The following is a 144,179-nucleotide window of genomic DNA, read 5'->3' on the forward strand; positions in this document are numbered from 1 at the left end:
ATACAACCCCAATTGCTCAGGCAATAAAACCACAGATTAACCACTGGGACGTCATGAAATTACTTGTAATTTTTTGTCAATTTTGTACTGCAAAGGACACTGTGAATAAAGCAGAGGCAACCTACAGAATGAGAAAAAATCTTTGCCAGCTATATATCTAATAGAGGATTAATATCTAGGATATACAAAGAACTCAAAAATTTGAATAATAAGAAATCAAACAAGCCAATTAAAAAATGGGCTATGGAGCTAAATAGAGTTCTCAAAGGAAGAAATACAGATGGCGTATAAGCATCTAAAAAAATGTTCTACATCCCTAGTCATCAGGGAAATGCAGATTAAAACTACATTGAGATTCCATCTCACTCCTGTCAGATTGGCTACCATCATGAAAACAAGTGAATATAAATGTTGGTGGGGATATGGAAAAAGAGGAACCCTTCTACACTGTTGGTGGGGATGCAATCTGGTCCAGCCATTGTGGAAATCAGTGTGGAGGCCCCTAAAACAGCTAAAGATTGATCTAACATATGACCCAGCTATAGCACTCTTAGGCATATATCCGAAGGAATCATCTCATTTCCTTAGAAGTACGTGCTCAACCATGTTTATTGCTGCTCAATTTATAATAGCTGGGAAATGGAACCAGCCTAGACGTCCCTCAACTGATGAGTGGATAATGAAGATATGGACATATACATATACAATGGAGTTCTATTCAGCGGTAAAGAAAAATGAAGTTATGAAATTTGCAGAAAAATGGATGGATCTGGAAAGGATTATACTAAGTGAGGTAACCCACGCCCAGAAAGACGCATGTTCTCTCTCATATGTAGATCCTAGCTACAGAGGCCAGTAAGCTAAAAAAGAGATAGAAAGGGAAGAGAAAGGAAGGGAGGAGGGTACTTAATAGGTTGGTATTGTAAATATGTAAGTAGAAGAATAGATTAATGGGGGTGAAAAGGTCCAAAGTGAGGTCAGGGGAGGAGATTGAGTACAGGAAAGGTGGATGGAGGGCTAATCAAAATCTAAGAGGATATAAATAAATCAAATGGAATCCTTTGGCTTTGGACAATGGAACACTCAGGAGCTGTAGGTCTTTGCCAGGGATGGGATACCTTCCAGTGAGTTGTTGGCCAAGGAGGTCGCTGATGCCCCCAGTACATTATAGGCCATTGCTGAGGCTCTTGGTTTCCCACCAGGAATAGATGGTAAGACCCTATTGCTGAAGACTGCATATATTTGGGCTGCAAGGCCACTGAGAAATACTGCTGGAATTGAGCTGATAACATCCTCCATGTAGACCAGCTGGCAGAAAGCTGGAAGAAGCCATTCTACATGCAGTTCAATGGGAGAAAGATTCACTAGCAGTGAAGATATTCAACAGTGGACACTGCAAGCCTTATAATTGGCCAGCTAGGCCAAATGAGTCAACGGGTGCAATAGTGGCACATCTGTCATGGTGGAAACCAACTGCCCTCCAATTGGATTGGAGGCCTGCTCCATGGGGAGGGGGAATACATCCCTGATACTGAAAACTTAAAACAAGGGTAGTCATGAGCCCTTGGGGTGTAACATCTGCTGATGTCTGGATAAGTGTATAAACTATGCTTATCAAACTGTCCATTAAACACTTCTCTTAATATTCATACCCTTATATTAATGCTACTCTCACTTTGGGTAGAGAATCTTCTCTTTTCAGATGGCAGTGACCTTGGGACAACTCAGAAGGTATCATGGTGCTGGAAAGAAGTGACTAGAGTACTGAGTAACATCTCGATCACACCTTCCAAGGCTTAGGGTCTAATGCAGAATAGGTGGCAGAAAGAATGTAAGAGCCAAAGGAAGGGTAGGATTCCTTACAATGTGCTCCCTCCAGACAAAAAATGGCCTGGATATCCATGACCTCATAGTGCCTGACACTACCTACAGAAGACCGTCATAAGAGGAGCGAAAGATCATGACATCAAAATAAAAGAGACTTATTGAGATGGGTGGGGATATGATGGAGAATGGAATTTCAAAGGGGAAAATGGGGGAGAGGGAGGGTATTACCATGATGTATTTTTTATAATCATGGAAATGTTTTAAAAATTTAGAAAAGATAAAATATAATTAAATAAAAAAATAAAGACATCCAAAAAAACCAAACCAAAACAAAATAAATTGAGTATGTGATACCACCAGCCTTGTTTTTCTTGCTCAAAATTGTTTTAGATATTGGAGTTTTTTGTGCCATTTTTGTTTTTTGTGTCATTTATATCCAAATGAATTTTAGGATTGTTTTTCATATTTCTGTGAAGAATGCCATTGGAATTTTAATAGGGATTGCATTACATGTGTAGATTGCACCTGGTAAGATTGACATTTTCACAACATTGGTTCTTCCAATCTAAGAACATGGGATGTTGTGTTGGGATGAATAGATGGCCCCCAATATATTCAGTGTTTTATTAGTTTATAGTTTGCATCTGCAGCCACCTGGATGGAGGTAGTATCACTGGGCAGATCTTAAGTTGTGGTGGTGGGTTTAAGGTTTCAATCTAAAGATATGTAAAGTGTACCTAGCTGGAGTTCCTGAAGTGTGCTGTGCTGTGTGGCTTTTGGATTTTAGGCTTTTGCTTCTTTTTCTGTGTTTGGTCCTGTGAAAGGAGGCAGCTTCTTCTGCCATTATGGAACTTTCCATGCATCTGTAAGCTTCAGTAAATCCCTTCCTCCATAATAATGCCTGGTCTGGAGTTTCATCTCAGTGAACCTGAAGCTGTCTGCTACAGAAGTCTTTCCCTTTCCTAATGCCTTCTGCAATATCGCGCATGAGTGTTTTACAGTTTTCACTGTAGAGCTCCTTCACTTCCTTGGTTAGGTTTATTCCAAGTTACTTTATTATTATTTTTGTAGCAACTGTGAATGGGAGAGATTCCCTGATTTCATCCTCCACATGTGTGTTTATTTTGTATCCTGCTACATTGCTAAAAGTGTTTATCAACTCTCCAGTTTTCTGGTAGAGTCTTTAGGGTCCTTTATGTATAGAATCACATCATCTGCAAATAATGATAATTTGATCTCTTCCTTTACAAATTGAATCACTTTTATTAGTGTCTCTTGCCTTATTGCTATAGCTAGAACTTCCAGTACTATATTAAATAAAAGTGGGGACAGTGGACACCCTTGTCTTGTTCCTGAATTTGTGGAAAAGCTTCAAGTGTTCCCCCATTTAGTATTATGTTTGCTCTAGGTTTGTCATAAGTAGCTTTTATCATGTTGAGATATGTTCCTTCTATTCCCAATTTCTGTAGGACTTTTACCATGAAGGGATGTTGGATTTTGTTGAATGCATTTTCTGCTTCTAATGAGATGATCATGTGATTTTTTGTCCTTCAGTCCATTTAGATAATGTATTACATGTATCAATTTGTGTATGTTGGACCATCCCTGCATCTCTGGGATAAAGCCTTCTTGGTTGGGGTGAATAATCTTTCTGATATATTCTTGTATTGTTTGCCCATATTTTGTTGAAAATTTTTGCATCTATGTTCATAAGGGATATTGGTCTGTAATTTTCTTTTATTGTTCTGTATTTGTCTGGTTTTGGTATCAGGATGATGCTGGCTTTGTAGGAGTTTGGTAGAATTCCTTCCTTTTCTACTTTATGGAAATGTTTGAGATGCAATGGTGTTAGCTCTTCCATGAAGGTCTACTAAAATTCACCAGTGAATCCACCTGGGCCTGGACTCTTTTGAGTTGGGAGACTTTTTATAGCTGCTTGGATCTCCATACTAGTAATAGGTCTATTTAAATGATTTATTTCATCTTGATTTAACTTCAGTAGGTCATTTGAATCACAGAAATCACCCATTTCTTTCAGATTTTTAAATTTAGGGTGGTACACATTCTTTTCTTGTTGTTGTTGAGGTCGGGTCTCACTCCTCTAGCCTAGGCTGACCTGGAGTTGACTCTGTATTCTCAGGGTGGCCTTGAACTCACAGAGCTCCTCCTACCTCTGTGCCACCACACTTGGCAAGAGTGGTATACATTCTTAAAGTATGTCTTTATTATTTTCTTAATTTCTTTGGTGTCTGTTGTAATGATGCCTTTTTTTATCTCTAATTTTTAAATTTTTTTGTTTATTTATTTATTTGAGAGTGACAGACAGAGAGAGACAGAGGCAGAGTGGGGGGGGCGGAGAGAGAGAGAGAATGGGAGTGCCAGGGCCTCCAGCCACTGGAAATGAACTCCAGACACATGCGCCCCCTTGTGCATTTGGCTAACGTGGGTCCTGGGGAAATGAGCCTCGAACCGGGGTCCTTAGGCTTCACAGGCAAGCGCTTAACCACTATGCCACCTCTCCAGCCCTCTAATTTTTTTTGTCTGTGTGTGTGTCTCTTCTCTTTCTTCCAGTCAGATTTGCTAAGGGTTTATCAATCTTGTTACCCTCTTAAAGAACCAACTCTTTGTTTCATTAATTCTTTGGATTTATTTATTTATTTTGGTTCTATTTCATTAATTTCTGCTCTAATCTTTATTATTTCTTCCTGTCTACTGATTTTTTGTTTGTCTTGTTCTTTTTCCAGGGCCTTTCCAGGTGAAGCAGTAAATTGTTTACTTAGGATATCTAATTATTCATTTTAAATATATTTTTATTTATTTGACAGAGAAAGAGAGGGAGTGAGAGAATGGGCATACCAAGGCCTCCAGCCACTGCAAACAAACTCCAGGTGCCTGCAGCCTCTGTGCATCTGGCTAATGTGGGTCCTGGGAAATCAAACCTGGGTCCTTTGGCTTTGCAGGCAAATGCCTTAACCACTAAGCAATCTCTCCAGCCCTTTAATTTCTTAATATAGGCACTTAGAGCTATAGATTTCCCTCTCAGGAATGCCTTTATTGTGTCCCAAAGGTTTTTTATTTTATATTCTAATTCACATTTGATTCTCTAAATTTACTGATTTCCTTTTTGATTTCTTCAATGACCCATTCATCATTTAATAGTGTACTGTCTAGTCTCCATGAATTTCTGTGTGTCCGGAAGCTTTTCTTGTTGCTAAGCCTGTTTCTTCATCTGTGTTTGGAATCTTTGGTGGGCCATGGACACCTGTTTCAAAGGAAGACGAGTTATGTGTTCCAGATGAAGTGCTTACCTTCCAGGCTGTGTGTTTTGCAGGTACCATCTTAGGGACTTCTACCCTCTCTACATGCCAGGAGCAAGACTAGCATTCCCACTGACTACATTTCATTTGCCTGGGTTCTGGGTTAGGAACACACTGGCTATGTTGGGTGCCAGAGGCAGCTCAACCTTGATGGGAACCACCTCTCAACCCCATCTAATACATTGCCTCCCTAGAGTTTCCTCCCAGGCCAGCAGACTAAACACCAATGTACTGAAGCTCCTCTTAGATGTAACATTTGTTATTTTATTGGAAAAAGCTGGTATTAACATATTTATAATTTTATTCAACAGTTGAATAATTTATGAGACACCAAAGAAAAGAAGAATGCACCTATGAGTTACAGAACCCATGCGATCAGGCCTGTGTCACCACCTCACATGGACCCAGCGCCCCTGAGGGCTTTGTCCTCAGAGGATAGTGAAATCAGAAGAAAAAAACCCAAATCCCCAACAATGTCACAGGCCTGTCACCACCTCTCCAGGACCCAGCACCCCTGAGGGCTTTGTCCTCAGAAGATAGTGAGATCAGAAGAAAAAACCCAAATCCCCAACAATGTCACAATGACCACGTGGACACTATACATTCAAGAAGACCAGAGAATGGAAGTGGAGTAAGGATGAGAAAAGTTGGAGACTCCAGTTCTGGCCCTTTCACCATTTCTCCCACTGCCCCTCCCCCACCACATCTTTTCTCAACACACATTTTATTATTCAGTCCACTTTGGATGTGGTTACTTTCCAGGGATCCAAAGATACGTTTTTCTTCTGAGAAGATAATTTTCTATCTTTCCTTTCTGCTTTGGTACCCAAAGTTCAAAAGAGAAGTACACAACTAGGCGATGCATGTCAGAGCCCCTTTGAGGACCACGTAAGACCTGAACTTTGCGGATGAAGTGCTGAACCTATGATTTGACAGTAACATTAACCTCCCATGTGAGCTTCCTCTCCTAAAAGCTGAGCCACAAAGGAAGGTGGGTGTGCCAAAGACCCAGGCGAGTGTGTAAGGCCCTTAGACCTGGGTTTGGCTTCAGCATGATTTCTATACAATTAGCCACATTCTGGTACCTCCTTACAAGGGGGAAAAAGTCACCTAACCTTCTGATTGTTAGTTTTAACTAGATATGTACATATAATACTGTCCAGGTCACCTGGATTTTATAGTGATTATAAACAGACATTCTTCATTCATGTTGATTTTTAAAAATTTAATGGACCCATTTCTCTGTAAATATCATATGGCCGGAAGTGAGTATACATGCGGCTTGTGCTTTTACACACACAAGTATACCATAATCCACTGAGAAGAATCTCAGTTGGTTCTGGTTCCTGGGTGATGGTCTGTGTTGTAAAACTTAAATAAATGAAGTTGCCTTCGGCCAGGCCCACCTGCTTTTTGCTTCCCAAGTCAAAATGGCGAGGCCTGGGGTGTGCAATCCCAGGGTCAAGAGTAGCGTGGTGGAGTCTGGCCCTGAGGGAGCAGCAGGATTACTACAGACCACTTCTCTAGTCCTGTAGGCAGGATCTGATGTCTTCAGACAAAAATTCCTAAGATGGTGACCACATGCAATCTCCTCCTCCAGGAAGCATTGAGTGCATCAGAAAGGAGCTGTGGGTGATGATGCAGTGCAGGGTGAAGCAAGGAGTCCAAGGAGGAAAGCTCTGATGTCACTACACAGAATGGAGAGCCACTGTGCGCTTCTCTGTCTTCTCTCTCCTTGTCATCTTGTCACTGGCACACCTGCTCTTTTCTATATCACAAGATACAGAGGCGGTTCCCTTCCACAACCTGTCATTGGAATGTTGCTGTAATGTGAGCCATCAGGTGGTTGTGGGCTGGAAAGAACCCATGGGAAGACATGGGTTGGCCTGACCGGGTACCTGCCTCTGGCAGCCTGCTTCTCCGCTCACAGCCTGGTTACCTCATGCACACAAACGAGGTGACAGCTACCCACCTCTTACCAGGATCCAGCACAGAGCCTGGCACTCAGCAGGAAATTGGGATTCATGGAAATGAGAAGATGCCCACCTCTCTGATGTGAGGATCCCGTAGTCATGAGCAGGACCCTGAGTGGGTTGTGGAAAGATGCCCAGAAAACATGGAAAGATGACAGCAAAGCCACCACAAAGCCGGCTTCAGGGACCCCACTGCTGTCCCGGCGGGCTGAGCACCATGCTCAGTATACAGCAGGTGCTCACTACACATGGCAAGAAAGCGATAGCCATAGCCACTCAACCCTGCCTCTCAGGACCTGCCCTGGACTGGGAGCTGGGATACAGAAAGACCCCCACAAACACCCAAGTGAGAAGTTAGCACTGACCATGTTCAGCACAAACTCACTGTCCAAAACCAAAGGTGAGCAGGCATCTCTGAGCCAGGACAACACGGCTGGCTCCCTTCAAGATGTGCAAACCTTGCTGGTTTGTGTGAACTTCATTCTCTATCCCTGGAGCCCAGTGGGGACTGGCTCAGCCTTCCTTGAAGGGACACACTGCAGTAAAAATCCAACTCAGACACAGAACATCATTCCGATAGGGAATGACCACACTAGAGATAGGGAGGGATGAATGAACCCTGAACTGAGGCTCAGCAAACACACCATTCATTTTATCCTTTGTGGATGTGGATCCTTTCTTTTGTTCCAACAGATAAAACTTGCTTGGCAACCCATGTCCCCACGAACACCACCTCTTGGCTCATCTTTGCCTCCTGGGGTAGGGACAGCCTGCAAGGGGATACTTTGGCCAGCTAGTGCATGTCAGAGTTGACTTTGTCCTGGAAGATGTAGAGGTTGTTGGTGGCCGCGATGGCAATGATGTTCTCCGCAGGGTGCCAGGCTGTGTGCAGAATCTTCTTGGTGAAGTCCAGGCTGTCCACACTGATGTCATCGCGACGCCTTTTGCCACCCACGCATACACGCCGTGGCTTGAGAACGGCCCTTGGCTTGCTGCTTTCCCTCGAGGCCTCCAAAGTCACGTCCCGTTTGGTGTTGCGGTCAAACATGCGGAAGAAGTTGTTGTAAGCCCCTGTCATGATGACGCTGGAAAGAAGCAGAGGGGTTAGTGGGGGAGAACAGAGAGAAAGAAAGGGAACCCCACAGCTGTGGGCGGTTGCCTCCTAGAAAGGGAACTACATCTGACTATAGCACGCTCTGTTGGGATCTCTGTCCCCACTGACATTTCTGCTGCCAGCTCCCCTTCAAGGCCAGGAGCAGAAAGGCTTACAGTCCCAGAGCAGCAACAGGCGAAGTACTGGAAGATAACCATGGCTGAGCCAGTGCTACTGAATGCATTAGACCTGCTTTCCTTCATATCCTGGGGGAGCAATCCAGTGACTGAACACTGCATGCCACAACAACATGTGACAAAGTAAGCAACATCCAACACACAGAGACACCTTGAAACAGACCTTTAAGCTTGTCCCCCACTCCCTTACTACAATCGGAACTTGCCCCTGCCCCTCCCTCACTGGGATCTGAGTTTGCCCCTCCCCCTCCCTCACTGGGATCTGAGCTTTCTCCTCCCCCTCCCTCACTGGTATCTCTGCCTGCCCCTCCCCCCTCACTGGGATCTGAGCTTGCTCCCCCTCGCCCCCCCCCTGCAGGACAGAGACAATAGGAAATCTTGATACATGGAAAGATACAGAAGGAATGCCCAGGAAGCTGTGGGGTGAGGTAGAGAGGACTAGTTTCCTGGAGGAGTGACAGTGTAGTGAGCCAGCTGAGGTGTGCTCTGGAAAGTTCCAAGGAACATAGAGAGCCCAATGTGTTAGTATAAAGAGAGGGTTGGAACCTCAGGGCCAGGGGCTATTAGTTCCTAGGCAGGTAGGATGCAGGATGCTGAACCCCAGCGCTCCTCTGGCTCTATCAGCCAGGAGGGGCTTGGGGCTTCATGTGTTGGGCTCAGGTACTGAATGGCTATTTACGCCTCCTCGTGTCAGTGTGAGGGACTGTAGAGACCCTCATGGAAACCCTAACAGATGGAATGGTTACCTGTCATAGCAGGTCTCACCTGTTTTTCTAAAAGGACCTCAAGACCCACTTCACCTGTTTACTGGGGATCTTCTGGTGTGTTGTAGCTGCCTTTGGGGGGGAGGGAAGGAAGAGTCCTGCCCCCTGGGAATCGTCAGCCTTCCTGCTCAGAGACCTCGTGGGGCAGGGAAACCCTGAGACACCACCAGCAGCTCCAGAGACTTCCCTCCCTCTGACATAGTCGCTGCTGGCAGGGCAGCACTTTCTGTGCTCCTGGGCCAATTCAAGTCCCAGTTCCCCACATGACACAGGACCCATGGGTTCCCACCACAGGAGGCACCAAGAGGCCATCTGTCAGCCTTTGGGCTGGAAACTTGCAGGTTCTGAGGCATGGGAGAGTGGCTTTGGCATCATAGAGTCAGGCCTGTAGGGCCCAGTGGAGCATGTATGGAGAAAGAGGAGGGATTTCCTCTCTCCAGGCAAAAGAGGCCGTGGGATGTGGGGGCACAGTACGCAGAGAATGAGGACCCTCAGGTAAAGTGAGACCATTGCCGGGAGCCTTGCCTGTGCACACCCCCCCCCCCGTGCTAGGCCCCAGGCTGTGGCTCACATCCACTGGTGGGGCTAGAGAGACGCACACATTGATCCTGGCTGGCCCCCAAAGATGCCTGCGCTGTGAGCCAGAGAAGACCTGTGTGGGGACCCACCACCTCAGTGAGGATGAGGGGGGGGGACACCGCAGAGGGAGGGGCTGGCCCGGGCACATGGACATGTGTGGAGTATAATCATGTGCCAAATATTTTCTGCCTCCGACAGACAGAGGCACTGAGCGAAGCCCTCCTCCAGTGGCCTGAGGAGCAGGCACTTTTGCTGACACCGATGGACTGCATTATGTGATTATCCTAGAACAGAGGTTCAACATGGGTGTAAGGATTAGTGACAGGGACTTGAGTCCCAGAGTCCCACCTAGCAGGGGACTGTGACCCCACCTTGATTAGGCAGAACACATTTATCCAGACTGCATCTGTCTGGTTACTCATTGGCTGGTGCCAGCAGAGCAGAGTCCAGGGGTGAAGGGTAAGGCAATGTGCCCTGAGGCTGCTCACCTGTCACTCCCATTCCAGGAACACTCGAACTTGTCAAAGATGCAGTCGCTCTCATACAGGGAGCAGAGCTTACTACGCAGGTAGTCATGGACCTGGTTGGTGAGAAGATGAGGACAGAGGAGCTGAGTGATGGACACTGACACCTTCCAGGCCTTGAGGGATGCCTAGGATTTGCTTTTGCAGACATCTCACCAGGAACTCCAGCCCCAACCACAGGGTATCACCAAGTGTGACATGTGTTCAGGTGGCAGATTTGCAGCCAATCAATGGCTGCCCATGTTTCTGGGAGATAGTTTTCCACCTCCTCTTTCTGTGAACTCAGCTTATGGGAAGCAAGTCCCTGTTCCTCCTGTCCCTGTAAGGCAATCCAGAGTCCTCAGAGCCATCGCAAATGAAGTCTCCTCTGGAAAGCCCTGGACCTTCTTGGCACCAGACCCAACTAAATCCACCCCATGTCTCCTGGTTCACAGTCATTTTAGCAGCACATGAATCTTGATCCACGATGGACCATGGCAGAATGAAAAGAATGTTCCCAGAAGTGCCTCAGGATCCACCCCACATACTGGCTCAGGAAGCTGGGCTGAGGGTCTAGAAGTTTCATTTCATGTCACCACTGCATGAGCAATTTATGGATGCTCCCTGGGAGGGATGCACTTAATCGGCTCAGAGGTAAAACTGGGAGCTCTGGGAGAAGGAGGCCTCACCGCACCCTGAATTCAGGCCCAATTTGAAACTTGCTTCCATTTTTTACTTCCTCCTGGAATCTGAGGTCCTGGGTACTGATGGCAAGCCTGGTGTGGGGGCCTTCACTGTTACCTGGGAGGCTGGATTGAGCCACCTTTCTGTAGCTTCACCCACAACATATGAAAGCCTCCATGGCTGGGTAAGCTCCCTGTGAGGTTCCCAGGGAAGGAGAGTCCTTCGGGGGGAGGGGAGGGGGGAGAGGCATGTTGTGGTGTGATTCAGGTGTCCCCCGTAAACTTAGGTGTTCTGAATGCTAGATTCCCAGATGATGGAGATTTGGGAATTAATACCTCCTGGAGGCAGTGGATTGTTGGGGGCAGGCTTATGGGTACTATAGCCAGTTTCCCCTTGCCAGTATTCAGCACACTCTCTTGCTGATATTTTCTGTCTGATGCTGGCCAGGAGGTGATGACCACCCTCTGCTCATGCCATCGTTTTGATCTGCCATCGTGGAGCTTCCCCTCAAATCTGTAAACCAAAATAAACCTTTTTTCCCACAAGCTGCTCTTGGTCAGGTATTTTCTGGCAGCAATGCAAACCTGACTGCAACAGTAAAGTTGTTACTGAGAGTGGCATCATTGCTGCTAGATACCTGTGTGGCTTTTGGCCTTTTACAACTGCTTTGCAAGAGGAATGTGGAAGGATTTGAAACCTTGGCCTAAGAGATACCTTGCAGAGCTGTAAGTACAGCTTGATGACTATTCTGGTCAGAGTTGAAAGACCTGAATGCAGTAAGAACTAAGGACTGTAAGGTTTGGCTTATGAAGATGAGAAAGAGCTTTGCCTGCACTGGGCTAGCAGCTTGTGTGAGAGGCTTGCTGTTATGCTCATGTCCTAAGAACTTGGGCAGGATTGCTTTGTGTAGAAATGGACTGGTGTGAGCCAAGGGATATGGCACAGAAATGAAATCTTTGGGCTTAAACTGCTGCCTGTTCAGCTGCAATTATATGAGAGATTACAACCTTTGAGATTGGGGAAACATGACACACGTAGACTCTTTTGAAGAGGTCTGAGTGCTCAAGGAGCATCCTGTTCTTCAAAATCTGCTTTGTTCTCCCCTGGATTAACAAATTGACACCCTACCTGGTATGGAGTATAAGAAATGCAGGAAAGAGAGGGTCATAGAGTTTGCAACATGGTTCTTGTGTTTTGGAAATGGCCATGGGCAGTGTGAAGCAGATTTGCTGGATGCCTGCATGGAGAACCAATGGAGCTGTGAGGATGAACCGTGGATTGCAGTGCAGACCCAGTGGAGATGCCAGAACCACGAGATGGCTGCTAAGGAAAGAAGCAAGCCCCAATGAAGTTTTCCAGGACCGTGAGTAGCCTAGCTGGAGGGGCATAATTGGAACTCCAGAGACTTGTTGCCAGTTAGAATTATTGGATTTAGAGCTGGGCGTGGTGGCGCACGCCTTTAATCCCAGCACTCAGGAGGCAGAGGTAGGAGGATTGCCATGAGTTCAAGGCCACCCTGAGATGACGGAATTAATTCCAGGTCAGTCTCGACCAGAGTGAGACCCTACCTCGAAACCCCCCCCCAAAAAAAAAAAAGAATTATTGAACTTGGAGATTTGTCACTGATTAGAGTTGTTGGACTTGGTACTACAGAGTTTGATATTTGTTTGGCCTTAATGTTTTAAATCTTGTATTTATTGAATATTTCTTTGCTATGCCTAGTGCCATTTTTTTAAAGATTTTTATTTATTAGAGAGAGAGAATGGGCATGCCAGGGCCTTCAAACTGCTGCAAACAAACTACAGACACTTGTGCCACCTTTGTGCATCTGGCTTTACATGGGTCCTGGGAAACTGAACCTGGGTCCCTTCTCTCCAGTTCTCCCCCACCCCATACACCAGTGTTATATTTTGCAGTGTGAATGTTTATTCTGTGCCATTACAAGTTTTTTGAGGTTGTCTTGATATTATGGCTCAGTTAAAAGATCTCAAACTATGGGGATGATTGAACATCATTGGGATTGATAACAAATATGGGATCCTTTAAGGTTGAACTTAATGTATTTTATATCATGTATGGTTGTCAGTTTATGGGGGCCAGGGGCAGAATGTGGTTGTTTGATTCAGGTGTCCCCCATAAACTTAGGTGTTCTGAATGCTAGGTTCCCAGCTGATGGAGATTTGAGAATTAATGCCTGCTGGAGGCAGTGTATTGTTGGGGGCGGACTTATGGGTGTTATAGCCAGCGTCCCCTTGCCAGTGTTTAGCACACTCTCCTGTTACTGTTGTCCATCTGATGTTGGCCAGGGGGTGATGTCCACGCTCTGCTCACGCCATCATTTTCCCTGTCATCATGGAGCTTCCCCTTGAGTCTGTACGCCAAAATAAACCCCCTTTTTCCCCCACAAGCTGCTCGTGGTCAGGTGATTTCTACCAGCAATGCAAACCTGACTGCAACAGGTATTATAGCCAGTTCCCCAGTATTTGGCATACTCTTTTGCTGAAATTGTCTGTCTGATCTTGGCTAGGAGGTAATGTCCACCCTCTGCTCATGCCATCATTTTCCCTGCCATCATGGAGCTTCCCCTCAAGTCTGTTACCCAAAATAAACCTTTCTCCCACAAGTTGCTCTTAGTCAGTTCTTGGTTGGGTATTTTTTTTTTTTTGCAGCAATGTGAACCTGGCTGCAACAGGGCATCTCATGCCCCACACAGGGTTCCAGACATTTAGGCCATGGCACCCACCTGGTAAGTCTCTATAGGTCTTGCCTCCATGTTCAGGTCCCACACCTTGACTGTAAGGTAATCACGCGTGAGCATGTAGCGGCCACTGTGGCTGAACTTCACATCAGACACTGAGGAAATAATCTCTGAGAAGAAGGAGCGGTTGCTTGGGTCCTCAGGCTCTTCAAAGACTGCAGAGAGAATCAGAGGCAAACACTGGCTGTCCCTACCCACAGTCAGGACAACACACAATTGCTTCAACCTGGGTTCAGTTGTCGGTACCATTTATTTGATAGAGACATTTATTCATTCATTAAACCTCTCCCCAAACACCTGCCAAGGCCGAACAGACCATCTGAGAAGAAAAGCCAGGTTCTGGAAGGGCTCATTTGTGGGAACAGTAGTTATTTATTGATTGATAAAAAGGTTAGGGTAATACACTATCCCCATTTTACAGCCTGATTATCAAGGCAAACAGCTAAATGAGCATGCGGTCTCAGAGCTGGAAGAAAGCGGTGGGTTTGCATGCACAGAGTGATGTGTTCTGTGTGCCCTCTCCTACCCACTACATAGTGCGGAACACCAGGCTGTGAAGTGTCTCGCCATTCTCAAGTGTGCTGGGAACCATCCTCTCCTGCCTGTGGCTCAGGCACAAACTGGCCTGATGCGTAAGGCCAGGATCTGTCTCTGCTCAGGTGTAGTGGGCAATCTTGGCCAGTCAGTCCTGACAGTAGCTGGTAGCAGAGCAGGCAGTAGCCCCTGGACTTCATGAGAAGGGAGGGTGGGGCTATCAGCCATGCACCAGCTAAACACTTCAGACCTGTGCAGCTGTCCTCAAGGAAACTGGTGAGTGGTGGCCCTGCCCTCTGACCTGCTCAAATCAGAGCTGGCCATAGACCCTCCCCCACCATCCTGCTGAAAGCACAGTGCTGGCCATGGCACCCCCACTGTCTATCCTGCCCAAAGCACAGAGCTGCTAGGGTGCTAGGGATCCAGGAGAGTCCTTCGACCCCAAACCCTAGGTTTGTTTTTAATTTCAATCGAGGAATTGAATACAAAAGACTGAGAGGATCATCATTAAATTTCTGTATTTATTGAGGGAAACACAGAGCTGAGGAAAGGCACCCATGTGGTTAGAGATTCCATGTGGAGTGCCTGAAAAATCATGGAAAGAAAAGAGAGAAAAAGTTTAAGGAGATCCTGCCTTGTGGGGAGCTGAAGGCGATAAAGAACCCACGTGGAGAGAAAGGCCGAGCCCACCCAGGCCCAGCCGAGAGAAAAACTGACCCATACCTAGAAGGTTCCAAATGGCCAGAGAGCCTGCCCTCCCCTTGTAAAGGTATTTATAACATTGCAGTGGTGGGCTGTCTTCCAGCTCAGGTGAACCAGAGGGACAGCTGGTTGGTCAGGGCTAGGGGCTGTCTCAGGAAGAGGTCAGCCCTGACACCAAGTTCCAGGGGCTGAACTTGACCAACCAGTGTCTAAACCCTATGGAAGACCTCCCTCCCAGGAGACCTGGTTGTTTGTGGAACAACAGGTGTAGGGAACTAGGCAAGACATAAGAAGTCAGATCATCTTTGATTTTCAGCAAGTATAAACTTTTTTTGTCTTTTTTACCTTCAGGGTTCCAGTCACCCCCAACTGCACCCCCTGCTCAATCTCCCCCACTCTGTCCTGCTCAAACAGAGCTAAAAACCACAGCCCCCCATCCTCTGTTCTGCTCAAAACAGAGTTGGCCAGAGTGCCCCCCACCTCTGCCCTACTTAAAGCACAGAGCTGGTCACATTCCCCACCCCCACCCTGTCCTCTGTCCTGCTCCAAGCACCGAGCTAGCCACAGTCGCCCCACCCCCAGCTGAGGAGGTGAATCTAAGTCAGGGAGGAAGGCAGGGGAGGAGGCACCTACTCCTCTCCTTCCCATACAGGAATCTTCTGTTACAGCACACATGGCACCCCTATCTCCAGTTCCCCTGGAGAAGGGAGGAAGTTGCTACTTGGATAGCATCCCTGGAAATTACAGCAGGATGGAACAGGTCCCCTTTCAACAGACAGCTTGTAATCTCCGGTCTTCGGGAACTCTCGTCCCCAGCCTCTCCCTGGGCTCAGGAAGCCAGGAGGCTTTGAGCCAGTACCTCTGCCCTTGACTTCCCACATTAGTGCTCAAAGGCAGGTGTCTTCACAACAAGAGGTACGTCTTGAACTGACAGTAGACATGCCTTGTGGGAAGGCAGATCTGCCCTGGCACAAGAATGTCACAAACAGCAGTACACTCTCTTCCTCCCTCCCAGGCCTGGCTCCCCCTCTCTTGTTCCCTGTTCAGCCAAGCAAAGGTGAGATAGAGGCTGGGTGACAGAGACGAGCCATGTCCTTGAGCAGTGGGGATTCAGGTGGCCCAGTGCCATGAGGGGTGTGAGTTCACAGAAACTACCTCAGCCTGACACATGGGGCCTGTGGCTGTCCCTCTCCTGTGGCATAGAGCCTTGATGACAATTGTTTGTCATCTATATATGTATTTGTAAGTCTCTGCATGAGGTCAAGGAAAGACCTAATATCCGTGTTCCCTCTGACATGTTTGAATCCTCCCTTCATGCACTGAGCGTCTGAAGGAGAGCTGTTTGCAGAGTGGGGTTGAGAAGACAGCCCAGCTGTCAGGAAACTGTAACAGGTCCCGGTCTCAGCAGGAAGCTGGGTGTCCCCACGGCCCATACCCCAGCTCCTGCCAGATCCGCAGACCCAGCCAGCTCTTCATCCTTAGGGGCCACAACAGGGAGTTAAGCCATACAAACACAACTCCAGGCCACCTCTAGCCCTGACTTTAGAAGTGGCTTTTATAAGTGGGTACTCACTGACCACCAAGGTTAGCCCAAGTTCCCAGCATTCTGTACAGGGGTGAGTGGGGCCTTGGAGGCAGAGGAATCAAGAGGAGCAGAGGGCCATTGGGGTTTCCGTGGGCTGTTGTTTTTGGCAATGTGTCGCTTCTCTGCTGACATCATATGAGTGCATACATGTGACCAGTGCCAGGCTAGCCCTTCCTTGGCTCCTCAAAGTCCAGGCTAGAGTCTCAGCTCTTCTAACCCAAGGCTAACCCCATCTTGAGCTCCTCTGATGCCAGAACAGCCCTCCCTCACCACCTCTGAGCCCAAGCTGGCCCTCCTCAGGCTCTTTTGAGTCCAGGCTAGTCTAGTCCCTCCTGCAGCAGGAATGGGGTTCTAGGTCTCAGAGTGCACCTGAATACCAGTATCTCATTGGTCCATATAATGCTGCTGTGGAGACAGGGAATCCCTTCAAAGTGGCGGACACAATCATTGTTCACTCATTAAGAACTTGACAGCAGCACACAACTGACCCCCATCAGACAAAGCAAAATCTGCCCCTGCAGTGGCCCCTTGAGACCCGGCATGCTCTTGTTCCCTTGGCTGTACACCACACAGCCCTCACATCCTCTCCATTCACAACGTCCCTCAAAGCACAGCCTGCCAGTGGGTGTTACCCAGAGGCACTCTAGGCCTCATGCCCCAGGCTCTCTCTCTGTCTTCAGAGACTCCTCTTCCCGCCATGATGAAGCCCACTGTGCTGAGGAGCTTCAGATGGGGGATCACTGTGCAGGGCCCATATGGCCTGGTGCTGCCAGGGGAGGCAGGAAGGGTGGGGCAGAGGAAGAGATGAGGACAGCGGCAGTCGGTGGCACATGTGGGAGGTGAGGAAGAGCTGGGATCCGAGGGCGCGGTGGGCCTTGAGGCTGGAAAGGATGAGGAACAGGCTCCCTGGAGTGTTGGGGGGAAGGGGCGAATCCTGCACACATCCTGGCTCCAGGCTCCCAACCTCCACAGCTGTACTCAAACACTCGTGTGCTTTAAGCCACAGAGAAGATCCTGCCCAGACCTTGGGGCACTTTCCACAGTAACAGGCCAACACGATGTCCTCTCCTGCAAGGTGCTCCCACAGCTCCATGCCGGGAGGCTCTGGGGACCACACAGGGTGTGAATAATGAATGGCTCAGCCAGAGTGAGCAGTGGGTATCATCTTGCCCAGTACCTGACTGTGTGCCAGGCCAGGGTTCTGTGAAGCTGCAACCCCATCCCGGCTCTTTCTAAGCCACCCCTGTGCTCCAGACTCAGCTCTTCCTTCCCACATACTGCTGTCAAAAGCAGAAATAACAATTTTTGAGGACTCACGAATGGTTGTTTCCATGGCTACCCTGTCACTATGTCTGACAAAGAATTGGGTTTCTAGTGCTTCTGAGAGGGACAGAGCCATGGACTGGAGAACCGGGTAGCTGGTGTGCGCCACCCCCAACGTGGCCTGCTGTAGACAGGTCCAGGGAGCTGCTATGCTCTGACCGTTGCTTTCTTCATCATTCTGGTGACAGAAACACTCACTAAGATCCAAGGTGCCTGTCACTCAGTGAGCAGAAAATCCCAGTGTCATCCAGTTAGGAGAATGCTGCGGACAGGCCTCAGGGGTGTTGCTAGCAGCTGCTTCCCCAGTGTGAGCAGTAGACAGATAAACCATACAAGTACAAGCAGTGTGGTATGTGGCTGCTTACGACAGCCAGCCCTCCTGCCAGCTGGGGATCGGCTGCTTAATTTCCCACAAGAACTAAGACTAGAGTGTGGATGAAGTACACAGGGACAGAGGTAGCAATGCCAGCCACTCATCCTAAGTGGCTGCTAGGTGGGGTTACAGATGGAACAGTGGCCTTTTGGCAGCATCAGAGAGAAAGTCTGGGGCCTTGGTGACAGAGTACTAGCCTAAAATGCTCCAGGCTTTGGGATCCAGAGAGATTCAATACAGGCTAGTTTGAAATATAGGCTAGAAAACAAGTTAAATACAGAACTAACTCCAATAGAAAACCCGTATAAGTCAAATAAGCAGTTGAGGCTGAAGACACGTCCCGGTGGGTACGGGCCTGCTGCGCAAACATAAGGACCTGTGTCCAACTCCCCAGCGCCCACGTAACAGCTGAGCGGGGCTGTGGATGCTTGTGGTCCCAGCACTAGGGAGGCAGGCAGGGAATCCCCATGGCTCACTGGCTAGCTGGGTCAGCGAGCTCCAGGCTCAGTAAGAGACTGTCTCAAAATAGAGGGTGGAGAGAAACTGAGGAAGACACCTGATGGAAATCCCTGGCCTCCACATGCATGAGCTCATATGTGGGCGTAATTGCACACACATATGCACCCATACACATACATCCACATCACACATCCCCCAAGATAAATACAGGACTGAAAGGATTGCTTAGTGGTTAAGGTGCTTGCCTGTGAAGCCTAAGGGCCCATGTTCAACTTCCCAGATCCCACATAAGCCAGACACACAAGGTGACATATGTGCAAGGCTGGGCATGTGCACAAGGTGGTGCACATGTCTGGAGTTTGGTTGCAGTGGCTGGAGACCCTGGTGTGCCAACTCCCTCTCTCTCTTGCTTGCTCTCTCTCTTATAAAGGCATTTACCACCATGTCCAGCAAATAAATAAACAAATAAATAATAAACTGGTTTAAAAGTTTCCTCAAAAGGGCACCTGGCAGATATACACGTGAGCTTTACCAGGTGTACCATGCTAGTTTTGAGAAAAAGGCTCAGAAAGCCACCCAACTTGAAGGAGGAGAATAGACTGAGCTTAATAGCAGAGCCAAGAGCACAAGAAGAGACAATGACAGATCAATACCACCTGGTCACATATATGTAAAACCCTTTTAAACCCAGAGCTAACCGCTAGTCACCCTGACCCCATCTACACATGGATGGAAGGCATGGGGACAGGTCGCAAAACCTGACGTGGTCATATCTCCCAGGTGAGTCACCGGGCAGCCAGACAACAAGCCCTGGGAATACCTTTGAAGAGACCTGGCCTCCATCACCTGGCCCCATCTGAAGTAGCATCAGAGGCTCCTTGGGAGCCCTAGGGAACGTGGGGGAGGTGGAGTCTGGAAATGTTCCGGGCAGTCTAGTGTGGGAAAGCAAGCCGCTCTCCAGCTCGTGGGCTGACTCCCGTGAGGCTCCTGGTCACCAGGCATGTGACAACCACATGCTGGGTTAATGCAGCCCCCCCCCCACCTTAGATCTTGATGTCACAGGCTGTGCAGTCTCTGCTGCCTTCTCCACTCAAAAATGTCATCTGAGTAGTGCAGGACAGGCTCTGCCCTCCTGCCATCGCCCCTTTGAGGCTCCGACCTGTTCTAAGAATACACAGGCAAATGCAGACTGCCACCAGCCACTGTTCCACAGCCCTCCCCCCGGGGCGCATGGCCTCCTCGCCAGCGCTTTCTCTGCTCCCACTTTAGCAGTAGTCATTGCTGTCTTTCATTCTCCCTCTGAATCTTTGAGCACAGTCATTAAAAACCTCAACCAAGGGCTGGAGAGACGGCTTAGTGGTTAAGCGCTCGCCTGTGAAACCTACGGACCCCAGTTCGAGGCTCGGTTCCCCAGGTCCCACGTTAGCCAGATGCACAAGGGGGTGCATGCGTCTGGGAGTTCGTTTGCAGTGGCTGGAAGCCCTGGAGTGCCCATTCTCTCTCTCTCCCTCTATCTGTCTTTCTCTCTGTGTCTGTCACTCTCAAATAAATAAATAAATAATGAACAAAAAATATTTAAAAAAAAACAAAACACCTCAACCAACATCTGGAGTGGCCGAACAGGATTCCATTACCTGGGCTTCATGGTCTCTGGTTCATCGTCTGCTCTATGGACACACATGCAGGCGTGGCTCAGGCTGTGTCACAAGATGCAGTGTCCTCTCAAGGGTTCAGATGGGACAGGGCCTAGGCTCTCCTCTCTTCCTTATATTTTTGTTCACACTCTGACAAAGAGCTGCATGGGGGTGCAGCTCAGGGGCATCAGTGGCCTAGGCCAGCAGGCTGTGGGCACAGGTGTTTGGGCAATGCCCTAGGAGGGCAGAATGATGACTCTAGCTGTGTCCATGACATAATGCATGGAACCTGTCGATGTCATGTTTCGTCACAAAGGAGATTAAGATCAAAGATGGAATGGAAGCTGCTCATTAGCTGCCCTTGTGATAGGACATCACCCTGGAGTACCATGGTGGGCCCAGTGTGACAGCATGGTTTCTTTTACAAATTATATTCTGCATGTATATCTAAGTTATTGTGCTTGCATATATATATGCATGACATGTTCATTTGTATGTGGGTACAGATGGGGATGCAGGTGCATGGGCATGCATAGGTGCCTGCATGTGGACAGCAGAAGTCGACACTAGCTATTTTCCTCAGCGGCTCTTGATCTCATTTTCTGAGATAGGTTCTCACACTGAACCTAGAACTCACTGGTTCAAGTGGACTAGTGAGCCAGTGGCCTGTAGGACTCCTCCCGTCTCTAGCTGCCCAGCACTGGCATTACAGGAGTATGTTCCTGTTGAGTGGGCTTATGGGTATTGTAGCCAGTTTCCCCATGCCAGTGTTTGGCCCACTCTCCTGTTGTTATTGTCCACCTATTGTTGGCCAGGAGGTGATGTCTACCCTCTGCTCATGTCTTCCTTTTCCTGTGTCGTCATGGAGCTTCCCCTTGAGTCTGTAGCCAAAATAAACCTTTCTTTTCCCACAAGCTGTTCTTGGTCATGTGTTTTCTGTCAGCAAAGTGAACCTGACTCCAATAGTTACCATGCCTGACTTTTATCTGGGTTCTTGGGATTCAAACTCAGGTCTTCATGCTTGTGAGGCAAGCACTTTACCTGCTGAGCCATCTTCCCAGCCCCACAAGGGTCTTTATGAGTGACAGAGGGAGTGAGTGTAGAGAACGGCTGCCATTACTGGCCTTAGGATGGAGGGAGGAGCTGGAAGTCATCTGTGGCTCAAACGACATCTGCCTCCACTTTGACTAAGCCTAGCTGTATGGAAACATGCCACCTGTCCGGCGCCACCCATGAAGCACAGACTGATAAACGATACTCCTCAAAGTAGAAGGGGTGCCACCCTATAAATTTATTGGCATGAAGTGTGACTATAATAGCACATGGGTACATTAAAATCATTTCAGGAAAACAGGCCTGAGAACTTATCAAACACAACAGACTAAAGAAGTAAAACAAACTTACCTGGACCCCATAGGGAACACATCACATCACATCACATCACATCACATCACACACACACACACACACACACACACACACACACACACACTGTGGTGGTGACAAGATGACAGCCCCACCAACTTGTCATCTGGCCACCCAGTGTATGCACTAATAGGACACATACTAAACACATGCATGCATGCTCATACACACACACACACACACACACACATACACACACACAAACACACACACTTACTGTGTGATCTGAGACTTGATATTAGTCAAGATTTGAATTAAGAACCAGTGCTTGCCTCAGCCAGCTATCAAGGGCAATTGAGACTACTGCCAACAAGACAAATGTAACCTGTGTATTTACTTTTATACAATAAATTCTAACATTGTGGAAAGACGTGAACGTCTCTGTTTATGCTTTGGGCCTAATGCTTCCACGACAGAACCACAGACCCTGTGGGAGGTACAGTCCCCACTTCCACTGCATAGCAGCACCTGGATGCCAGGGGAGGAGCTGGACCCCTTCAAATGATCTGGAGTTTAAGCCCAAGTACAAAGCCCCATCCTCCTTGACCTCCTTCCTAGGCCTTGCCTGGTTGTCATCGGAAAGGACAGCTCCTCACTTCAGCCAGCCCTGCCTTCAGTTGCTTGAGGGACGCTGCAGTGGCCTGTGGACATGCCTACAGTTTGGGCCCATCACTGGAGCCTCAGTTTCCTCTTTTGTAGAGTAGGTCACTAGGAGCTCTGTGACAACTACCTGAAACAGGCAGAGAGCAGTGGGGGCTGGGTTCTGCTCGATGTCCAGAAATGAGGGCTGAGGTGGTTGTCACTGTTTTATTTTTGTGTTTTGAAAAGCTGGGTCTCACTCTAGCCCAGGCTGATCTGGAACTCACTCGGTAGCCTGGGCTGGCCTTCAACTCATGGTGATTCTCCTACCTCAGCCTCCAGAGTGCCGTGACTAAAGATGTGTACCACCATGGCCCAGGTATCATTGCTATGTTATCTGTTCCCTTGGGCTCCCGTGCTCGTGGATACCTGCTGGTGGGTGCTACACGCCTTGCCTCCAAGGAGCTTGGGCTGCTGGCTGGGGGCAGCAGCCCTGGACAATAGACATGGTATGGCCATTTCTGTGACCCAACACTGAGGCAAAGAAAGCCTTCCCATGGCACTGAAGTTGGTCATCTTTGCTTCCATGCTTCCTGACCCTGTCCCAGCACTTGAGTCCTGGCTGGGCAGTGATCCCGCCAGAGGTGTGTCCACCAACCAGGCCCCAACATATCCAGCACCTGCCCATCCACCTGTTCTCCACAGGGACCTAGAGGGGACACTTACGCTTGGAGTGCTTGTCACATAGGGCAGCTGCCCGCATGTCACAGAGTCTCAGGGAACCCTTGCTGCTGCTGTAGACAAAGAGGTTGCAATGGTGGGGGTGGAACTCGGATGCTGTGATCACCTCTGTGAGGTCCTCCATGTTGGCTGGCTTGATGTCCACAATGTCTGCAGTGGCAGGGTCAAGGATGGACGGTGAGGATGCTCTCATTCTCCACCTGTCACATGGCCCACACACCTCTCCCAGGGAAACCCAACTGAGTGGCTTCTACGGTCTCAAGACACCCAGGCAAACACCCTGCCCTGAATCTCTCAGGTTGCAGATCCTCTGTGGAGAATCACTGGCTTGCCAGCCGACCTTCCCCATGCCCACAAAGTTGCCAGTTCTCACTGGTGTGCCACTAGCCGCCTAGCCTGGCATCAACCATGGACCTGTAGTCTAGCCCAATCATTAAGCTCGAGGTTCAGCAAGACGAATTGTCTCAGAGAGTAAGGCTCGGAAGGACTGAGGAGGACACCTGACTTTCTTTCACCTTTGGGCTCCCCGTGGCTACCCGCATACCAAACACATGCTATAAAAAGAAAGAGACACAGAAAAGCTCCGATAAATACAAGAATCCTCAACTTTACAGAAGGGAAGTCAACCTTGTCATCAGAGGGCAGATCAGACTCTCCAGGCTCAGCATCACCTGCTTCCCAGATGCTCAGTGTGAACCAAAAACTGAAAAAAAGTCAACAATAAAGAGGGCATGGTGGCACATGCCTTTAATCCCAGCATTTGGGAGGCTGAATTAGAAGGATGCCAGCCTGGGCTACAGTGAGACCTTACCTTATAAAACTAAAACAACAACAAAAAAGAAAAAAAAAAGAGGGAAATTCAAGCCAAGAGTCACACCTAGTTGTTTTTCCAGGATGCTGTGGGTTCTTGGTATGAAAAGATATAGAGACTAACTGATGGATTAATATTAAAGGGTACATAAGGAAATAGCCATGATTCCAGGGATGCTAATAACACCTCTGTCAGCCCATCCCAGGGGCCCCTCTTTCACAGGCAATGCTCTGCTCACTCAAGTGGGTTGAAGTTCCTGCTGAACCTCCTGAAGTGACTCTGGATGAGGGTATGTAGGAATCTCATGCATTAAGCAGTGGCTCTGCTCAGTGCTTGGCATCTAAGGGGACATTTTACTGTCCCTGTGGCTAGTCTTACTGCTCCTCCCACTTCATGGGAATGTCAGAGTTTTGAGAAGCAAAAGGGGCTCAGTTAATTCCCAGGCCTGTGGAAGACACATCAACTGGTAGAGGGTGATGAGTGGGAAAGCAAGAGGGCACACTAGATGACTGAGTCCCCAGGGCCTGTTCCACCCACAGCCCAGCACAGAAGCTCCTACAGCCTATGCACCCCTTGGGAATCCTGTTTTGCCTTATCAAACAAAGAACTCTGGGGACAGCGACTGTTCTGTCAGCCATGTGAAGCACAGGCTTGGCTTCCACATCAAACAAAACACTGTCAAGGGGCTGGAGAGATGGCTTAGCGGTTAAGCACTTGCCTGTGAAGCCAGCCTAAGGACCTCAGTTCAAGGTTTAATTCCCCAGGACCCACGTTAGTCAGATACACAAGGGGGTATATGCGTCTGGATTTTGTTTGCAATGACTGAAGACCCTGGCATGCCCATTCCCTCTCTCTCTCTCTGCCACTTTCCCTGATGTTCTCAAATAAATAAATAACAGCAACAACACCAACACTGTCAAGGCTAGGGGATGGGCCATCTCTAGGTAGGGGATCTACGGCCAGTTGGAAGTCCTGTCCCTGAGCAGCCCAGGGCCCCAAGCCATGCCCAGCACCTTCATGGTAGCAGAGTCCTGTGGTCAGGTATATGGTCACAGGGCTCTTTGTAGATGCCATTAGTATGGAAAAGGATTAACTATTAAGAGAGGTTATCGCCACCAAACTTCACTCCGATGCATTCTGAAATAGGGACCTGGAAGAGAAGCCTGGCAAGGGGGAAGCTGTGGGCTGAGCACACAGCGAGGCAACTTACAACTCAGATCTGTGAACACAGGGACCGTGTGTGGGCTTTGAGATGCCTGCTCTTGTTCACCTACTGGAGGGAGCGCCAGGTCAGAAGTTGGGGGCCCTAGGCTGAAAGTCAGGTCTTACATCACTGGAGGGTGCTATGCAACATGGGAAACTCATGGCTATCCCACCTGCCTCAGATTCCCCACCTGCAAAATGGGGGTCATGACTGGGGCCTTTCCTTTCAATGACCAACCCCCAGGGGCATTTCCCCACTTCCTTACCAGCTACACAGAACCCAGTTGTCATGGCTCACTGGGAATGCATGGCTAACAGCAGTGGAGTCGCTTCCCTGACATAGCTGGACACTTAACTACCACTCTTCCTATTGAATGCTCTTCCAGAGGTCTCCATGGCTTCCTGGCAGAGAAGAATGACTGTCCCTACGAGCAAATTTGGCAGACATGGAGCCATTCCATTCAGAACAAGGAACAGACCCACAGAACCTGAACGTGATCTTATTTGCAGTCTAATTGTGCATTAAGGATCTTGAGGTGAGCACACGCAGGCCTGCCCGGGTGGGCTTTGAGTTCAACACAAGTGATACACACTGGGGAGACACTGACAGTGGGACTTTGACACACCGAGGCACAGATGGAGTAACACAGTGACAAAAGCTGTGATCAGGAGAGATGAGGACGGATGGCCAGGTGCAGCCTTGGTGGGCAGATGGGCGTCACCTTTTGCCCCGCCCCTCACGAGCCCCTTCCTCAGGCTATGTGCAGGTGAGGGTGTCACACCACTGCACAGCCACATTGTGTCTCACCCCCGACTGACCTCTGTGGTCCTGTCTGCCAAGAACACAGGAAATGTGAGCCACTGAGCCTCCAAGGTCATCGGGATATAGGGATTTTTTTATAGATCAGCCTTCACCTTCCATGGCCAAGGGCACTGCTTGAAGCCCTGGGGCTGGTGACTTGGAGGACAGCCTGCTTTTCCTGTGGCTGACTTTCACAGTCTGGGCACACCGAGCTGTCTCTGCTGAGCTCAGCATTCTCGTGCAGGTAGCACGGGACTGCTGGCCACTCTGCCTCTGCAGGGGCATTTCTGCTGAGCGTCTGTCGCCTCCAGCCCGTGAAGCAGAGAAGCGTCATTGGTTAATTCCAGCAGGCGCTCAGGGTGCAGCGGGCATGGAGAGCAAGTGCTAATACCAGCCCGGCACACGGGGTTGTGAGGAGACACCGCGACCAGCTAAGCTGCGCGATGTAGCAAACAACAGTCCGACCCTGCGGAATAGAGCGCCACACCCCGATCCACTGAGAGAGGCCGGGGTGATCAGCGGCACACCAGATCCACATGGCAGAGGGAGCTGGGATCCTGTATTCTGAGCATCAAATCAGTGTTCCTTCCCATGCGCTAGGATAGGCTCAGCTGTGACCTTGGGCTTGGCACCACGGCACTTCCAAGGCTGGGCCTGTGGAACGACTTGTCCCTCAGCAAGGTGGAGATTCAGGGAGAGAGAAGGCTCCTCCTCAGACTACTGCTAGCAAAGGGAGGTTCATCCCAGCCGTGGTCATGGTAACCAAGCAGGGCTGCACTGAGGCAGAGGAGGCCTTGCCAGAGTGGGCATGTGGGTGTGGAGTGGAGATGCTGGGTGTGGAGAGCCCCAAGGTCTCCCTCACACAAAGATGGTCTTTAAAAATTGCTTTTCTCCCCTCAATCTTCTCCCAACATGGCCTGGCTACAAGGGTGAGCTGTGTGCATTCGACCACAGTGTGTCATCCTACAGGGGGTCCCTAGCAGCCACTTATGAGCGACAGACATCTAGTTATCAGGGTGAAGAAGAATCACCAGTCCCGTGTGTTAGCATCTCAAGGCCAAGGTGTGGGCAGGGCAGCAGCCTTCTGAGGTCTGGTCCGAGGACCTGAAGGGGGCTTGCTGCTCTGAGTTCCGCATCCAGCCCCTCTGCTGGCACATCCTTGGTGCCTGTGCCTTCAATGCCTCTTCATAAGGACACCAATCGGATCGGACTAGGCCCACCTCCAAGGCCTGATGTTAACCTACGAGCTCCTTAAACACCCTCTTCCCAGATTGTCTAATCCTGAGGTCTTGGGTTGGGAACAGGGGCATAACCAGTGTTAGCTGCCCTTCCTTCCCCTGTGCAGAACATCTCACTGACGACAATGGCCTATTCTTCTTGGGAAGACACCAGAGTTCTGGGTCACAGGACGAAGGCTGCTCTGTGTGACTGCACATGGCTGCACCAGCCCTGCTCTGGTATATGACCCACTTCTTTTTTATTTGTTTGTCTGGTTTTTTATTTGTTTGTTTGTTTTTGTTTTTCTGAGGTACTGTCTCATTCTAGCCTAGGATGACCTGCAATTCACTATGTAGTCTCAGGCTGACCTTGAACTCATAGCGATCCTCTTCCTCCCAAGTGTTGGGATTAAAGGCCTGACAAGATGATCCCTCTTGTTTTGAGACAGACTCTGTAACTGGCGTGGAGCTCACTGGTTAGGCTTAGCTAGCGGGCAGACAGCTTCCAAGCTCCACCTGTCTCTGCCTCTGCAGTGCTAGAGCTGTTGGCCCAGCTTATCACCCCTGGCATGTTATGTGGATGCTGGGGATCAAGCTCCAGTGTTACTGTAAAAGGCAAGCAGTTTTCCCACGGAGCCAGCTTCCTGGGTCCACGGCTTGGGGTGTTAAGCCCTGGCTGTCTTGCTAGATCTAGCCTGCAAGGGGACATGAGAGGGGCTACAAGCTAGCAGCTGTGATGATGATGATGCCAGGTCTTGGTTGTGCATCAGGCACTAATTCAGAGACCTCACAGGGGCAACACAGCCCCCATGGCAGCCCTGGCCCATAAACAGGGTTCTCCTGCCACAGAGGCACCATGACTTGAAGCCAGGATTGGAACCCACATCCAGGACTCCTTCTTCTAAAGATATGTTTCGGTGAAGTCATGGCCACAGTTATGGTGAGACCCATGCTGTGAGGAGAGACTGCAGGCTCTGGGGGCTCCCAAAGGTGGGGCTCAGGAGCTCATTTGATTCACGACCCTTCTTACTGTTCAACTATGAATCCCAGAAGGGCAGTTTAGGGGGGACCTCCTCATGCTAAAGGAGCCCTTGTGCAACAATGAAAGACTCCTTTTCTATGCAGATTTGAAAATCAACATTCTTCTCTGGTCCTGCACCCTCTTACCACCTATTTTTGTGCAGTAGACAACCTACACTTGAAAGTTCAGGTAGACACCACTCATTTCCCCAGCACCTCATCAAATGCACAGAGCACAGTCCCAGTCAATGCTTTGAACAAATGAAGGATGAATGACTTAAGCAATTAATGCCCAGAGCCTGTGAAGGCAGCAGCAGAAATGGAACCAGGACCCACAAGTGCCAATTTCTGACATCTACTTTGTACTATCAATTCCACGTAAGCCATAGACAGTCTACTGAGCCAGTGTATCTGTTCACTTGTCTGCACAGTGGCACTGTGAGCAGGCTGAAGGGGTCACAGGCTGGGGAGGGGTGTGTCTATGTGATGGCAGGCCCTGTACCTACTGGCCACTCCACCCTCAGTGCCCTCCCACACAGGCACAGCCCACTGAGTGGAGAACAGCCAGCAGGACAGCCAAGGGTGCTTGTTGAGTGAGCAGGAGGCGGGTGCTGGCTGCAGTCCCACACCTCCTGCAGCTCCTGGCAGCACCGGCCGCTGTTCGCCGGAATCAACTGAACTGTGTTTAAAATCCTCCAGGTGCTAAAAATAGAGCCAAGCTCCATCAGCCAAAGCTCCTGTGCAAAGTGTTACTTTACCACGAAGATCCAGCAACCTCTGGGCAAATCACCAGTCCCGTGTGTTAGCATCTCAAAATCCTGCTTTTACAGAACACGAGAGGAGGGCCACCCAGGCCAGCAGCACTGGGAAAGAGTGCTCAGGACAGAGCAGAGGTGGGGACACTGTGCAAGAAGCAGCCTTGGTTGTTCAAGAGGGAAGGTAATACTGCTGGGCTCAGAGTCCCTCCTGGGACCCTTACGGGAATAAGTTCTTTGCCCTTACAAATATCCTTAGAGAACTACTTCTCACTCTGCCTTCCCCAGAAGTCAACAGCCCCGGAAATGGTGGGTGAATGCAGGCCTGTAGGCCGGGACATAGGCTGACCTCTGAATCCCAGCGACCTGATGATGTGGTTCAGAAGGAGCCAAGTCAGCTACAAGGATGCCACCTAGTGGTTCTAGTGTAGCAGCTCAGAGAGGGACTTTTTTTCCTGGGCTTCATCCTGGGAGGACACCTAGAGCTGCTGTCTCTCACGCATCACCACTTGGACACTGGTGGATTAAATGTAAAATGTACCACATAGACTTATGTGTTTGAATGTTTGATCTCCAGCTGGTGACACGGTTTGAAAGGTTTGTGATGCCTTTGGGAGGTGGAGTCTCCACAAAATTGTAAGCCAAAATAAATCATTTTCTTCCTGGCTTCTGGCTGGGTATTTTGTCCCAGCAACAAGAAATTAATTGCTACCAAATCCAAGACTAAAACCAGCAGGGATTGTTCACTGTCACGCTGAGTCCAGCATGCCTGAACCTCTTAGGGAGGACCAAGAAAGCCCACATTCACCATGAGCCAGCATAGTGAGGTGGACCTTTGAAATTGCAAGTGTGCCAACAAGTCAAGACCCGGTGTGAACCCCTTCATGGACACTGGCCTTTGTTGATGATGCCACCAAATGTATGATGGGAGAAGGAAACCTCCTGGGAGCTTTTATGTGACCACAGAGCTTCTAGTGTGGCCAGAGCTGACCTTCACCCTCAGAACTCTCCTTCCTCATGGAGCCTTGTAGACCACTCCAGTGGTTAGGGTTAGGGTTAGCTTCATGATACCAGAGATCATTCATGCTGGGCACACTTGCAGGGCTCCACTGCATGGGGGCAGGGGGCCCTTTATGCACTTGTCCTCTGATGCAGGGACCCCATTCTAGCCGAGCTTCTCATATCTTCTGAAGGACAATTACTGAGGAGGCCAAATCTCAAAGAGCTGAGGGACTCATCCATGCCAAAAGTTCTAGGATGGTTGTTAGTCACTTTTCAACCATGTGTCAAATGCTTGAGCAAATCAATCAACAGAGCATCATTTAAAGTTGACAGCAGTATATGGGAGCCAACATGCAAATACTATGTCATAGCTCACTCTTTTAGAGGTTTTGGTTCATGGTTGCCTGGTTCTTATGGCAAGGAGAAACACCAGGGTGGAAAGGCAGGATAAGGAGAACTGCTCACCGCATGGTAGCCAGGAAAGGGGCAAGGGGCAAGACATCCTTCTAGGGAACACCCTGCCACCTACTTCCTTCAACTGGGCCTCATCTCCATTTTCCAGTGCCTCCTAAAAATGCCATCAACATTAAAAACTCACCAAGAGATGAATCCATCAATGAATACAGATGCAGATAGCATCACTAGACAAAAGCCTCACCACTGAACATTGCATTGGGGGACATTTTATGTGGAAACTCCAACAGTGATAGGCTCGCACAGATTTCCTGACTCCAAAGCCCTGGTGTGTGAGCCACATCCTGTTCTCAGGTTCCACAGCCCCCTCTTGCTCCTGGTGAGGGTCTCCCTGCCCAGTGGCTCATGCCCTCAGAAGCCATTGTAGCCTTCTCTGCTTCCGCTAACTCCAGGTTGCTCCCTTTTAGTCCCCCTCCCTCCCAGCCACTCTTACTGTAGCCTGAGGGGCACGCCCAGGTAGGCATAAGGGTCTTGTCCAGGCTCTGGGTGCCCAGTGATGAGAAGACACTTAGAGACAGTCTGGCCACATGATGCTCCCCAGCTCCCATCATCCACGTGGGCAGCATCTCCCACAAAAGGCAATGTGGGTGGAAGCCAGAACAGGGACTGAATCCCAGTAAATACTTGCTGACTTGACCCTGGACTCCATGACTCAGTTTCCTAATGTGGAAAGAAGCTGGAGACAGTGCCCACCCTCAGTGAGTCAAAATCAGTGCAGCACTACAGAGTGGCGCTCAGAGAGAGCTTCGCTGAGCATGACTGTCACTTTGTGTGTGTGCTTGTATGGTGTTCATGCATATGTGTGTGTGCGTGCTATGTAGGTGTGCATGCACATGTGTCTACATGTGTATGGAGGTCAGAGGTCAATAATGAGCATCTTCTCCAGTCACTCCCCCCCACCTATGTTTTGGCTTTCAGAAAGGGTGTTTTGCTGAACCTGTAGTTTACCAATTCAGTTAGATAGACTAGCCAGTATACCCTAGGGATCTGCCTTCGTCCCCAGCACTGGCATTACAGGCATGCCCCCATAACACCTGTCACTTCAAATGGGCATGGAGATCCCAGCTGGTCATTTTTGCACAGCAAGCACTTGCTCACTGAGCCACCCATCTACCCCATGATTGTCATAATAGTCTTCCAGAATAGTGTCTTTTAGCAGCCTGCCTGCCCTGGCCCTCATCTTTGACCTTCCCCGGGTTAACATCAATAGTCTTTTCTTTACCAGGCTGGGGTGCTCTTGTCATCTGATACAGTGACCTCATTACTGCTGGGCTTCAGATACCCCAGCTGCCACTCTGAGCCCTGAGCATGACCATCGCACAGGGATGCAACCTGCCTGAAAATCTCCAGGCAGACATTCTGGTAGCTCAGCCATAGCTCCCTTCAGGGCATGTGACCTGTAGGCTATCTTACTTCTTCATGTCCCTATGAAACCCCACTCTGGAGAAGGCAAGGGATCAGACTGCCCCCTCAACATCCGTGACCTTAAAGTGTTCATAAAAAGACTGGCGCATGTGATGCCTGGCTGGCCCTTGTTTGCATAATGGACCATGAAGCTCCTCGGGGAAGCTGACAAGGCTGAAGCCTCGAAGCCAGTTTGCTCACAGGTCTTCCTGAGGCCCACCTCCTCCCTCACCCTGAGCCACTGCCCTGGGCCTCGGAGAAGGATACTGAAGCTCCGGTCTGTGATGGCCAGGTGCCAGAGGTTGATGCGCAGGTCATCGGCCGACATGTAGGTCTCACAGTCACTGTTGACGGAGATGGAGTTGATGTGGTAGGTGTGGCCATTGGCAAAGATCCTCCTCGGGCTCACTTCCACCATCAGGTCCATGGGCTTCAGCACAGGCACCTGCAGAGGAGAAGCGGTCAGCCACACAGGCCTGGGGAGGGTGAGGGGTGAGGTGGAGCACAGTCTTAACAGATCTGGTTCTCTTGGCATCCTGGCAGGACTTTATCACAACCTAGTCTGCCCTGAGCTTGCGATCTGCTCTGTCTTCCCCAGGGGCACAGGGGACCATGGATGACATCTCTTGTTTCTCTGTCTCTGTGGCACCCATCCAGGCCCCACACAGAAATGCCCTTAGTGAGTGCATGATGGGCTATCTCTCTGTGCTCTAGGGCTGCCAGCCTCAGTGCCAGTGTGTGCGACAAGTACCATGCTCTACTGGTACAGATGTAGCCCTGTAGCCCATGTTGGGTGTCCTCCTGCATCAGGACAGCAGTACATGTAGAGTGTAAGCATACACGTGTGAGGAAGGTGAACTAGAAGTGCACACCAGTGTAAGCACGCATTTTCACGAGAGTACGTGTGTATGCAGATAGCATGCGTGCCCTCCTAGCTCTGGTGCTCCCTGTTGCTCACTGCCAGCTTGTGCTCCAAGGCTGCATGCATGAGAGTTAAATGCATGAACTTCTCAAGGGCTCTGCACCTGTCAATGTCTGGGTACTGCAATCAGCTACTAGCCTTTCCTTCCCTCAAGGCATGACCACTACCCACCCTGGGGACCTAGCAGTAGGAAAAACAGAAGATTAAGTTACTCTGGAAGAGGGAAGAGCATTCCTGACCACCAAAGTGCTAGCATTTCTCCACCCCCAGTAACAGCATTTCCTCCCAACAGCCTGAGACTGTCATCCTGTGCCCCACTGTTCACGGCCCTCGTCCACACAAACCTCAAAGCCATTAAGTAAGAAAAGGAGGGGAAGAGAAATGTGTCCTGAAGGATTGGGTGTTTCGTGAGAAAGCCTTCTCCCCACACATCCAAAGGCCACCATCTACTTAAGGTGAGGGGCAGGAAGATGGCAAACACGAGGTCACAACTGTGCAGATTCCACAGGGGAATCGGCTCACCTCTGGTCTGTGTAGAACGGGCATGGAGGTGAAAGCGAATGGATTTTAAAGGGTGAACAGAAGTTCACCAAATAGGGAGCAGCTTCTTGGTATGTTGTGCCCTCCTCTTACATGACTAGGGATCAGGTAGTAAACTGCATGTGGCTTGGAGGGTCTTAGTGACATGGGAACAAATGAGGTGAGAGTGAAATAGACAGAGGGGGACATTCATGTGTTTTCTTCTTCAGCCTTGGTTTACAGTGCAGTATCTGGGGACCCCAGTGACATATGCTAGGCAGGAAACCCACATGATTCCCATGAGCCTCAACTCTTCCTCCAATACCAGGTCAGTAAAGACAGCACTGATTGCCTCCCAGAGATGAAACCCTTATCAGCATTCCCACTCCGTTACTCAGCATCACAGCTAATTGGATTTCCTGCTTCCTTAGGATTGATTCTGGTAGCCTGGTACTCATTTATAGGCCAGCCTTTAAACAGTTTTCCTCAGGAACACTGATGACTACATGATATTTATGATGCTCAGTGTGTGTGTCTGCTAAATCTCCCCAGGATAGATCATGAGGCCAGGCAGCATGCGCCATGTGCACCTTTGCAGGAAACCCAGTTATGTCTGTTTTCTGGTGAAGAAACTGAGGCACAGAGCAGGGAGATGTCTGTGGTAATGGACCAGCTGTGGGTGACTGGAGAGGTGCTAACAGCACCCTCGGCCCAGACACTACTTCTCCACGGACTCAGTGTACCCAAGCTGAGAAGGAACACATGGAGACAGGAATTCCTCAGAAAGTAGGAGCCAGACCCCTCCCCACTAGCTTGGCTCACTCTCTAGCTCTTTCAGGTCACTTCCTTGGAGCTGGACTTGATGCAGTTGCTGAGCATACCTGGGCTCTCTGTAGCCTCCCGGTGTCTAGGGAAGGGCAAGGCCATGCTTGGGCCTCCATCACCTGGGCTAGTGAACACATCTGAGTTGGCTATGCTCACAGCAACAGCAGCCAACACCACATAGCACCTACCCTTGATGCCCGGCCTAGTCTTGGAGGCCGGAGATGGACAAGATGCTCCTGACCTGCCACAGAAAGAAGATGCTAATGCTATAAACCACCCCATAACTCTAGTGGAACACAGAGGCCTTATTCTCACCTTGTCTGGGACTCAGATGGGGTGCTGACTTCAAAGGTGGCCTTCTCTGGTTTGGGTTCTAGCTCCCACTTTGCCCTTCTGTGAAATGGGGTCACAGATGGGGCTGACGGGAAGGCTCAGTGGGTAAAGTACTTGCCATGAAAGCATGAGGATCTCCAGCGCCCACATAAAATTCTGGGCATGTGTACAGGGCTGCAATTCTAGCACTGGCGAGACAGAGACAGGGAATCCCTGGGGTTCACTGGCTAGCTAGCATAGCCAAACTCATGAGCTCTAGTTCCAGTGAGAGACTTGTTTAAAATAGGGAAGACACTTCTGGCCCCCACATGCACATTTTCGTGCATGTGCATGCACACCTGCACATACATGTGCAACCACACAATAAACATTCATACACATATGCATGCACACCTGACAAACACACAGAAAGAAATGGGATGACTCAACAGTGGTGCCTCATAGGGTGAGGATTATGTGAGCCATGGTATGAGTATGCCTGGAAGGCGCACATACTACTGGTGTGATCTGGCCAGAGGGTTTTGAGAGCGCTACAGGTCTTGAACATCCCAGATGTCCTCTGTCCCACAACCTAAGGCAGACCTTAGCTGACTCTTTGCTGGCTCTGCTGAACGGATATGGGTGAGGTGTGCCTTGTTCTGGGCCTTAGTCTTCCCTTCGTGTGACAGGCATTCTCTGACTTGCTATCTAAGCCCCAAGTCCTCCAGGTCCTAAAATTCCAGTGGCTCAGGAGACAAAGCATAACTGCCAGAACCTTCTGCTGGGGAGACTCACCTGCAGTGATGTCACTGTGGAGAGGTCTTTGAGTTTCCCCTCCTCATCTTTCAGGTTGTATCCCTCGGGCCTCTTGTCTCGTTCGGTAATCTTCCATAATTTGATCGTTTTATCTTTAAGAAGAAAACAGATAAAAACAAAGCTATTAGGGACAGAACATTCACTGGAGCCAAGGGGACAATGACACACCTTCCCAGGAGTCATCATCCGTCCATCCATTCTCCCACAGGCAGTTTCTCCCTCGTTATATATCACACATGGACAAATGCCTTGAATATCTCTGTGTGAGCAACTTTCTTCACTGTCTTTCCCAATCTCTGACACTAAAGGTGGTGTTACTGGACCAAGTGTCCAATGCTTTCACAGGTCATTATCAAGATCTACTCTGGTTCTGGAGACACCATCACTGTGTGTTCCTACAGTCTGAAGATGTCGGGGGAGGCAGCTACCCACACTTCCTAACTCAGCAGCACTGAGAGCCAAGACGGGGAAAACAGAGCAGAGGGGTGACTATGGGAAGATGAGTGGCTGTGCCAGACCAATGAGGCAGAGGCCTGGAGCTGCTCCCTGAGGGTGGCAGGCATCTGGCGACCTCTTCCTCAGGTCACACAGCCTCTTTTGACATAAGGACCAGAGAGATCAGCCAGCTCCTTCCACCACCAAGGACCGCCATTGTCTGGGTAGTTGAGGCCCTGGCTGTGGGGACAAAGAGTTGTTTGTGTCCAGTGGTGACTGGTTTCTGGTCCTGGCTCTTGCCTTCTGGAACATTTAGTCTCATCTCAACCCTGGACATGTTGGTACCTTGCTATTTACAATGGGGAGAGGATTTCAGGGCACCCAGGGAAAGCAGGGGTGACTCCATGGGTCACATGCCACTCAAACATCACTAGAGCCAGAGAGGAGAAAAACCTCCCAGCATAAGTGAGGTGCCAGAGGGGGCTCATGATGGCTTCTGTTGTAACCCTGCCCACCCAGGCCTCACCGTTGGTGGACAGCAGCGAGTGGGCAGCATTCTGCTGAGGGAGCCATTTGATCTTGTTGATCTTTTCCTCTATCTCCAGGCTCTTCAGGTAGTCAAACTCGGGCTCATGACTCTGGAAGGTGCTGTACACGTCATACTCGCCCTGGATGTGAGGTGCATTCTTACTCTGCAAGAAAGCCCCGGAGACGGCTAAGCAGCAGGAGTGGCTGGGGTGGGAGGAGCAGAGAAAGGAAAGGGTCACACTGTCCCTTGGAGGGCATCCTCAGCCCCAGTGGGTTAATGGAAACTGTATTTAAAATGCTGTGTGAGGGCTGGAGAGATGGCTTAGTGGTTAAGCGCTTGCCTGTGAAGCCTAAGGACCCCGGTTTGAGGCTCGGTTCCCCAGGTCCCACATTAGCCAGATGCACAAGGGGGCGCACGCGTCTGGAGTTCGTTTGCAGAGGCTGGAAGCCCTGGCGCGCCCATTCTCTCTCTCTCCCCCTATCTGTCTTTCTCTCTGTGTCTGTCGCCCTCAAATAAATAAATAAAAATTAAAAAAAAAAAAGATGCAGGCATATGCCTTATCTTTAAAATGCTGTGTGGCCAGTAATCTGCCTCCTCATCATTCACTAAGTGAGAACCAAGTCTAGGGTTGGGAGATGATTCAGTGGTCACAGGCCAGCACCCATGTACAGCAGATGCACAAAGTGATTCAATGCATCTGGAGTTCACTTGCAGTAGCTGGAGGCCCTGATGTGCCCATACTCACTCTCTTGTCAGTCTGTTTTTGTCTCACTCAAATAAATAAAAATATTTTGAAAACAAGAACTAAGTATAAGCTAGCTTGGTTTTACTGAGTACCTACTATGTGTGGGACACTGAGCCAAGGGCTTCCCAAACCTATCCTCTCCTATTCCTTCTCCTCCTGGGGTGGGGCCAGGACTCTCTCCGCATCTCCATGACGTGGCCACCATGCATTCTGCTGAGGTCTGCTTCATGTGTTATGCCCTAACATGTTCCTGAAACCTGCATTTCTGGTTCAGGCTGGCCTTGAGGAGGAAGCACATTCCAAAGGAGGCTTACAACTGGGCACCACAATGTTCTGAAGCATCTAACCTGGGCCTGAGTGGCATTCCCTGGTTCTTGCCCTGGTGTAGGCTGCAGTGTTCTTGACCATAAAGACCATCCTGGTGAAGACCCCTGCCTGGAAAAATATACTGAAAAGCTGGGTCTGGCCCCTGCACCAGGGACCGTGTTTCCTGCAGACAAGTTCCTATGACAACTTGAAATCACAGCAGGAAATACGTGAAGACAGTCAACCATGGAATCTGAGGTCTTTCTGTTCATTTTTAAGAAGTGTCTATTTTGAGGTGCCTGTCTAGGTGTTTGCCTCTGCGTCCCTTCATATTCCATGAGTACTGGATGTATCAAAGGTCAGGTGACCAGAAGGAAGAAAAGCTCCAGAAGAATAACTGCAACAACTCACACCTGCCTGTTTAATTTCTGTGCATTGGGCAAAAGGAATGCTTGCTCTAGTGTCTCCTGGTGGGATGCCCCTGCTCCATCTTGTGATATCTGTGTACATTGTGCATTGGATTTCTGATACTCAGCTGTCCCTCATGTGCCCTTGGTGAGCTATTTTAAGCCCTCCATCTCCTTGGCTTTCAGATGAGAGGTACCAGTGGCTAACCACTTCGTGTTAGGAAGCTGCACGAGCCAACAAGGAGTGGCAGCATGGGACCATTTTCAGGAGGAATGAGAGTGGCATGCAGCTCTTCTACCTTCCTCTCCTGCCCCTTGCCTTCAAGGCTGCTTTTCCTTCTCTAATCCCCAGCACATTTGAGGGAGACAGGCTCTCACTGGGTCAGAATGTAACAGGCCACTCCTAGGGAGCATAGCAGGTTTCTGTGGTGGCTCTGCTTGCTCATTGCTTAGGTGATCTGTCCCTTCCTGTCTATAAATAGGTGGCTATTGTACCCTCTGAGATGAGCAGTGAGGGGCAGGGAAAGCTATGGAATATGGCATACCTAGTGATGTGGCTGCACATAGTGTGTGCTCAATAAGTAGGAACCTTTAATCACGAGGTTCCTTCACAGTTTCAGAAATGACTGTCTGGGTGGGTGGTCCCAGACCACTTCTGTCTTCCTCAGAATTATACTGAAGAACCAAGGGGACATGATGGGGCACAGATACTCAGGGGCCAGGATGGCAAAGGCCTTACCCAAACCACCAAGGCCAGTCTGCCTTTAGGGAGCTGGATGGGGGTGGATGCTTCCCGCCTACCTTTTGGGTATCCCAGCCCCAGGCCACCCTGACAGGGGAAGGCTCCACTGGAGGCTCTTCCTGCTTCCAGGTTGATCAGAGGCTGCAGCAGGACTGCAGGGAGGAGTCAGCAAAGACCTGCTGAGTAATGGAAGGTGGCTTTGCAGGGGCACCTGGGTCACTTTTCCTACAGCCCTGGGGTCCTGTGTGTAGGCAGCATAGGGCAAGGTGGGTCAGAGGCCCTGCTTGGAGTCTAGTCCCCAACCCACCATGCACATACCTCCGGTTCCCTTTGGAAGATGACCACCCGGCCGCCCTTGTCACCAGTGGCCAGCAGCTCCCCAGTGTGGTTGAACTCAACAGTGGAAATGATGTCGGCTGTGGGAAGAGACAGGAGCAAGCCTGTGGTTAGAATGGAGCACCACCAGGCACCAGACAGTCACAGTGGGGCAATGTCATGCTCTGCAGGCCCCACCCCCTGAGGCCCATCGTGCAGGCGGGAAGCCCTGGAATTAGGAGCATGGGGGGTCCTACCCTGCATTAAAGTCTACATCACTCCCCCGACTCCGCCATCAAGCAGTGGCAGCTTGCCTCTTATGCTCAGCAGATGACTCAGGCCAAATGTGACACAACCCCAAGCTTCAGTCTCAGGAGTGGAGTAGGAATAGTGAGGGTCAGGCTCCGGGCCCAAGGTCTGCTAACAGCAGTAGAGGGAGGCGTCATTCTGCAGGGCTAGGCATGGGAGGGGCATTTGGCCATGGGGACAGTGGAGGGCAAAGACTAAGACAAGGAGTCGTGTTCGTGTCACAAATGGCCCTTCAGGAGACGCAGGCCCTTGGGAAGCCACTGTGACAAGAGGAGTAGATGCAAAGCTCAGCAGACTATGGATATAAAATGGAAACAGAAGGTGGCGTCTAAAGACACCTGCAGGTGGCCTCATTCTGCTGTCTTGAACCCTCTCCCAGGCCCCATGCTATAGACAGACAAGACGCTCCTCTGCCAGGCAGTATCTAGTAGCGCAGGCAGGCTCCTCCTTCTCCCTCAGAGCCCTGCCTCCCAGGCTGCACCAGAGGAGACTGACCTTCCTCCTAGGGTCACCCTCAACACATTTTCAGCATCTGGGACAAGGGGAACAGCCTATTTTCTACCCATCTTCTCAGACTCGGAGCAGCACAGGACGACGGGTCAGACCTTCCAGGGATCCGCGCTGGGGCTCGGGGGGCAGGGAGGGCAGGCTCCGGCCTGGCAGAGGGAAAGTCACTCCCAGGAGGAGCTCACCAACTGGAAACCCGGCAATGCTCAAACAGGCCTTTCTAGACCCTCCAAAAGATCTGCTTAAATTTGAGCTCATCCCTAATATTTGAAAAGCGGGTAGAGAAATTATAGAAGAATTTACCCGACCTCTGACCTCCACATGCCCACATACATACATGTACCCACACATGCATCCACACACATATGAATAGACATATACATACATGCAAAACCATACACAAGCAAGAAAAAAAGATGGAAGTGTCCCTGCAAAAATTATTTCCAATATATCTTGAAACATGGAATGTTCTGGAACACCAATACCATCTTCCAAGGTCCACCTTTGTGACTAGGACCATGGTCATTCTTCACCTTTCTGGCCTGGACTCTGTAGATCCCAAAAGTCCTAACCCTGGCTTTAGCAAAAGGGTTTGTTTCAAACCACACAGGTGACAATCACCCTCTCCTACAGGGGGCTCCTGCCTCTACCCTCCAAATCAACCTGGAGTCTCTCCCACTAGTGGGCCTCAACTCTGAATTCTTACTTGTTCCTGGCATTGGCCATGGAGGACACTCCCCTGTCTCTATCCCTCTGCCTTTCTCCATAGCCAGTCTTCAGCTGGGCCTTTAGGAATCCCAAATCCTTCTCAAGGATTCCTGGGCCCCTCCTATTGGTTGCGCCCCCCCCCAACACAGCTGTTTCCACAGATTGCAACCTGGCATCAGGAGCAGCAAGAGTGAGCTGTGGTACACCAATGACTGACATGTCACCCCTGCCCCAAGGCATCTAGCAGCTCTAGTGCCTTCCCCACTCAGTGTGGTTTGAAAACTCTGGTGGGGACACATCAGGAACCCAGGCCTTCCTGTCCTCTGCTCACGCACCCTTCTCTCCGGAACTCTACATGTCCCCACCCTGGGCTGGGTAACCTGTCCCCTGCCCTTAACTCGGATGGACCCCATGATTTCCTTGGTCATGAGGGGCCCTGACAGACGAGTAAGCTACAGGCAGGGACTGGAAGGAGCTGGAGCACTCAGTGCTGCCCTGGCGCCTCTGCCCTGGCTGGCCCTCTGGTTGCTGCAGGAGCAGGTGAAGCAGAGCCACTGGCCAAGCCTTGCCAGAAACAGGTGCTAGAGAGACCAAAGCAGGCCTCTGTAAATGCAAGACAAACCGTGGTGTACCAGTGGTGTGTGCCAGCAATGGGCACCACCTGGCAGCAGCTACTCCGCCCTACCTTCACTGCACACCTGGCCCTGCTGGCTCCTCTGTCCCAGTCTCCTTCAGTCTCCAGCCCAGATCCCAGGCTTGGGTATTTTCCCTTGGCCCCAGCACAATTTGGAACTTTGGAAATTTGGAACTTTCTTCTGCAGCATGCTCAGTGAGCCAGTGTTGAACTTGCTCCCCACTCCGTGGGACCCCAGCCACAGCAGCCTGCTCCCCTTCACCCAGCCTGGTCTGTGACACTGCCCTTGTCTCAGGGCAAGGACTCAGGCTTTGTGACCCACCTCATTTCAATGCCTCAGCTAGGTGCCTGCAACCAGGTAGGCCCACTGTGAGCATCTACTCAGCGAATACCTTTTTCTGTTTTTTGTCTTTTGAGGGAGGGTCTCACTCTAGCTCAGGCTGACATGGAATTCCCTCTGTAGTCTCAGGGTGGCCTTGAACTCTCAGTGATCTTCCTACTTCTGCCTCCCAAGTGCTAGGATTAAAGGCGTGCACCACCATGTCCAGCTTCAGCAAATGCCTTTTTAAAAATATTTTTTTAATTTATTTACTAGAGAGAGAGAGAGAGAATGGGCACACAAGAGAACTCCAGATGCATGTGCCATCATGTGCATCTGGCTTATGTGGGTACAGGGAAATTGAACCTGGGTCCTTAGGTTTCTCAGGCAAGTGTCTTAAACACTAAGCCATATTTCCAGTCCTTAATGCCATTTATTTATTTATTAAAAATTGGTAGTGCTGGACATGGAAGCCAAGGCATTGTAGTCCACCACTGAGCCATCTAAGCCCTAGTACAGGCCCCTCAGAGGCACCCCTAACCTAACCCGTGCAGGCCCTTGGAGCTGGGTAAATAATGGCTTTAGTGGAGACAGAAGAGAGAGAAGGAAGGGTGTGATATGGCCCTCAGGGGAGATGGATGCATCTCCTGTCAACTTTATTAAGACACAATGAGGAAAACCGCTCAAAAAGACTAGGCAAGCCAGGCATGGTGGTGCATGACTTTAATCCCAGCACTCAGGAGGCAGAGGTAGGAGGATTGCCGTGAGTTCGAGGCCACCCCCCTGAGACTCCATAGTGAATTCCAGGTCAACCTGGGCTAGAGTGAGACCCTACCTCAGAAAACCAAAAAAAAAAAAAAACAAAAAAAAACCAAAAAAAAAAAAGTAGGGTGAGGAGTCTTTACTGCTCATGGCCCAGCAACATTCGGACACTCCAGGCTGGCACCAGCCCACAGTGCTGGGGCCCAGGATGGGGCAGTGGTTCTTGCTATTTCACATTAAGATTCCCTAAGGGGAAAGAGAAGGATATAAAATTGGACATAAAATGTCTTCATTATATAGACCAGTGATCACAGTCATGTTAAGTAAGCAAACAGGCTAGGGAGAGTAGAAAGGAATTCTCCAAAATGTCAGCAGAGCTGGCTGCAGGGTAAATGAAACAAAATAATTTTCCTTTCCCTTTTTACTTTTCTGTCTTCTAGATTTTTCTTCCATGAAGGTATATTATTGAAATAATTAAATTAAAATTAAAATATTATTAAAATAATTTTACGGGGTACAATAAATATACAGAAACTACACGTATTTAATATATACAATCTGATGCCCTTGAGCATATGCATGTGTGTTATTTTTATGGTAGGAAAAGAACACTATTAAATTAAAATGCCAACATAACCTTGCTATCCAGAGCAACTGAGTCCCACTTTAGCCGAGTGGTTACCGCAGTAACAGACACTAATGTCTGTGGGCAATTTACAATTTATGTCATTTTCATGTCCACTGTCTCCTTTGTGCCATCGCAGTTCCCAGGAGAGACGCTGGTATCATTTCCAGTTGGAGGTGGGAAGACAGGGCTCCCTCCACAGCCAGACTTGAGGCGGGACCAGTTCCCAGCTAGAGTCTGGCTCTGGCCTTAGGGTGAATGGGCGGAGGCCATTCAAGAAGGGTTGCCAGCCAGCACTTGATAAGAGGGGGGAAAGCCCCACTAGCCCAGGAGCTGCCATGCTGAGGAAGCAGAGGTGGGTTCTACGTCTCTGTGCCCTGAGGTAACTGGTCTCTAACCCAAAGCAATGCCATTTCCCTGAAAAGAAGCTCCAGGCTCTGGCAGCTCCTGCTCCGTCCTCCCAACCCTGCAAACAGTTCTACTTTCTGTCTCCGAGGACGTTGGCTATTATCACTGTACAAAACCACAGCCACACACTGCAAGGTCCTCTATGCCTCTCCAGAGTCTGTCCATGCATGCCGTCGAGGTCCGTAATGGGCTGTGGTGCACAGCAGTGCTTGGTTTCCTTTCATTCTGAGCAACGTCCTGCTATCATCAGGATGGTCTTAAGACAGGTCCTGTGCTCTTTGAGTAGACCCTGGCCCCAGAAAACAACCTGGGGGTGGGGGCCCTGGGCTGGGGCTTAGACAGTGGTCAGGATGAGGGAGAAACGTACTTCAGGCCATTAGACAAGGGAGAGGGAGGGCCAGGACTGTGGCGGCCAGCTCCTCCTGCCCAAGACAACCAGCCTCCCAGAGTGTGTCTGCTGGTCAGCCTGGCACAGTAGCAAAGGGGCCCGAGGAGGGGCTAGGGCAGCTGTGGATTTGCCTGTGGTCAGCACTATTTGGTCATGCTGCTGGGCTTGAGTTCTGGCCAGGGACGGACTATGAGGGGAAGGACTCTGAGGGTACTCCCCTCAGGGCAGCGGGAACCAGCCCAGCTTGAGCACACCCCTTTGGGTGCTGCCCATCAACTGGATTCTTTAGGAAGCTAGACTGCACAGGACAAAGTAAAGGAGATAGAGAGGACGCCACTTGCTCCATGTCTGCCTTTTACAGCCCAAGCTCCAAAGGGCTTCTGCGCCACCCAGGTGCTCTCCTAGAGAAGGCTCTGGGCCTGATTTCTGGGGCCTGAAATCTTCACAACAAGAGTTCTCTTCGGAATGTAAGAGCCAAAGGAAGCGTAGGACTCCTTACAACATGCTCTCTCCAGACATAAAATGGCCTGAATATCCGTGACCTCATAGTGCCTGACACTACCTACACAAGACCATCATAAGAGGAGGAAAAGATCATGACATCAAAATAAAAGAGAGACTGATTGAGATGGGGAGGGGATATGATGGAGAGTGGAGTTTCAAAGGGGAAATCGGGGGGGGGGGTATTACCATGGGATATTTTTTATAATCATGGAAAATGTTAATAAAGATTGAGAAAAAAAAATAGTTGTCTTCTATGTGCCGAGGCTTGAGGGCTCTGGCAAGGTGCAGGAGGGTTGGGGAAGCACACACCTCCAATGGGCCACTTGAGTCTCAGCAGTGACATGGTCTCCGAGCCCCTGCGCCCCATCTGAACTAGGTGAATGACTGTAAGGAGTAAATGAGGCAACAGGGCCTGAGCAGGCGGTTTAATGGGGAAAAGCATTTTCTGTGCAAGCGTGACAGCCTTGGTTCAGCTCCCCAGAACCCATGTAAAGCCAGACATGCTGGCATGAGTGTCTGTGCAGTGATACTACAGAGAAATGAGAGGCAGAGACAGGAGAGCCGCGAATGCTCACAGGCCAGCCAGCCTGGAGTATGCAGCAGTCGACAACAACAGACCCCGTCTCAAACAGGCTGGGCGGTAAGGACTAACACTCAAGGTTGTCCTCTGACTATCACATATGGGCCAGGGCCTGTACATGTCCACACACACGCGCACGCGCGCACATACACACACATCTGTATGCTCACAAAGATATGGTTCCTTGGCCAGAAAAAGATGAAGCTGTAAGTAATAATAATAATACATTATTATCATTTATATTTTATTGTTTGTATAACCTTAATCACAGAGGCTCCTAGATAATGAAAGACAGATGAATAAAGGGCTGGGAGAGAGAGGGTGTGAGATGTGGTGAGTGTCTGGAGATCTGGCTTTGAATTTCACCTGAGCCAAGGGTGTGATTCCACTAAGCCACATCATCCCTCAGAATCTCAGATATTCCATCTGCAAAATGTTGACAATAAGCTGTCCAGGCCTGGGACTCTGCCATGTGCACTGCTGCCCCAGTGCCAAGAGGAGGACACACAGGCCTGAAACTGATTCACACTGACTGCTCAGTCTGCTTGGGCTGGCCGGCTCCAGCTGGCTTCTGGCTTCCCAGCACCTGGGGTCCCATGGGTCTGGCCTCCCCACATCGGCTGCAGCCAGCAGACAGGCAAGTGGCAGCCATGTTGGCCTGGTGACCAGAGTACCTCTCAGGTCTCCTCACATCAGTGTGTCCACTGGACCCTTTCTAGGCCTGTCTGCTTGGCCAGGTTTCAGGCACTAAGCCACTGGAAATGGGGTGCTGAGGTCACAGTTGGCAGAGATGACCAATCTCCTCTACTCGCCCCTCCTACTTTGCTTCTGGTACAGGCCATGGCCAGCCTCATCCTCACCCTCCCTATAGCTTTCTGTGGATTCCCACTGCCCTTGGAATAGAGCCCCCCCAACTTTTATTACCATTCCTAAAAAAGCCTGATCCCTAGAACCCTACATGGCCATCCCATGACTCTTACTAGCAACAAACTGTCCAGTGACCCATTTGGCACCAGGACCAAGGAGCTGAGCTCAAAGGACTGTTGAATCCCCCACTATCCACGTGCCTTCTGCCATGACCATGGTTGAATAGCGAGACTTGGCTGCCTGGTGAAGAAATGCCTGCGCTGCTGTTCCCTACCTTCCAGCCTTGTATGCGGGGTGGGAGGACTGGTTGGCTATGGGGGGGTCCCTTAGTGAACTTTTCCACAGGGGCTCTAGTTTGGGCAGATGAGTGGAATCAGAAGAGAGCACTCTGCATCCCAGGCCTGCCCCTACTGGAGAGACTCAGTGCCTGCAGCCTGTATTATATTGGTCAGACCTTGGACTCTCACCTCCCACTCCTGGAAGCTTAGAAAGTGTGACTGTCTCCACGGGAGTTGTGGGAGAGGCTGCAGGTGAGATGTGGCTCTGCCTCTGGGGATCCCAGGCCTGTCCACCAGCTCCCACCTCGGCCTCCTCAGCATGGAGCTCCCAGCTGTCTCCTGGGCTAATGGGGACTTTGCCCTATATTATCAACGGCTGACTGACAACCCTTCTTGAATAGCCTTCACCCATTCACCCTAAGGTCATCAATGTCCACTATGGGCCATGTCCTGGAGCTAGGCCTCAGCAGTGATGTCCTGCTGAGCGCTGCCTTTGTGGGGCCCACAGCTCAGAAGAAGGTAGATGAAGAAACCCACATATGTATTTCAGTTTCACAGTTCTGAAGGAGAAGTCTAGGCCAGGAATGGGAAGAACCAAAAAAAAAAAAAAAAAAAAGGCAGGACAGGGCTGGAGAGATGGCATTTGGTTAAGGCATTTGCCTATCAAACCAAAGGACCCTGGTTCAATTCCCCAGAACCCATGTAAGCAAGATGCACAAGGTGGGGAATGAGTCTGGAGTTTGTTTACAGTGGCTAAAGGCCATGGTGCTCCCATTCTTCCCCACTCTCTCTCTATCTGACTCTTTCTATCAAATAAATTAAGACAAAATAATAAAATTTTTAAAAATTTAAAAAGGCAGGACAGGCCAGGAGTGGTGGCACACACCTTTAATCCCACGGCAGAGGTAGGAGAACTGCCATGAGTTCAAGGCCACCCTGACACTACACAGTGAATTCCAGGTCAGTCTGGGCTACAGCGAGACCCTGCTCTGAATAACAAAACAACAACAACAACAAGAAGAACAACAAAGGCAGGACAGCGCAGAAGAACCCAGCTCAGACCTCACTTCCTCTTCTTCACACCCAACCTCAGTCTCCCTGCCAGCTGCGCTTGGTGCAGACAGAGACGTGTGACTCAGGCTGACAGGGTAACAAGCGGATTTGTGTGCTTCCTAGAACAGGACTGAACCAAAGCAGATGGAGGATCCATCCAGTCTGATGCAAGACTAATACTGTGACAGGTCTCCATGGGGGACAAAATGAACACAGACCCTGAGCCAGCACCAGATACAGAACTGCACAGACTGGAGGGACTTGGGCTGCTGACTTAACAGCTAGCACAACAAAACATTAGGAGAAAAGCTTTGCAGGTTGATTTCCTGAGCAAGACCCAAAATGCATGTGCAACAAAATAAAATTTAGACTCCATCAAAATGACAAAGGTTTGTTGTTAGAAAGAAACCACTATGGAAACTAAAAGGCAGGCCAGGAAGTAGGAAAAATATTTGTAATACATGCATCTGACAAACCATTTGTATCCAAATTATTTAAGGATATCTCCTGGCTCATTAATAAAAGCATAGACAATCTGATTCAAAATGAACAAAAAACCAGGCATGGTGGTTGGGTGGTTTAATTTAGGTGTTTCCCCCATAAACTTAGGTGTTCTGAATACTAGGTTCCCAAGCTGATGGATATGTGGGAATTAACGTCTCCTGGAGACACTGTATTGTTGGGGGCAGGTTTATTAGTATTATAGCCCGTTTCCCCTTGCCAGTGTTTGGCACACTCTCCTGTTGCTGTTGTCCATCTGATGTTGGTGAAGAGGTGATTTCCACCCTCTGCTCATGCCATCTTTCCCCCTGCCATCATGGAGTTTCCCCTTGAGTCTGTAAGCCAAAATAAACCTTTTTTCCCACAAGCTGCTCTTGGTTGGGTATTTTGTGGTAGCAATGTGAACCTGACTGCAACATTAAAGTTGGTACCAGAAGTGGGGTTACTGCTAGACACCTAACTGTGTGGCTTTGGCCTTTTAGAGCTGATTTTCAAGAGGAATGTGGAAGGATTTGAAACCTTGACCTAAGAGACCATACAGCCTTGTAGTGCTGTAAGTCTAGCATGATGGACTATTCTAGTCAGAGTTGAAAGACTTGAATGCAGTAAGAACTATGGACTATGAGGTTTGGCTTTTGAGGGTGAGAAAGAGCTTTGCCTGGACTGGACTAGAAGCAATTTGTGTGACAGGCTTGCTGTTATGCCCCATGTCCTGAGAATTTGTGCAGGGTTGCATTGCACAGAAATGGACTGGTGTGAGCAAAGGGATATGGTACAGGAAAAAATGAAATCTTTGGCTGGAACATCTGCATGTTCAGTTGCAATTGTATGAGAGATTACAACCTTTGAGATTTGGCCAGCTGAAGCAGTATCCTGTTCTTGAAAGTCTGCTTTATTCCCCGCCCCCCCCCCCCCCAGATTAACAAACTGGCACCCTATCTGGTATTATGGACTATAAGTAATGCAGGAAAGAGAGGATCATTGAGTTTGCTCCACAGTCTTGTGTTTTAGAAATGGCCATGGGCAGTGTGTAGCAGGTTTGCTGGATTACCTGCATGGAGACCCAATGGAGCTGTGAGGATGGACTGTGGTTTGCAGTGGAGACCCAGTGCAGATGCTGGGACCATGAGATGGTTGCTAAGGAGAACTGTTGTTCTCAGATGAAGTTTTACAGGACTGTGAGTAGCCTAACTGGAGGGATAGAATTGGAACTCCAGAGACTTGTTGCTGGTTAGAATTCTCGGTCTTGGAGATTTGTCACTGACTAGAATTGTTGGAATTGGAGCTACAGAATTTGATGTTTGCCCTGTTTTAAATCTTGTGTTAGTTGAATATTTCTTTGCTATTCTCAGTGTCATCTTTTGCAGTGTGTTTATTCTGTGCCATTATGGGTTTGGGGGGCATTTTGGGGGTATTAAGACTCAGTTAAAAGACCTTACATTGAAGATGGCAGCGTAGGTACCACGCCAAAACAGCCTGGGGGGAAAAAAGACCAAAAAAACTCAGCAAAATACACACTTTTACTAAAAAGTGAGGTGTATAGGAAATTGAAGCAGCAGCGGAGAAGTAGGAGAGATCCAGAGCATCCAGAGCCCGCACAGGCCGGCAAAAGCGGCCCCGGCAGCTACGCCAACCGCGGCAGCGGCGGGGCACACCAGAAAGCTGCCGGGCTTGGCTCCAGCTGCAGGAAAAGCCAGGTGCGGGATTTTCCCCTCACACTGCGCTCTCCGCAACTCAGGACACATGAAGGGAGAGCGGCAGCGAGCAGCAGAGGAGCAGACCGCGAGGTAGAAGAACACGTGGAGCAGTGAGAGAACCAGAGCAGTTGCGGCTCCCTCCCCTCCCCCACCGCCTGAGCCCAGCTCCAGCGAACAGAGCAGCGTCCCGGGACCCAGCCACACCAACTTGAGCCGACAGCGGGACCCAAGCAGGAGCAGAGTTCGGCAGCAACATCAGCAGCTCCGGAACCTGTACCAGTGGCCCCAGCAGCGGCAGACCCAGGAGCGGCAGCAGCTTCAGCAATAGCAGTGGCTCCAGAAGTGGCAGCTACACCAGCAGCAGCAGCAGCAGAGGCAGCACCAGCAGTGGGCCCAGCAGCAGCAGCTTCAGCTGCTGACAGAACCAGCAGAGGCAGCTTTCGCAGCAGCAGCTCCAGCAGTGGGAGTGCTGATCTGCAGGGCCACAGTTGCCAGGCTTGGTTTGCCCTGCAGAAAAAGCCAGTGCCCAGCTCCAGAAATCAGAACAGCAGCCTGACGACCCAGGCAGCAACTTGATTGAGACCAAAAGCATCCAAGGTAACTGGGTTTGCACCAGGGAAGGGTCTCACTTGGTCACAAGCTGACTGGGATCCCTCAACAGACCAGAAATCTTAACCTCTGTGTTGATAGAGGATCTGGTTGTTATAATAACTACTCTGGCATACATACTTGGGGCTGTTTTTGACTGAATGGGTACAGTGTTTAGTTAACTTTTAGAATCTACCTATGTTTTATTCCACTCAGCCTACTTGAATACTCCCATAGCAGGGAAACTCAACCCCTAGGAGCACCTTTGTAGATACTCTCAGAGTCTTAAGAGCCACATCTAACACCTTAAGCTCCTACCCTGAAAATATATAACATCCAATCAATTGATACAGCTAAGAATACCCAGATAGCTAGAAAAGACCTTACATTATGGGGATGTTTGAACATCATTAGGATCAAATAAAAACTATGGGTACTTTTAAAGTTGAACTGAATATGTTGCATTTTACACCATGGATGGCTATCAGTTATGGGGGCCAGGAGTGAAATGTGGTGGTTTGATTCAGGTGTCCCCCATAAACTTAAGTGTTCTGAATGCTAGGTTCCCAGCTGATGGATATTTGGGAACTAATGCCTCCTGGAAGCTGTATTCTTGGGGGCGGGCTTATGGGTGTTATAGCCAGTTTCCCCTTGCCAGTGTCTGGCACACTCTCCTGTTGCTGTTGTCAACCTGATGTTGGTGAGGAGGTGATGTCCGCCTGCTGCTCATACCATCGTTTTTCCCTGACATCATGGAGCTTCCCCTCGAGTCTGTAAGCCAAAATAAACCCTTTCCCCCACCCCACAAGCTGCTCTTGGTTGGGTATTTTCTGGCAGCAATGTGAACCTTACTGAAACAGTGGTGCATGCCTGTATTCCTAGCACTCAGCAGACTGAAGTAGGAGGATACTGAGCTTGAGGACAGCCTGGGCTACATAGTGAGACCTTATAACAAAAACAAGATACCACAACTCCAAGCCCATGTGAGAAATTAGTCATGTCCTAAAGAGTCAGATTTTCAAGACCTTCACAAATGTCACTCTTCTTACGCATGTTATTTGTAGTTGGGAAAAGTTATATTTCTTGGAAAAAGCATCAGCATTAAGCATATTTATGATTTCTTTTTGAAAGCCAACTCATATATAAAACTATGAACTTGTCTCCATTTTACCTCAGTATGGCAAATGTCTGTGGATGTAGCCCCCACACACAAAAGCTTTGAGGAACCCGACATCACTTTCAAGAGTGGAAAAGGTCTTATGGTCCAAGCCAAACCCTCATCCAAAAGTCTGCCCTAACTGTATGCTTGGAAATGTCAGCTCATACTAATACATGCGGAGTTCTAAGCATCCTTCCTGAGCTTGACCTCCCTAACCCATTCAGGACTGGTCCATATTCCTGAGCCATGTGCTCAGTCACAAGATGACTGGGACCCAAAGGAGGAGTCAAGGTCAGCAAGGAGCTCCTGAAAAGACCTCTCAACATCATAGCTTGTTTGAGACAAAGCCTCTCATATTTGTCAATAAAGCTCATAAGGCTGGCTTCTGCTCTTGGGCTTTTATGACCAAGGGGTACAAGTGGATAGGACACATCAATCTTTTTTATTTTGTGTGTGTGAAAATGTGTGTATGGGTCCACGTGTGCCACAGTGCACATGTGGAGGTCAGAGCACAGCCTCAGGGTGTTGGCCCTTTCCTTTCATCTTGTTTGAGACAGCATCTCTCTTGTTGTTTGCTACTGGGGAGGCCAAAATACCTGGTCCACAAACTTCATGATTCTCCTGACTCCACCTCCCTCTGCCCAGCTTTACATTGGTGTGCAGACCCAAACATCAGTTGGCAGGCTTATGAAGCATGTGCCTTTAAGCACTGAGCCGTTTTTCTAGCCCCAATCTTTTTTGCTTTCTTGTCTTTTTCTGGTGTGTGTAACATGGGACACATGCCATAGATGTACATGTGGAGGTCAAAGGAAACTTCAGGGTGTTGGACCTCTCCTTTCCTTTATTGTTTCAAGAAGAGTCTCACTATGTAACCCAATGTGACTTCAATTCACAATCCTTCTGCCTGTACTTCCTGAGTGCTACCATTACAGGCCAGTGGAACCACACGTGTGGCTCAATCTCACTAGCAATTCTAGTGCTTACATGACTCTGCTCACTTGTCCCTCTGGGAATCTGGTGATGATGGGCACTCTCTGTCTTCTGGACCATACCAGATGTGAAGGTGGCAGTTTCACCACAGCAGCTGGCCCAGGAGGCTCGGGCCACTGCTCGGTGAGGGTTCCCTAAGGCTCTCTCAGGAGCAGTCTCCCTCACCTGTTTTCGCTGTTAGCATTTTGCACCTGCAAGTCCAGTAAGTTGTCATGAACATTGGCTAGAAAGGTAATATCCAGGAATCTGAGGTTACCCCCCAGTACCATGTAGTTCATGGGTGAAGAAGGTGTGCCTGTTGGGCCTTCTGTAGACCAAGGGCAAGGCCAAAGCCTGGAACAGCAGCTGGGGTTGAATACAACGTTAGGCTTATGACAGCTGTGAGCTGGGCTAGGGGTCCCCACTCCTTGGCTTGATCTTATGGGGCTCACAGCCTCTGTCACCAGGACTTTATCCAAGTGGAGAACATAGATCACCTCACAAGAAAGGCACAAGTGAAGGGTCTTCTTGCTGCTGGAGCAGCAGGATCCATGAGAGGAGTCTCACCAAAGACGCTGAGCTTTGGTGGCAAGGAAGTTGGGATGACAACATGGTTTCCACTCAAGCATCTATTGCATGCTAGGCAGCACCCAGGATGCCCACATGCCTCAGGCTGGGAGAGGAATAGTCCTCATCGCCCACATCACAGCGTGGGCTCAGGCTCGAATCCTGGCACTGTCATGCACTAACTATAAGTTTGGGCCAGTTACTACTGAGCCTCGCTGAGCCACGGTGCTCTCATCTGCTGTGGAATGCTATCGTCTAGGCAAAGCATGGTCATTGCCACCTTAATCATAGCAGTTGTGACCACTCACAAGAGATGCCAACAAGACCCAGCCTATTGACATTCCCTCATAGAAAGAAGGGATGAGGAGGGTCATCAGACCCTTACCCACGATCCCAGCCAGTCCCAGCTGGATGTAATTCTGCCCCAGCTGCATGTGGCCTCAGGAGGTGCTAGTGTGTGCAGAAGGTGAAAGTTTAACTGAAGGAGAGACTCCATCATGCAGCACTCAGGAGGTCATCACTAGGCTGGTGGGGTCTTTCAGATAGGCACTGCAGCTGTCTCGGGTCATCCACACTCCTGTGAAATCAATAAACTCACTGATTCATCAAGCTGGACCTGGGTCATTGCTGTTGGTGTTGGTGCCCTATCTGGGGTAAAAAGAAGACATGTTCATGTCTCCCCAGGAAAGGTAAGCTCACACGTATACATCGGGCTTCTTGATATGGGTCGTGTGCGGCTAAGTGGAACATGTGGGAGGGTTTGTGGCTGGGGCAGTGGGTTTGGTTGTTCTCATCCCTACTGTCAGCCTGCAATGTGTGGGAGAGGTCGTCAGTCCTGGCAAGGTCACAGAGCAGGTTGGCACAGTGTACACCTGCCCACCTCCCAGCCACACTCCTGTAACTCTCCAAACTGCTTGTCCCATGTCAGCAGATGAAACAAGCTCTCGGTCACACTGCAGGAGGAGCATACGATGCCGGAAGCCACTGCGCTCACCACTTCCGGCCAGCATCCTCCGTGTTCTCTCCTGCAGAGCAGACACAGTGAACCTGCTCTGTTTCTCCTTCCCCTTGACCTTCTCTTCCCCTCTCCCTCACCCTCTCCCTCCCTCTTTAGCAAACATGTCTTGTCCTACTGGGCCAGGAGTGAATGACTGCAAATAGCTCTGCCCTGGGGGCATCCAGTTTCACTGGGGAGCCAGTCTTGGCGTGGAGGGAGACATGGGGCATAGGAGTGCCCAGCAAGGGACCTGTTCACTTCCTAGAGGAGGAAGTGTTGCAGCTGAATCCTATCCAGAGGAGCAGCAATGCTGTGGGTAGAAGGCTGTGGAGGCACACGCATGCACGCAGCTGAAGAACCCATCCCACGAAACAGCCTGTTGGCACAAGAACCTGCAGCACCAGTTCCTGCAAGGCCCTGAGCTGTTGCTGGAAGAGCCCCTTCAGCAAGGGAACTCTGGGCTGCTTGGCCTGGCTGGTGGCTTTCCTTTAAGAATCAACTGGCAGATTTAGGAGACAGAAGGGGCCATACAAAGGGGTCTACAAAGACCAGGACAGGCCTCTGGACTAATTAGAAGTGCTCAGCAGTGGGGGCTTCAATTTCACACGCTGCAGGACAGTGCCTTCCACATGGATGACGATTCCACCCACCACGCTGGGGCTCCCTGGGCAATCACACACAGGCTGGACCAGAGAAGTGTTCTGGCTGAGATGGGTGGATTGTTTCAAGAGGTCAGTGAGAAGGAAGCCTGCTCCAGGGATAGTGTAGCTACAAGAATCACAGAAGTCACTCCATGGATCTGCCAGCTTCCTGAGTGTCCAATAATTAAAGAGATTAAATCACCCTGAGTTAGCTCTATGTGGAGGCCATGGGAAACTGAAGGCAGTGAGGCCAGAGTCATGGGCCCAGGATACAGAGACAGGATGTCTAATCGAGGCTGCCTCTGCCTGCCCTCAGGTAGCATACTGGCACTGAGCCAACACCCTTTCCCCTAGCATGAATAGGACATTAGAGAGCAAGGCCTAACACTGTAGGGAGAGCCGAGGCTGCTCTGACCTCACCGACCATGCAGGTATGCTCACGTGCAGTGCTTTCTCCTCCCATTCCAGTCTCACTTTCAGAATGTCAGCTTCAAAGCACACCTGTTATCTGGAAGACATTGGAAGGCCAAGCTGGAGTGGCCTACAGAGAATCCCCAACTCTCCAGGTGCATCAGAGGCACCTGCAGGGCCTGGCAGGAAGTAGTGGACTCTGAGGATCCCAAGTTGGTATCTTAGGGGACGGGAATCTGTAATTAGCTGGTACCAAGAGAGGCTTTAGTGGGGCAGGGTCTGTACAGACACAAAGGGGGGTATGCAAATGCCTGTGGGTTCACAACTCCTGCCTGGACCGGGTGTGGACTGGGTGGTGCTGAAGGAGGGGGAGTTCACATCCATGTCTGATAATAGGAACTACCAGAAAAGACCAGCAGAGCTTCAGCCTTGCTCCCACAGAGCAGCAAAGCCTGCCCGGCTGCAGTCTGTTTCATCTTGGACAGACACTGCCCTGGTTACTGATCCTTGTGGCCAAGACTCATTGTATCAGAATATTTTATGGAACCCTTTGTGCTGAATTGGTAGAAAATAACTGATTGAGGTAAAGCCACCTTTGCTTCAACTTCCTTCCTAGGCTGTTTCCAATGCCACATGTACCTGCATTGCAGTGCTCCACTGTTCTGTGCGTTAGTTCAGCGTCACTGTCGTTGACTGTCAGAGACTGTGGTCTGCTGTGGGCAGCCAGGGTGAGCTGGAAGCAGACAGAGGCAACCTAACCATAACCAGGTCTGCCCCTCTAGTTGTGCCATCTTGAGCAAAACCCTGCCTTCCCCAGCCCCAACTGCCTCCTTAACAAAAGAAGGCCTGCTGGGAGGGCTTAGTGAGGAGACAGATGAAGAGCTCAGAAGAGCCCTGGCTCAGATTGCCCAGAGCTGGGGTTCTATTACAACATCACTGTCCTATGCCGGGCCATGTAAGGGAGATCGCTTCCACCATTACCTTAAATTCTAGCAGTCACCTGTATCACTTAATAGTAGCTCCTTGTATGAGTCAGGGCTCTCTAGAGGAATAGAACTGCTAGAATGAATTATTTTAAAAAGGGGATTTATTGGATTATTTTATGGTAGTCCAGTAGCAGTTGCATGCCCGAGAATCACGGAACCTGGTAGCTGCTCAGTCCATGTGGCCAGATGCCTCAGAAGTCCTGATCAGGCCCTGAAGGCCTGGAGGCTTCCTGAGGAACTGCTGGGTTTCGATCCACGCAGGTCTTCAGTGCACGCTGGTCTTCAATCCACACTGGAAGGCAGCAAGCAGCTCTGGCAGCCAAGTGGAAGGAAGGAAGGGGCTCTTTTCACCCAGATCTTCCTTATATAAAGTCCCCTCTGAGCAGGGCTGCCCACTCTGGGGGAATGGCTCACTCTGGGGGAAGGACTTCCTCCTTTAGTTGATCCTTCCTGTAAGCAACCTCTGAGACCAAGCTGAAAGGGATTTCTGTGGATTACTAATCAGATCAAGTTGACAACACCTTAACTATCACAAGTCCACCCCTTGTCAACTTGGCATCAAATTATTTCTCCTTACATCATACCTAATTTCCAAATGAAATCAGTAACAAGCTCATAATTCCGCCTAACATGGCATAACTATCCCACGTACAACCGGAACCACAAAATCTTCCCCCCAACACAAAGCGTAGTCTCTAATATAATAGATATAATATAAATTCAACAGTTAGCTAGTGATATAATGTTAATATTGGTGCAGATATGTACAAATGCTCTGTATCAAGGTAGGACAGAAACATTGCAATTACAATCCTCGTTTCTGTAACTGGTCCATGAGGATGAACCATGGATTGCAGTGGAGACCCACTGGAGATGTCGGGACCATGAGATGGCAGCTAAGGAGCTGCCAGCCCTGATGAAGTTTTCTAGGATTGTGAGTAGCCTAGCTGGAGGGGTGGAATTGGAATAACAGAGACTTGTTGCTGGTTAGAATTACTGGACTTGGAGATTTGTCACTGACTAAAGTTGTTGGACTTGGAGTTACAGAGTTTGATGTTTGCCGTGGTTGTTTAAAATCTTGCATTGGTAGAATATTTCTTTGCTATGCCCAATGCCATCTTTTGCAGTGTGAATGTTTATTCTGTGCCATTTTGTTTTTTTTTTTTGAGGTTATTTTTTGGTATTATGGCTCAGTTACAAGATCTTGGACTATGGGGATGTATGAACATCACTGGAATTGATAAGAACTATGGGGATTTTTAGATTTTTTTGCACATTGTTATTTATTTATTTGAGAGTGACAGAAAGAGAGAGAAAGAGGGAGAGAAAGAGAGAGAGAGAGAGAGAGAGAGAGAGAGAGATTGGGCACACCAGGGTTTCCAGCCACTACAAATAAACTCCAAAAGTGTGTGCCCCCTTGTGTATCTGGCTAATGTGGGTACTGGGAAATTGAGCCTCAAACCAGGGTCCTTAGGCTTCACAGGCAAGCGCTTAACCGCTAAGCCATCTCTCCAACCCTGGGGACTTTTAAAGTTAGATGAATACATCATGTATGGTTATCAGCCAGGAGCGGAATGTGGAGGTTTGAGTCAGGTGTCCACCATAGACTTAGGTGTTCTGAATGCTAGGTTCTCAGCTGATAGAGATTTGGGGATTAACACCTCCAGGAGGCAGTGTATTGTTGGGGGTGGGCTTATGGGTTTTACAGTCAGTTTTCCCATGCCAGTGTTTGGCACACTCTCCTGTTGCTATTTTTTACCTTATGTTGGCCAAGGGGTGATGTCTCATCATCATTGCTCATGCCATCGTTTTCCCTGCCATCATGGAGCTTCCCCTCGTGCCTGTAAGCCAAAATAAACCTCTTTTTCCCAGAAGCTCCTCTTTGTTGGGTGATTTCTGCCAGCAATGCAAACCTGACTGCAACAGTAAAGAGGTACCAAGGAGTGGGATTGCTGCTAGACACCTGACTATGTGGCTTTGGCCTTTTGGAGCTGATTTTCAAGAGGAATGTGGAAGGATTTGAAACCTTGGCTTAAGAGATGCCTTGCAGTGCTGTAAGTACAGCTTGATGGTCTATTCTGGTCAGAGCTGAAAGACCTGAATGCACTAAGAACTATGGACTGTGAGGTTTGGCTTATGAGGGTGAGAAAGAGCTTTGCCTGGACTGGGCTAGCAGTTTGTGTGAGAAGCTTGCTGTTATGTCTGGGTCCTGAGAAGTTGTGCAGGGCTGCTTTCAATAGAAATGAACTGGTGTGAGCAGAGGGATATGACACACTCTCCTGTTGCTATTGCCCACCTTATGTTGGCCAGGGGGTGATTTTCACCCTCTGCTCATGCCATCATTGTCCCTGTCATCATGGAGCTTCCCCTCGAGCCTGTAAGCCAAAATAAACCTGTTTCCCAGAAGCTGCTCTTATTTGGGTGACTTCTATCAGTAATGTGAACCTGACTGCAACACTACATTAATGCCAGTCTTCCCAGGGGGCTAAGGGGACTCTCTAAGTCCATGGGGTCCCTAAGCACAGGCCTGCGTCAGCCCTTCTCCACCTCTACCTCTACTGGCTTGTCTGCTCTGAGTAGGCTCTCAGTGGGCATCCAACTGTGGGGAGGGGAGACATGAGGAAAACCTGAGCCATCACTGTGACCACAGCCCAAAGGCTGACATGCCAGGTGTTATCCTGGAGACACTAAAGTTGGGAGGCCCAGGACTTAGCCCCTGAATGAAATGGGGTAAAGACCCAGGCATTAGACCTCCGTGAATGCACTGCTCCCCAGACATGCCAGGGCCCTTCCTCCTCCAAGCTCTTGATGTCTCTTGGTCGCTGTTGTCACTTATACATCACATATGTCCCACAATTTCACAGGGTCCTAGATCCACCCCACCAGGTAGGTAGACAAGCAGGCATTCAGTGGCCATACCTGCCTTGAAGCTGACTCTGTTAGGGCCTGTGGAGCCCCCAGGCTGAGCCCTCCCTGTGTATCCAGCTAATGAGGCTGCTGGTGAGCTGTAATTACACTGGCTCACAAGCCGCTTGGGGCCCCAGGCAGGCAGGCATGCTTGTTCACTCAGGACCTAATGAGCCATCCCGTGTTCTACAAAGCTCTCCATGTGATTTAATTAACCCTCTGGTCCCGTGTTGCCTTCCTCACCCACTGTTGGAGCAAACTCCCAAAGGCTGGTGGGGACGGGGATAAGGGGGGATTTTTGGGCCATGCTCTAGAAGGCCCAGGGCTGGAAGGCCACAGACCTTGTGCACCCACAGCTAGTGAGGCTGGTTCTAGTTCTAGTTTAGATTTAGACAGTGAGTGTGGGACTGCAGAGAGGCATGCCTGGTGACAGGGACCTTGTCTGGAGTGTGACGACCAGGCATGTAAAAGCCACTTCGGCTGGTCTGAGGTGTGGAGAAGGAACAGTAGAGCATAAAATACTAAAATGAAACAGCCAGACAGAGTGGGTGAGACCTGGCCTTGCCCAGTCACACCCAAAGGGGTGTGAGCACACCGCCGTTTTGAAATGTTGGGCTACAATGAAGCCCTGCATGTAGTCTGATTGCAGATCCTGCTCACTTACAGGCCTTTGGGTGGGAACAATCATGTCTCCCATTGTAACGATGGGGAGAGGGAGGGTGACATACAGAAGCAGCATGCCTGATGTCACACAACCAGGAAGTGGTGTGGCCAGGTCTCCAGCCAGGCCCTCCTTGTTGCTCACCACTGCTCCATCCTGCACGGGAGAACCGAGAGATCAACCTCACAGCCCTGATGTGGATAGTGGAGTAATACAAGGTCCCTTTCAGCCACCTCCCACAGTCCTCTCTGTTCCTCTGACCAGACGCCTGTATGTATGACTCTCAGTCCTCAGCACGCCTTCTGTCTGCCTGAATTTCTAACAGCCCCTCTCTCAGTGGCTCTCCCTGTGCCTCACTCAGTTAATTTCCACTGGCACCTCAGTTTCTCCATCTGGGGATTATGTGAGGAATGAGCTGACAGTTAATAATTACCTGGAACAACGCTCTGGCACAAGCACTTCAGAAATGCCTGGCACGCAGTCATCATTTATTAGCATTTCCTAGGGGGGCTCTCCCACCTAAGAATGGTGAGGTTGGGGCACTGGTAGAAGTAGGCCATATCCCCAGCCTGGATCAGTAAAGGGGTGTTCCAGACGTGGATCCTGGAGACATGTCGTCATGGCAGTCCTGACCAGTGCAGAGCCCATCTGGGTGCATTGTTCAGCTGCCATACCTCTCCGTCCCTATGGTGACCTTCTGAAGTGTTATGTATCTCCCACAAGCTCCTGTACTGGACACTTCATCCTCAAATCCTGGCCAGTAGTATTAGGAAAGGGCATGTGGGCAGTGTGCTGGTTCATCTTCACTGTCAACCTGACTGGATGTGGAATCACCTAGGAGTCACACCTCTGGTATGTCTGTGAGGGCGTTTATAAAAAGGGTTAACTGAAGAAGGAAGACACACCTTTTTCAGGACTGGCATGTCACTGGGGCTCTGCAGTCAGCTGAGGACATGTCTCTTGTCAATGGCTAAAAGCAGATAGAGATGGTCCAGATCTATACAGCAGCGTGCTAGGTGCCATATGAACCATATGTACATATGTGTGTGCATGCATGTGTCTGTGTGTGTGTTGCATTATTTTCTACTCTCATGGAATGCTCTTGTTCCCAAAATGTGAGCTCACTACCATTTCCACAGCTCACCCAATTTAAGGTAGCTCTAAACATGAGAACACTTCCCCACAGTCTTCCTTCCATTGGATTGGCCCAATTCTGCCAGTTGGGCCTAGACAGGGTATTCGACTCCTCTATACACATAATTGGTGATAGAGGACCCCAACACTGATCGTTCTTTGTCCCAACTTCCTAGCAACTCCTGCTTGTCACACTAAGCCTTCTAATTGGGTTTCTATCAGCATCTTAAACACAGCATGTCCAGAGCCCAGCTGACCACACTGCAAACCCACTCCTCTCCTACCACCTGCACTCAGCCAGTCCGAAGGCTGAGTTTCTTCTTCACTAAGGACGCTGCCACCACCAGGCCACTGTGTGACCTGCCCCGAAGTACATGCACCATATCAACACAACAACTCTATAATGAGCCCTTCCCCTCATTTTACAGATGAGGAAACTGAGGCTTAGAGGGGTCATATAACTTAAGAATGTCACAGTACTATAAATAATAACTCACGTCTAATTCCAAAGTCCCTTCCCATTTCTCCATAAAGCACTTACACCCATCTATCAACACACTGCCCAAGAGTGCCCCCCCTCCGTAGTTGTTCATAGTCCCCAGCCTCTGCCCAACTGACTCTCCAGGGGTCCCAGAACAGCTCCATCTGAAGGCATGTGGAACATGGTATTGCCCCACAGCCTTGAGCTCCTTCTACCCTCTGCTACCTCATGCTAACCAAGAGAGACACCCTCTCCCTCCCTCCCAGGACTGTACTGAAGCTGGGTTCCCAATGCACATCCATCTGCTCAGAAAGCCTTTGGCTTCTACCACGGGCCATATTGTCACAGCCCAGCAGAGACCAGGGCTTCTGTCAGGGTTGATGGAGGGTACATCATCCAGATGCTTCCTATGTTCATGACTGGCCAGGAGGGCACTCTTGGCTCCTCTCTGCTCCCACACTCACCTAAGAGTGAATTGCTTTGATGGGGGCTTTTTGAGGAATGGCTGGTATGGGAATCCCTCTGCTTCATCCCTCAGCTACATGCCCCAGCACAAAACAGGTATACCTGACTAGTTAGGGGAATGGGAGATCAGCCTCTGGAAGCCTATGTAGCCACCAAACCTTGGCTAAGTCCTCCAGGGCAGCAATGTGGTGGCAAGAGTGAGACTATGCTCCTCTGCTCCTACCTCCTCCTAAGTTCACTCTGGGTGAAAAGAGGGAATTTCCTGGGCATCCAGACAAATGCTACAGGGGAGACAAAGAAAGAAGGGAAGGAAGAAGATGAGGCTGAGGGTGGGTGGCCAAGCCTCTTTGGAGCTATGGACCCAAGCTCCTTGTTGGGTCTTAGGAATCTTCCACTGAGAACTGCCTGGCTGATGAACCTGTGGCTCTGCCCTCTGGGCCTCCTGCCAGGACACCCATCTCTTCCTGCCCAGTGCTGGGACCAAGCCTGAGCTCTGAGTCCCCAGGGCAAGATCACTGAGTGTGTTTCCAAGGCCAGCCTGGATCTCCCTCTGGAGGCCACTTGCTCCAACTCTTGGTAAACAGGCTCTTTGCAGAGACTCTCAGGAGCCCCAGAGACCCGTATCATGGCCATACTCTGCAGCATCCTGGCTGAGAGGACAGTCCCTGCTCAGGGTCAAGGGGATCACACCCAGCACAAGAGGGAATGCCTACACACAGTTCACTGCATCCACTCACAGCACTCACCAGGGAGGTGTCTGGCAGCACTCCGGGGATTTCTGTGTTTAGAACCTGACCAAATGCAGTCAAACCACAGCTGGCAGGATGCCTCCAGCAGTTGGTTGCAGGAGACTGAGGAGCCAGCAGGAGGCTGATTGTGCTGGAGTCTCTGTTCTGCCACTGGTGGTGGCTTGAAGCCTTGGAAAGTCACCTACCTACTTGGGCCTGTTATGTCCCGTGTGAAACACTATCAAAGCAACCCAGTCAGGGAAAGAGTGGAACTGCTGTAGGAGGCCAGTTGTATCCACAGAAATGGAGGCTTAGTTCCCCTACATCCTTCTAGTGGTAGGACTGTTATCAAGCGCTTGCACCCTGTAACATGCAGTGGCTGCTATGTACTCTTACACAAGGAGAATCCCAGCAAGGGGAAGACACTGGCCCAGGGGCTTCCAGGGACAAAGCCAGCCTCAAGCCCCACTCCCTCGTTGCTGACTTGTGCTCCTTCAAAGAAGTCTTTCTTAGGACGCAGCACTTCTGCAATAGGGTGGGCTAGGAGTCAAATCACCCCACGGGCCTGAAACCCTGTCACACACCTCCCCATCTCACAGAGCTGATTCCCGTCTGACATCAACCCAGTGCTGGGTTCATACCCAGAGAAGACTCAATGGTGTCTTATACTCTCAAGGGAACAATGACATGTAGAAAGTCAACACTTTAATAGAGGGAGGCCCAGGGAGCCCTAGGAGCTCAAGGGAGTTTGTACCCCAGTCAGGGGGCTACCACAAAGGGTCCTTTGTTTCCCAGCAAGCCTCCTCCAGCTCTGCCCTGGGCTGACCACTTTGCCCAGTAATAGGAAGTGAACTGTAGACAAGTTCTGCAGCCTCAGACAAAGGAAAGGGATATGTGCCCCCTAGTGCTTTCTCCTGGGGTCTCTTCAGGAAATCCATTGTATTGCACCAACACAGACAACCTTCAGGGGCAGAAGCCATCCTGCCTGGCTGATAACAGGTTATGTGGTACTGGTAGGAAGGGGGGCTTTCTAAAGACTAATGCCGGGGTCACAAATGGCAGCCCACAAGCCAGTCCAGCCCAGATCTGAAGAAAGCTTTTGTGTTTGTAAGTGCTTCTGAAACAACATCAAATGAAGGAAAGTGTGAAATAGAGACTTTACAGTCTAAGCCTGCTAGCTTTCTAGGACAATGGCCTGAAGCTGTAAAGTCGGGCTCAGAAGGAGGTCTGCACCTCACATCGCAGTACTGGGCTGCTGTACAGGGGACAGCAAGCCCAGTGGCTCAACACAACAGCAGCTGATTCTCTTACAGTTCTGGAAGTGGAAAGTCAGGGTGGCATGAAGCAGTCTGTTGCAGTCAGGTTTGCATTACTGGCAGAAATTGCTCGACCAAGAGCAGCTTGTGGCAGGAAAGGGGTTATTTCAGCTTACAGACTCGAGGGGAAGCTCCATGATAGCAGGGGGAAATGATGGTATGAGCAGAGGGTGGACATCACCTCCTGGCCAACATCAGATGGACAACAGGAACAGGAAAGTGTGCCAACGGGAATCTGGCTATATACCCATAAGCCTGCCCCCAACAATACACTGCCCCCAAGAGGTATTAATTCTTAAATCTCCATTAGCTGGGAACTTAGCATTCAGAACACCTTAGTTTATGGGGGACACCTAAATCAAACCACCACACACAGTCCCCTTGGACACTCAGTGAGATGACTTCAGGCTTCTCTCCAAAGCACTGGGATAGGGTGGGGCAATCCTGTCGTTGCAGACTTTACAGACACATCACTGACTTCTGCCTCTGTTGTCACATGCCTTCTTGCTCCTGTCTCCCTTGTCTCCCCTTTTTTTATAGGGGTATATTTAGATGTAGGCCCATATAATCCAAGGTGGTCTCATCCTAACTCATCACATAATCAAGAAGCAGTTTCAAGTTCTGGGGGATATGAATTTGGATCTCAATTTTCTGTTTCTTTTGGAGAACTGTATTTTCAAGAGTATGAACACCTACCTTCCTCTCTCTCTCCCTCTCTCTCTCTATCCTCCCTCCCCCCTTGCATGTGCCTACATACACACTCCATGTGGCAGGAAGACTTCCTAAGGACAAGCTGTGGGAAAACATGCAGGTTGGCACACAGCCATGACAGATGACTTGTCTCCTGCCAAATCTAATTGCCATGGCCTCCTTCTACCAAAACACCCCACCAGTGACGAAGGGGAGAATAAGGTCTTTGCTGCACAAGGGCCAGAGGCATCCTTGCCTGCCATCAGGGGCAGGGCCCCAGTTCAACAGCACAGACAGGGCGATTGGCAAGTCGCCAGTTACCGGGAGAGCAGTCATGTTAAAAAGAGAGTTCTGCCCTCCTAGCTCCTCCCTGTGCTGTTTCTGCCGTGTCATGACATGACATAACATGACATAACATGACATGACATGACATGACATGACATGACATGACATGACATAACATGACATAACATGACATACCACATCGCCAGGTGCAGCCCTCGGTACCAGGCCCACCAGTCTCCCAACCTGAGAACTCAGGACCTTTTCTTCATAAGTCCAGTCTGGACAGAAGGCTCAGAGGGTAAAGCACTTGCTGTGTAAGAAAAAGGACCCAACTTTGGATCCCCAGCATATAAAATGCCAGGCGTGGCAGCATCTTTAATCCCAGTTCCAGGGAGGTAGAGGCAGGTGGACCCTTTGGGGTTCTACCTGAATTGGTGAGCTCCAGGTTCAGTGAGCGACCTTGTCTCAACAGAACAAGGAGGAGAGCAACTGAGGATACCGACACCAACCTCTAGCTTCCACCTGCATTTGCACACACATGTACAGTGTGGGGACACACACACACAGACCCTGAAGCATCTGTCACAGCACAGGAAATGGACCAAGACAATATGCAAGAGAGGCTTCATCAAGCCTAAGACTGTAGCCATGAAAGGGACTGTGGTAGTTTGAATAAATGCCCCCCAACAGACTCAGGAGTCTACTAAAGCTTCTTGATTTCCAGCCACCTGGCTGGAGGAGGTGTCACTGGTGGTCCAGGCCTAAGGCATGGTAGTGGGTTTGACATTCCAGTCTAAAGATATGCAAAGTGCCTGAGCGCCTCCTGGAGTTCCTAAAGTGTGCTATATGGTTTTGGTTTTGGCTTTTGGCTTTTTCTCTCTCTGCCTGGTCCTTTTAGAAGGTACCAACTTCTACCATTATGGAACTTCCCCTGGATCTGTATGAAGTATTTATGAGTCACTGACCTTGCTGGAGAATCCTTTGGGACCACAAAACATAAATTTGAAGATGGCCAGATTCTGGGAGTTATCAGGCCACTTAGGAAGCAGCCCTAATCCCCTCTCAGGGGATGATCAGTAAACAAAAGAAAAGGCTCTATCTTCCCATTATTCACTCCCAAGGAAAAGTAAACAGTGGATAGAAGCAACCTAAGGTTTGCTTAACTCTACCCCCACGACCCCCAGCTCAGACTGTCCTGAAGCCTAACTCCTTAAAATCCCCAATGCCCACTGTTGCAGTCAGGATCGCATTGCTGGCAGAAAACACCTGACCAAAAGCAGCTTGGCTAACAGACTCGAGGGGAAGCTTTATGATGATAGGGGAAAACGATGGCATGAGCAGAGGGTGGACATCACCTCCTGGCCAACATAAGGTGGCAACAGGAACAGGAGTATGCCAAACACTGGCAAGGGGACACTGGCTATAACACCCATAAGCCCACCCCCAACAAGACACTGCCACCAGGAAGTGTTAATTCCCAAATCTCCATCAGCTGGGAACTTAGCATTCAACACACCTAAGTTTATGGGGGACACGTGGATCAAAGCACCACACCCACTCAAGGGGGCTGCCGTTCTCATTTCCCGCTGGGGAAGGGTGCACCTCGGTGTACTCCACTAAAGTCTGCCCTTGAGGGTGGCTCTTCTCTCTTATATTCCTTGTCCTGGTCAATCCCGAATCCTAACGTTGTAAGCTTCAATGAATCCCTTCCTCTGTAACTGTGCCTGGTCTGGAAGTTCATCTCAATGACCTGAAGCTGTCTGCTACAGGGATCCAGAACTTACTGATGGTTCTAGGGAGCGTCTGACATGGCATGAGGAAGCAGATGTACCAGGTGCTCAGCACTGTCTTAGCACACAATGGGCGCTCACTAAACCTTGTAGAATGCTATGGAAGCCCGTGTAAGATTGAATGTAAATGAACTGGTTTACCAAGACTTCCCCCAGCTTAGTATGGACCATGGGAGGGAGGCCACTGCTGCTGCCACTAGAACGCGCCCCTGGGTCTCCTGAAGAGATCTTCATGGAAGGTTTCCAGGGCTGGGCCCTAGAAAACATAAAGGTCTGCTGGGCACCAGTGCACGAGACACATTAACATACCACAGAAGCAAAGTAAGGCAGCAAAATGGGCCACCAAAGCCTTGTGACAAAGTCTCTGCTCCTTTCTTCCTCCACCCCAGGCTCACTAGGGCACAAAGCAAGTATGGTACATCTTTGCTCAAGGTATGCTCTGCCCCCCTCAGTTCCTATTTAGGGAGTCTCCTGAGTGTGGTCCACAGATGTGCGATAGCATCTTCTTCCCACACAGCCATATGAACCTATGGAACCCAGGCTCCATCAACCACCTACCACTTCCTGGTTAGCACATGACATATGTGGGCTAATCAAATATTTCCAACTGGCCTCATGAACTTTAAAGGGATGATGATGATCATTCAGTCCTAGCTACTATGGCTGGTCCTGGAGGCCACTGCAGAGCCAGGAAGCAGGACTGTCCTATTGGAAACAGTCCCAGGCTTCCCGCTTTCCAGCTGCCTTTCCAGCACCCACTGGGTGGGCAAGCCCTGTAAGGTATGACTTGAGTCCCAAGATGGAGTCCAGATGAAGAAGAGAACAGCAGCAGCCTGATGGATTCAACTTTATAGATGGCCTTAGTTTTTGATTTTATCTAAGAGACAGCCTGGCTCCTCTCTGGTGACATCTCCTCCTCCTCCCTTTGATCTCTGCCCCCCATCTAGCTTCTCCATTTGGTCCCTGCTGTTCCCAGCAGTTCCCAGTCATTTATCTTCTGTATCCCCCCCCCCCAAAAGAAAAAAAATCTACAAAAACCAAAACTATCCAGAATCACACTGGCTGTTCTCTCTCTCTCTCCTGTGAGACAGCCCAGCAGCTCGGGCCCCAATGAACAGCTTTTTACATCTGGTGCCCTGACTTGGGCAGGAGGCAACCAGGTGCCCTCTAGGGTGGCCAGACCACCAAGCTGTCACTGACCCTCTGACAGCCCTGGACCATATGCCAGGCGCAGGCTCTCCCACCCGCCACAATTCAACTTCAGTCCTCTTCCCTCATCCTCCACCCTCGGTAAGTGTCTTCCACAATCGGCTTGCTCTCAGAAGTACTCCCCCCCTTTCCCTGATCTCTCTCACTCTACACCTTCCCTCACCCTTTCCCCCATTGGGGAATGTCTCTCACACTCAGGTTGGCCTGCTCTCCCTCCCTCACTCTGGTCAAAACCCTACCAGTACTTAAGGCTGCACCCCTCACCTGCTTCTGGGCTCCCCAGGTCTTGAGAAGGATGCCCTCTCAACACCTTGGTACTCTCTGTCAGGCCCACCAAGACCTGGGGGTCGCCTTTCAGCTGGGTTTGTTGGCCAAGGGACAGTCCCCCCCCCCCAAAAAAAAACTCCCTCTGCCTGGAGAGAGGGCAGCTCTTTGCCCCTCCTCCCACTGCCCATGAACTTGATCAGCCATGCATAAAGAGGGACCAACGCGCCCCTCCCTTCTTTCCCTTTTTTGTCCTATGACAACTTCTGCTCCTCCCACTGCCGAATTTGACCACACTCAAAGAGGGACCAACTCTTTTCCTCCCTCCATCCATTGTTCAGTCCTCCTCTGCGCTGGATTTCCTCAGCCACTCTCAGCGCTGAGGCAACCTGCTGCAGCTTCTCTGTCCGCTGCCCCCGTGCCAGGCACACTGCCTCAAGCATAGGGCACTGAGCCGCTGTAGTTTCCATGCTCCCGCCAGGATGAAGCCTAATTTCCCCGGCTGCTCTGGTCTGTGCGGACCACCCCCCATGCCTCCCCGCCCATCTCATTCTTCAAGACTACTAATTACTCCTTCAAGAACACATTTTAACTTTTGTCCTTCTCTCTTCCTTGCAAGAGTCTCTGAGATGGGAAGTGAAACTTCCAAAACTGTCCCTATCACCACCCCCACCCAAGCTTGTTTACTTCAAAACTTAAGACACTAAGGCTCCGAGATGATATCAAACCTCCCCATTTAATCTTTTATTACAACATGGCCTGGCCTCAATATAAATAGGTCTATTTCTTTTTTTGTTTTGTTTTTTGTTTTTTGAGGTAGGGTCTCACTCTAGCCCAAGCTGACCTGGAATTCACTCTGTATTCTCAGGGTGGCCTCGAACTCACAGCGATCCACAGTAGGAACTGTAAGGTTACGGAGTAATCAAGGACCATGGAGATCATTCTAAGGCAAAGAAAGAAGTTTTTATTCAGGGAAAAACACCAGCTGCCAGGACTGACTCCCAAGAGGGGAGGAGTCAGCCTGGACTTTATAGGCTTTTCAGTTGGAGGAAGGTGAGGAAGGGAAGGAATTTCTTTGTTGGGGCAGCTGAGACCAGTAGTGACCCAGTGAGAGATAAGAGGACAGTAAATCTAGACCTGGAGCCTTGGGCAGGGGAGGGATAAGAGCTGGACAACTTCCTGAGGAATGTGGGTGATTCACTTTGCCCTCCTGCTGTATGTAACTCCATTTTGTCTTGCCCTAACTGGAGCCTCTGCCTCCCAAGTGCTGGGATTAAGGTTTGCACCGCCCTGCCTGGTTTAGGTCCGAATCTTTTGATTTCCACATTTTTACTGATTTAAATAAACTCACCACAGCACTGACTATTGGTTCCAGATTGCCCATATTCAAGTATCCTTGGCTCTACAGGCCTGTCCTCTCTGCTCTGCTTGCCCTACTCCCCAGATTCTTCTAGCCAAGGTGAGACTGACCCCATTTAGATAAAACAACAAAAATTAATAAAAATATCCGAAAACCAACTATTTTAAACTCTCAATGATTGTGCATGAATGTGAGATTGAACATTAGCCTAAATTTCAGATACGAATGACTAGTGCTAACGTGTGGAAAAGGCAGATGCCGGCTGTACTGGTTTGTGTCTGCAGTAATGCTGAGACACAGATTCAAACAGGAGCAGTCACACTGACGAGACTCTGCATGTGCCGATATGCGGTGTATGGACGCACAAACACAGCAAGGCTGTAGCCCATGGAGATGACAAACAACAGGATGGTGACAGAAACCCCCATGCCACAGCCACACACACACACACACACACAAAACAAGTTAGATCCTAAAGTCTGTCAGGTAAAGGCTAAAAGCCAGACACCTAGGAACTGGTAAGTTTGCTCAGTATTTAGCGATATTTGTTAATGATTGTTTCTACTTCACTATAATGTAGATTATATTAATTGTGATGCACTACTTAAATTCATGGTAAGCTAGATTCCAAGAAATGGGTTGCCCCCCACCCCCCCGCCAACTAAGACCCAAGCACATTTAAAACCATGTGCCATCTGCACCTTGTCCTTAGACAAATTAGCCTACTGTCTCTGGGCAGGAAAGGGAAAATGACAAGAAGCATATAATTTGATTCTCTCTTGTGTAAGATCACTATGAACAGAAAATCTTAACTTTTATGTCATAAATATAGCTCATATATTTGTCATTTGATTCAGTTTCTCTCTTGTGTAAGTTCACTATAAACAAAATCTTAATTTGTTATAAATAAATGTAGTTCAGATTTGTCATCTGATTCCTCTCAATTTCTCTCTTGTTTAAGATCACTATAAACATATAATCAATCTGTTATATCATAAATGTAGTTAAGATTTGACATTTGTTTCTCTGTCAGTTTCCAAGTGTGTTATATTATCTCCAGAGCAAGTTGTCAAGTCTTACCTATATTTACAAATCCATGTTTTTAGTGTTTCATAGGACAAAAATGTCTCAAATTAAAAGGTTGTAAAGTCTAAAATTTGATTCATGATATTGTTTTGCTCATGGTGACAGTTATAAGAATTTCCTTCAGATGTTTTAATTAAATTAATAATATTTCTATGTTAAAGTTTTAACTACAAAAACCTGAATCTTAACAAGATTAATATTTATTTATTAGTTGCTGATTTTTCTTTTATAAAACTAATTAATTTAGATAGTCATGATGCTTATAACTCATGTTCCATGTAACTTTTTGTTGTTGTTGTTTTGTTTTTTTGAGGTACGGTTTCACTTTAGTCCAGACTGACCTGGAATTCACTATATAGTCTCAGGATGGCTTTGAACTTATTGTGCCAAGACCTCTGACCAGGAGCCAAGAACCGCTGGTCACCCAGGAGTCACCCAGAGAACCGCCACAGAAGCTGAGACACTTGAATGTAAAAGCAGCAGGTTTCTTTGTTGCAAGCCTAGGCCTGGGCTCTGTCCACACAGTCAGGCACAGTGGTAGTGAGGGAGAGAGCCCTGACCCTCAGAGAAAAGGGGTTTATAAAGAAAGCTTACATCATATTGCAACTTCTAAAATGATTGGTTCTAAGATGTGCGTGGGAATTTCAGAGAGGGTGCACGTGGGAACTCCAGCCTACTTATCTTAGGTAGTAACTTGTTTGCAGAACCTATGGCAAGAGCTGTTTGGAGAACTTATGTTTTGCAAGAGGCTGGAGGCTCCATGGCTGGGTATCTCTGGAATGTCCTTGAAGTGGAGGCTTCCCAGGTCGGGGGTGGGGGGGGTGGGGGGGTGAGGGGTGGGGAAGGAGGTGGTGGAAGGGGGCAATAGCTAAGCAAGCACGGATACAGAAACAAAAACAGCACATTAGTCAGCTAGTTCCTCATCTGAGTCAAAATGGCTGTCTGATTTTAAATGGCAGCACCACTGTCCAGCCACTAAGCGAGGTCACAGAAGCCAGATGCAGCATATTACTTCTCCTTGGTCTCTCAAACTCACCGTGATCCTCCTACCTCTGCCTCCCAAGTGCTGGGATTAAAAGCATGCGCCACCGTGCCCAGCTTCATGTAACTTTTTGTTCTTAGGGAGATGAGGAAATCTTCCCATATTCTGATAACTATATAAACTCTGTGTTTTCTCAATTTTTCAGGAGCTCCATTCATAATGCTTGGGCCAAAATGAGTTGAAATGCTAAAACCTGTTATTCACAAACAATATAACTCAAACAAACTAAATATCTGATCAAAATTTCATTTAATAGACATGGTAACTGTTGGGTCAGGACAAAATGGAGTTACAGCAGGGGACCACAGAAGAGTTATCCACATTCTTCAAGAAATTGTCCAGCCATTATCCCTCCCCTGCATAACAAGCCTCCAGGTCTAGATTTACTGCCCCCTTCTCTCTCACTGGGTCACTTCTGGTCTCAGCCTGTGGCTAATGTAGAGAACAGAGATTTACTGCCCCAACCAAGAAATTCCTTCCCTTCCTCACCATCCCCAACTGAAGAGCCTATAAAGCCCCCTATCTGTAACCCCAGACTGACTGCTCCACTCCTGAGAGTCAGTCCTGGCAGCTCCTGTTTTTCCCTGAATAAGAGCTTCCATCTCTGCCTCAGAGTGGTCTCCATGGTCCTTGGTCACTCCTGAACATTACAGTAACAAGAATAATGAGACATAAAATTGGTTTATGTTAATCAAGGTGTGGAGGTTTGAGTCAGGTGCCTACCCCCCATAAACATAAGTGCTCTGGATGCTAGGTTCCCCAGCTAATGGCAATTGGAAATTAACACTTCCTGGAGGTACTATATTGTTGGGGGCGGGCTTATGGGTGTTATAGCCAGTTTCCCCATGCCAGTGTTTGGCACACTCTCCTGTTGTTATTATCCACTTATGTTGGCCAGGGGGTGATGTCCACCCTCTGCTCGTGCCATCATTTTCCCTTGCCATCATGGAGCTTCCCCTCTAGCCCGTTAGGCAAAATAAACCTCTTTTTCCCACAAGCTGCTCTTGGTTGAGTGCTTTCTACCAGCAATGTGGACCTGACTACAACAGTAAAGTGGTACCTAGGAGTGGGATTGCTGCTAGACACCTGACTGTGTGGCTTTGGCCTTTTGGAGCTGATTTTCAAGAGGAATGTGGAAGAATTTGAAACCTTGGCTTAAGAGATGCCTTGAAGTGCTGTAAGTACAGCTTGCTGAACTATTCTGGTCAGAGTTGAAAGACCTGAATGCAGTAAAAATTATGGACTGTGAGGTTTGGCTTATGAGGGTGAGAAAGAGCTTTGCTTGGACTGGGCTAGCAGTTTGTGTGAGAAGCTTGCTGTTATGCCTGAGTCCTGAAAAGTTGTGCAGGGTTGCTTTGCATAGAAATGAACTGGTATGAGCAGAGGGATATGGCACAGAAAGAAAAATCTTTGGGTGAACTGTTGCCCATTCAGCTGCAATTGAGAGATTACAAGTTTTGGGACTGGGCTAGCTGACCTGCACTGGGGCAACAGGAAGAATTTTATTTTATTTTAGAGGGGCCTGAGTGCTCAAGAAGTGTCCTGTTCTTCAAAGTCTGCTTTATTCCCCACTGGATTAACAAATTAACACCCTACCTGGTATTGTGGAGTATAAGAAATGCACGAAAGAGAGTGTCATTGAGTTTGCAACATGGTCTTATGTTTGGAAATGGCCATGGGCAGTTTGTAGCAGGTTTGCTGGTTGCCTGCATGGAGACCCCATGGGGCCATGAGGATGAACCGTGGATTGCAGTAGAGACCCAGTGGAGATGCCAGGACCACAAGATGGCTGCTAAGGAAAGCTGCCGGATGAAGTTTTCCAGGATTTTGAGTAGCCTAGCTAGAGGGGCAGAATTGGAATGCCAGAAACTTATTGCTGGTTAGAATTACTGAACATGGAGATTTGTCACTGGCTAGAATTACTGGACTTGAAGTTACAAAGTTTGATGTTTGCCCTGGTTGTTTTAAATCTTGTATTCGTTGAATATTTCTTTACTATGCTCAGTGCCATCTTTTGCAGTGTGAGTATTTATTTTGTGCCATTATGAGGTTTTGGGGATTTTTTTGGTTATTATAGCTCAGTTGCAAAATCTTAGACTTAGCCAGGCATGATGGCACACGCCTTTAATCCCAGCACCCGGGAGGCAGAGGTAGTAGGATCTCTGTGAGTCCGAGACTACCCTGAGATTACATAGTGAATTCCAGGTCAGCCTGGGCTAGAGTAAGACCCTACCTCAAAAACACAAAAGAAAAAACTTAAGACTATGGGGATGTTTGAACCTCATTGTAGTTGATTAAAAACTATGGGGGCTTTTAAAATTGGATGAATGCATTGCATTTTATATCATGTAATGGTTACCAGTTTATGGGGGCCTGGGGTGGAATGTGGTGGTCTGAGTCAGGTGTCCCCCATAAACTTAGGTGTTCTGAATGCTAGGTTCCCAGATGATGGAGATTTGGGAATTACCACCTCCTAGAGGCAGTGTATCATTGGGGGCCAACTTATGGGTGTTATAGCCAGTTTCCCCATGCCAGTGTTTGGCACACTCTCCTGTTGCTATTGTCCACCTAATGTTGGCCAGGAGGTGATGTCCACCCTCTGCTCATTTTCCCCTGCCATCATGGAGCTTCCCCCTAGAGCCTGTTAGCCAAATAAACATCTTTTTCCCACAAGCTGCTCTTGGTTGGGTGATTTCTACCAGCAATGTGAACCTGACTGCAACACAAGGTTACCCTAAGCAAGGTACATCAGATTGATTGTTACAGACTTCTCTATCTGGATTAAATTGATGTCTAATCCAGTTTAGACAAAAAGATTAAAGTCACTAAAATGAACACAGGTACAGAGATATATTTAAAGGTGATTCTAAGTTACTCAAAAGGTAAGACTTCTAGGTTTCAACTTTAAAACTAGAGTTATTGTTTATATCTGTTATGACAATAACCAGAGATTTTTAGATACAAAAAAAAATCCAGAATTCAACTCTGATTTTAGATTGACAGACTCAATTAAAAGGTCAAAATTTAACTTAACTTCTGAAAGATTGCTTGATTTGAGTTTGTTAACGGATTTGTCTCATATTCAAGTTCATATCCTCCAATGTAAAAACAAAACTGGCTCTCACCAAAAATAAAAGTCAGAGTTAATATTTATATTTTTTTGTTAATAAATATTGTCTCCAGGATTGTTAACATGTTTTGTCTGCACCTATTTGTGTGTTTTTCAGATATGGCTTACCATGTCATCAGACAACACAAGTTAAATGTTACAACAAAATGTTAAGGTTTTTCAATACCGTGTTTTAACTAGACCTGTTTTGTTAACAACAAAAGATACAGACATATTCTGCATTTCCATTTTTTCTCCTGGATGCTTAAATCAGATGTGGTGGCCACAATCAATGAGGACATTGGGGTTAAAAGGGTATCCAATGTTTTGGTCCCAACTCCTCCAGGTCAAAGAACTCAAGAGACAATGAGACACTTTTCTTGCTAGAGGATCCTAAAGCTTGTCATCTATCTTCTTGAACAAAGACACAGAGACCCAAACAATGGGTTCCAATCACCATCTAGTCTGCAGGAGAGTCAGAACAGGGGAAAATCCCTTAATGCTTCCAAGGGAAGGAAAGCCACATGGCCAGCACAATGACACAAATGCTGAGAACCACAGAGCTCCTCCCAGCCGCAACTGACCTTCAAAATTACTGTATGAAATTAAACTTTGGCCACAAACATTCAATAGAAAAATACAGCCAAAAATATGTTCTCACTGTAACAAAAACAGATATAAACCATACCATTTTGTAAATTTCTAGATCTTCATGATCATGCTTGGCATTTCTGGTAATGATTCTGCTAATTTTGGGATTGTGTATTTAACTACAATCTTAGCCTGTAGCCTCTCTCTACAGTTAGCCCACATTCAGATGTTTCTGTGACAATGCAGCTTCATCTGCTTGTGTTGCCTGGGTTCACCTTCAAGGCCTAAAATGCTAATGAAAACCCTGGGTTCAAATGGGGGTTACTAACCCCATCCAAACTTCAAAATTTTCTTTCATGTTACCTTTCTAGACAACCCAAACATTACTTCAGACTCCTGGTCCCCACCTAACCCAGCTACCCTTCCACCTCCACCTAAACAACTTACACACTCCTGTCTAGAGACTTAAAAGAACTTACCAACCACAACCCCAGGATTTCACTGTCTCCCCTCCCTGACCCTAACCACACTTGGCATATAGATGTAAACTCTTCTACCACTCCACAGAGGTCCCTAATAACAAGATATGCTGTTGTTTTAGATGACCAGAAAATAGAGACGGGCCCTTTACCTAAGGGAAGTACTCCCCAAAGGCTGAGCTTGTCACAATGCATTTACCTATGCTAATAAAAATAAGTCTTGTCTCTTCTATAACAGCTACAGGATTGGCTGCAGATGGGCTGGGACACAGACTAATTTCTTATCCACAGTTTCCACAGAACTGACAACAGCCATTAAAGACTGATTCGGCCATTCTCCTGCTACACAACAGCTCACCTCACTAGCATCAGTAGTCCTCCAGGACCATCAAGGCTTCGCCCTCATCACAGCTGGGAAGGGAGGAAACTGTCTCTTCGTAAACAAGAAAAGTTGTTATCATATAAACCAATTGGGTAATGTAAAATTAGAGATAAAAAACTCCAAACTCTGGCAGACAGAATCTATCTGGTACCTCACTGTCCTCAGGACCATGGGGTGTCTTTAGAAGTATTTGTCCTTGACTACCGCCATTACTTAGGCCACTAATGGGGATATTTCTTTTACTCTTGATAGGCCCCTGTCTTTAGAAATACATCCAAAACCAGGTACAAAATCTCACATGTCACTTGGTCAACCAATTTTTTTGTTGTTGTTGCTATTGTTTTTTGAGGTAGGGTCTCACTCTAGTTCAGGCTGACTAGGAGTTTACTATGTAGTCTCAGGGTGGCCTCGAACTCTCAGTGATCCTCCTACCTCTGCCTCCTCAGTGCTGGGATTAAAGGCGTGCGCCACCACGCCTGGCTTCAACCAACTTTTATTAACCTACCTCTCTTCCACTTAATACCAACTTTTAGCCTGCTCAGAGGGGACTTGCCAGCTGCTGACACCAGCATCCCGACACACCTGACCACACCCCCTCACAGCAGGAAGTAGCAATGAGAGAACTGACAACACCCCTTATCCTTAGCAAAAGGCTGGAATGTTCTATAGGGTTAGAGTCCCAAGATGGAGCCCAAATGAAGGAAGAGAACAGCAGCAGCCTCATGGATGTAGCTTTAGATGTTTATATTGCCAGCCCTCCTCCCCTGATTTAGCAATGCCCTGGGCCATAGTTTTTGATCTTATCTCAGTGACAGCCTGGCTTCTCCTCTGGTGACATCTCTTCCTCCTCCCTTTGATCTCTGACACCTCCCCCATCTGGCCTCACCATTTGGTCCCTGCTGTCCCCTGCAGTCCCCAGTCATTTGTCTTCCATATCCCCCTCCCAAAAGACAAGACTCCATAAAAACCCAAACTATCCAGAGTCAAGGTGACTGTTCTCTCTCTCTCCTCCTGTGAGACAGCCCGGCAGCTCAGGCCCCAATAGCTTTTCCCTGCCTCAGAGCACTCCTGTGTGGTCTTTGGTCATTCGCACAAATCTCAAGATGGAGGCAGTTTGTCCCCATCTCTGGCATTTAGGAGCACTCCAATTGGTACCTAGGTGTTACATGACATTTTTAACCCCTCTGGACATAACATGAAGCCATCTTGAGGTAAAGGTAACTATGGAGAAAAATCCAGGGGTACAAAGTGTATAGTAATGGTAATGGAGCTACTGACAACTCCCTAGTGTATGGAGAAAGGGAGGGTCACAAGATCCTCACCTGAAGTTATAGCAAGTGTTCCCGCTTTCCTCCTCAACCCCAGCTGCAAGCAATCTTGGGGGAAAGCTAGATTATATAGGAGACAGAAGGTTAATGAGGAGAGGGACTCTAGGATGCAGGTTCCATGAGATCACAATGGGATGTGGTGATGCAGCTGTCCTTGAGTCACCCACACTCCTGTAAGTAACCCCAATAAACTCATGGGTTGGTGTGATTGTCCTTTGGTCTGTCATCTGTGCCCTATCTGGGGGAGAAAACGTATGTTTGAGTCTCTCCAGGGAGAAAGTCTTCCCCAAGTCATTAGGTGTTTAAGTGAAGGTGGGTGATCTGAAAAACAGTTCTAGACATCTGGCACCAGGCATCCTGCTGGAGGTAGCAGTGAGCACCAAGACTGCAGACCTGGAATGAGGAGCTCTCAGGCAGGTCAGCCCACATGTTACTGACTGATGAAGTGACTTCAGACCTGAAGCAGCAGTGAGAGGGAAGAGGACAGATGTGTAGCCAACGGGTACCAAGGAGGCAGGCTGGCACTAAGGGTAAGAGGATGGATGCTACCTCCTTGACTGGCCCACCCCTGCTAGGACCAGTGCCTGACCTCTATGAACTATCAGATAAAATGGGACCATGAATAAGCCTAGCAACAGGCAAGAGTACTGTCATACTACTTTGGGGGACCAGGATGTGCTGAGGTAAGCTGTGACTTGAATGAAAGGGACAGAATTCCCACAGTGCCCCCAGAGCAGCCTCTGCTATATTGGTCCTGAGCGGAGGTGCCCTGTGGTGCTCTCTCTCTCTCTTTCTCCCTACCTCTTCTTTTCTTTTCTTTAAACTTGAGTAGTTGAGCTATAAAAGACACCCTACTACTCTGAAAAGGCACACATCGAAGAGGTGTTGAATTAAAGTTTCCAAAAAACAGCTCTATCTGCTGCACCTACTTCCACCAAGGCTGAATGGACTGATAAAGCTCCTGTGATCACAGAGAGAAGGAATTTTACAAGTTATAGCCAGATTACCTTGGGCTGCCTTTAGCCCCTTAATAGCCATTTATTGCCCACCTTTGTATCTGAACTAACATCCTGATGACTATCAGTTAATCAAATGTAACCCCTTTTGAAATGCAAGTATAGACCCCAGCTTCCACCAACCCAAGGGCTTACTAAGAATGTCATTAGATAGCATCTGAAGCCTACGGTGGAGATATCCCTGTTTTGCTGTAACCTTTGTTCTGTAGCGATAAAACCTTCATGAAATTGTTAACACATTGGAGCATGAAATTCAGGGTAATCTAAATCTGTGTTCCTGGGCCATGGTTCCCTCATATTTAACTCCAGAATAAACAATCTCTTATCCCCTTTAAAGTGAGAGCTGTGTCTTGCGGGACAGGAGCAACCAAGACCAACCAGGGCTGAAGAGGCCCGATAGGTGGGACCTTCTAACCAGACACAGGCCTGACACTCCAAAGGCCCTTGGGGCTCAGCAGCTGTGTGTGAGACCACAGCAACCATTTGTCCGCCTACACCATTTATGAGGAGTGGCCAGGGACCAAAGCCAGTGGCCACACACCCTTCAGGTGCTGTGACCTCGGGCAAATGACCTTACTTCCCCGGGCCTTGGCACATACTTTAGGGTCTCATGTAACCCAAATTGATCTTAAACTTATAGTGGGGCCAAGGTTGACCTTGAACTCCTGTTCCTCCTTTGTCTACCTTCAGAGTGCTAGGATTATAGGTGTGCACCACTTCACCTGGTGAGAGACAAGATAACCTCCCTTGTTAAAATGGGACACTATTTCCTTGATAGAGGCAAAATGAAATATGCCAGAGCTGTCATAACAAAGTACCACAGAAGTTTGTCTTATGAAGACTTAAGGTCAAGAGGTCAGGAGGTAGGTTTGAGGGCAGGTCTCCTCCTTCCCCATGTCCTCCTATAGCACCCTCTGTGCTCTGTGTCCTGATCTTGTCTAAGAAAAGCAGCCATGTTGGAACAGGGCCCCACCCTGGTGGCCTAGTTTTGTTAAATTATTCTTTTAAAGATTTTGTCTTCAACCATAGTCACATCCGGAGGTCCTCAGGGGCTAGAGAATTACATTATGAGAATTACAGGTGGGGCCCCATCTAGTCTGTAGCAATAACATGCAGGGCCCCAATACATGCCACACTCACACTCAACTGGAGCTTCTCCAATAGTGAGCCTCCACCCAGCACCCCAGGAGTGCCAGCCACATGCCAGTGTTATACACGCATCATTTCTACTTGTTCACCCCAATTCCATCTCTTAACACAATACCCACCAAGCCTGGGTCCTTTCTGCCAGGAAGGTGCCATCCACTGGTTGGAGGGGTCAGAAACACAGCTCAGAATATCACAGCCCACGGGGGAGAGTCTCTGGGAATCAGAGCAGTGCAGGAATCTCAAAAGGGATACGGGGCGCTGGAGAGATGGCTTAGCAGTTAAGCGCTTGCCTGTGAAGCCTAAGGACCCCGGTTCGAGGCTCGGTTCCCCAGGTCCCACGTTAGCCAGATGCACAAGGGGGCGCACGCGTCTGGAGTTCCTTTGCAGAGGCTGGAAGCACTGGCGCGCCCATTCTCTCTCTCCCCCTCTATCTCTTTCTCTCTGTATCTGTCACTCTCAAATTTTAAAAAAAAATGCTTTAAAAAAAAAAAAAGGGACAGGGGCCATGCAGAAGCTGAGGACACCCTTGCGTAGACTGGCCTTCCAGCAGGGATGCCCTCTGGTTGGAACTGAAAGAGTCAAGGGTGATGTGGTCTGGTACTGCTCAAAAGATCAGGGACACAACTTGATGTCAGAAGGGCTGTGGAATGGGTATACAGGCTGATGGCGGAAGTACCTTCTGTGTTTGAAGAAAAATTTGATTCTTTTGAGGGCATTTGATTGGGACGGGTCCCTCTCACACAGGCTCACTGTGCACTTGCTGGCCAACTGCTCCTCCTACCACCACTGGCTATATCCAGGGCAGCTCACCAAGGACAGAACTCAGGCCAGAGGGCTCCTGCCATTGTGCTCTCTCTTCACCTGGGTGAAAGGGGGTGGGAAGGGTGGCCAAGGCCCTAGGGAAGAGGTTGAGGCGGTAGGCACTGGAGGCTGTACCCACACCTGCTCCCATCAGCCCCTCCCACATCTGGGTTGGATGGTACTGAGGGGAGGCTCAGGAGACACTAGCAATGCTTCAAGCACATACACAAACCCTCCACATGCCCTTCCCTCTGCCCATTGGAGAGGAGAGCTGGTGTGCTTCCTGAGGAGTCTTGCGGCCTTTACTTCCTCTAGGATCTGAATGGACCACGAGACACCAGAACATGGCAACATAGATATGCCTGAGTTGTAGCTAAGAAAGAAGCTGAATTTAGGCAAGCCCATCCTGGTCCACCAACCCGTGAGCTTGGGGATAACACAGGGGTCCTGTTGAGTGTGTGGGAGACAGGGAAGATATTAGTGTCACAGAGCTACCTGGAACTCTGCCCTCGGGGCCAGGGTCCTCTGTGTGTTTCAGATTCAGAAGTTTAACACGTCTAAACTCACAAGAGACTGATGCATAGGTCAGACAATTATTTTACAATGATAACACTGATGGTATAACTGAGAAGTTATCAAGTGCTGGGACCCTTGCTAAGATTCAGGTTCAGTGAGAGAGCCCAGCCAAATGGGGAGTACAGGGCTGCAAACAGCACACACGAAAACTGCCTGGGAAGAAAAGGGGAATGGTTGGATTCTCAGCCAGGAGCCTGAGAGCTGTGATCTGACTCACAGACTAGCATCTTGTGCTGCAGAAAATCTACCCCAGAGCTCAGGAAACTCAAATCTCAGTCATGGCTCCCAGGAGCTCCAGTGAGCCAAGTCCAAAATCCTATTCTCACCACCCACAATGAAAGAAGGAACAGTGTGCCAGATGGTAGGCCCAGAACTCCTCCTGTGTCCCCTGAGAGGCTGAGCTCAAAGTCAGTGGAGGAGAATATTCCAGGCAGAATATGGTCTAAGTCCTCCTCCTTGGCTGCTCTGTGCATTGGTGGCTCCCTATAGGACCCCTGAACTTCCAGGATGATGCTGCCCCTCTAGAGCTGCCTCACCAACCCTCACAGGGAGTGGGGATGTGCTGGAGTTTAAACCACTGCACCATGTCCAGCCCAGGCAGTGGCACAGAACAGCAGCCCCAAAGATGGCCTTGGCCTTGGCCTGGGCTAGAACCAGATTCCCCTGCAGCCATATTCCCCCTTATGCTTCCCCTGAGGCACTTCCTTGATCAATCACCACTTCTCTGGTCCTCATCTCAGAGTGTGCTTCTGGAGACCCTAGCAGGGCACCTGTTCCCCAAAATCTCAAGCCTGCCTCAGACACACAGTCCAGATGTGTGACCAGCTGCTGAGGGATGGGCCAGGTGGATCGCCATCACTGAACCTCCAGCTATATACTCCTGATAACACATGCATTTCTCCCAGTGCTGGGGCCTGGGAAGTCCAAAGTCAAGGTGCTGCCAGGTTCAGTGTTTTCTGTGGACTTGTTTCCTGGTTCAAAAATGAGGCCTTCTCAGTGTCCTCCCATATCAGAGAAAAGAAGGAGCTTCGCAGTGTCTATTTTTTAAAGTATTTTGTTTAGTTATCTGAGAGAGAGATAGAGAAGGAGAAAGGCAGGCAGGCAGACAGACAGACAGACAGTTAGATAGAGAATTGGTGTGCCAGAGCCTCTAGCCACTGCGAAAGAACTCCAAATGCATGTTCCATTTGTACATCTGGCTTACGTGGCTCCTGGGGAATTGAACTTGGGTCCTTAGTCTTCATAGGCAGGTGCCTTAGCTGCTAAGCCATCTCTCCAGCCCTGGTGTATATTTTATAGAGGTCCTAGTCCCACTCAAGGGGGCTGTACCCTCCAGTGGCCTTCTAACACCATCAGTCAGTGATTAGGTTTCAGTCATGAATTTGGGGGATGCAACTCTTCAGACTAGGGTAGCCACTTTGAGAAAAACCTCTCCAGCCTGTCTCTACTCTTTCCCTGATGCTACTTTTCATGCCTGCAGCTCCACCATTCCCTACTCCATCACTAAAGAGAGAAGAAAACCCTCAGCTGTGCAAAGAAACATCCTCAACAGTATGCAGAAGCCAAAGCTCCCTGGGCTAAACACTTTCCCTTTCCTTGTTTGGCAGTGAAACCTGATCTGAAATGATGTGAGGCTATTTATGTCTTTTATCCTGGGAGTGTGAATTTTCATGTGCTTTGCTATGAAAAGATAAGTGCTTGAGTGTCTTGCCAGATTCTCCCAGGGCTGACAGATGTAGTATATGGTCACACATTATATTACAGTCCTATGATCCAGAATATTCTCTTGCCTGAAATGCTGTGTTCTGCTCAAGGGCTCTAGTAATCATTGAGGATCTTGTGTGTTCAGGGGATTCCATGATTACATGTCACAGAGGATGCTAGAATGGAGGGGACATTTGGTGAGCTGAGGCTGCCAGACCCATGGACATCCTGCTGAGGACACTAGGTGTGATGTAGGTCATGGTCACTGGGGTATTTTCCAAGTGGCCATCAGCCCATCAGAGCTGTGGAAAGAAAGGTTGTGGCCTTTTCCCATCCACAACTCAGGCAGTCCATCTGGCAGCTGGCAAGGTTTGCTCAGAGAAGACAGGGATGGCAGGGAATAGGGAGGCTAGCTAGGAGCCCAGAGCCACTATTGAAGCAGGGACCTTGGGGTTGACTGGTTCAGCCCACTGGGTGTTCAGAGCTAGCTCATTCAAACTATCTTATTCCTGTTGCTGATGTAGAAGAGGTGAGCCTGTCACCATGCTTTTTCACCCATGATGAAACTCTCCCTTTAAACTGTAAGCCTGAAATAAACCTTTTCCTCCCCTAAGCTGTTTCTGGAGGGCATTCTGTCCCAGCAGCAAGAAGGTAACTGCTACAGTAGGCACAAAAGATGCACGATTGAGGAGTGATAGCGGCTTACACCACTGCTCCAGAGAAGTACTGAGGCCAGGCAGCGTGTGGCAGGGCGAGACTCCTGTAGGGAGGCCCCTGCATGAAGCTGTGAAGGTGAAGCCCTGGGCACTGGAGATGCCAGACCACGGAACATCTACGAAGGAAAGCTACGTGCACGGAGTGAAGCCAGCCGAGAGAGGACACGCGTGCTGTGGGTGGCAGAGCTGGAGTGCTGGCTACCCAAGGCCTTTGAAACCAAGATATTTCCATCATGAGCTCCCAAATACCAGGCATAGAGCTGCAGGATTTGATGACTGACCCGCTGGGGTTCAGTCCTGCTTTGGTTTGATTTTTTTTTTTCTTATAAGCTTCCATTCCTCCCTTTCGGTACTGGAAAGTTTGCTCTGTGCCATTGTGTGGAGGAAATATGTAACTTGCCCATCAGTGGTACAGGGGCTCAGAAGAGACTTCGGAATTTTCAACAGAGATGGGACTGTTTAAGGCTATATGGACTTTTGAAGTTGAACTGAATGTCTTTTGTGATTATGTAATGACCATTGGCCTATAGAAACAAGGGGTGGGAAGGCTGTATCTTAAAAAATGGATATGTTTGGGTGTCAGGTGGGTACACTTATGACAGTTAATATTATTGTCAACTCGACAAGACCTATTTAGAATCATCTAGAATACAAACCTATGGGAATGTCTGGGAAGGACTTTCTTAGATTGGGTTAGCGGAGGTAGAAAGAGTCACACTAGCTGTGGGCAGCATCATCCCATGGGCTGAGGTCCCAAACTACATAAAAAGGTAAAAGTGGGCTACACACTAGTATTAACTGCTCAGTTTCCTCTATTCACCTCCCATTACCGCCAACATGATGGCTGGTATCCCCTGCATCTGTAAACCAAGGAAACCCTTCCTCCCCAAAGTTGCTGACTGTCAGACACTGGTCATAGCGACAAGGAGCTAATACAGGTGGGCTCATCCACATGGTCTTTCTCAAGCCACTCATGTCTTGTTCCGGTCAGTGAAGGCAAATGACACAAAAGATGCACAGGCAAGCACAGTAGGCATCAAGGAACAGGACAGCCAGGTGCGCTGATCTCCTGTCTGCCTTGTTACTTGGCTGGCGTGCCGGTGGTGCTTGTCCCTCAACTGTCAAGCCATGTTCCATCACCCATTCTGTCTCTTCCTCACAATCCTTCCATCCAGGGCTTTCCCTTTCTTTCAAGATAAGACTGTTCAATGTTCTTATGAGGAACGTGGCAGATGTTTTTCAAGTCATGTAAGATGTCTAAAGAACTCCCACATCATGTGCGTATGTGTGTGTGTTTGGTGTGAAACACCTCACAGGTTTACAGTGGTCTGAAGCAATGTCAGCATCTACATCACTAAAGCCTTTCCTTGCAAGCTCCCTCCAGGAGGCCCTCATCTGGTTAGAGCAGAGATATCTGGACTTTTCTGTAGCCACTTCTATTTTTGGCCTGCTAAGCTTGTTTCCTTTTATTGGAGAGGGCCATGTGTTAAGGAAACAGCAAGTGAATAATGTATAAGTGGTATGCAGGTGAGTCCTGCCTGGCTAATGTGTAGGAAAAAGAATCATAATGCTGTGAGCACAGAGTAGAAACCAATAGGCAACCACGTGGGTTAAAGGACCTCAAAATACTCATGAAAGATTCCATATGAACAAAGGACCCTTTCCTCCTGATTCTCCAAACAGCTCTAGGGATGTTCTCAGAAAGAACCCAAGAAGGACCACATGTTGCTATGTCTGCTTCCCTTACTCTCAGGCAGGGAAGGATGTGGTAAATGGGCTGTTTCCCCTTGAGAAGCAGGCAGAGAAGGCACAAATCGATGCTCAGAAGGGACACAAAAGCCGGGCAAAGAGAAATCTGCTTACGCTGACCCTACAAGGCACTGCTGTCTGGTCTGCAGCCCAAAATGCTAAAGAATTCGATGTGTCATAAATGCAGGGCTGTGCATGCCCACAGAAATGACTCTGAAGGTGGTCGTGTGCACTGGTTTGTGGCACATTCGTACAGGGGTACTTTTCAGTTCCTAATGCTTTAAAGGAGGCACAGATTAAAAGAAACTAGAAGCCAACTTTACATTGACTCAGAAGAACTCATTTTCATCCCAGAGAGGTGATGACAGAAGGGCCATTCCTCTCATTTTCCTCTGAATTATGGTGATGTGATCTGGACTGATGGGGACAGTTATGGTCATCTGGTCAGGGAGAAGCCCTGGGACTCACTTTTCTGTGGGACAGTCTATGAGTGCCTCTGACCTCCTACCTCCGGGATCCCTCCACTCGTCCTGCTCCCTATGCCCATGTCTGGAGAGATATTCCTGAACTGAAAATGTGGCTACATCACACTCTGGTGTAAACACCTCTATTAGAAGGCTGTACTCTCAGGGTCAAGTTGAAGAACACTGTGGACACAGCCTGGAGTTCTGACTATCCAAACTTCTGATTCCAGCCTCATCTCAGCTGGCATGCAGAACATACTGTGGTGATTTGAATTATGTGTCCCCCACAAACTCATTTTTTTGGAATACTTGTTGATCATGATTTGGAAAGCAGAGCCTTGCTGGGGGAGGTTGTGGTTGGGGGCAGGTTTAGGGCTATTAAAGCCAGTTCCCCTTTGCTAGAGCTTGGCTCACTCTCCTGCTGCTGTTTTCCATCTGCTGTGGCAAAGGGGTGATATCCAGCCTTTGCTTATGCCATGCTGAGTCCTGCCATCAGGAAGCTTCCCCTCAAGACTGTCAGCCAAAATAGAAAGCTTTCCTTCCATCAGCTGCTTTTGGTCAGGTGCTTTGTTTGAGCAACAAAATAATTGCAACACATGCCTTACCTTTGAGGGCTTCTGCGTGTGCTGCACCATCTCACGGAAATGTCGCCCTTTTGTGTGCTTCCCTTCCCAACTCTTCCCTGTGTGGAACCTCAATCTCTGGAGCCTAGCTCCAGGATAGTCTCTAGCCAGCTTCCCAACATCCCCCTCCTCGTCTCTCCATCACTGCGCCAATGTCTTGTGGTTCCGTCTTTTTTACCATCTTCTTGTCCACCACTATCCTCTCCACAGCTCATTCCCAGGTGGGAGCATATCTTAAGGATGCTATGCTTTCATGTGTATCCAAAGCTCATGCTTGGACGCTTACTCTCCAATAATGGAAGGTGGCTCACCACAAGCCACCAGTCTGCAGGGTGGGGGGCCTTGTCAGAAGCTCATCCATGGAAGGCCAGATCCTCAGCGTCAGACCAGCGTTGGGAACTCTCAGCAGTGAGACAGACTGGGCAGAGCATGCTGGCACTGTAGCCTCATGCAGAGACCCAGAATGAGTATAGATGGATGGCTCTGTCCGTGGTTCTGATTCCCACCCTATGGACTCAGCACTCCCACCCAACACAGGGAAATGTGTTATCACAAAAGCAGGTTTGCTGTGAAAATGAGCTTGGCTCCTCTTGCTCACTCGCATCCTCTTGTGCATCTCCCTTTGGCTGCGAGTGACACATCCTGAGTCTCCTGAGCACTGATCTCAGACTTCCTTGCCTCCAAACTGTGAGAGAATAAATGCTTTCACTACCATTTGCCAGCCTAAGGTATTGCTACAGAAGCCCATAAAAGGATGCCAGGGATTCATGCGGACTCAACAAACAAGGTACAGGATGAGGTGAGCAGATGTCCAAGAAGTCTTATCTGGGAAATCCTCAGAATAAGGTGCAGTACCAAAAAAAAAAAACAAAAAAAATCAACTGTACATACTTCAAACATCCTAAATGGCACTGACTGACTGATTCAAACTTCCATGGTCGTAGTGAAATGGAATGTTATAGGTCTTGAGCCAAATTATCTTGAGTTATCTTTACTTTCCTTAATAGCCATCTTTCACCTACCTCTGTGTCTGACCTGTGACTATCAGATGATCAGGTGGAGCCTTTTTGGAATGTACTTACAGACCACCAGCCCAAAGGCTAAGAATGGCACTTGATAATGTCTGTGCTACAGCAGAGAAGTCCCAATTGGCTATACTCTGCCTATCTGATGTTTCCTCCAATGCATTAAAAAGGGTCTTTATGACTCTCTTTGTTCTGTTACTACAAAGCCTTCATAAAACTGTTACCACATTGGAACATGAAATTTGGGTGACCTAAATTTGTGTTCCTGGGCCATGGTCACTCATACGTGCCTCTAGGATAAATGGCCTCCTGTTCTCTTTGAGGTTTTTCATTGACAGCATCTAACTTTAGGGTTGTGCATCTAATCAGTCAGTTCTGTGTTCAAAAAGCTCAAGTCTTACTCCAGGCCAGAAAAGAAAAAGCAGAAACAAGAAAACCCAAAGTCCCTCCAATCCCGTCCTCAGTGGCCATTAGTTCACAGGGTGAGGAGGGTCATCACCACTCACTCAGGGAGGCCCGCCCTCCAGCGGCATGCCAGCCCGGAGGACTCTCAGCAGTGGGGCACCTGGGCAAAGCAAGCAGATGCTAGACCTCCATGGAGAGACCAAGATGAGAACGCAGGAGAGGCTGCCCTGGGTGCTGTCTATGGTCCTGACTCCCAGCCTGTTCTCACACCTTCCTGCCGCAACCTCCTGATGCCTGCTCTGATGGTTCACTGGCTGCCGCCCTTATCTCTCCTCAACCTCTCAGCTCCTCACTGGCCTCCGATGAGCTGAGCTGCCCTGAAGCATACCCATGCAGAACCCTTTCTCCACCCAGAGGACCCTGTCTTCTGCTCCTTGGCTTAAAGACCTCACACCTGAGCCCCTCCACCACCCTCAAGGCTGCACCATTGCAGCAGACTCCAGCCTGTGCCCACTGCCCGCCTCACTGACCGCGCTCACACACTTGCTGTCTGATGCTCAGGCCGGGACCCTTCTAGGAGAGCCCCCACCGGGTGAACCACTTGACTCATGGCCCAGGTCACCTTCTGCTGTGCACACCCAGGGCCCTCCCTCGTCCGTGCCTAGTCTTCTGCTCCCCTCATTACTGTTTCAGTGGGGAACAAAGGCACTCAAAGGTGATGATGATAAACAAAATGGCAGAGGGGCAGAAAGGGAGAAGCTGGAACAGCCACACCTAAGCAAAGCCCGCTCCACTTCCCGGTGTGTCTGGACAGGTATTAACCCTCCAGTGTTGGCCTTCATCTGTGGCACGCTGGGGGTTCTCTTGGTACTACTGTCAGAATCAAATGCCCAGTGCCCGCAGCCTTCAGAACCTCACTGTCAGCAGTGATAGGGACAGAGATGTGGCTCCATGCCCATCTCAGCCTGTTCTTTCAGCAGCCTGGGAAGCTCCCTTTTCAGACATCTCCACCCAGAGAAAATCTTTAATTTATGGTTTCAATTCAGAAATGAATTAAATAAAGAGCTGGTTGGTTTATGAAGCAAAAGTAGAGCTCATAGTGCTCCAAGAAAGAGAAAAATATAGAAGGACTAACTGATAGGACAGGGGTGGGATTCTCAAGAGTGTGAGTTACTTAGCATTCACCATTTTGAGGGTTGTCCCTGAAGATTGCTAAGAACCCACCCCTCTTCTCTCTAATACTGTGCCAAAAGTGTGATTGGTAATAAGGTTAAAGACAAATAATTTTTAATTTTTTAAAAAGTTTACTTGGCAATGGAGTTCTACTCAGCGGTAAAGAAAAATGAAGTTATGAAATTTGCATAAAAATGATGGATCTGGAAAGGAGTATACTAAGTGAGGTAACCCAGGCCCAGAAAGCCAAGCACCACATGTTCTCCCTCATATGTGGATCCTAGCTACAGATGACTGGGCTTCTACGTGAGAAGGAAAAAACTCAGTAGCAGAGGCCAGTAAGTTAAAAAGGAGATATAAAGGGAAGAAAAAAGGAAAGGAGGAGGGTATTTAATAGGTTGGTATTGTATATATGTAAGTAGAATGATTGAGATGGGGAGGGGATATGATGGAGAATGGAATTTCAAAGGGAAAAGTGGGGGAGGAAGGAGGGTATTACCATGGGATATTTTTATAATCATGGAAAATGTTAATAAAAATTGAGAAAAAAATTTACTTGGTAAGCTGGAAGAATCCATTCTGCATGCACTTCAATGGGAGAAAGAGAAATCACCAGTGAAGATACTCAACAGTGGACACTGCAAGCCTTATATTTGGCCAGCCAGGCCAAATGAGCCAATGAGTGCAATAGTGGCATGTCTGTCATGGTGGAAACCAGCTGCCCTCTAATTGGACTGGAGGCCAGCTTCATGGGAGAGAATACATCCCTGGTACTAAAAACCTAAAACAGGAGTAGTCATGAGCCCTAGGGGTGTAACATCTGCTGTTGTTGGGCTAAATGTATATACTATGCTCTCCAAACTGCCCAGTAAGCACTTCTCTTAATGTTCATACCCATATATTAATGCTACTCTCACTTTTAGTAGGGAATCTTCTCTTTTCAGATGGCAGTGACCTTGGGATGACTCATAAGGCATCATGGTGCTGGAAAGAAGTGACAGGAGTGCTCAGTACTGCAATATCTCTATCACACCTTCCAAGGCTCAGGGTCTATTGTGGAAGAGGTGGTGGAAAGAATGTAAGAGCCACAGGAAGGGTAGGACTCCTTAAAACAGGCTCCCCCAAGACACAAAATGGCCTGTATATCCATGACCTCACAGTGCCTGACACTATCTACACAAGACCATCATAATAGGAGGAAAACATAATGACATCAAAATAAAAGAAAGACTGATTGAGACGGGGAGGGGATATGATGGAAAGTGGAGTTTCAAAGGGGAAAATGGGGGGAGGGAGGGTATTACCATGGGATATTTTTTATAATCATGGAAGTTGTTAATAAAATTTTGAAAAGAAAAAAATTACTTGGTATGTGTGTGTTCCTGTGCATCAATGTGTTCATGTGTGTGTGCATACCACGGTATGAGTGGAGGACAGAAGATAACTTTTGGGTCAGCCTTACTTCTACCTCATTTAAGGCTGAGTATCCTTGTTCACTGGTCCACTGGAAGTGAACTTCCAGAAAATGCTCTTGTCTCCAACTCCCTTCTCACCATAGGCACACTGAAATTACAGAAGCCTGCCACGGCTTCGGGCTTTTATGTGGGGTTGGGGATCTGAACTCATGTACTCAGGGTTCTATGGCAAGTGCTTTATCCACTGAGCCACTTCCCAAGCTCAAAGAGGTTTCTTAATAAACAGTTTATGAGAGATACTGACCTAGTCCCAGGAATGAACAGAGTGCTAAAAATTTGAGGTAATTAAGATGCAGTGGGCCACTTGTCCCTTCCTCAGTGGCATTTGAAGTCGGAAGTCTCATTTTTCTCATCAGTAAGAGCAGAGCAGACCTCAAAACAGAGCCCTTCTCCCTTTCTTCCATGTCACACCATTCCCCTATCCTTCTATCCTGCCTCACTGACCACTGGGTCAGAGCAGGACAGCCCAGGCTGAGCCAGACTCTGGCTGATATGGGAGGAGCCCATGGTCCAAAGCGGCCATCACGCTCTCTTCCCAGTTCTTTAAGCTGCTCCACTCTGAAGTGATTGCGATGGGGACACGAGGCAGTAATGCTCCCTGCACTCCAAGGAAGCCGCTGTACTGTGTTTAAGCCCTCACTGGTTTCTAGCACCTGGCCTGAGCTCCAGCCATAGGCCTCCAGCCGAAGGCCTCTTGGACGCCTGCCTCCCACGCCAGGCTGCCATGATCCTCCTGCCCAGGGCTGGGGTAACATCAGCCCTTCTTTGTCTCACCAGGGTGGCGAATGGCTCCAGACCAACCTACTCATCAACATTGGAATCCACATGGAAAGGGAACTGCCCTTAGCTCCCTGCTTCAGTCCAGGGACCACCAATACGTACCCACGGAGGGATACTAGCCAGTGTCAGGCCGGAGTAGACAGGGAGGATACAAGCCCCAGTGTGCACCACAAAGCATGGCTCAGTGGGCGGGGCCAAGGGGACATGAGGACCCTGATGATGAAGCTGGTGACTATCACAGGCACCAAGAGGAAAAACTGGGTACTTCCAAGTGTTTCATTGAACCAACTCAGTTAAACCCCCATCAAGCCTACTGTCCTCAACAGAGAAAGCAGGTGAGTACGAAGAGGTAACACTGCAGGCCACACACCTGGGAAGGGGAGCTGCGAGGCTTTGAATGCGGGCATCCTGACCCCAAAGCCTTTGCACACAGTACCACCTAGCACGGAGCAGCTGGGAGACCCACGGTGTGGGGGAGTTTGGGACCCCAGGAACCACCAAAGAGGTGCCTGTGGTCTCCCATCCCAGTCGAGGACACCCAGGCTCCGGGTTCATGACTTGCACCACCCCCGGCTCCCACCTCCGCATTCTGGGAAACAGCCAGCCCCATGGCTGCCCAGCTGTTCTGTTTCGCTTGTGTGTGTAGGAGTGGTGCACATATGTGTGGGCATGCAGGTGTGTGCCCGTATGTGGAAGCCAGATGATAATCTCCAGTGTCATTCCTCTCAGGCATTTCTTTTGTTATTTTTTTTTTTCTTGTAAGACAGAGTCTTATGGGCCTGGAGCTCACCAATTAGGCTGGACTAACTGATCAGTGATCCCAGGGATTATCCTATTGCCTCCCACCCAGCTCTGGGATTCCAAGGGCATACCGCCATGCTGGGGTGGAACTCAAGTGCCCAGGCTTGCAAGGCAAACACTTTACCCACTACCTCCCCCAGGCCCAGGCCCAGCTTCTTAATTCCAGAAGAAACGTGACCCTTCTCCACTCCTTTCTAAATTCTCTTTCCTTTCTCTCTTGAGACACACTCTCCCGAGGACGGCCTTGACTTCCCAGTGGTCTACCTGCAGTACCTGGCAGCGGGCAGCAGTGCCCACAGCCCTAACAGGCACCCCATTGTCTCTGACACTGAATGGCTTCTCCCTTCCAAGGATTTTATCAGGAAAAGGTTTTATAGGCAAAGGGTACTTCAGGATACACATAAGGCTATCCAGACTTAGCCTATCGACCTGGCCATCCACAATACTGAAGGATATAGTCTAGACTTCCAGGCAAAGCTCAAGGACACACCAGGTCTGAGGTCACAGCTTTGAGATAGAAAGCCAGTAGCCTAGGGTGGAAACCGTGTGCACAGGAGTGAGGAGGCCCTGGGTTTCAACCCCACCTCTGCTACTGCCTGGTTGTTTGACCTTCACCAATGACAGAACCACTCTGGGCCTCCTGTCCCCAGTCTGTGAGTAGGGAGGGCAAGGCCCACCTTGCAGAGCCGTGAGGAGACACTGGAAGAGGGCGGGTGCTGGGTAATGTCTTCCCTCCCCACCCCACCCCACCCCCAGGAGTTCTAGCAGACCATCTGGTCCAAGGACTGCAAACAGATGGCTCCCTGTGCATCTTATCCGCTGCCTCCCTTGGCTCTCGCTGCGTGAGGCAAGGGCCGGCTCTGTCCAACACAGCAGTCCACAACGACCTCACTCTGGTCATCATGCATCTGCCGACTTGCAACCCTCTGCTGACAGTGGTGTCTGAGACCACAGACTGGTCCGAAGACCTGATTAATAAGATGAGCAGGTTAGGATTGGCATGAGTCGAGCCCAGGCCAAGAGCAAGCTCCTCAGGAGTGGAAGTGGGATGCTGGCAGAGCAACCTGGTCTGAGACCTGTGTCAGGAGTGTGGGGTGTGTGGGAAGAGAGACCTCTGTGCCACTGTGTTATCCCAACAACACCACAGCTTCCTTGTGACTTCTCCAGCTACGCAGGCCGCAAGACTGAAGAAGCTGAAGAGTTGACTCATGAGGCAAAAAGACACAGCACCTCCGTACTCCTGGTGCCTCGCCAGCAGGGGCTTGCCTTCAGCAAGGCCACTATGAGCTACCGTGATGGCCCTGGTACATGAGAACCAACCATGCCTTAACAAAGAAGCAGGTGGCACCCCCCCCCCCCAGAGTCAGTGAGACCTAGTAGCCTACAAAACACTTGCCAGTTACTGGAATCACACATGGAAAATTTCTCATCTTGATACCCAAATGTTACAATCTAATCCAGCCCATCTAGTTCATCAGTGTCTGAGGAAAATAGGCCACTGAACTCCTGCAGCATCTTCAAACTCCTCATACCACCTAAAAGGCCAGGGTTCCCTCACTGCCCTCAAAACCAAGCATCACTGGCCTTGTAATGTCACTGAGCCTTCCTCCACTGCTCACACCCTAGCCCCAAGGTGGCTAAGGGCACTGGACATGGAAAATGTCTGTCTTGAAGCCAGCCTGGTTAGGCCTATTTCCAGGCATGAGCAAAGATCACAGAGCTTCCTTGAACCTCAGTTTCCTTAACTGTAAAAGGAAATGTACTGTTATTTGTCTCTCAGGCCCAGTAGAGGGAATAAAGAAAACCAAAGCCAGGAAAGCCCTGCTCTGTCAGTTCCGAGAGCACTTCTGCATACCTCCCACCCTTCCTGGGTGGTCTCCCTGTCCCCTAGATCTTGTCCACTGGCCATTGCTCGGGGCTGGGGAAACACCAATGACAGCTGTATGACCACATTTCCATGCCTAGGTGATCCTCATCAGACAGTTTGGGGAGGGGACTCTGCTCCCATCTGTCAGATAGGGAAAGTGAGGCTCAGTCCCACCAGTACCTGCATACAGTAAAGGGTTCTGTTTGTTAGAAATGACATTCTGGTGCATAAAGAAGGAATGACACCAAAGGTGGCATTCAGTCTACCCTGGAAGAGGCTCTGGGAGAAGGACAAGATGCTGGAAACTGCTGCTAACAGCATCCCAAACTTAGTGAAGAATAAGGAGATATGTAGGTGAAGCCAGCCTCGGGGGCTCAGGGGAGCCTTGGGGACCTGGGCAGAGCAATGCAATAGCGGAAGGAGCAGACTCTCTGGGCCTCTGAAGACCCCATGGTGCACAGGCCCTCTGCACCCTCCAGCTGGACACACTGCCTCCGCAGCCAACTCTATACATGGTGGAGAGGAGCCACCCACTCTCCGTTTCCATGGGAACCCCCCTTGAAATAACCCGCAGCGCAGCACAGGCTGCTATTCTTCCCTGCGGAGGAAGAGCTGGGAGAAAAGTGATGGAGGGTGGTGGAGCACTTGCCAGCACACAGGATGCTGTAGAAACCGAAGACGCAGAAGGGCATCTCACGTGCCCCAGCCCCACCACCACCCGCTCACACACATCAGAGGAGGAGTGAGCCTTGGGGTGACCTAGTCTTTATCCTCCCTATTTGATGGGATACAAGGAGACTTGGCAACTTAATATGGAGAAGAGGAAATAGGTGATCATAGCACAGATCGCCCATCTGTCTCTGTGTGAGTGGGCTCCATGCTCCATGCTGGCCCAGCAGAGCCCCAGTTTGCAGAGGTATGGTCTAGAGTTAAATCCAGTGCCTCCCTCCTAGGCGCACATGACCTTGATGCACCTCTAAACTTCACTCAGGGATGAGACAAATATCGCAGCCCTGCAGCTCTGCATCAGGCTCTGCTCTGGCAGGAAGGACACATGTGCAGTTCCCTGAAACCCCCACAGTGTTTGGAAAGCTCCAAGCTCACTCAGCCATCCCTCCTCAGAAGGGACAAGAGGAGGTGAGCTGGGGACCCTGTACACTTGAAGTGCTTTCCAAGGACCACTAGACTAGTGAGGAGAACCATGGTCATTTTGGAGAATATTTATCAAGACTTTTGTGGCAGATGCATGTAAAACTCATCCATCCACTTCCCGTGCAGGCAGCCCTGCCTCCCCCCGCCCCCAGCTTAGGGTTTAATCGCCACTACTATTCTTACTTTACTGAGGAGAAAACAGAGCATCAAGAGGTCACAGGGAGAAGGCGGGCTGGACCAGGCCCCAGTACCAGGTGTCCTGACACTTGTCCAAGGCTCACAGACCAGGTCTACTTGGGTACTCCTTGCCTTCCCATGGGCCAGGCACCCCCACTGAGCTCCAGCTATGGCTCCTGGAGTGTTCCGTTGGGCTTCCAGACAGACCCTGGTGAGGAACCATTTAGACTGGTCTCAGTCTTCACCTCCAGGCCCGGTGCCCAGATACACAGGCCTGACTCCAACCCCACCCCACCATGAGGAGACACATGACCCTCCAAAGTACCCAGCGTAGAACTCCTGAGCCAAGGACAGAACTTCCACCTTTCAAGACCCTTGTCTGTGGCTGGCTGTCCCCTCCCCTAAACTCACAAAGGGATTGCAGCCAATAGCCATTGCCCCAAGGGACCTGCTGCAGAGCGGGGAAGGTTGGTCAATAGGCCCTGGTTAACCCTGTGAGTTCATGGTGACTCCAGCAAGTGGAAGGAGTGCTATGCCTAGGGCATCCCCAGCCCAGAGCTCCTGATTGAGCTTTAGTGACTGACTATCCAGTCAACATCTATGCCCTGGAGCTACATTGATGAGGTCTAGTGAAAAGTCTAGAGAAGACAGGGGCTGGGTCATGGTCAGCCCCATGACTTCATACCCAATGGGGACCGAGGGGCCACAAGGATGCTTCAGCAGGAAAGGCTCCATGAAGAGGGAGTGTACCAGCAGACAGCCTCACAGATCCAACTACCCTCTGGCCCACCAAGGCCCACTGGAATCATGAAGAAAACTGAAAATACACACACACACCATGCAACCCATCAGTAGGTGAAACCAGTGCTGTTCAGAGGCTGGGGCCCTCACATCCTCAAGCTGGACACACATCCTCCAGTACCTATATGAAAGTTCTGCTCCTCTGTCCTACCTGAGCCTGCTCCCAGGATCCAGTCCCACCTAGTCACAGGACTCCACCCACTAGCCTGAAGAGGGACATTCTTCCCCACATAGCAAGTATGTGGCATGAAGCAGGAGACACAGCCACACTTTCACCAGGTTTCTAGGTCCCATGCACAGGTCCCTGGACAGCATGTGGGTTGCTGTCCAACCCTCCGTCTTGAGAATTCTAGAAAGTGGGCACCACTCACAATGAAGGCCCAAATCTTCTCCTTTCTCTGGAAGGCACACTGGTGGAATAAGGTTTCCCGAACCCAGGGCCACAGATTTCCAGGGGAGGCTGTGATCCACCTGGACTAGAGAGGACAAAAGGAGCTTGTCCCACTGTATCCCACACCCTCAGGTCTTGCACACCTCCAGGAGGCTTCCCAGCAAGGCTTCCCTGGGAGCTAGCCCTATGTTTCCAGGACTCTTTCATCAGGATACTGTCCTAGATAGCTTTAGGAACTGAAGCTTCCCGTAGTGGCAAAATTAACTCTGGGAGCTCCAGGTGTATCCACACCCACAGCAAAGTCAGACAGCACCGGAGTGGTGCCAAGCCCACCATCCCATGGGCTGTGTGGCCCTGGGAAGGCCTGATCACCTTCAGGGACATCACTTCCCTTTGGATGGGGGTAGCAACATTAACGGCGGATGACTGTGAGGTCAGGACCTGGATACATCTGGGCAGGATCCAAAACCTATTCCATATGGACAACTACAAACACATTGGCTGCCTCTTCACAGTCCTTAACACCCCCATTTTTTGACCTACACATGGGAGTCACGCTTTACTGGGTGAATAGGTACCCCCTTTTCATCTGGGCCAGAGCTGCAGCTCAAAGCTGTCCAAATGCTGAAAGGAAAATGCCAGATGATCCACTCAGCAGGTCAGCTCAGGGGATTCTAGTCCTTAGGGCTGGTACTACTACAAGAACTGCCAAGTCAACAATGAAGGCAGGTGGTGGGGGGGTGTCCAACAAAGCCTTGGGGTGACCAGCCCCAGCCCCATCCATGGAAGCCATCTATAACACCAGTGAGCTGTCTTCAAATTCAGATCCTTCCATTTTGGAGCCAAACAACCATTCTTTCCATCCTTCTGTCAATGGGAGATTATAGTTGTGTAACTGTTGGCAGGCAGGGTCAGCAGGCCAGCCCATTAGCCTCCTGTGTCCCACACACTGTGGGGCACTGTTAGCAAGCTGGGCCCTGCCATCCTCCCTCCGTCCACTTCCCTCCACACTGCGGAGCTCTTCGCTCTCCAGACACTCTGTCCTCTGCTTGCTTGGAAGGCTCTGAACAAGGACTGGGACCCTTCCAGAGCCTATCTCTCCAACTCTCTTCACCTTTCTCCCCTGTGCCAACCCCAAGACCTGCCTTATCACAGATGAGAGAGTTTGCTCTTCAGGGAAGCCCTCTGCCCAGGGTAACAAAGATGCTTTCTCTAGGCAGCTCAGCCCGTGGGCTCCTCCTACCACCATCTGAGTACCGATCAGCTCGTCTGCTCTGGGGACTCCTTGGGACACAGACCTTGCTAATCATATCTGTGACCACAGTCCCCTCCCTCCCCCAACGTTTCTGACATGCTAAACACACTGCAGACCATCTGGAGAAACCAACAGGCCAAATGTCTGCCAGTGCATGCCAATGCCAATCTCAGACACCACAGACTATCCCTCCCTGATGGCCCATTTCTCAGCTGCCCAGTTTGCTCCTAAACAGCCATGATTCTAGCTGATGGCATCTTCTTATGGGGACAAACTCCAAGGGTCACCTTTGTGTGTGTACTCGCATTCTCTTTTGGGCTTGTGCTCTCTGTGTGGTTCCCTTTGTCAGTGTGGGGCAGATGACAGGCAGGGTACCTCAGCTGCTCTGAGAAGTACTTCTGCAAGCATAGGTGAGGGATGGAGAGTTGGCTCAGCACTTAAAGGCACTGGCTTGCAAAGCCTGCTTGCCTGGGTTTGATTCCCCAGTACCACTTAGTGTCAGATGTACAGAGTGGCGCATGTGTCTGAAGTATGTTTGCAGTGGCAGGAGGCCCTGGCACACCCATACTCATTCTCCCTGCCTGCTCCTTTCTCTCTGTCCGTCTGTCTCAGAACACCACGGGCACCGCAGAAGACCACTGTTATGCTGGCCACACTGGCAGCACTCCGTATCTCCTTCAGGAGAATTCCAAGGTCCTGGGCTGAGCTTCGGGTTGTCTCTAGATGCTTGCAGAGTGAGGCAGCGATGGAATGGCTCAGAGCCTTTTCATCTTTGCCCTGCATGATGCACAGTATGAGAAGTATGTGGGATTCCTCCATGTGGTCCCAGTCACTGTAACCATGAGCAAAGACTGAGAGCTTTCTGAGCATCAGAGAACGTGATTCATTATTTCTGTCATTCAAGGCACCCAGAAAAGATTATCTTTATTTTTGACTTAGAGCCACCAAAGATGTGATGTGGAATTCCTGGGAGGGGAAGCAACAGGTCACATCTGCACTAAGTGCAAGCACTGAGGATGGTGACCTGAGTCTCTCTTGGTGTCTTCACCCCTGCACAAGTGGCAAGGACAAGCATGAGTGGAACCATCCAAATAGAGGAAGGCCTGGTGTTACCGACCCTAGAAGATACCCACAGTATTGCAGCAGCATCAAGAGTCAGCCCCTGACCCCACCCATCGCAGCTTCTGCTAGTTCTGGGAGACCAGGGCAGGCCCAGGGAGAGCAGAGAACATCTCTGGGTACTGGGTCTGTGCCCAGACCACCTTGGCTAGGGCAATTTCCAATAAAACTGCTTCTTCCAGGCTGAGCAAAAGCCCTGATGGTAAAGTTGGCTCATCCTTCCTGGCATGGAGTACACCAAATTAACAGAGCATAAAGACCTGTCCAGGTCACCTGCTCCCACTCTAGGTTCTCTAAAGGTGGTGACTGGGCAGGAGGCCACCAAGTCCATCTAGGCCACGGTTCCGTGAGAACCACCACAACTGTGGGGGTGGAGGGTAAGGACAGGCACACCCTGAATTTGGTAATGTCTATGGGGCACCAGGCTGCCTCAAGTCTATGTGCCCTCTAAAGAAAGCCTTGGCTCACCTGCCTATTTTATTTTATTTTTTTAAATATTTTTTATTTATTTATTTGAGAGTGACAGACACAGAGAGAAAGACAGATAGAGGGAGAGAGAGAATGGGCGCGCCAGGGCTTCCAGCCTCTGCAAACGAACTCCAGACGCGTGCGCCCCCTTGTGCATCTGGCTAACATGGGACCTGGGGAACCGAGCCTCGAACCAGGGTCCTTAGGCTTCACAGGCAAGCACTTAACCGCTAAGCCATCTCTCCAGCCCCCTATTTTATTTTAATGAGCAGAAATAAGGAGTGCTTTTGTGTTCTTGAACCAGGTCTGTGGAAGGAGCAAGACAAATGTGTGTAGCTCAGGTCAGAGCCCAGCATGGATTGTGGCTCTGCCCAAGCCATCTGGAGCAGGCTACATAACCAGAGAGGCCCTGGAACCTTCACCAACCCTACCTGCCCACAGCTTGAGCTTCAGTCTCCTTCAACAAAGGCCAGTCTGCAACTTATGCCAGCAAAATGATGGGGACAATGCTGCTGCTATGAGACTTCTGAGATCATCATGGAAGGATGTGTGGTCTCCACCTGAATGTCCTGGGATAGTTATCCTGATGAAGCCAACCACCATGCAGGGAGTTCAAATGCCCTGAGGCCACCATGCTGGAGACAAGAGCCTGGCCTTCCAGCTACCACCACCACATGAAAGATGTCCCATGGAGGGACCACCCATAGGTACTTTTCAAAGAGGACTTGGCCCAACTACACCCTGTCCTAACCCTAAGCCCTTAGGACCAGGAGGTGGAAGGAAATGGGTGCTGCCTTCCTCGCTAAGAGTGACAGTCCTCAGAATCCCAACAGCCGCAGCTCTCAGAGTGATAGGTATGTGACTCAACTTTCTGGAGGCCCTGGGTCTGTCCTTGGGGGAGCTACAAGTTCATTAGCTCCCAGAAACAAGGAGCTACTGAGATCACAAACATGGCCTTACCAGCAGTGGCCAAGAATGCTTTCATTCTACAGCCACAGTCTGATTCCCCATGCCACAATAGCAAATCCCCATCGAGAGCAAGAGACAACCAACCGTAGCTGTTGCCCACTTGGTACAGCTACAGTTTTTTTTTTTTTTTTGGGGGGGGGGAAGGGGGTTCGAGGTAGGGTCTCACTCTGGTCCAGGCTGACCTGGAATTAACTCTGTCATCTGAGGGTGGCCTTGAACTCATGGCAATCCTCCTACCTCTGCCTCCCGAGTGCTGGGATTAAAAGCGTGTGCCACCACGCCTGGCGCAGCTACAGTTTTTTAAAGCAGGAGAGGCAGAGATGAATAGACACTTGGCTCTGGATACAATATTGCCTCTTTGTGTATGTGTGTGTGGGGTGAGCCTGGGTGTTTATGTGTGGGTTCACATGCACATATGTGCATATGCATGTGTAGACCAGAGATCAATGTCAGGTGTCTTCCTCAATTGTTCTCTACCTTATTCTTTCTTTTATTTTTTTGGTTTTTTGAGGTAGGGTCTCACTCCCATCCAGGCTGACCTGGAATTAACTATGTAGTCTCAGGGTGGCCTCGAACTCACCACAATCCTCTTACCTCTGCCTCCCTAGTGCTGGGATTAAAGGTGCGCATCACCACACCCAGCTTCTACCTTATTCTTTAAGACAAGGCCTCTCACTGATTGCAGAGCTCATCATTAGGCCAGACTAACTAACCAGAAGTCTCTTGAGACCTTCCAGTTTCCACCTCCTCAGTGTTAGGATTATAGGTGCCCTGCACCACACCTGGCTTTTATAAGGGATCTGAGGATTTGAACTCAGGATATCATGCCCATGCAGCAAGCACTTTGTTCACTATCTCCCCAGCACAGAACTGCCTCTGCTAAAACCATTTAAGGTTTTTGGAGAATGTGTAAGATATTCAAACCCTTGTCTGAACCCTTAAAAACATTCCAACAATATCACTGAGACATAGCGTTCTTAAGATAGGAAGACATGAGAATAATTTGAGCTGCTGGCAAATGGCCCTCCACATAGATATATGCTCCTCACACCTTAACCTAAAGCAGCAAAAGCCAGGGATGTGGCGTCCACCACTGCGCCCCCAGCCTATGACCTTCTGTTTTCCAACGACCATGCCAGGCAGTGCATACTTCCCTTTTCCTGCATGTATGGGGCTCCAACTGACCAGGACCCTCTCTATCCCAGCACCTTCATCCACTCCTCTTTTCTTCACATTACTGAGCACCTCACTGGGTCTTTCTGGCCTCTGCAGGAAGTGCCCATCCCACCCCTCCTGTCCTCTCTCAGAAACTTTTAAGCTTTTGGTCACCCTCAGCTCCTTCTTTCTCTATGAAAGATCCACCATGTCTGCTCAAGACCGCCTAGGCATGCAAGTGACAGCTCTGGTCATGCCAAGCAAGCACACAAGCTCATGTTCACCAGTATCTCTCCTGTGGGAAGGCCCCTCCACCTGCTCCCCATCAGCAGTACCACACAACGGCTCCTAGGCTACCTCACAGCCTAGGCATCTCCAAACACCTGGTTCCACGTTGCAGCAGGGTCCCCCTTACACTGTCTCTGTCTCCCTGGTCTCAAAGGTTTGAGGGAGGAGAACTGTATCCTTCCTCTCCCCTCCCGTGTCCCCCACCCACATACCTGCTACAGACAACACTAACTTAATGGATGATTCCATGTGTACTCACCGAATGAGTAATTACCTCTCCATGATGGAGTATTACATAACCAATAAAAATCACTTACTTGCAGCACATGATAATGGGAGGAATGTTTTATTGTGTTTAAAAGATTCAAAGCTATATTTATGTTACAATGTGCAGGGGGCAGTTAGAAGGAACCATATAAAATGCACATGATGACAATAAAACCAAGGATGTCATTTTCCTCTACTTTAGTCAACTTTCTGCATTGTCAAGCATTTCTGAAGTAAAAATACACACAGGAAGACAATTAACATATTAACATCTTCCCACAGAGCACCCTGGCAGACACCAGCTCTTTCCTCACATCAGACAGTCAGGGACACATGATGATGGACTGTGTTTTTATAGCTTCAATAAACAGCCTTGTCTTTCCTTGGGCTATAAAATATTCACAGTGTTTTTGTTGTCTTTCTAATGGGGAGCTGGTGTAGGAACCACAACCACTCAGCTACGTCCTCTACCAGGTGCTCCATGACAGAGGCATCCAATGTCCACAGGCTGTCCTGAAGTGTGGCCATGGAACACAGCAGAGGGACAGTGGAGTCCTTGCTAGTGCTGAGTTGTAAGCCACATCTACGGCAAGGAAGTTTGGTTACTTGACCTTGAGCTTCTGCCTTTGGTAAGGAGACATTAACTGCCAACCCTGCCTTGACCCAGTGACATTCTATACTACCACAACATCACCACCACCCTTGGGGACTGAGGGCAAGCACTCTTCCTTTGGGGGGAGTGTGGGGAAGCAACTGGAGACTCAAGGTGCCAGCGCTCAAAGTCACATAGCACTTGAGGAAATTCACCTTCATCCTGTGACCTGTATACATTCTTGTCAAGACATGGCAAACTCTCTTACTATCAAAAATGCATAAGGAAAGAAGAAATTAAGTTTATTTAGGACGTTGTAACTGACAGAGGGGATGTAGCAGTTGCCTTCTCATTGCTGGATGAAACACCCAACCACAAACAGCTTATGGAAGGAAAGGGTTTGCTTCAGCTGACAGTTTCTAGGGGAAGTTTCATCATGGCAGGAAAGGTGTGGCACAGACAGATGGGCAGCACATCTTCACATCACAGGGAGGAAGTAGAGAGAGTGAGCTATGAACACCCAGTAGAGCTGGACTAACAAACCCCAAGGTCCACTGACACACTTCCTCCAGTATGGCTCCACTTTCCTAAAAGTCCATCAGCTAGGGATTAAGTATGAGGCTTAATCACAAACACGGAAGGCCAAAGGGCCATTTTACATTCAAGTTACCACAGAGGGGGGCGCATGGTAGTTGAGACAGGTCTTGTTATATGGCCCTTCTCTATTAGAGTGCTAGGATGACAGATGTGAGGACCGTGCCTGGCTTAAGACCAAATAATTTAAAACGCTAGGAATACGAGAAATAGAGTATTTCATTCTTTTGTTTTGAGAGTGGTCCAAGCAGCCCTGGTTTCTGCTTGCTGTGTTCCGTAAAACCAAAGCTGAGGGCATGCCTTCCCTGTGGCTGGGAGCGTGGCCGTCTTGGGATTAGAGCAGCATCCACAGCCTCATATTTGACAACATCATGTGGTCTCTGCAAGAGTGGCTTTCAGGCTGGGGTGTGGCTCTGTGGTGAAGCCCTCACCTAGCATGTGTACCGTGCTAAGGAGAGCTGGAGAGACAGCTCTGTCTGCAGAGTACTTGTCTCGCAAGCATGGGGACCTGAGTTCAATCACCAGAGCACAGGTTTAAAAAAGCTTGGCATGGTACCCATTCAGTCAACTGATGAGAGGGTAATGAAGATGTGGCACATTTATACAATGGAGTTCTACTCAGCGGTAAAGAAAAATGAAGTTATGAAATTTGCAGAAAAATGGATGGACCTGGAAAGGATTATACTAAGTGAGATAACCCAGGCCCAGAAAGCCAAACGACACATGTTCTCTCTTATATGTGGATGACTGGGCTTCTGCGTGAGAAGGAAAATACTTAGTAGCAGAGGCCAGTAAGTTAAAAAGGAGACATAAAAGGAAGAGAAAGGAAGGGAGGAGGGTACTTAATAGGTTGGTATTGTATATATGTAAGTACAATGATTGTGATGGGGAGGTAATATGATGGAGAATGGAATTTCAAAGGGGAAAGTGTGGGGTGGGGAGGGAGGGAATTACCATGGGATTTTTTTTTATAATCATGGAAAATGCTAATAAAAATTTAAAAAATTAAAAAAAAATGCTTGGCATGGTGGTACACATCTTTAATCCCAGCACTCAGGAAGCTGAAGTATGAGGATTTCTGTGAGTCTAAGGCCAGCCTGAGACTAATGAGTGAGTTCTAAGTCAGCCTGGGATAGAGTGATACCCTACCTCAAAACAAAAAACAAAAAAACAAAACAAAACAAAAAAAACCTAGCACCAAACAGGAGGAGACAGGAAGATAGTGGAGCTCAGTGACCAGCCAGTCTAGCATAATTGGCAAGCTCCAGGCCATGAGACACTGTCTCAAAAAGGTGGCCAGTATTCCTAAGGAACAACACCAAAATTGCCCTCTGGCCTCCATACTGACGCACACACACATGCATACACACCTGTATGTGTACACACACATACACACACACACTAAAAAAGAATTCCTTTAAATTGTTCCAATGTCACTTCCTTGGGGACACCTCCATCTTTGGGGCCAGCTGTTTTCCCTGTTTAGAGCACAAAGTTCTCTTCTCAGAGTTCTTCTGGCTGCAAATGAGACTCTGAAGAGCTTCGTTTCATTGTTCCGAGCATCTTCCATCTCTTCTAAAGTTCCATTTACATAGTCCATGCAGACCGTACTTTTGCTATTGTCACTCCAGGGCCTCATGGGTGCCAGGCAGGTGCAGTAGAGCCCCATTTCCACCCCAGCATTATCACTACAAGTCTCTGCTGAAAGCTGGCTTCATTAGCCAATTTCTGCTTTTGATGGCCCATGTTTGTAAAGTGTCTTGTAGGGCTATCATGCAGTGTCTTAAGTCTATTCAGGTTGCTATGACAAATTCCGCAGCCAGGGTGGCATCTGTTCCTCACAGATTCATACTCTGGAAGAGCAAGGTCAAGGCCCCATTAGATGTGGCAGCTGCTGAGGGCCGCTCTGTGCTTCACAGACAACATCTTTTCATGACGAAGGAGCTCTCTAGGGCATTCACTGGGGACCCCAATGGTGGTTTGATTCAGGTTTCCCCATAAACTTGAATGCTAGGTTCCCAGCTGATGGAGATTTGGGAATTAACGCCTCCGGGAGGCAGTGTATTGTTGGGGGCGAGCTTATGTGTGTTATAGCCTGTTTCCCCATGCCAATGTTTGGCACACTCTCCTGTTGCTATTGTCCACCTGATGCTGGCCAGGAGATGATGTCCACACTCTGATCATGCCATCATTTTCCCTACCATCATGGAACTTCCCCTCGAGTCTGTAAGCCAAAATAACTCCCTTTTTCCCCAAAAGCTGTTCTTGGTCAGGTGATTTCTGCCAGCAATGTGGACCTGACTACAATACCCCCTCTTGATTTAAGCACTTCCCAAAGGTCCAGCCTTGAAATACTTGCACAGAGGTTAGGCAGGGAGCACAACCATTCCAATAGTACCAGAGAGACAAGGAAGCAATACAACTAAGTGAACATTTTGGTATCTGTGTACAACCTGACAGACCTGAGTGGCCCATCCATGCAGACTACAGGAAGCAACTGATCATGAATTGCAGCATCCAACTGGTGCCTCCAGAGCCAAACCTAAGTTGGTGCTCTATGCAATCACTCAGTTACCCCTGTGCTGAGTGAGGTCTGAACTACACTGTCAGGGGCTGTGCTACTTAATCTGTGGTAATAGAAGTCTGTAGTTGTCAGAACTTTGGTGTATGAACTGCCTGACCTCTGTGGTAAGGGTGACACATGGTGAGAAATCTCTGTGCACTGCAGAGGCTGGATGTGAAGAAGGACCACCTACTCATTCACTTGGTCTCTCAAACACACTCCGGTGATACACTCCTGCATTAGGGCCTAAGCTGGCTCAGTTCTACCTAGGGGAGCCTGGCATTTGTGTCCAGTCTCTGAGATCATCAGCAACAGAAACTGAGCCAGGCTAACACAAGGACAAACATCAGAAAAACAAACAAAGAGGGCGGACAGAGCCTCATAGTAGAATCAAACACCTCAGCCAAGAAACAAGAGCAGGGAAGCTCAGCCTCATCACAAGTCACTTCAAAAGAACACAGCACTTTCAGTATTTGTTGGCAAATAAGACAGAGTGAATGTAGGCTCTCGGGAAAGGAGCCTCAGAGTTTGATCCTGAGGAAAAGCTGGTGTTGCAGAAGATGCTCTAGAGCAGCTACGCCCCTTCCCGGAGAAACAGCACAGATGCAGACAGAGGCGTGCACGCGGGTTCGCCCCTCACAGCTCCGCACTGGCCCTGAGCAGACGGGGTTTCTGTGACGCTCACTAGCATGCGGCTGAATAAAATTCCCAAGACAGCCCTTGATGGACACTATCGGCAATAATGGTGACCCCAAACTTCATTTGCTAAAGCATTACCTATCCCCAAGAAAGCGCCTGCTTTTGGAGGGTGACTAAGGTAAAAATGTGCCCTTGTGAGTGTGTCCTAATCCAACATGCTTGGTGTCCTTACAAGGACATGACATTCACAAAGGACAGCCATATGAGGACATGGGAGAAGATGCTGCCTGCAAGCCAAGTAAGGAGGCCCCTGGAGGAGCCAACCCTGAAGACACTTTGACCTTGGATTTGTCATGTCCAGAACTGTGAGACACCTGCTTTATGGACTTTGATACAGCAGCCCACTGAAGGCTAATTCAGAGCACTGTGCCCCTCTAATCTGGGAGCGCTCCACGTACACTACTAAGGGAAATCCTAGAGAGTAAAAATAGGGAGAACATGTGAAAAATGCTCCAACAAAGGTCTGTTTGGGGCTGGGGAGACAGCTCAGTGGTTAAAGACACTTGCTTTCAAAGCCTGACACCCTGGGTTCAATTTCCCAGTATCTATGTGGAGCCAGTTGCACAAAGTGGCACATTCATCTGGAGTTCATTTGAAGTGGCAAGAGGCCCTGGTGTACTCATCCCCCCTCCTTACAAATAAACAATTAAAATATTTTTAAAAGAAAAAACTGCTAGCCGGGCATGGTGGCGCACGCCTTTAATCCCAGCACTTGGGAGGCAGAGGTAGGAGGATTGCCGTGAGTTCGAGGCCACTCTGAGACTCCATAGTGAATTCCAGCTCAGCCTGGGTTAGAGTGAGACCCTACCTCGAAAAACCAAAAAAGAAAATACAACTGCTTCAGTGAGGGAGTGAATGTGGGAATAAATGGACAGAGAGATGATAGAAAGAAGATAGAAGTAGATGGTAGACTGATAACAATGTATATTCACAAACAAAGAAAAATAGGCCAGACTATGTTCAGTGATGGGAATTTTTCTTCTGTATTTACTAACATTTTACACATGTCAGAGGCTGAGTGAGGGGTTCTCTGGTGTAGAATCTTTTTTTTTATTTCGAGGTAGGGTGTCACTCTAGTCCAGGTAGACCTGGAATTCACTAAGTAGTCTCAGGGTGGCCTCCAACTCACAGAGATCCTCCTACCTCTGCTTCCTGAGTGCTGGGATTAAAGGTGTGTGCTACGGCTTGGTGTGGGATCTTTTAGACTTAAAGTGTGGTAGTTTGGCTGTTCCCAAGCCACAGACTACATTTCCCATCTCCCCTTGCAGTTAGGCAGAGTCATGTGACTCTTTCCAGCCAATGGCATGTAAGAGAAGTAAAATGTGTCACTTGTGAGCCAAAGTGTTTAAGAGGCCAGTGTGCTATCACCAGATGCCCTCCCAGAGAATGCGGATACAGGGGAGGGAGCTGACCGATGGGAGGGCCTGGAGATGCTTTCAGTGGTTGGGAGACACTCCCCATAAGCAGACCATCCACAACCAATGTCTATAGTATTCAGCCCCTGAATTTGGGAGTTTCTGTGTAACAGGGGTTAGTTATGGCATTACCATTCAATAGACAAACTGTCCTCGGTAACCAGACCTTCCACCCACTTCTGCTCTCAGAAAGTGCTACCCTTCCACACAATGACTAACTCCTCTGATGGGGAGCCTCATCAGCACAAGGTGAAGATGCAGGCCCTGGTCCCACTGCTACCTCTCCGTCCTGCACAGCTGGCTTCCCTTTACTTTAGAGGTGAAGGTAGCTGCCCAAGGCACACACTGACCAGAGCCTTGGTTCCAGTCCCTAGCAGCAGGGCCTTGGGCTCAGACAGGCACATATGGGGATCAAGAGGCTGAACAGACTAGCCCAGAGCAGTCTCAAGCCTGCAGTTAGAGACCCATCTCTATGAGAAGCAGCCCACATTGCCTGGTCTCGGACTATGGGCAGCCTTTGTTCTGCCTCCGTGGGTCATTCAGTCCCTGTCCTGGAAAACAATGGCCCTGCTGTACAGTGGTCCTGGGCTACCATAGGGCACCCCTTGTGTGTCCTGCTCCCTGGGCATAAGTAACTGTCTCCTGGACACAGGAAAGGAGCCCAGACAGTGCTATGCTCAGAGATGTGACTGCACAAAGCTGTTTCTGTCTGGAAGTTCCTGAAGCCCTGTGTCCCACTCTGCTGCCACCCCACACCTGGGAAATGTCTCTCACCCTGCAGAGCCTGAACCACTGTCCTCTGCAGACTTCTGACCCCCCACCCACCTGTGTTCACACTAGAGTGGCTCTAGCAGTCACTTTCTTGTTGCCAGGGCAAAGCACTTGACCCAAAACAGTCATGAAAGGAGAGCGTTTGCTGCCGGCTCCATTTCAAGGGGAAGCTTCACCACGCTGGGGAAAGCATGGCAGAAGCAGAGAGCTGGGTGCCACACCTCCAAGGCAGCAAGGTGCAAGCAGAGAGTGAGCTCAGGGCGGCAGGCAGGCCTGGGCCACAGCCCCAAGGCCTCCCCGGAGCAATACGCCTCCTCCAACAAAGCGCCACTTCCCAAAGGCCCCAGCAGCTAGGGATTGAGCACAAGGTTTAATCACAAACACATGAGGCTGTGGGGAACAATTTTACATTCCAAATAACCACAGGGGCCTTTTCTCCAAGGAGCCCAGTCATGCCAAGCCAGCCAGGCCGACAGGAGAGAACCCCAAACCTCCTAAGCAAGGCACAGTTCAGAAGTGAGCAGTGTGGTGGTCACGATGACAGGTTCCGCAGGCAGACGGCTGCTTGTGTTCAGACTCCTCCTCTGCCCCTCACAAAAACAAGATGCAAAGTCCCCGTGCCTCAGTTTCCTGCTCTGCACAACAGGGGGTGGTATGCACAGCCCTCGGTGTTGGGAGCACCTACACATAGTGCCCTGTCTCCTCAGCGCATGGTCGTTAGAGCACAGGCTCTACCAGCAAGGCCAATGCAGGTGCTACTGGCTGAGCGCCTCCTCCATGCCGACCTTGGCTGAGCGCCTCTCTCTGGAAAGGGAAGAGGGCATGCAAGGAGTCCAACAGAGACAGAGACTACCAAGCAGGATCCAAAAGAATGAGATGTGAGTGACTGTCACACCAGAAAGGCCTCAGGGAGAGCCTGGGGGTGCTTTTTCAGGTCCACCCTACCACTGTCCTTCTGGGATTATCCTGGGTTTGAGACTCTACAGGGCTTCTTTGTTCCCTCTGCCCCTCTGACCACCAAATCCCAGATATCTATGATTTGTTTGGCCTTTGCAAATATTGTGATGGAAAGGATTTGTGTTAATCCACATCAGAATATCTCCTCTATGCCAACTATCTCCTCCGTTCCCTGGCTGCTGGTGACCCTTCCCTCAGCACATCCTCCCACTCCGGCTCCACCAATATAACGAGGGCCTTACATATTACAGGCTTTCTAGAAATAGTTGAATGAGTAATGCAATCTTGTTCTTTTCTTAAACATATGCATGCATGTGTGTGTTCATGTGTGGGGGATGCACATGCCTGTAGAGGCCAGAGGACAGCCTTTGGTGTTCTTCCTCTGGAGTGCCAGCCACCTTTTTGAGATAGGTGTTTCACTGGACTGGGCCCAGGGATCCTTGTGTCTCTGCTTCCCCAACCCTGGGATTAGAAGTGAACATAATGCCTGCGTCTTAAGTCCTCATGCCTGCAAGACAAGCAGTTTCCCTGTGATCTACCTTAGCTCCCTGCCCCACGACTTTGCCCTTCTAGGTTGGGAAGTCAGCCTGTGGTCTGAGATACAAGGGGAAGGGCAGTAAATGTGTATTGGAAGAAAGGAGAAAAATGCTCAAAACTCATTGATATGCAGATGCAATTAACGTAAATACTTTCCACCCACGATATTTTCAAAGGTCAAACAAATCAGAGTTCCTAATGCTAGCAGCATGTGGCAAGTTGGAGGAACAGTCTACAAGTAATTTGGTGGAGTGTACTGAGAACATTAAAAATACTTAGGATGTGCATGTGTGCATACATGACATGAAAGTAAAAGGGGAGCAGAGGGCGCTAACAGGAGAGGGAGAAAGGGAGGGTATGGAAATCGGGGAGAAATATGCACAATGCGTTTGCATGAAGCCATCCTTGGGCAACACAGTACCATGCACAATGAGCACACACGAGGAAAAGTTTTACATTTTTTAAGCTTAGAATTTTTAATCATCTTATTCCCCGAAGAACACTGTTCCAGTGTAAGGGAGGGAAGGAGTAGCTCTTCACAGCAGATGCTGTTTGTTACAAAAGAGGAAAAACAAGGAAACATCGAGCAATAAGGGGGAACTGAAGGCACCACCCAAGTATATCACCGCAATAGTCAGCCGCCAATGAAACAGCTGTAATGCTACGGAACTGGGTGAGGCCGAGACCACAGGAGATGCCACACCATGCGCCTGGAAGGAAGCAAACCCAGGACCACTCTTCCCCTGGAAGCAACAGGTACAAAGTCAAAGAGGCCCAGCTCCTCCACAGAGGGAGGCAGGAAGATCACAAAGCCTGCCTAGCAACACAAATTGTAAGTCTCAAAATCAAAGGCCAGCGGGGGCAGGGGAGTGTGGGTAGCAGCAGAGTGCTTCCCTGGCACGTGGGAGATCCTAGTCAGCTCCTGGTGTGACTCATGGCCCCTCTGTGAAAGAACAGGGGCAAGCCTCATCAAAGGTCTAAGACTAGAGCTTTTTCCCTTCATCCAAAGCAGTCGTGGTGTTACACATTTGCTATGTAATTCAATAAAAATCAGGAAAGAGGGCTGGAGAGATGGCTTAGCGGTTAAGCGCTTGCCTGTGAAGCCTAAGGACCCCGGTTCGAGGCTCGGTTCCCCAGGTCCCACGTTAGCCAGATGCACAAGGGGGCGCACGTGTCTGGAATTCGTTTGCAGAGGCTGGAAGCCCTGGCGCGCCCATTCTCTCTCTCTCTCCCTCTATCTGTCTTTCTCTCTGTGTCTGTCACTCTCAAATAAATAAGTAAAATTAAAAAAAAAAAATCAGGAAAGAGTGAAAGCTGATAGCTTTGGCATGATTTGAATCATTTGTTCTGTTGTACAAGGTCAAGTTGAATCCCACACACAGGAGATTTTCTCTGAATACATTCACAGAATGGAATGTGTGTCTTCTCACAAGAGCCCAGGAGAGGCTATAGGACAGGGTCTCACTGTCCTGTTCCCATCTGGATAACTGGATGTGCATACAGTCAGCCCACATCCTGTCCTCAGTGAGCAGTGAGTGGGGCAGAAGGGAAGGAGGAAGAGCAGTGTTGCCTGCACCTTCCTCATCCTGTCCTGTGCACTCATGTTCAGCCCAAACAACTGACTAACATGAGCACATCAATCTATGATTTTTTCAGCACCATTGCCTTGAAGCATCAGTTTCAGGAAAGAGCAGCAAGCAGCTCCTTCAGCTAAAGCTAGGTGGGCACCGAGGTCATGTGGGGACCAGACACTGGATAAGATGGGGAATGTGTTACACGCCACGCTCCACTGGTGGTCCACATCGCCTCAATTCAGGACTCTGCTTCCATCAGGCTTCCCTGGAAGAACTTGGGCTGTAGGATGAAATGCTTGAAAAGGTCAGGGGATCCTGAGCACACGGTCCTGGAATCCCCATGGGCAGTGCACTTCAAGGCCAACTCTGCAGCAGAGCCATAAAAATCCTTAAGACCTCATGCTAAATTAGAAAAGTGGCTTCAAAACTGTCTCTGTAAAGAGATGGCCGCTTTTATTCAAAGCAGACCTTAGCATTAAAGTGGAGGGAAGATCACAAACACTTGCAGGCTCAGTCTCTGTGGCCAGACAAGCTCTGGCTCCTTTCGCCTTCTCTGGCCACCCTCCCCATCAGGCCCCAACACTTCACTCAGCAATGCTGTTACTTCCCAAGGCCTGAAACACCTTCCACCTAAATGGTCCTTAGTTTTAATTCTTAAGGATAAATTCCAAAAGCTGTAGATGTAACCACACCCAGGAGACATGTTTTATTAGAACTTGCTTTCAAGCCCCAGAAGGAAAACAAGAAAAGCTACACTGCTCAGGTTCCAGTTTGGGGGGATGAAAAATAAGCTGGGGAGATAAGCAGTGCATATCTGAAATCCCAGCATGCCACAGGTGGAGATAGGAGAATCAGGAGTTCAAGACCAGCATGGGCCACGTAAGACCCTACCACAACAAACAAACAAAGGGAGGCAAGTGGTGAGTCAGGGTGGGCTTAGGCAAGGGTTTAGGGAAATTGGGAGGGACAGTAATCCCTCCCCATGTTCAAAGAGGAGCCCGCAGCCTCTGCTCATCAGCCTGGTGACTGCCTAGGACACCAGGCAGCAGAGGGAAACTAAGGCCCAGAGAGGGGGAGAGACCTGAGGAAGGACAGCCACTGGACCCTGCCCCTGCCTTGCTCCCCTCCTCCTCTCCCGTGACATGTGGGGAATCTCCCCCATATGCACTGAACCATCAAACGGTGTTTCTCCTGAGCTGTAGGTCAGCGTTCCACTAACTTCCACTAGCCTCAGTTTTCCTGAAGTGGGGGTGGACCTGGACTGGCCAGTCTGATGAGTGGTCTAGTCTGGTTCTAGTCTGGAAAATGGACATCCTCATTTAGGGATGATGTTAGGAAAGGTACTGTGCTTCCAGGCCCTGGGTGAGACTGTCCAGCACTTGGAGTCATATGAGGCCAGGAAATGGCTGACAGCACTTTTCCCAGAAGCAAGTGAGAACAAAGAGAGAGAGAGAGAGAGAGAGAGAGAGAGAGAGAGAGAGAGAGAGAGACCGAGAGCAGCACATCCCTGTTTACCTCTGACCTAAGCAACAGCCAGGGCCCCAGGAGCCAGTCTTGGGATCTTGTCTCAGGATACCCCCAACAGGACCAAGAAGGAGAGGCAGGGCTCAGCAGCCCTGACTTGAGTAAAGTAAGAGACACACAAGGGTTCCCCAAACAGAAAGCTAATGCAACCCTCCCAGCTTCCAGTGCCTTCAGGTCCTCACAGCGCTCAAGGCTGAGTGAGTGCTGATGGCTGTGGCAACAAATTCCGCTCAGTGTGCACCAAGGAGTCCAGAGGTGAGGAAGACAGCATGGTCCTCTGCTCCCCTCTGTCTCTACCCTGCCATCAACAAGCCAGCTTACTGCCACCTTTCATGGTGCCAAGACAGCTGCAAGCAACCATAGGGCTTCCGTGTTCTTATCAGAAGACAGAGATCTGCTACACATGACTGTCTCTACTTTCCAGTCCTCTAGAACTGACTCCCCCTGTCCATTCTTTTAAAAAAAATTTTTTTGTTTACTTATTTATTTCAGAGAGACAGACAGAGAGGGAAAGAGGCAGAGAGAGAGAGAGAGAGAGAGAGAGAGAGAGAGAATGGGTGTGCCAGGGCTTCCAGCCACTGCAAACTAACTTCAGATGCATGCACCCCTCGTTCATCTGGCTAACGTAGGTCCTGGGGAACCGAGCCTTGAACCGGGGTCCTTCGGCTTCACAGGCAAGCGTTTAACCACTAAGCTATCTCTTCAGCCCCTGTCCATTCTTTTAAAAAATGTTTTTAATTTTTATTTATTTGAGAGAGAAAGAGGCAGAGACAGAAAGAGAGAACAAACTCTAGACACAGACATCTGTGTGCACCTTGTGCATCTGGCTCACGTAGGTCCGGGTAATCATACCTGAATCCTTTGCTTTTGCAGGCAAGTGCCTTACGGCTAAGCCATCTCTCCAGCCCTCTCCCCTCGTCCATTCTGAAAGCTGCTAGGAAAGTGAGATTATCCTTGAACCAACCAGAGCAGCCATTGCACAAGATGTCTTTCCAGGAAACACAGGTGTACTGGGGAGAGACTGAAACACGAATTTTGGGTTCCTTGTCAATACACCAATAAGCCAACACACCAATAAATTTAGGGTACCCCAGATTCTTATGGATTTAAATAATTAAAATTCATAGATCAGAGGGTAAGATTTCAAGAAACTTTACTAGATTAAAAGAAGAGGAAAAAGCTGGGCATGATTGTGCACACCTTTACTCCCAGCACTTGGGAGGCAGAGGAGGAGGATCACCGTGAGTTCAAGGCCACCCTGAGACTACATAGTGAATTCCAGGTCAGCTTGAACTAGAGTGAGACCCTACCTCAAAAATCCAAAAGAAGAAGAGGAGGAGGAGGAGGAGAAAGTACAGAGAGCTCTTGCCATGTGGAGGGCAGGAGGGGGGCAGAGAGCCCATGGGTGAGTAGGGGAAGCCAGATCCTGGAAGTTCAGGAGAGAGAAACAGCCAGCCAAGAGTGAGCCTGCCCTCGTGGTAAGGATCTATCTATCACCTGATTGTGGTGGACTTTACCTTAAGGGAGCCAGAGTGAAGGCTGGTTAGTCTGGGCTAAGGGCTGGCTCAAGAAGAGGCCAGCCTTGATGCCAAGTTCTGGGGCTGAGCTTAACCACAATGTCAGGGTCAGGTTTGAATTCTAAGATAGCCCCCCGCCCCCAGGAGCTCAAGTTATTTATGGAAAGTCAGGTCTAGATATCTTTGGTCAAGAGATAAGGAGAGGGCTAGAGAGATGGCTTAGCGGTTAAGCGCTTGCCTGTGAAGCCTAAGGACTCCGGTTCAAGGCTCGGTTCCCCAGGACCCACGTTAGCCAGATGCACAAGGGGGCACACACGGCTGGAGTTCGTTTGCAGTGGCTGGAAGCCCTGGCGCGCCCATTCTCAATCTCTCTCTCTGTGTGTCTCTTTCTCTCTCTCTATCACTCTCAAATAAATTAATAAAAAATGAACAAAAAAATTTTTTTAATTTAAAAAATAAATTAAAAAAATAAAAATAAAAAAAAGAGATAAGGAGAGGAGAGATCCTTCTCTGATCTCTAGTAAAGTGGAGATTGCAAGGGCAAACTTAAGGACATTTCAGCCTTTTACTTTTGGGGCCCAGTCACCCTAAACTATCTAACACAGCAACCTGACCCCCCTCTCAAGATCAGCTGAAACATCTGGCACTCAGCAGGCATTGCTGATGTGCTAGACTCAGACAGGCCAGACCCTGGCTCACTTGTGCCCTGCATTTATTTCCTCAACTCTCAAACCAGGATGACTCTGACATCACACAAAACATTCAGGGACAGGGTGAAGAAAGCAGGAGTCTTCTTCCATGAGCACAGGAAACAAGTGTCCAGAAGCCAGTGGCTGGGGGGCTCCGGCAAGCAGACACTGTGAGAGGCGGGGTGGGTGAGTAACTGCAGGGAACCCTGCTAGCAGCCGCCTAAAGCATCAGCTGTATTCCCAGAGACCCTGTTACAGTCAGGGACCCCGGGCAGCTTGCACATCTCCCGCAGGCTGAACTCTGCCCCAAGGCCATCACTGCCTGCATGGCCAGCCCAGAGGCTGAGAGAAGGATGGATAACAGGATGGATGCAGTCCAGTCAAGCCCAGACCTGCCTACCTCACTCACTCTAAGCCAAGTCTTGGGCCTACAGCAAGGCAGAACAGAGAGCGCCACGCAGTGTCCTCTGGGGAGAGTACCAGCTCCTAAGGACTGTCTAACAGCCTTCCAGCCCCCTCCCTGCCTGGGCCCTCCACTGTCCTAACAGCTTCTCCACTAATGGTCTCCTTATTACTTACTTTACTTGTTGCTGTGGCCAGATGTCTGACTTAAAGGGGCTGGGGAGACGGTTCAGGGCTAAGTCTCCCACACCTGAGTATACTCAGTACCTGAGTTCAGATCCTCAGGCCCTGTGGAAAAGCCAGAAAATGCGGAGGGCTTCTGTAATCCCAGTGGTTGGTTATTGTGAGAAGAGCAGTGGAAACAGGAGCATATTCTAGAATCTTGGGAACAGAGCAGAGACCCTGTCTCAAATGAAGCGGAGGGTGAGGGCTGACCTGAAGGCTGTCCTCTGACCTCCACACACACACTGCAGCCCGTGTGCGCCTGCAGTCACACATACAAACACGCATGCATGCACACATACCAAATGAGAACTTTTTAAAGCCACATAACAGAAGGGTTTACTTCGGCTTACAGTTCAAGGGTGCAGTCCGTCATGGCAGAGAAGGCACGATGCCATGCACAATGAGGAAGAAGAGCACCAGAGACTGGCGCTCGGCTGCACTTCTCCAGTTCAGGACCTCAGCTCGGGGGACAGTGTCACCATGTTTTGGGTGGGTCTTTCCACTCGATTATCCTGATCTAGGAAACCCTCAGACTCCTCAGAGCTTTGTTTCCTAAATGATTCTAGATGAAATCAAGTTGACAACTGAGATTAATTATCACTTCCCCAGCCCCATGTTCTTGGTGCTTGGTACAACTAATTTTCACAACAACCCTCAGTACAGTGGAGTTCAGCTCTAAAGTCACACCAAGACTGACAAAACCCAAACTCTTCTCAAGATCTTTACGTTTCTCCAAGAGCTTCAGGAATGCAGACAGGATTCTGGCTGGCAAAGATGAAGACCTGGGAACAATGGGAATCAGTCAGGAGAAAGGAAGGAAGGAGGTGAGGAAATAGCCAGTGCCAATGGCCTGAGGCCAGGAAGAAAATGGCTTACTTAAGGAACAGTTAGACAGCTGGAGTGAGCTTGGGCTGACCTAACCACCAAGTAGAACGGGAAGTTGTACACTTGCAAACTGTCAGCATCCACTACTCATTTAAGAAGCTCTCATGGCTTCACGACAGATCGTGCTGTGCTGTGTAATAAATGACTGCAATAAGCTAAATATTAAGCCTGTAATTCTGTGCCCGCGAGATTACAGCCCATCTCAACAATACTATAACAGGGTTCATTCTTTTTTTTTTTTTAAATTTTTATTAACAGCGTTCTTTCTTATTTCTCCCTTTACACAGGAAGAAACCTAAACTCAGAAAAGTTTAGAAACTCATCAAGGAAGCACAGCACGTGAGGAGTAAGAAGCAGAATTCTAACTCAAGTCTGACAGCAGACCAATCTATCCCTGCCCCCATGGCAGCTGTGTAAGGCCTTACTCGTGGCCCCAACACATAGTGGGTGTTCAAGACACTTTAGCTGCCAATCACAATTCACAGATGTGATGGCCTTTCTCCAGCCATCTCACCTGCCCCTAGGACCTTTGCAGGTAGCAGTCTTGTTTCACCCATTTTACAGATGGGAAAACTGAGGCATGTGAGAGCGAAGAGACCCCCCCCCCACACACACACGGGATACAGGGCTCTCTGCTAGAGCAAAGGATGGGAAGAACAGGAACATGCGTCCAGTGGCGGCTGGGGCAGTGCTGCAGGCCCAGGGGCTTGGCATGTGAGGACCATGAAGGTTAAGCAGCCCTTCTCCCCCCCACCCACGTACTGTCCTGCCCATGTGGATTTATTAAGGAAGACAGGACAGAGGATTCGGACGGCAGGAATGCGCAGAACTGTGGGGGAGGCAGGATATGTTTTGCTTTTGTTACACAACAGCCCCACTGAGACACCCCCAGTGTAGACACAAGGAAACCAAGGCTGCGTCCACGACTCCAGACCTCGATGGCCCCGCACGGCAAACCAGATCACCTGGGCACCGGGCCGGCCAGCCTTCAACACTCTGCCCTGGGCAAAGACCACTCGGGGCACGCGGATCCTCCTCCACCTCACCAAGACGGACGACAAAGGTTCTCCCAAAGCCGGGTGGGGCAGTGCCAGCAGCCCTGCCCCCTCTCCCGCACGGCCCGCGAGGACGCGTGACTCAGCGCTTCTCGCCGCGCAGCTGAGCGGGAGCGCCGCCCTGGCCTCCGCACACCCAGGTTGCACTCCCAGCCGCGGCCTCCCTGGAGCCGCTCCTGCCAGCGCTGCGCGGCCTCCGCTCGGCCTCGTTTCCACCCGAGACGGGTACCAAGGCGCCCGACACCCCACGCTGGTTCCCTGGCTCCGGCACCCACGCGCGCCAGCGGTGCCAGATCCCCTCCCATCTCAGCGCCCACCTGCTCCAACGCACGACCCTCTGCGCCAGGCCTGCAGTCCCCGGAGGAGGCGCCCACCTAAGGCCTGGAAGGTGCCGGGCACCAGTGACCCCGAGGCCAGCCTTGGCCAGATCTCCTGATCCCCCAGCCGAGGTTCGCGGCACGAGCTGTCCCTTGGCTACCTGGGCCAGGCAGGGCCAAGGACCCCGGAAGTTACTGTCACATAAGAAGGGGTGCCCACCCTCTGGATTCCACCAGCCCAGGCTGGATGCCTAGCGTGCAGGGCCAACTTAGAGGAATTTTAAACCCAGGGCTTATTTGGGTGGCATGTCCCACTTTTTCGGGAAGCCCCGAAGGGCTACCCAGCTACACTTGTCTCAGTGAATTCCCCAAGAATAAAAGACTAGCCTCCCGCCAGTCGCCTCTTGACTCCTATGCGGGGACCTGTCTCCCGAGGTCAGGGAGGGGTCCGAGGCTGCGAGCCGCAGAGGATCTGGCAGTGGATTTCCTCCCCCACCCCAGGGCTCCCCTCGTCTCTAAGGAGTGGGCAAACTAGAAAATTCTGCAGGTTCTGGCCAGGCTGAAAGGGCAAATGAAGGATGTCAGGCCACCCCACGTCCCCACTCTGCGCCAGACTCGCTGCAGGTTCGGGCTTTGTGGAGGGGGTTCAGAAGCCACCAGGCCATGGAACAAGCTGGTCCCCGAGGGCGGCGCGGAGGAGGGCGCTGGGCAGCAGCCGGCGCCTCGGGCTCCCTCCCTCCCCGCCCGGGTCGGGGTGACTGGGTGGGGTGGGGGGACACGACACACAGCGCGCGGTCCAAACCTTCGGAGGGCATTCGGTGCGACGGCATCCCCACGCCGCGGCCGGCCGGAGGGGGTCTCAGACAACACGTACGTTACCTTCGGTCACATAGCTGTGGTCCCGCAGGAAGCTGTGGTTAATTTTCCGCGTGTCCGTGTCCTCGCCCATTGAAGGCCGCGCCCGGTGCCCTGGGCATGCCCTGCCGCCGCACACCGATGCAATCCGCAGAGGTCGCGCCGGGCGCGCGGGCCATGCCGCCGCAGCCTAGCAGGGGCGCGGACCGCCGGGGCCCCGGAGGGCGGGCATCGCGGCCGGGAGACGGCCGGACACGGGCGAGCAGTGCGGATGCCGCGGTCAGATGAGCGCGCGGCGGGCGGGCGGCGGCCGCGGGTTGGGGCGGGCCGGGGCCCGGGCGCGCATCCCGGCCGGCCTGTGCGCGCTGCGTCCGGGCGCCTGGTGGCGGCGGCGGTGAGAAGGGAACGCGCGCGGCGCTGCGCCGAGCAAGCCGAGGCCGAGCCGAGCCGAGCCGAGCCTGGGCGGCCGCCGCAGTCACAGGCCCCTCCCTCCGCCGCCACCTCTCCGCCCCGCGCCCCGCAGGTGGAGCCGCCGCCCGCAGAGCCCGGCCCTGGCGCGGGCACCACCGGGGCTGGAGGCGCACGGAGGACGGAGGGACCGCCGCCAGCTGCGGCCAGTGGTCAGCGAGGCTTGACGGGAAGGCCACCTCGGTGACCAGGTGTTCAGATTCGGGGAGGCGGCGGCGACCGCAAGGACTGGGAGGGTGGGGTGATGGGGTGGGATAAGTGCGTGGGGGGCGGGAGCCCTGGACTGCGCCTCTGGGTCTCTGTAAAGAAATGGGGGAAAGGACCCTACAAGACAGCTGGAAGATTCAGCTGGGGCTGAGCTGCGCAAAGGGTCCAAGTGCTCCCCATCACCTTTCCGCTTACAAGTGAGAGGTGGCTGCGCATCTGCACCTGCAAGGTCTCCCCCCCCGCCTTGTGTTTCTCCCTCCCTTGCCTCCCTCCCTGCTTCCTTCCCTTACTCTCTCTGCTTACTACCCCTCCCTTCCTTTCCTGCCTTCAGTACTTCCTTTCCTCACTCTACCCCTGTGTTCCTTCCCTCTTTCTTCCCTTACCACCTCCCTCCTTCCTTCCTTTTCTTCCTTCTTTCTTTTTTTTTAACTTTTTTTATTGTTTTTTATTTATTGGTTTGAGAAAGACAGACACAGAGAGAAAGACAGATAGAGGGAGAGAGAGAGAATGGGCGCGCCAGGGCTTCCAGCCTCTGCAAACGAACTCCAGATGCATGCGCCCCCTTGTGCATCTGGCTAACGTGGGACCTGGGGAACCGAGCCTCGAACCGCGGTCCTTAGGCTTCACAGGCAAGCGCTTAACCGCTAAGCCATCTCTCCAGCCCTCTTCCTTCTTTCTATCCTCTTTCCTGCCTCTCCTTTTTTCTCTTCCCTCCCTCAGTGTGTCTTCCATCCTTCCCTCCTTCCTCTCTTCCTCCCTTCTTTCCCTTCTCCCAGCTTCTTTCCTCCTTCCCTCCTCTTCCCTCTCTCCCTCTTTCCCTTCCTATAGTCATCAGTGTCCTAGCATCCTACAGGCCTGCTACACGTGAACCCTGAAAAAGACACATATCTCCTTTTGTCAAGCTGGCACCTTCTCTGGGCCACTTCTAACCCGATAAATCCTGAGTCCCCTGCAGAGGTTCAAGGGGTGTTGCTGGGGGATCCTCGCAACTTCCTGGGTTCTTAGTGAGATCTCCTTGGAGAAGAAGGGAAGCTGCAACTTGCTTTCAGAGAGGTGTACTGCCGCAGCCCAGGGGCCTGGAGTCTTAAGACAATAGACACAGGCTCCAGGGGCCCGTGGGTGGGTCTTGCTGGGCTCTGCCATTCCTGGATGCGCTCTGCCTCTCTCAGCTGGCCTTTGGTACTTCCGGTGGCTCCCGGTGCAGCACAGTCTGGAAGCTGTTGAGGTTTCTTCCTGAGGAATGAGAGTGTCCACAGATAGAACTGCGCTTTCATATCACAGAAAGGCTGGCATGGGCCTGCAAAAGGGAAAGTCTCCCCAGTGCCCTCCAGGGTGTATTGGAAAGGGTTGGACCCCCAGTACCTGTGTCCTGAGTGATCTAAGACAGTCTCCTGACCTAGCCTGGGTGTTATCACTGTGGAGCAGACCACCCAGCCCACCTCCCAGCCTGAGTACGCACTCGGGGCCAGCAACGCCCAGAACAAACTTTGTCCTCAGGAAGGTGAGTGGTGTTCATCTGGAGTCAGCCTCGCCTGGGTGCTCTCCCCCCTCGCGCTGCTCTCTTCAGAAGCCACACTGAGCACTCAGCACCGTGCTCTGCATGTGCACCTTGAACTCACGTGATCACCACCTAACGGCACTCTCCCACACGTCCCCTTCCCTCCCCTTGGATTCACAGGGGTCCCCCGCACCCTTCCTCCCTACCTGTCAGTCCTGCCAAAGCACCCACCTCTTGCTGGCAGCAGCCTTACCTGCTAGAATACCCTGAACCACACAGAAAATACCCTGGCCTGGGCTGGAGAGATGGCTTAGCGGTTAAGGCATTTGCCTTCAAAGCCAAAGGATCCTGGTTCGATTCTCCAGGACCCACGTTAGCCAGATGCACAAGGGGGAGCATGCATCTGGAGTTCATTTGCAGTGGCTGGAGGCCCTGGCCCACCCATTCTCTCTCTCTCTCTCCCTCCCTCCCTCCCTTTTCTGTTTCTCAAATAAATAAAAATATTTTTTAAAAGAACATGCCCTGACCCAGCATAATGCCATAGTCATGTGCTCTAGCCCCGCAGCCTCAGCCACTCTTCTCCCCCGCACCCCGCCGCTTCTCATGCATCGCCCTCGTGAGTGTTGCTGTGCCCCTGCTAGTGCAAGCGTGCTTCCTGAGTGGCAGGGGAGAGTGTTACCAGAGCAGATGAAATGCCTGCCCCACTGGAATCTAAGCGTCAGGCTAAACAGCCATTCCAGAAGCACTAACTATCATGGGGTGGCGCCAGACCACAGGAAATCCTTGAGGCCAGTACACACCCCCTTATAATCACCGCCTTCTGTAGACCTGCATGGCTGTGCACCTTCTGAATGAGGTGTAGTCATGAAGCTTGCTTTGGGCTGCAGAATGTGAGGCAAGTCAGTGTCTCCTCTGAGCTGGAGCTTTACGAGCCTCTACGTGTTTTGCCGGAGTATTCTTTTTCCTGCCTGGGAGTCTTGGACTCATGAAGAAGAAGGCTTCACCCACTGGGACCCTAAACAACTACAAAGACTGGGGACCCCTCCTTGAAAAGACTGAACTAGAATGAACACTTGCTGTGTCTCCTCTGAGCTGGAGCTTTACGAGCCTCTACGTGTTTTGCCGGAGTATTCTTTTTCCTGCCTGGGAGTCTTGGACTCATGAAGAAGAAGGCTTCACCCACTGGGACCCTAAACAACTACAAAGACTGGGGACCCCTCCTTGAAAAGACTGAACTAGAATGAACACTTGCTGTGTTGAGTCTGTGAGAACGTGAGGGTTGTTTGTTTCTGCAGCATACCCTTACCCAGCCCTCTGTGCTCGGCAGAAGCAAAGCATGCCACCACGCGCGTGCTTTCTCCTCCTGTCTTAGAAAGTGAAGAACCCCTCTCCCCAGAATGGACCACACTGCACTGCACCAGCCAGCAGCTCACAGGCACTTCTCATAGGTACCGCACACCTTCAAGAGTTGGTCATAAGGACCAGGGGCATAGCTTAGTGGTACAATGTTTCCCTAGCTTGTGCAGGGTCCTAGCTTCACTCCTCAGCACTGTGAGAAAGAAGTGCTTTTCATGAAAGCATGAAGATTCTCAAAACCCACATAAAAAGCAGGCACTGCATTGATTGTAATCCCAGCATGGCTGTGGTGAGACAGGAGAATCTCCTGGAAGCTTGAAGGCCGGCGAGCCTGGTGACTGCAGTGGTGCCGAACAACGATATTCTGCCTCAAGAGAGGTGGAGGGTGAGGACTGACAGCCAGCGCTATCTTCTGACCTACACACACTCTGAGCGTTCTGACATACTTATGACAGCTGTTTTTAAGTTAAGAAACAAGAGAGAGCCCCTCCACATTTCCCGGTCATCCTCTTCCCTTTCTTTCCAAAGACACACTGGCCTCAGTCAGTGCTGCTGCTGTCTATGTTTTGTTCTTTAACACAGGTATATTCATCGTGGCATTCTGTGTAATTTTAAGATTTATATAAACATTATCATATTGATTGCAAATTGCTTTTTGATCTCCTATGCATTATTTTTTTCAGCTCTACATAGTCTCTTCATTGATCCCAAATGCTGGAAGAAAACAATCAATGGTGTGTTGATGCTTGCTCTAAGAACTCCTCACAAAAGCTAATGGTGTGCATCTGCCCAATTCTGTGCTCTGTGATGTCACAGGGGTGATAAGAAGTCAGCCAGAGCGGAGAATGCACACCCCAGTTGCTGGAAATAGAAGCACAAGTCTCCCGGGATGTGGAGGGAGACCTTCTGGTTACACTGCCAGCGTATATAGTGGGTCATGCCTACTGGAATGTGTACACATTTAACTCCCTGCTTGTTGTCACATTGGGGAAATAATTTTCACTTTCACTGTGGGACATCATATTCTCATTGACAAGAAGATTCAGGTTGAAGGTGAGCTGCTGTAGGGATGTCTAATTTGCATTCCTGATTATAGCTCTGTTGGGAATCCTTCCATCTTCCATTTGAATGCCCTCAGGGTGTCTTGCCTGTTCTTTCCTTCCCCACTATATGCACTGGTTTGCTTCATGAGCAATTTCTAGAACAGCATTAGCCACTCTGTGCTGTGACATTCTCTTCCCATTTGTTACTTTTCTTTCAAGGTTCACAGGACTACTTTCCCATGAGAGTTGCTAATATTCATGTATGCTATCCTGTGGGAGTCACTAATATTCATGTATGTTATCACATGGGAGTCAATAATATTCATGTATGAAGGTTATCTACAGAATGTGCTTCCTCCACACTGCCATGGGAGACATTCGGAGACTTGTCGTTCTGTCTGAACACCTGGTATATTTTTGCTGTGTGAAGAATCTGATGTCCAAACCACTCAGCAGAGTCCATCCTCGCCCACTGATTGCTGATGCCACTTCTTTTCTATACCAGTTCCTGTGTATGTGTGGGTCTATTTTTGGACTGTTCCATTCATCTTTCTGTCTGAGTCATGTGACAGCATGCCCAAGTATTAGATAGTATAGCCTTATAATAGTCAATATTGAGTAGATCAGATGACACTGTCTTGGCTTTTCTTCAGAGTTGTCTTCGCTATTTCTAGGATTTTGCTCTTCTATACAAATTTTCAGGCTTTTAGGGCTGGGGAGATGGCTCAGTGTTTAAAGACAGTTGCTTGTGAATTCCTAGCCTTTTAAATTCTATTAAAATACTGTTGGGATTTTCATTGAAATTGCTATGAATTTATAATTAACCAGGAGAAAATTAACATCTTTCTGATGCTAAATCATCTCATCCCTAAATGTGGCTGTTGTGGTTTGGCTTGCAGTGTTCTCCGTAAGCTCATAGATTTGAACACTTGTCCATCTGATGGTGATATTTTAGAAGGTTGTGGGTCCTGATGTGGAGCTTCACTGGAGGAAGGGTGCCACTAGGACTGGGCCATGAGGCTTTATAGTCCAGTCCCACTTCCTGTCTGCCGTCTGCTTCCAGACTGCAGTTGCAGGGATACAGCTGCTTCACACTCTGGACACCATGCCTTCCCTGCCGTGGTAGATTGTAGCCTCTACCTGTGAACCAAATAAATCAGGACACATTGTCACGTGAATTAGACAAACAGATGAATGGAACAGTCTAGAGAGTCCAGAAATGGCATCAGCAATCAGTGAGAGAGGATGGACTCTGATGAGTGGTTTGGACATAGTTCTTCACATGACAAAAATATACCAGCTGTTCAGACAGAGTGGTATGCTCCAGATGGACCAAAACTCCAAAGAGATGCCTCACGGGGCAGTGTGGAAGAAGCTCATTGTGTGAGAAAAGTAACTAATACAGTGCTCTATCTGTACAATTATTCAGACCTTCTTTTATATCCTTCAGTTAAATTTTATAATTTTCATAACTATAGCAACCTTTCATGCTGCATTTCTTTTTGTTGGGTTTTTTGGTTTGTTTGTTTGTTTTCTTTTCTTTCTTTTTTTTAAGGTAGAGAGGTCTCCCTCTAGCCCAGGCTGACCTGGAATTCACTATGTAGTTTCAGGCTGGTCTCAAACTCTCAGCAATCCTCCTACCTCTGCCTCTGAGTGCTGGGATTAAAGGCGTGCACTACCACACCTGGGTTTGCTGCATTTCTTTCTTCTTTTAATTTTTATTTTTTTTTATTCACAAGTTCCATAACTAAACAATATCCCATGATAATTTCCTCCCTCCCCTACTTTCCCCTTTGAAACTCCACTCTCCATCATATGACCTCCCCCTCTCAATCAGTCTCTCTTTTATTTTGATGTCATGATATTTTCCTTCTATTATGATGGTCTTGTGTAGGTAGTGTCAGGCACTGTGAAGACGTGTATATTTAGGCCATTTTGTGCCTGGAGGAGCACATTGCAAGGAGTTCTGCCCTTCCTTTGGCTCTTACATTCTTTCCGCCACTTCTTCCACAATGGACCCTGAGCCTTGTAAGGGGTGATAAGAGATGTTTCAGTGCTGAGCATTCCTCTGTCACTTCGTCTCAGCACCATGGTGTCTTCTGAGTGATCCCAAGGTCACTGCCATCTGAAAAGAGAAGATTCTCTAACCAAAAGTAAGAGTAGCATTACAATATGGGTATGAACATTGAGAGAAGTGCTTACTGGGAAGCTTGGAGAGCACAGTATATACATTTAGCCAGGCACCAGCAGACATTATACCACTAGTGCTCATGACTACTCCTGTTGTAGGTTTTCATTATCAGGGATGGGTTCCCTCCCACGGAGTGGGCTTCCAGTCAAATTAAAGGGCGATTGGTTTCCCCCATAACAGACATGCCACTATTGCATCTGTTGGCTCATTTGGCCTGTTTGGTCAAATAAAAGGCTTGTAGTGTCCACTGTTGAATATCTTCACTGGTGATTTCTTCCTCTCCCATTGAACTGCATGCAGCGTGGCTTTTTTCAGCTTTCTGTCAGCTGGTCTACATGGACAAGGTTTTTAGCTCAGCTCCAATAGAATTTCTCAATGACCTTGCAACCCAAGTATGTGGCGTCTTCAGCAATAGAGTCTTACCATCTATTCATGGTGGGAAACCAAGGGCTTCAGCAATGGCCTGTAATGTTTGGGGGGCATCAGGGATCTCCCTGGACAACACCACACTGTAAGGTATCCATACCTGGCATTGAAAATTTTTCTAGTAAGAATCTATGGCTTCTGAGTGTTCCATTGTCCAGAAAAGTAGGTTTCCATGTGACTTATTTATATCTTCTTAGATTTTGATTAGCCCTCCATCCACCTTTACATTAGTCAATCTCTTCCCATAACCTCACTTAAGCCTTTTCACCCCCATTAATCTGTTCTTATACTTACATATACACAATACCATGCTGTTAAGTTCACACCGCCCCCACCCCGCTACTATCCCTCCCTTTCTATTCCCTGTATATCTCCTTTCTAGCTTAATGGCCTCTGCTACTGAGCATTATTCCTACTCACATAGAAGTCCAATCATTTGTAGGTAACATCCACATATGAGAGAAAACATGTGACATTTGGCTTTCTGGGCCTAGGTTACCTCATTAAATATAATCCTATCCAGATCCACCCATTTCCCTGCAAATTTCATAACTTCATTTTTCTTTACCACTAAGTAGAGCTCCATTGTATAAATGTGCCACATCTTCATTACCCTCTCATCAGTTGAGAGACATCTAGGCTGGTTCCATTTCCTAGCTATTGTGAATAGAGTGGCAGTAAACATGGTTGAGCAAGTATCTCTAAGGCAGTGAGAAGAGTCCTTAGGATATATGCCTGTGAGTGGGTCATATGGTAAATCTATTTTTAGCTGTCTCAGGAACCTCCACAGTGATTTCCACAATGGTTGGACCAGATTGCATTCCCTCCAACAGTGTAGAATCCTTTTTCCGAATCTTTGCCAGAATTTATTGTCATTTGTTTTCACGATGGCAGCCATTCTGTTATGAGTGATATGGAATTTCAACATAATTTTAATATGCATTTCCCTGATGACTCGTGATGTAGAACATGTTTTTAGATGTTTATATGTCATCTGTATTTCTTCTTTTGAGAATGCTCTATTTAGTTCCATAACCCATTTTTTAATTGGGTTGTTTGATTTCTTGTTATTTAACTTTGTGAGTTCTTTGTATATCCTAGATATTAATCTTATATCAGATGTATAGCTGGCAAAGATACTCTCCCATTTTGTAAGTTGCCTCTTTGCTCTATTCACAGTGTCCTTTGCTGTATAAAGCTTTGTAATTTCATGAGGTCCCAGAAGTTGATCTGTAGTTTTATTTTATGAGCCACTGGGGTTATATTCAGAAAGTCTTTGCCAAGACCAATATATTGAAGAGTGTCCCCTAATTTTTCCTCTATCAGTTCCAGAGTTTCAGGTCTGATATTAAGGTCTTTGAACCATTTGGAGTTAATTCTTGTGCATGAAGAGAGAGAAGAATCTATTTTCATCCTTCTACAGATCCATATCCAGTTTTCCCAGCAACATTTGCTGAAGAGGCTGTCTTTTCTCCAATGGCATTTTTGTCAAAGATCAGGCGGCTATACCTGCCTGGACTACATCTATGTCCTCTATTCTGTTCCATTGATCTACATGTCTGCTTTTGTGCCAGTACCATGCTGTTTTTTTTTTTTACTATGGCTTTGTAGTACAGCTTAAAATCAGGTATGGTGATACCACCAGCCTTATTTTTGTTGCTCAGTATTGTTTTGGATATTAGAGATTTTTGTGATTCCAAATGAATTTTTGGATTGTTTTTTCTACTTCCATGAAGAATGCCATTGGAATTTTGATGGGTATTGCATTAAACGTGTAGACTGTCTTCAGTAAGATTTCCATTTCCACAATATTGATCTTTCTGATCCAAGAACAAGGGATGTCTTTCCATTTCCTAGTATCTTCTGCAATTTCTCGCCTAGTGTTTGAAAGTTTTCATTGTAGATTTAATTTACTTCCTTGGTTAGGTTTATTCCAAGGTACTTTTTTTTAATGCAGTTGTGAATGGGAATAATTCTCTGATTTTATCATCTGTGTGTTTGTTGTTAGCATATAGGAAGACTACTGATTTCTGTGTGTTTATTTTGTATCCTGCTACATGGCTGTAGGTGTTTATCAGCCCTAACAGTTTGCTGGTAGAGTCTTTAGGGTCCTTTATGTATAGAATCATGTCATCTGCAAATAATGACAATTTGATCTCTTCTTTTCCAATTTGTATCACTTTTATGTGTGTCTCTTGCCTTATTGCTATGTCTAAGACTTCCAGTACTGTATTAAATAAAAGTGGGGACAGTGGACACTCTTGTCTTATGCCTGATTTTAGTGGAAAAGCTTCCAGTTTTTCCCCATTTAGTAATATTTTGGCTGTAGGCTTGTCATAAATACTCTTGTTATGTTGAGGTATGTCCCTTCTATTCCCAGTCTCTGTAAGACTTTATCATGAAAGGATTTTGTCAAATGCTTTTTATGCATCTAATGAGATGATCATGTTATTTTTGTCCTTCGGTCCATTTATATAATAATGTATTACATTTATCAATTTGTGTATGTTAAACCATCCCTACATCTCTGGGATAAAGCCTACTTGGTGGGGTTGAATGATCTTTCTGATATATTCGTGTATTCTGTTTGCCAATATTTTGTTGAGAATTTTTGCATCTCTGTTCATGATGGAGTTTGGTCTGTAATGTTCTTTTTTGTTTTATCTTTGTCTGGTTTTGGTATCAGGGTGCTGTTGGCTTCATAGAAGGAGTTCAGTAAGATTCCTTCATTTTCTATCTTATGGAAAAGTTTAAGAAGCAATGGTGTTAGTTCTTCCCTGAAGGTCTGGTAAAATTCACTAGTGAATCCACCTGGGCCCTGGGCTTATTTTAGTTAGAAGATTTTTGATAACTGCTTGGGTCTCAATACTTGTTATAGATCTATTTAAGTGGTTAATCTCATCTTGATTTAATTTAGGTATGCCATATAAATCAAGGAAATTGCCGGGCATGGTGGTGCATGCCTTTAATCCCAGCACTTGGTAAGCAGAGGTAGGAGGATCGCCATGGGTTCAAGGCCACCCTAAGAATACAGAGTGAATTCCAGGTGATCCTGGACTACAGTGAAACCCTACCTCAAAAAAAAAAAAAATCAAGGAAATCATACATTTCTTTCAGATTTTCAAACTTAGTGTAGTATATGTGCTTATAGTATGCCCCTGGGATTTTTTTTTTTTTTTTCACTTTGTGCCTTTGACTTTATGTAGACACTGGGGACTCAAATCCCAGGAGATGAGGCTTCACAAGCAAGGTCTTTAAGCACTGAGCCATCCATCTCGCCGCCCCTCCCCCCACCCGGATGCATTTTCTTTTTTTTTTTTTTTTAAATTTTTATTAACATTTTCCATGATTATAAAATATATCCCATGGTAATTCCCTCCCTCCCCACCCCCACACTTTCCCGTTTGAAATTCCATTCTCAATCATATTACCTCCCCATTACAATCATTGTAATTACATATATACAATATCAACCTATTAAGTATCCTCCTCCCTTCCTTTCTCCACCCTTTATGTCTCCTTTTCAACTTACTGGCCTCTGCTACTAAGTATTTTCATTCTCACACAGAAGCCCAGTCATCTGTAGCTAGGATCCCCATATGAGGGAGAACATGTGGCGCTTGGCTTTCTAGGCCTGGGTTACCTGACTTAGTATAATACTTTCCAGGTCCATCCATTTTTCTGCAAATTTCATAACTTCATTTTTCTTTACCGCTGAGTAGAACTCCATTGTATAAATGTACCACATCTTCATTATCCACTCATCTGTTGAGGGACATCTAGGCTGGTTCCATTTCCCAGCTATTATAAATTGAGCAGCAATAAACATGGTTGAGCATGTACTTCTAAGGAAATGAGATGAGTCCTTTGGATATATGCCTAGGAGTGCTATAGCTGGGTCATATGGTAGATCAATCTCTAGCTGCTTTAGGAACCTCCACACTGTTTTCCACAATGGCTGGACCAGATTGCATTCCCACCAGCAGTGCAGAAGGGTTCCTTTTTTTCCACATCCCCGCCAACATTTATGATCATTTGTTTTCATGATGGTGGCCAATCTGACACTAGTGAGATGGAATCTCAATGTAGTTTTAATCTGCATTTCCCTGATGACTAGTGACGTAGAACATTTTTTTAGGTGCTTATATGCCATTCGTATTTCTTCCTTTGAGAACTCTCTATTTAGCTCCTTAGCCCATTTTTTGATTGGCCTGTTTGATTCCTTATTAGTTAACTTTTTGAGTTCTTTGTATATCCTAGATATTAATCCTCTATCAGATATATAGCTGGCGAAGATTTTTTCCCATTCTGTAGGTTGCCTCTTTGCTTTTTTCACTGTGTCCTTTGCGGTGCAAAATCTTTGTAATTTCATTAGGTCCCAGTGGTTAATCTGTGGTTTTATTGCCTGAGCAATCGGGGTTGTATTCAGAAAGTCTTTGCCAAGACCAATATGTTGAAGGGTTTCCCCTACTTTTTCCTCTAGCAGTTTCAAAGTTTCCGGTCTGATGTTAAGGTCTTTAATCCATTTGGACTTAATTCTTGTGCATGGCGAGAGAGAAGAATCTATTTTCATCCTTCTGCAGATATTTATCCAGTTTTCAAAACACCATTTGTTGAAGAGGCTGTCTCTTCTCCAATGAGTATTTTTGGCATTTTTATCGAATATCAGGTGGCTATAGCTACTTGGGCTTACATCTGGGTCCTCTATTCTGTTCCACTGATCTACATGTCTGTTTTTGTGCCAGTACCATGCTGTTTTTGTTACTATGGCTCTGTAGTATAGGTTAAAATCAGGTATGGTGATACCACCAGCCTCTTTTTTGTTGCTCAGTATTATTTTAGATATTCGAGGTTTTTTATGATTCCAAATGAATTTTTGGATTGTTTTTTCTATTTCCATGAAGAAAGCCTTTGGAATTTTGATAGGGATTGCATTAAATGTGTAGATTGCTTTAGGTAAGATTGCCATTTTCACGATATTGATTCTTCCAAGCCAGGAACAAGGGATGTTTCTCCACTTTCTAGTGTCTTCTGCAATTTCTCGCTTGAGTGTCTTAAAGTTCTCATTGTATAGATTCTTTACTTCCTTAGTTAGGTTTATTCCAAGGTATTTTATTTTTTTTGATGCAATTGTGAATGGGAGTGATTCTCTGATTTCATCCTCTGTGTGTTTGTTGTTAGCATATATGAAGGCTACTGATTTCTGTGTATTTATTTTGTATCCTGCTACTTTGCTGTAGGTTTTGATCAGCTCTAACAGCTTGCTAGTAGAGTCTTTAGGGTCCTTTATGTATAGAATCATGTCATCTGCAAATAATGATAACTTGATTTCTTCCTTTCCAATTTGTATCCCTTTTATGTGTGTCTGTTGCCTTATTGCTATGGCTAAGACTTCCAAAACTATATTAAATAGAAGTGGAGACAGTGGACACCCTTGTCTTGTTCCTGATTTTAGTGGAAAAGCTTCCAGTTTTTCCCCATTTAGTAATATGTTGGCTGTAGGCTTGTCATAAATAGCCTTTATTATATTGAGATATGTTCCTTCTATTCCCAGTCTCTGTAGGACTTTTATCATGAAGGGATGTTGGATTTTGTCAAATGCTTTCTCTGCATCTAATGAGATGATCATGTGATTTTTGTCCTTCAACCCATTTATGTAATGTATTACATTTATAGATTTGCGTATGTTGAACCATCCCTGCATCTCTGGAATAAAGCCTACTTGGTCAGGGTGAATGATCTTTTTGATATACTCTTGTATTCTGTTTGCCAATATTTTGTTGAGAATTTTTGCATCTATGTTCATGAGGGAGATTGGTCTGTAATTTTCTTTTTTTGTTCTATCTATGCCTGGTTTTGGTATCAGGGTGATGCTGGCCTCATAGAAGGAGTTTGGTAGGATTCCTTCTTTTTCTATTTCCTGGAAAAGCTTAAGAAGCAATGGTGTTAGCTCTTCCTTAAAAGTCTGGTAAAATTCAGCAGTGAATCCATCCGGGCCTGGGCTTTTTTTAGTTGGGAGATTATTGATAACTGCTCAGATCTCCATGTTTGTTATAGGTCTATTTAAGTGATTAATCTCATTTTGATTTAATTTAGGTAGGTCATATAGATCAAGGAAATCATCCATTTCTTTCAGATTTTCATACTTTGTGGAGTATATGCTTTTATAGTATGTCCCTATAATGTTTTGAATTTCTCTGGAATCTGTTGTGATGTTACCTTGTTCATCTCTGATTTTATTAATTTGTGTCTCTTCTCTCTTTCTTTTGGTCAGATTTGCTAAGGGTTTATCAATCTTGTTTATCCTTTCAAAGAACCAACTCTTTGTTTCATTAATTCTTTGGATTGTTCTTTTTGTTTCTATTTCATTAATTTCTGCCCTAATCTTTATTATTTCTTCCCGTCTACTACTTTTTGGTTTGCCTTGTTCTTCTTTTTCCAAGGCTTTAAGGCGAAGCATTAGGTCGTTTACTTGCGACCTTTCTAATTTCTTAATATAGGCACTTAAGGCTATAAATTTACCTCTTAGAACTGCCTTCATTGTGTCCCAGAGATTTTGGTATGTTGTGTTCTCATTATCATTTGACTCTATAAATTTTTTGATTTCCTTTTTGATTTCTTCATTGACCCACTCATCATTTAGTAGTGTATTGTTTAGTTTCCATGATTTTGTGTATGCTCTATAGCCTTTCTTGCTACTGATTTGTAGTTTAATTCCATTGTGGTCAGATAGAATGCAAGGAATTATTTCAATTTTCCTGAATTTGTTAAGATTTGCTTTGTGTCCTAATATATGGTCTATTTTAGAGAATGTTCCATGTGCTGCTGAAAAGAATGCATATTCTGCAGCCTTTGGATGAAATGTCCTGTATATATCTGTTAGGTCCATTCCTTCTATGACCTCATTTAGTCCAGATGCCTCTCTGTTTATTCTTTCCCTGGATGACCTGTCAATTGATGAGAGTGGGGTGTTAAAGTCACCCACCACCACCGTGTTTGGTGTTATCTGTGACCTTAGTTCTAATAGTGTTTGTTTGACGAATTTGGGAGCCCCCATGTTAGGTGCATATATGTTTAGGATTGTAATGTCCTCCTGTTGTAGTGTGCCCTTAATGAATATAAAGTGACCTTCCTTATCTTTTTTGACTAACTTCGGACTAAAGTCCACCCTGTCTGATATTAGGATAGCAACCCCTGCTTGTTTTCTAGGCCCATTTGCTTGAAACACCGTCTTCCAACCTTTCACCCTAAGATAATGTCTATCCTTTGTAGAAAGGTGAGTTTCTTGAACACAACAAATTGTAGGATCCTGCTTTTTAACCCAGTCTGCAAATCTATGTCTTTTCGTTGGGGCATTGAGACCGTTGATATTAAGAGATATTATTGAAAGGTGTGTATTTATGTTTGCCATTTGTGTGTGTGTGTGTGTGTTACTTGTTCTACCTGTGCTCTCTTCTGTTAACTGGTATTTGAGTATGGCTGGTTTTTTCTAGGTTCCTTATATGTGTGCTTTTCCTTTTGTTCAGCATGGAGGATTCTATCAAGTATTTTCTGTAGAGCTGGTTTTGTCTTCAGATATTCCTTTAACCTGCTTTTGTCATGGAATGTCTTTATTTCTCCATCTATTTGGATGGATAACTTTGCAGGATAAAGTAACCTTGGTTGGCAGTTGTTATCTTTCAGAACTTGGAATATATCACTCCAGGCCCTTCTGGCTTTAAAAGTTTGTGTTGAATAATCTGCTGTAATCCTGATGGGCTTGCTTTTGTAGGTAACTTGATTTTTCTCTCTAACTGCTTTCAATATTTTTTCTTTGGTGTGTGTGTTTGGAAGTTTGAGTATAATGTGGCGAGGAGAGTTTCTTTCTGGGTTTTGTCTGGCTGGGGTTCTAAAGGTTTCCTGTATCTGTATTGGCACCTCTTTCCCAATTTGGGGAAAATTTTCCTCTATGATTTTGTTGAAGATGCCTACTATGCCTCTGGAGTGGAATTCTTCTCCTTCTACTATGCCCTGAATTCTTATATTGGATCTTTTCATAGTGTCCCGAATATCTTGAAATTCCCACTCATACTTTTCTATAAGTTTGTCTTTCTCTTTGTTGGACTGCATTAGGTCTGCCATCTGATCTTCTAGCTTAGATATTCTGTCCTCTCCCTCATCCATCCTACTGGTGAGATTTTCTACAGAGTTTTTTATTTCATTAACTGTGTTCTTCATTGCTAGTAATTCTGACTGGTTTTTCTTTATTATTTCTATTTCTCTATTTATGTCTTGTATTGCCTTCTTTATTTCATTAAATTGGTGTCCTGCCTCTTCTTTGATTCCTTTGATTTCCTCTTTGATTTCTTCTTTGATTGTTTTCATGTGTTCTTTGACCTCTTTTAACATATTTATAATTATTCTTTTGAACTCTTTCTCAGGCATTTCCTCTAACTCTTTCTCACTGGAGGACATTTCTGATGCATTAATACTTTTAGGTGGATTTATATCGTCTTGCTTTTTAGTGTTTCTTGTGTTATAATGTATATATTTTTGCATCTTGGATTAAGTTAATGCTTGGATTTTCTAGCTAGCTGTGTATTCTTAGCTGTATCAATTGATTTGATGTAATATATTTTCAGGGTAGGACCTTAAGGTATTAGGTGTGGCTCTTAAGACTCTCAGAGTATCTACAAAGATGTTCTTAGGGGTTGAGTTTCCCTGCTATAGGAGTATTCAAGCAGGCTGAGTGGAATAAAATACTGGTAGATTCTAAAATTTAGCTAAACACTGTACCCATTCCATCAAAAACAGCCCCGAGTATGTATGCAAGAGTAGTTATTATAATGACCAGATCCTCTATCAACAAAGAGGTTTAGATTTCTGGTCTGTTGAGGTATCCAAGTCAGCTTGTGACCAAGTGAGATCCTTCCCTGGTGCAATCCCAGTTACCTTGGGTGATTGTGGTCTCAGTCAAGTTGCTGCCTGGGTCGTCGGGCTGCTGTTCTGATTTCTGGAGCTGGGCACTTGCTTTTCCTACGGGGCAAACTGAGCCGCTGCTGCCGCCTCTGCAGGTGTTGTAGGTGCCACCCCCGGAGCCCCCACCGCTGCTGAAGCTGCCGTTGCCGTGTCCACCGCTGCTGCTCACCCCGAAGCCGCTGCTGCGGGATCTGTCACCGCTGCCACTCCTGGGTCGGCTGCTGCTGGGGCCACTGGTACCGGTGCTGGAGCCGCTGAAGTTGCTGCCGAATTCTGCTCCTGCTTGGGTCCCGCCGTCAGCCCAAGTTGGCGTGGCCGGGTCCCGGGCCGCTGCTGTGTTCGCTGGAGCTGGGTTCAGGCGGCGGGGGAGGGGAGGGAGCCGCGGCTGCTCTGGTTGTATCGTTTCTCCACGTGTGCTTTTACCTCGCGGTCTGCTCCTCCCTCCGTTGCTCGCTGCCGCTCTCCCCTCACGTTTCCCGAGTTGCGGAGAGCGCGGTGTGAGGGGAAAATCCCGCACCTGGCTTGTCCTGTGGCTCGAGCCGAGAGTCCGGCGGTTTTCTGCCGCTCCGCGGCTGCGGCGGGTAGCCGAGCCGCCCCTGAGCCGCTGTTCCCGCCTGTGCAGGCTCTGGATGCTCTATAACTCTTCCACTTCTCCGCTGCCGCCTCAACTTCCTATACACCTCACTTTTTAGTAAAAGTGTGTATTTTGCTGAGTTTTTTTTGGTCTTTCCCCCCCCAGGCTGCTTTGGCGTGGTACCTACGCCGCCATCTTAACCGGAAGTCCCCTGGGATTTTTTTGAATTTCTCTGGTATCTGTTGTGGTGGTGACTTTTTCATCTCTAATTATATTAATTTGCATCTCTTCTTTCTTTGTTTTGGTAAGATTTGCTAATGATTTATCAATCTTGTTTATCCTTTCAAAGAACTAACTCTTTCTTTCATTAATTCTTTGGATTTTTCTTTGTTTGTTTGTTTCTATTTCATTAATTACTTCCCTAATCTTTATTATTTCTTCCCATCTATTGATTTTTGATTTCCCTTGTTCTTTTTCCAAGCCTTTAATGTGAAGCATTAAGTAGTTTACTTGTGAGCATTCTAATTTCTTAATATAGGCAATTAAAGCTATAAACTTCCCCCTTACAACTGCCTTCATTGTGTCCCAAAGGTTTTGGTATGCTGTGTTCTCATTATCATTTGACTCTATGAATTTTTTTTATTTCCTTCTTGATTTCTTCATTGACCCATTCATCATTTAGTAGTGTAATGTTTAGTTTCCATGATTTTGTGTATGCTCTATAGCTGTTCTTGCTATTGATTTGTAGTTTGATCCCATTGTGATCAGATAGAGTTCAAGGAATTATTTCAGTTTTCCTGTATTTGTTAAGATTTGCTTTGTGTCCTAATATATGGTCTATTTTAGAGAATGTTCCATGTACTGCTGAAAAGAAAGTGTATTCTGCAGCATTTGGATGAAATGTCCTGTATATATCTATTAGGTACATTTGTTCTATGACCTCATTTAATCCTAATGCCTCTCTGTTTATTTTTTGCTCTGATTACCTGTCAATTGATGAGAGTGGGGTGTTGAAGCCACCCACTACCACTGTGTTTGGTGTTATCTGTGACCTTGGTTCGAATAGTGTTTGATGAGGTTGGGAGCCCCCATGTTAGGTACATATATGTTTAGGATTGTCATGTCCTCCTGTTGGTGTGTGCCTTTAATAAAGTGACCTTCCTTATCTTTCTTCACTAATGTTGGACTGAAGTCTATCTTGTCAGATATTAGAATAGCAACCTCTGCTTGTTTTCTAGGTGCATTTGGTTGATACACCATTTTCTAACCTTTTACCCTAAGATAGTGTCCTTCCTTTGTAGAAAGGTCAGTTTCTTGGAGGCAACAAATTGAAGGATCCTTCTTTTTAACCCAGTGTGCAAACCTATGTCTTTTGGTTGGGGAACCGAGGCTATTGATATTAAGAGATATTATTGAAAGGTATGTATTTATTTTTGCCAGTTTTTTGTAGTTCTTCCTGTTTTACCTTTGCTCTCTTGTATTAAGTAGCACTTGAATATGGTTTGTTTTCTCCAGGTTCATTATATGTGTGCTTTTCTTTCTCTTCAACGTGGTGGATCCTATAAAGTATTTTCTGTAGAGTTGCTTTTGTCTTCAAATATTCCTTTAGCCTGCTTTTGTTGTGGAATATCTTTATTTCACTGTCTATTTGAATGGATAGCTTTTCAGGATCATGCAACCTTGGTTGACAGTTGTCATCTTTCAGAACTTGGAATATATCATTCCAAGCCCTTCTTGCTTTTAAAGTTTGTGTTGAGTAATCTGCTGTGATCCTGATGGGCTTGCGTTTGCATGTTACTGAATTTTTCTCTCTAAATGCCTTAAATATATTGGTTTGTATGTTTGGTAGTTTAATTATAATATGGTAAGGAGAGGTTCTTTCCAGGTTTTGTCAGTTTGGTGTTCTAAAGGATTCCTGTGTCTACACTGGCATCTCTTTCCCAATTTGAGGGTAGTGTTCTTCTATGATTTTGTTGAAAATGCCTACTGTGTGTTTGGTGTGAAATTCTTCTCCTTCTACTATACCCAGAATTCTTATGTTTGATCTTTTCATAGTATCCTAGATATCTTGAAATTCCCATTCATACCTTCCTATTAGTTTGTCTTTCTCTTTGTTGAACTGTATCAGATCTGCCCCTGGTCCTCTAGTTTAGATATTCTGTTCTCTCCTTCATCCATTCTACTGGTGAAATATTCTACAGAGTTGTTGTTTTTTTTTTTATTTCACTGACTGTGTTCTTCATTGCTAATATTTCTGACATTTTTTTAATTATTTCTATTTCCTTATTTATGTCTTGAACTGACCTACTTATTTCATTAAATTGGTTTCCTGTGTCTTCTTTGATTCCTTGTTTTCCTCTTTCATTCCTTTGATTTCCTCTTTAATTTCTTTGAACATACTTATAATCATTCTTTTGAAATCTTTCTCAGGCATTTCCTCTAAATCAGTCTCAGTAGAGGTCATTTCCGATGCATTAATACTTTTTGGTGGATATATATTGTTTTGTGTTTCTTGTGTTATAATGTAAAGATTTTTGCATCTTGGATTAATTTAATGCTTGGGCTTTGTAATTATCTGCAATAATAAAGATGTATCAATCAATCTGATGTTATATATCTTCAGTGTAGGAGATTAAGTTGCTAGGTGTAGCTCTTAAGACTCTCAGAGTAACCACAAAAGTGACTCTAGGTGTTGAGTTTGCCTGCTATGAGAGCATTCTTGTGGGTTGGATGGAACAAAATACAGGCAAATTCTAAAATTTAACTAAACAATATACACATTCAATGAAAAACACACCAAGTACTTATGCAAGACTAGGTATTACAACACCCAGATCTTCCAACAAAGCCACTGTCCCTTAGGATGTGTGTTGCCCCACACCCTTAATCCTGTAAAGTAGGAGACTGGTCCATATAGGGTTCCAAGGTCAGTTTGTGACCAGGTGAGACCCTTCCCCAACGAACAATGGAAGAGGAGAGAAAGGCACTATAAATCAGGAAGCAACAAATGACAAACCCAAAATATAGCTTATTTAAGAATGGCCAATCCGACCATCCATCAGATTTAACATATAACTTACCCTGACATGGAAGGTGCAATCAGCACTTCCAATGCAAGCCTTTATACCAGGCTTATTTGGCAGGAACTGACCTGGTGTAATCCCAGTTGTATTTGGGGATGGTTTTGGTCTGAATTATGCTCTGGTCTTTTTTGCTGCACGGTGGGCTCAGGTAGGCTGGCTGGGTCTGTCAGACACTGCTCTGATCGCCTGTGCCAGATGCTGCATAGATGCTCCCTTCCCCAGGTCTCTGGTCCTTGCTGGCACTTGTGCTGGCAATGGGAGGGGAGGCTGTGGATGGTGGCTGGAGTGCTCCAGGTGGTCCGCGTGATCCTCTTCCTCACAAGCTACTCTGTTGGTCCTCGTGTCCTCTCTTAACACTTTTTGAGTCTGAGTTTGTGAGGAGGCCGGTGTAAGTGGAAAATCTCCTCACCTGGTTCTTCCTACAGCTCAGGCCGAGCCTGCTTCTGTGGGCTCTAGACACTCTGAGTCTCTCCTACTTCTCTGCTGTAGTTGTTAATTTCTTAGACACCTCACTTTTTAGTACAAGAGTGTAGTTTGCTGTGTTTTTTTTCTTTGGCGTTTTCTCCCCTGGGCTGCTTTGATGTGGTTCCTATGCCACCATCTTAACTGGAAGTCCTGCTGCATTTCTTATATGCCAACTATTCTAAGTATTTTATGTTTAACTCAATCTTCTCCACTTTCCTCTAAGATAGATATTATTAGGTTCTCCCTTTACAAATGAGTAAACTGAGGCACACACTGATCAAGTAAGTTACACAAGCTAGGAAGCAGCTGGGCTGTGACCTAGAGCCAGGTGGTCTTGGTTGGGAGGCTCCACTCATTCTGAGTTTCACTCCTCCATCACCTCTGTGAAGGCTAATACATACTGTCAGGTTGCATTGCAAGTCCCTTTTTTTTGTTTGTTTGTTTGCTTTTCTGTTCTTCAAGGTAGAGACTCACTATAGCCAAAGCTGACCTGGAATTCACTATGGAGTCTCAGGGTAGCCTTGAACTCACTGCAATCCTCCTACCTCTGCCTCTCTAGTGCTGGGGTTAAAGGTGTACACCACTATGAAGCCCAGCTGTTGTTGTCGTTTTTATGAGGTAGAGTCTCATTCTAGCTCAGGCTGCCCTGGAATTCCCTCTGTAGTCTCAGGCTGGCCTCAAACTTACAACAATCCTCCCACCTCTGCCTCTCAAGTGCTAGGATTCAAAGCATGTGCCACCATGCCCAGCTCATCTTAAGTGCCTATGGGCTATGGCCACTATAAATGGGCATTGTCTCTTCTTGCCTGTCCTAGTTGGTACTACTGTGCAATTGGAATAGCACTGATTTCTCCAGGTTATCTTGAATAAAACAATTTTGTTGACATGTCATCTGCTTCTAATGTTTTGAGAGCAGATTCTTGGGAGTTTTTGTTTGATTTGTTTTTGTTGTTGTTTTATTATGGTTTTTGTCTTTTGAGATAGGGTCTCATGTAGGCCAGGCTGATCTCAAACTCACTGTGTAGCCTAAGATGTCCTTAAACTCCAAATTCTCCTGCCTCTACCTCCCAAGTGCTGGGATTTCACCATGTCTAGCTTCTCCTAGGTTTTCTATGTAAACAGTCTTATTATCTGCAACCAAAGATAATTTTGACCTTTCTTTGCCATTATTCAACAATTTGTTGCCTAATCCAGTTGGTTCTAAGACAAGGAAGTACCGAGCAGAGGTGTGAACTTTGTCTTGGGCTTAAATGTTTTGGTGTGTGTGTGTATATGTGCGTTTGTATGTGGAAAGTGTATAGGTGCACATGCGTGTATGTACACATGTGTGTGGAGGCCAGAGGACAACCTCTGGTGTTTTTTCTTAGTACCACCATTCTCCTTTTACAGGACAAGGTCTCTCAATAGCCTGGAGTTTTCCAAGTAGACTAGACTATCTGCCCAGAGAGCCCCAGGGATCTGCTTGTCTCTTCCAGAGATGTGATTATAAAGACATGCAATCACACCCAGATTTTTTTTTTCTAAATATAGGTTCTGAAGATTGAATTCAGACCTTCTTCATGCTTTCATGGCAAGAATTTACTGAGTGAATTACCACCCCAGACAAGGCCTAGCAATGTTTTTAAAGTCTCATCATGAATAATCATGTTGGCTCTTGGTTGGTTATTTTTGTTTTGCTGTGCACATACATGGGGGGAACACCAGATCCCTTGCCACTGCAAATGCTTGTGCCACTTTTAATATCCATATTACATGGATGGCTTTGAATTTGAACCTCTGCCGTCAGGCTTTGTAAGCAAGTACCTTTTTAACTGCAGAGCCAGCTGCTGGGTTTTTTTTTGTTTGTTTGTTTGTTTATTTTATTTTTAATTTTTTTTTAAATTTATTTATTTGAGAGCGACAGACACAGAGAGAAAGACAGATAGAGGGAGAGAGAGAATGGGCGCGCCAGGGCTTCCAGCCTCTGCAAACGAACTCCAGACGCGTGCGCCCCCCTGTGCATCTGGCTAACGTGGGACCTGGGGAACCAAGCCTCGAACCGGGGTCCTTAGGCTTCACAGGCAAGCGCTTAACCGCCAAGCCATCTCTCCAGCCCTGTTTGTTTATTTTATTTATTTGAGAGCGACAGAGAGAGAAACAGTGAGAGAAAGAGAGAAAGAGAGGGAGAGAACGAGCGCGCCAGGGCTTCCAGCCACTGCAAACGAACTCCAGACACCTGCGCCCCCCTGTGCATCTGGCTAACGTGGGTCCTGGGGAATTGAGCCTCGAACCGGGGTCCTTAGGCTTCACAGGCAAGCGCTTAACCGCTAAGCCATCTCTCCAGCCCCAGCTGTTGGTTTTTGATTGATGTCTTTTCTCAGGTTTGGGAATGTCTTGCCCAATTTTTTTCTGAGAGAGCTTAGCAAGAACCAGTCTGAAGCATCTCTAGTATGGGTGTTTTTTGTTTGGCTGCTTGCTGTGTTTTGCTATATTTATTGATACAACTATGTGACTTTCTACCTATAATCTATTATTAGAATATCTTATGGGAACAGTGTTTTTCTTTAACCATCCTTGCATGCTTGGGATACCACATAATTAAGATGTAGCAATGCATATGTACATATTAGTTTTGCTAATTTTTTAAAAAAATTTTCATTTTTTATAATTAACAACTTCCATTATTATAAACAATATGTCATGATAATTCCCTCCCCCACTTTCCCCTTTGAAACTCCACTCTCCATCATATCCCCTCCCCCTCTCAATCAGTCTTTCTTTTATTTTGATGTCATGATCTTGTCCTCTTGTTATGATGGTCTTGTGTCAGGCACTATGAGGTCATGGATACCAGGCCATTTTGTGTCTGGAGGAACACATTGTAAAGGAGTCCTACCCTTCCTTTGGCTCTTACATTCTTTCCACCACCTCTTCTGCAATGGACCCTGAGCCTTAGAAGGTGTGAGAGAGATATTGCAGTGCTGAGCACTCCTCTGTCACTTCTCAGCACTGTGATGCTTTCTGAGTCATCCCAAGGTCACTTCCATCTGAAAAGAGAAAGTTCTCTAGCGAAAATGTGAAAGGAGCATTAATATATGGGTATGAACATTAAGAGAAGTGCTTACTGGGCAGTTTGATGAGCATAGTGTATACATTTAGCCAGATAGCAGCAGATGTTACACCCTAGGGCTCATGATTACCCTTGTTGTAGATTTTCAGTATCAGGGATGTATTCCTTCCAATGGAGTGGGCCTCCAGTCAAATTTGAGGGCAGTTGGTTTTCCCTAAACAGATGTGCCACTATTGCACCCATTAGCTCATTTGGCCTGTTTGGCCAAATATAAGGCTTGCAGTCTCCACTGTGGAATATCTTCACTGGTGATTTCTCTCTTCTATTGAGCTTTTGTATGCAAGTTTAGACAGTAAACTGGTTAGCAGTTTCTCTTTTTTTCAGGTTCTAGCTAACATCATCAAATGAGTTAAGAACTCTCTTTTCATGTTGCTATGGAATAGTCTATGCAATAGAGATTATGTTCTAAGTTGTTTCATTTTATACATCCATCAGCCAGGTATAGGAGTTCCAGCTCCTGGTGTCTTTACCAAAATGCGATGTCCCAGGCTCTTTACCACCCACCCTTCCCAAAAGGTACACAGTGTGGCTTGTGGAAGTAGCTCTCACTGCTGCTCATCTGTTCTTGTGCTTTCTTGCTATCTGTGTACCATCTTTGGTAAATTGTCAGCTCACACATTTGACCCACCGTTTTGCATGTGCATAGTATGCATGGTGTGATGTGGTGTGTATAAGCACATGTATGTGCTTCAGCCTGTGCACTCATCTGCAATGGCCGAAGGAGAATATTGAGTATCCCACTCCATCACTCACAGATCCATTTTTGCTTGTGATGGAGTTGAGTCTGTTACTGATTTTGGAGTTTGCCATTTGTTCCTGAGCCCTAGCAATATCTGGTCTCTGCTCCACATAGGACTAGGGTTATAGATGTGCATGGCCATATCCAGCTGTTTCAGCTCTCCTCAGGCCGTGTGCTTGCATAGGAAGCACACTTACCCACTAAGCCATTTCTCCAACCCTGCCCTACTTAATAATTATCTTATTTGTTTTCTTACTGTTGACTTTTTTTGTTTTGTTTTGTTTTGATTTGGTTTGGTTTTTCAAGGTAGGGTTTCACTCTAGCCAAGGCTGACCTGTAATTCACTATGTAGACCTAGGGTGGCCTCAAACTCATGGTGATCCTCCTATCTCTGCATCCCAAGTGCTGGGATTAAAGATGCCCAGCTACTATTGAGTTTTAACAGTTCTTTGTAAATTTTTAACATAATCCATTTATTAGGTATATATTTGCAAATACTCTCACTCTAGAACTTATCTTATTCATTTACTTAATATGACTTTCAAAGAAAAGATATTTTTAATTTTTAAGAAGTTCTAATTATGAATTTTTTCCTTTTATGGATCCTGCTAAGAATTTGACCTTGGCCAAGTCAAGGTCACAAAGCATTGTATCCTGCTTTCTTCTACAACAGAGATTGGCAAACTGTGGTCTGGGTACCAGCTTCCTATTGTGATCTGTAGAGGGTCAGAGAAACACAGCTCTTCCCAACACACATCCTATGGCCACTTACAGGACAATGTCAGAAGACCTACAAGCACAAAAAAAATTCAGCTCTGTGCTCTTGTAAGAAGAAGGTCATCAACTTCAGAGAATTACAATTTGCATTTGACCTATGATCCATTTAGTTTAATGTTTTATATGTGTCCAATATGGGCTGAAGCACATTATTTTTATATAACTACTTTTGGAAAGCTCAGGTGTATAAGCCATTGAACATGAGTACATCTATTTCTGGGCTCAGTTCTTTTCCACTGATTTGGTTATCTGTCTTGATACTAAACTACCCATATCAATTACTAAGCTCTTATTATAATAATACATTTTTTAAGACAGGGTAGTCCTGTTTGCTATTTTATTTCAGAGTTGTTCAGACTATCCTAGGACCTTTGCATTTGCATATGAATTGGTGATGGATAATCTCTCTTGTCAAATTGATGGGATTTAGAATCACCATGGAAACAATTCTCTGGGCATTTCAGTGAGGGATTTTCTAGATTAGGTTAATTGAAGTGAGGAATGTCATTCAATAGGCATAAAATGGAGAAAGCTAGCTGAAAACAGCATTCATTCCTCTCTGCTTCCTCGCTGTGGACTGAATGTGACCAGCTGCTGTCTGAAGATCCTGCCCCTTGTCCTCTCTACCGGGGTGGATGGAGCCTCAAACTTGAAACTGAAACACATCCTTCGTAAGTTGTCAGCTATTTGATCACAGCAATGAGAAAAGCAATTAGGACAGAATTCTAAAATCAGCTCTCAGTTTCTGAGAACAAAACTTAAAACCTGCTCAAACTTCATTTGGACCATGCTAACTTCCAGATTAATTTAAGGACAGTTGACATCTTCTTACTGAGTCTTCAGATCCACTAGTATAATTGATCTCTTTACTGATTGAGAACTTCTTTAATTTCTGGCATCAACTTCTGAAGCATTTCAATACAGTAGTTCTTCACATTTCTTTCTCAGGCTTATTCTTCCAAATCTTATCATGAATGAAACATCTTAAATTTCAGTTTTGGCTAATTTTGTATCATTATAATAATAATACAACTCATTTATAAATTCTGACATCTATTTTTGTGAATTCCACTGGAGTTGCTTACTTCAATTGCCTGCACAGAATGGTAGCAATACTAGTGGGTAGAGTTCTGCAAATTTGTAAGTCATTTGTTTAGAAGTGGTGTAATTTTTTTCCATAGAAAAGGAGAGAAAGGTTACCAGGGGTTACTGTAGATTGCATTATTCTGTTTCCTGCTAAGGTCAGAAGGCCTGCGCCTGGTGAACCCCAGGCATAGCCAGTGGTTTTTGCGCCTTTGCATGAGTACCTCTTTCCATCTGGTGGGTCACTTCATTCTGTGGAAGCACATCCTTCAATGTGTCTTTCACTGCA

General features: G+C 48.2%; 1 protein-coding gene across 3 annotated transcripts; it reads right to left on the reverse strand.

Moving 5' to 3' along the window:
• Positions 1 to 5,387: 5,387 nt before the first annotated feature.
• On the reverse strand, positions 5,388 to 118,089 carry Ppp2r2c (protein phosphatase 2 regulatory subunit Bgamma). 3 transcript variants are annotated; one of them, XM_045134510.1, is made up of 9 exons: positions 117,938 to 118,089; positions 38,615 to 38,712; positions 36,094 to 36,259; positions 35,112 to 35,224; positions 32,006 to 32,183; positions 23,036 to 23,200; positions 13,681 to 13,850; positions 10,239 to 10,330; positions 5,388 to 8,202 (listed from the first exon to the last, which is right to left on the reverse strand). In XM_045134510.1, the coding sequence occupies exons 1-9, from the start codon at positions 118,005 to 118,007 to the stop codon at positions 7,911 to 7,913; spliced, it is 1,344 nt and encodes a 447-aa protein (XP_044990445.1). In that variant the 5' UTR covers positions 118,008 to 118,089; the 3' UTR covers positions 5,388 to 7,910. The 3 variants fall into 3 exon arrangements, with proteins under 3 accessions (XP_044990445.1, XP_044990444.1, XP_044990446.1); XM_045134509.1 differs by having other exon boundaries at positions 23,036 to 23,203; XM_045134511.1 differs by having other exon boundaries at positions 23,036 to 23,203; positions 117,861 to 117,990.
• Positions 118,090 to 144,179: the final 26,090 nt, after the last annotated feature.

Source organism: Jaculus jaculus, chromosome 14 (assembly GCF_020740685.1).
Source record: "Jaculus jaculus isolate mJacJac1 chromosome 14, mJacJac1.mat.Y.cur, whole genome shotgun sequence".
Classification (NCBI taxonomy): Eukaryota; Metazoa; Chordata; class Mammalia; order Rodentia; family Dipodidae; genus Jaculus; species Jaculus jaculus.

Coding starts and splice junctions, on each gene's coding strand:
- Ppp2r2c (XM_045134509.1), bottom strand. CDS start 118,007: ATGGGCGAGGACACGGACACGCGGAAAATTAACCACAGCTTCCTGCGG. Junction 38,713..117,937: donor CCACAGCTATGTGACCGAAG/GTAACGTACGTG, acceptor CTCTTCCCACAG/CCGACATCATTTCCACTGTT. Junction 32,184..35,111: donor CCACAGTGACATCACTGCAG/GTGAGTCTCCCC, acceptor TCTCCTCTGCAG/GTGCCTGTGCTGAAGCCCAT.